This window comes from Aptenodytes patagonicus, chromosome 11, assembly GCF_965638725.1.
Source record: "Aptenodytes patagonicus chromosome 11, bAptPat1.pri.cur, whole genome shotgun sequence".
NCBI lineage: Eukaryota > Metazoa > Chordata > Aves > Sphenisciformes > Spheniscidae > Aptenodytes > Aptenodytes patagonicus.
In genome coordinates, this window is record NC_134959.1 from 15,420,942 (window position 1) to 15,565,120 (window position 144,179).

The 144,179-nt window shown below is 38.4% G+C and overlaps 3 protein-coding genes across 15 annotated transcripts in view; 1 reads left to right on the top strand and 2 right to left on the bottom strand.

Annotated features, from left to right (window-relative positions):
- Positions 1 to 5,954: 5,954 nt before the first annotated feature.
- LONP2 (lon peptidase 2, peroxisomal) lies at positions 5,955 to 56,761 on the top strand. 2 transcript variants are annotated; one of them, XM_076349253.1, is made up of 15 exons: positions 5,955 to 6,212; positions 8,675 to 8,909; positions 10,119 to 10,250; positions 11,570 to 11,692; positions 12,535 to 12,698; positions 13,447 to 13,541; positions 15,614 to 15,872; positions 23,365 to 23,506; positions 31,879 to 32,029; positions 32,562 to 32,688; positions 33,787 to 33,920; positions 42,981 to 43,123; positions 50,946 to 51,153; positions 52,493 to 52,683; positions 54,521 to 56,761. In XM_076349253.1, the coding sequence occupies exons 1-15, from the start codon at positions 5,980 to 5,982 to the stop codon at positions 54,740 to 54,742; spliced, it is 2,559 nt and encodes an 852-aa protein (XP_076205368.1). In that variant the 5' UTR covers positions 5,955 to 5,979; the 3' UTR covers positions 54,743 to 56,761. The 2 variants fall into 2 exon arrangements, with proteins under 2 accessions (XP_076205368.1, XP_076205369.1); XM_076349254.1 differs by lacking the exon at positions 11,570 to 11,692.
- Positions 56,762 to 57,413: 652 nt separating this feature from the next.
- On the bottom strand, positions 57,414 to 80,732 carry SIAH1 (siah E3 ubiquitin protein ligase 1). Of its 12 annotated transcripts, none has more exons than XM_076349265.1 (4): positions 64,147 to 64,335; positions 60,910 to 60,945; positions 58,711 to 58,843; positions 57,414 to 58,195 (listed from the first exon to the last, which is right to left on the bottom strand). In XM_076349265.1, exons 1-4 carry the CDS (start codon positions 64,235 to 64,237, stop codon positions 58,129 to 58,131), a joined length of 327 nt encoding a protein of 108 aa, XP_076205380.1. In that variant the 5' UTR covers positions 64,238 to 64,335; the 3' UTR covers positions 57,414 to 58,128. The 12 variants fall into 12 exon arrangements, with proteins under 12 accessions (XP_076205380.1, XP_076205379.1, XP_076205378.1 ...); XM_076349264.1 differs by having other exon boundaries at positions 57,414 to 58,172; positions 60,583 to 60,945; XM_076349263.1 differs by having other exon boundaries at positions 60,583 to 60,945.
- Positions 80,733 to 140,515: 59,783 nt separating this feature from the next.
- N4BP1 (NEDD4 binding protein 1) overlaps positions 140,516 to 144,179 on the bottom strand; it is a 19,582-nt gene continuing 15,918 nt past the window's right edge. The window contains exons 6-7 of the mRNA XM_076349268.1: positions 143,059 to 143,166; positions 140,516 to 141,037 (exon numbers count right to left, since the gene is read on the bottom strand). Of these exons, the coding sequence (XP_076205383.1) occupies positions 140,713 to 141,037; positions 143,059 to 143,166 (433 nt within the window). The 3' untranslated portion in view covers positions 140,516 to 140,712. The remainder of the gene's footprint in view (positions 141,038 to 143,058; positions 143,167 to 144,179) is intronic.

Genomic DNA, 144,179 nt, shown 5'->3' on the forward strand with positions numbered 1-144,179 from the left:
GCCTACATTAATAAACAGATTTTAAAATTTGCACTGCAACCTTACAGAGAGTAGAAAAATTAGACGTTAAAACAAATTCACTTTAAAGTGCAGTTCAGTTATATTGTGACATCCTTTGAATAGCTTTACATAAAGTTTCTTCCTTGTTATGGTATTTTAAAAATTTTTGAGGCATTCGTGATGCATGCCAAGATGGTAGGAAGCAGCAGAGTTCATTCAGCGCTTGGGGAAGAGGAAATATTATTGAGGAAAATAATCTAATGAACAGACAATTTATATAGTCCATCGTGTGCACAGGGGATTGGCCATGCCTCCACAAAATCTCCCACCTGGGAAGACTGCAAAATGTACATTGTATCATCACATGTATTGCAAAATCCTGACAGTAAGGCCTTTATACTATACCAGTCTTGCATATTCTTTATTGGATGTCTCATATTATCTAATGTGTAGAAATACAGCTTGAATTGATTCAAAGCATCTTTTCATAGCACCTTTAAGCATAAGTGTTTTGTTGGTTTTGGAACCAGGTGATGGGTTTAAGAGAGGCTCTTCTTAAATTTTCACACAGTAGAGAGAGAATTTGAAAAGAAAATGGGCAAACTTCTTTTTCTCTTTCATTTACAGACATAGCAGTTGAGACTGGAGAGAAATAGTTCCTGAAGAACACCATTGCATCAAACAATCTAAGTATAAAATAGAACCAGTATGAGAAAGGGAAAGTCTAATGACAGATTGAGTGTCTTGTCTTCTAAAATAGCTGCAGAACGTGGAGTGAGGGCTTGAGAACTCTAGGGAGTGCCAGTGAGGGGTCAGAAGAGAAGTGTATGCACATCTTACTTAAGAGAATTGAATTTAGAGAGGCAGATGAAACATTAATAGGCTAGGAGTTTATATTCAGTGGAAACTTAACAATGTTCTTGGTTTAGAACAGTGGTTTTAATATTCAAAATATCCCACTCTGTAGGCACTATTAAGCTGTACCATTTTACAACTCAGTTTTGTGAACAAGTTCAAACAGGTGCTGGGATTAACCTCTATAGAACTTTTTACAGGTTTAAAACTTCTACCACAACCCCCCAAGAAGGAAATGTATCTTCAGTATATGTAGACTGGCAGTTGCAAAAATTACTTGAACCTCTTTTACGAACTTTAAAAAAGACAGGATCACTTCAGTCTGCCCTCAGATCATGAGCTTCTGGGAAAGGCTAATTCCATGTAAATAAGGCCTTCATTTTTTATGTAGCCAGAATCAAAGCATTTGTATTAGGGGGACTTCAAGGTCATAAAACCATGATCTGGAATAGAAAGACTAAAAAAATTAGTGGTAATAATTGATGTCTTGTGGGTAAAAAATAAATCTATCACATATAGGGATTAATGAGAGCTAGCTGAGGATCTAGCAACTCTAAAACCTGTAGCATATCAAAGATGCACAGTCTTAGTTAAATGAATCAAAATGCAAAACGGTTTAAAATTCCTGTGCATCTGTAAGAATAATATTTGCTATAATTGTATTTTCTGTCTTTGTATTAAGTTACTTCTACTTTAGAGTCATGATACTACTATTTCCAAACAGTAACAGTGGGTGCAAAATAATAGGAATGTACTTAAAATGAAAATAGGTAGATGTACAGATGATCTGTTTCAACTGAAAGTTTTTAGTACTTTACAATGCAAATTTCCAGAAGTATAAAGTAGATTAATAAGAAGAAAGAAGCTATCAGTTTTTTAAAGGAAAACTAGTTAGCATATATTACGTTATCTGTCAAATCTTCCCAACTCTCATGTCCTGATAAATTTTGAAGCTCTTCTACAACATTTAACAGTGTTGAAGATTTCAAAGGCATTACACTGATATGAATATGGGCAGAAGCAGTGGCCAGGCAGCAGAGAGACATCCTATTGATCCCCTACTGGGAAAAAGTAGGGAGAACTCAGCCCTTATCGGTTCCACTTGATATCAACCAGCTACTGAAGTAGCCTGCTTGGCACTCCAGCCAAGCTGCTCTCTCTTGTGCTGTTTATTGCTTGGCTGTCTGGTGTCAAACAACCTAGATAAGGACTGAGAGAGGAATCCAGGAGTACTTGGTAGGTGGGCATAGGCATCTATACCTGCCTATTAAAACTCAAAGAATGATGATCCTGGAGAAAAGAAGCTGAATTTTGATATCAGTTTCAATTTTTAATTTTCATTTTGGATTTTCTGTAGAGTATATTTATCTCAAAATATTTAATATTTCAATTTAAATATATTTTCATTTATAGTACAAATCATGATTATATGGTGTAAAACTTAAAATGTTATGTGAGTTTCAAGTAGTTAACTTACTCTATTACAATATTTTTTCCATTGGCCATAAATCTTGAGGCAAATGCTTTTATATACAGTTATACTGCAGTAATTTCTTCGTGTCCTTAGTTTAAAGGTTAGGTCGAGTTAGGTTAATTTAGACAATCATTTTATGCAATTCCCAGCTACAGCATTAATATGAACTAAAATGTCTTCATTTATATGAAAGTCTGTCTATGTTTGTGAAGGTTAATGGCAAGAATTGTGAGAGGCTAAAATTTCTATTTATCTATCATCTTGTTCTTCGGTACAAAAATCACTATGGTGTGGATTCCAAAGGCCTACAATTGGGAACACTATATAGAATGAGGTGTATATATGATGCAAGGAAAATGATTAGATGTATTCAAATTAGAGAATTCTGGAATAAGAATCATGAGTTCTTTTCATGATTGTTCTGATACATTGTATGCTTGGGGTACAGTTCTTCAGCAAGACATATTAATCTCAAGTCTTCATTGTGAGGCACCTTGGTCTTGTTTTTTGGAGATGCTGAATTCTCTCATGTTCATGTAAATGGAAGAAATAGAGCAGAGGTGGGGAAGAGAGGAAAAAGTTACGTGAGTTTTACAGGTATAAAATAAACACATCTGTGAATTGCTTTATTTTTTGAAGTAACATGTCTTGCAGAAGATCATTATGGCAAAATGATTAGTATAATCTTGTCAACAAGCTCAGGAAGAGCATTGCTATCCTTTCAGTCTTTGAAGGATATGAAATGAATGGGACTACTTACATGCTTAATGTGAAGGAGGTGGTTTTGTACCTTGCTGAACTGGGATCTAAAGCAGTGCCCATCTGTTTTAGTCAATGAAAATTCTATGAGGTCCAGTTGTTGTCAGTCCAGCTTCAGAGAGTGGAAGCAGGAGACTCTGCAGGGCACAGATTTATTAGGTGGGAATCACAGGTGCGCTATACCATCTGGTATAGTATTCACCGTCTTGTACCGTACCACATTGATGCCCATCTCCATCAGTCAGGTTTGTGCTGCATCCATACCAAAGTGTTAGTACTTAAGCTGTGCGAAGTGGTGCTATACCCAGGACTACAAACTTCAGGCTTGATTTCGTAAGAAGGGAATATTAAATGGAAACACAAAAAGAGTATTACTCCCTTTATATGACGTTTGCAAGACCAGTACTGGAATACTAGTTATAGGCTACCCACATTTTAAGGAGGATGAGATTTTATTAAAAAATGAGAAATATGGCTAATAGAGAAGCTCAAAGTTAAGCGGTGACTTGATCATGGAGTATTGGTCATGTTCACAGAGGAAAGATTTTTCTCATAGTAGGCAACTCTTTAATCTGTTAGATACGACAGAAGTCAGTCTCTGGAAACTATGATTACAAGCAAGGTGCAAATTTTAACAACATAATCAGCTATTGAAAAACATACCTGTAGAGGTGCTAGATTCTCCGTTACAGTCAGTCTTCAAGGCTGAATGCCTTTAGGAGATACAGTGTAGCTCAGATACTGTGGACTTGATGCAGAAGTTGCTGGTGAGAGTCAGAGGGTAAGACCATATGGCAATTGTCCCTTCTGATCTTAAATCCTCTGAGTTGGAGGCACAGAGTTCTCTTAATGCCAGACTGTTTCTCCGTGTATCAAGAAATGTTCAGCTAGTCCAGAAAAAGTTCCAAAAGGCTGTTGCTGAAATGTGATCTGGTTGTATTTAAGCAAAAAAACAACTTGGGGGATCAAGTACTATCGAGACATCCTAATCAGGATGTGGCCCTATTGTACTGCACACTTAGTACATGCAGTAAAATATAGCCCTGGGTATTAAGAGTTGTTCAGTAGAAATTGAAAGGATTTTTAAAAGCACTCATTGAGATTTTTTGATACAGCTCCAGAATGAATTAAGAAACTATTTTTAATGACCACAGAGACCAGTCATCTCTGAGGAAGGGGAAAAATGGTAGCCTGGAGAATAAACATGATGAGATTGGTAGATTCTTTTTGATGAAAAGACTCAGACTGAGAAAATTCATCAATAAATGTGACGAGCAAATGTTTAACCTTTAGGTTTGGTTTGTGTTCACATTCCAAACTAATATAGTTAGAGACGCTTAAACATTTGTGAGTGTTGAACATATGTTTGCAGAGTAATTATATTTAACATCAGGAAGTTCGCAAAACACTTTCCATATTCCTGTGTTATGTGCCCTTTCGTATTAATGTTTTCTAAATGTCACGTTGAATAGTATATTAAATTCCAGCTTCTTTCTAAGGTACCTGAGGTGGCTGCTTTAGAAGATATTTTTCTCAGCTGTAATAGCTTCTTGCATTTAAATATATTGTTAGTATTTCCATATATCCTGTTACCTTGACATTTTCCAGTAGGCCAACAGATTAAGGTACTAATAAACTGCATGATTAAGCAAGTTTTTTACTGTAGCTATACTTGTGCATTTCAAATTGACAGTTTGTTGCTACTGAGGTTTCCCCTCTGTACAGGATTACCTTTGTTCGAAACGTATCAGGCAAGTCAGTGATTAACAAGGGATTGGCTGATGTAGTTTGTTACATTAGGCACTTTTGATATTGCACCTCTTTTCACCAGTGGGGGAAAAAAAAAGGAAAGTTTCTAAAACCTGCTTGTTCATCTGAACTCTCCACAGGGCCTGAGTGCTCAGAGCCCTTTCACCTGGGCAGGCTTTTGCAGGACTGGGCAAAGTAATGTTACTGATCATAGTGAGCTGTGACCTTGGCTGATACCTCCAGGTCTGCTGAAAATAACTGTATTGCAGTCAAATAAGCATTTGTGAGGTCCCAGGGTCTGTCTCTGCAGGTAGCCTGCCTGGCTTGGGCTGGGGAACGGGGAGCACCAGTGGGTGCTTTGCTCTTCACTGCTCCCCGGCCCTTGGGGAAGGCTCAGACTGTGGGCCCCCGCCCTGCAGAAGAGATGTTGCATCCTGCATTTCCTCCCTTCGGTGTAGGGCTGCCCGGAGCACTTTGAAGAGCACCTGCGCTAACCTGTGCTTGAAGAAACAGGGTCCTGAACCCTTTGGCCAGAAACACAGATGCAGGAGAGCAGATTTTTGTAAAAACAAACAAAAAATGGATTTCACTTAGTAACCATCCCACTTAACAAATGATAAATTTGTTACACGCTCCCTCTCCTATGTCAGACTCTATAGCACTTTTTCTTTTTTGCAGATAAATTAAAGCCTGCGTAAATTGTAAGTGCCAGCCTGACATCTGGTGGTTGAGGCAGCCATAGCAGCATTCAGGGGAACCGGGGCCCAGCGCGCTCCTCGGGCCGTGACCCGCAGTGGGCTTTGTCTTTTAAAAGAGAAAAAACCCAAAACAAACCCGAGAGAGAAAGATTAAAAGTAAGCTAGAAGCTACTTTACTGTACAAGGCTCGTGAGCGTGTGAGGCCCGGCAGACGAAGGTTCCCCCCCTCAAGGCGGGGGCGGAGGCGTGTCACCCTCGGCGAAGGACAGGCCGGGCAGCGCGCCCTTGGTGGCTCGGCCCGGCCCGCCCCGGGGCCCGGCAGGAGGCAGGTGCGGAGGCGGCGTGCGGCGCGGCCTGTCCCTTCCGGGCGCCCGTAGCGGGGCGGAGCCGCGCGCCGGGGCTGCCCGGTCGCGCCGGTGCGTGGGCGGCGCGGAGCGGACGGCCATGGCGGCGGGCAGCGCCATCCAGATCCCCAGCCGCCTCCCGCTGCTGCTCACCCATGAGGGCGTCCTGCTGCCCGGCTCGACCATGCGGACGAGCGTGGACTCGCCGCGCAACATGCAGCTGGTGCGCAGCCGGCTCCTGAAGGGCACCTCGCTGAGGAGCACCATCATCGGCGTCATCCCCAACACCAGCGACCCCACCTCCGACTGCGACGACCTGCCCTCCCTGCACAGGTGCCGCCCGGCCCGGCTCTCCCTCGCGGCCTCGGACGCCGCGCCCTGGCCCGCTTGACCGAGCTGCAGCCGTGCCGCAGCGCGCCGAACCTGACCCTGCTTCCCCGGCCGGGACGGTGCTGCCCCCAGGCGAGCTCGCCATGTTGTCACCTCCACGGGGGCGTTGGGCTCGCGGGGGCGGGCCTGGCCGCGGGGGCGAGTCCTTTCTGCGCTGCCGCCGTGTGGGAAACGCTTCTCCCTTCGGAGAAACTTTTCTCGCTGCACCGGACGAGCGTGCGGGGGGGGGGGGGCGGGGCGCATGATGATGGGGTCTGTCTGACTGACGTCTGGAAAAAAAGTTTGAAAAAGGACACCAAGGTGTGTCAAAGAGCGCAGGCCAGGAGCAGTTGTCGTTATCAGGAGCAGGCTGCCAGGAGCAGGCTGTCGCAGTTGTTAACGATAACATTTTTCACCTAGTAAGTAGCATGGACAGTGACCTAGTTCACATAAAATGGAGAACAAATTGTATTTCTGTGGGATAAAGCATGAGTAAAACTAACATGCTGTAACTCTTACTCTCAAAACTTTATCACATCGGTGGACTTAGTAAGATTCTGCAAGAAAATAACTTCTGTTTTAAATTTGCTTAAACAGGTACATGTGATCTAAAATGTTTGTTCAGAATGAGGCCGACAATTTCACTGAAGAACTGTAAATTACACTCAATTTTCCAATGCGTATAGTTTAAGCAGAAATGTTAGTGTTCCTGTCCACAGCAAGATCCATTAAATTATTTATGAAAAAATTACACGTTTCTAAATCGGGTGACTGTATTATATTATCCTGGTTAGTTTTTCAGTTAGCTCATTCATTTTCAGGTTTTAGGGTTTGGTTTTGTAATCTGTGTTACAAAGGAAATTGTGTAATTTGGTTGCCTTTCATGATAAGGAACCATGACCCAGGAGGTTGTTGCCAACCTATAGCTCGATTGCTTCTTGATAAGAGGTACACAAAATGTTGTGTACACGGTGTACACAAAATCTTGTTGAAATCTACAAGAAGGGCCGGAAGGAGGATCCGGGGAACTACAGGCCTGTCAGCCTGACCTCGGTGCTGGGGAAGATTATGGAGCAATTCATCTTGAGGGCGCTCACAAGGCATGAGCGGGACAACCAGGGCATCAGGCCCAGCCAGCACGGGTTCATGAAAGGCAGGTCCTGCTTGACCAACCTGATCTCCTTCTATGACCAGGTGACCCGCCTAGCGGCTGAGGGAAAGGCTGTGGATGTGGTCTACCTGGACTTCAGTAAGGCCTTTGACACTGTCTCCCACAGCATTCTCCTAGAGAAGCGGACGGCTCATGGCTTAGACAGGTGTACCCTGCGCTGGGTAAAAAACTGGCTGGATGGCCGGGCCCAGAGAGTTGTGGTGAATGGAGTTCAATCCAGTTGGCGTCTGGTCACGAGCGGTGTTCCCCAGGGCTCAGTTTTGGGGCCGGTCTTGTTCAATATCTTTATCAATGATCTGGATGAGGGGATCGAGTGCACCCTCAGTCAGTCTGCAGATGACACCAAGTTGGGCGGGAGCGTTGATCTGCTCGAGGGTAGGAAGGCTCTGCAGAGGGACCTGGACAGGCTGGATCGATGGGCCGAGGCCAATTGTATGAGGTTCAACAAGGCCAAGTGCCGGGTCCTGCACTTCGGCCACAACAACCCCATGCAGCGGTACAGGCTTGGGGAAGAGTGGTTGGAAAGCTGCCTGGCGGAAAAGGACCTGGGGGTGCTGGTTGACAGCCGGCTGAACATGAGCCGGCAGTGTGCCCAGGTGGCCAAGAAGGCCAATGGCATCCTGGCCTGTATCAGAAATAGTGTGGCCAGCAGGAGTAGGGAAGTGATCGTGCCCCTGTACTCGGCACTGGTGAGGCCGCACCTCGAATACTGTGTTCAGTTTTGGGCCCCTCACTCCAAGAAGGACGTCGAGGTGCTGGAGCGTGTCCAGAGAAGGGCAACGAGGCTGGTGAGGGGTCTGGAGAACAAGTCTTATGAGGAGCAGCTGAGGGAACTGGGGCTGTTTAGCCTGGAGAAAAGGAGGCTGAGGGGAGACCTCATCGCTCTCTACAACTCCCTGAAAGGAGGTTGTAGCGAGGTGGGGGTCGGTCTCTTCTCCCAAGTAACAAGTGATAGGACAAGAGGAAACGGCCTCAAGTTTACGCCAGGGGAGGTTTAGATTGGACGTGAGGAAAAATGTCTTTACTGAAAGAGTGGTGAAACACTGGAACAGGCTGCCCAGGGAAGTGGTTGAGTCCCCATCCCTGGAGGTATTTAAAAGACGTGTAGATGAGGCGCTTAGGGACATGGTTTAGCGGGCATGGTGGTGTTGGGCTGACGGTTGGACTCGATGATCTTAGAGGTCTTTTCCAACCTTAATGATTCTATGATTCTCTGGAAGGTGACAAATAATACGAACATTTGATCTGTTTTTAGGATTGGCACCGCTGCCTTGGCAGTTCAGGTGGTTGGTAGCAACTGGCCCAAGCCACACTATACGTTGCTGGTTACGGGCCTCTGCCGATTCCAGATCCTGCAGTTGCTGAAAGAGAAGCCGTATCCTGTTGCTGAAGTTGAACAGTTAGATCGACTTGAGCAGTTTACTAATCAGCATAAATCTGAGGAGGAACTTGGAGAGTTGTCAGAACAATTCTACAAGTATGCAGTGCAGGTAAATGGTTTTAATCCTATGTACGATATGTCAATGTATTTATATGTACATTTGGAGGGTTTTGTTTGTTTCCTATCTGCTCTTCTCTCTATATAGTTCTTATATTTTTCAGTGACTAGTAGAGTTTCAGTACTTCTGCTACAAAATAAATATGAAATAAGAACAGTTTAATACTTGAAATAATAGAAGAATAATAAAAATAAAAATGATAGTGGAAAGTAAAACAACAAGAGAGAGAGAAAAACAAAAAACCCGGGGGGGGGGGGGGGGGGGGGGGGAAGTGATGCAACCGCTTACCACCTGCTGACCGATGCCCAGCCAGTCCCCGAGCAGTGGCCCCCCCCAGCCAGCTTTCCCCAGTTTCTGTACTGAGCATGACGTCCCATGGTATGGAATGTCCCTTTGGCCAGTTGGGGTCAGCTGTCCTGGCTGTGCCCTCTCCCAGCTCCTTGTGCACCTCCAGCCTTCTCAGTCGGTAGAGCATGGGAAGCTGAAAAGTCCTTGACTAGTGTAAACACTACTTAGCAACAACTAAAACATCGGTGTGTTATCGACATTATTCTCCTACTAAATCCAAAACGCAGCACTGTACCAGCTACTAGGAAGGAAATTAACTCTATCCCAGCCAAAACCAGGACAGTATGGTAGTGCTGTGATAAGTTGGTATTATTTCATATGTAGCAATACTATAAATACACTCTAGTAAAAGAAACACACTTGAATATTTTTTTTCCAGAATTAATGATGCATACAATGGATTGATTTTTTGTGAGGGTTTTTTTTTTTTATTACTAAAGGGAAAAAAACCTTCTAGAGCCTTGATTATAAACAGATGTCCCCAGGTACAAGGAATTTGAGTTTAAAGGATGTATGGAAGAAGAGTTACCGTAGTGTTAACATAACTGGGAAAGTTTTTAATCAGTATGTGTGGGGGGAATAAGAGATGTAGGCATTGAAAAAAGTGCTGCAAACAATGATGGTATTTTTTAACTTCTCGAACAAGCAGAAAGCCCAAAGTCTTGATTGCCCTATGCTGAGTTAGTGCCTCTTCTGTGAACTCTTTTTTTATTTATTTCAGTAGCTTTTTGGCAGGTACCTAGACACGTTTCATACTGAAAGATGCAATCCTTTTTAGGTCAGATACTCACTTAAATAATTTAAAAAGAAACATAGCAACCATGAATATTGTTCATTTTGTGTTCCTTACAGTTGGTTGAGATGCTGGATATGTCCGTTCCTGCAGTCGCAAAGCTGAGACGTCTTTTGGACAATCTGCCTAGAGAAGCTTTGCCAGATATACTGACTTCTATCATCCGTACGTCCAACCAAGAGAAGCTTCAGGTATTATGTTCTTAAACTTTGTTAAGGGGAGTTAGGGGTTTGCTTTTTTTTTTACAGTTAATCACTTTTAGATAATTTTGAAATTGCTTACACTTGAGACTGTACAGTGATAATGTTGCGCCAGAAGGTATTTGTGTTACAGCTGAGCGTGAAGACTTGTAAAAAGTTTTTATGCTGTTGTTTGAAGTGTTTATATATCTATATATCAGAACTCACCTAATAGGTAAATGAATCTAGTTAGCATTGGAAACTGTTCATTTTATTAAACAATAAGAAATACAACGTGGACTTCCCCTTCCCATGGTAAAGATGATAAATCTTTTTTCAAATTGTGTTGAAATCTTGCTTACTTATCACAATTGACAGATCATTATATATCTCTTAATACCAACAGCTTCAGAATCAGTTTGGTTTTTATCTTTTTAAAAACATCTTGAAGTGTGGGATTTTTTAAACACTGAGACACTGGTTAAGTTTGCATTGTATGTCAAAATAACTTTATGCAAAAGTGATGCTTACGGCTTGATGCTTACTAGTCTGATTTCTGTATTTGCTTGCTGTGTTCAGAAGTTTTGTTGTTCCTTTTCTTTTGTCACTGCCAGTGCTGCATGTTCAACCTTGAATTGAAAGCATAAGTTAGGTGTTCTTTCAAACAACAAATAGAAATTAATGCAGTAATTTGAAGTGAAGGTGTGTGCTGTAGCTGAATGTCCTGCTGCAGGAAGGTACACTGGTCATTAAATTTACCATGCTCTTTCTTTTATTAGAAGTGATAAAGAAAAGAGCAGCCAGTGGAAGCCGTGGAAATACAGAAGAGCCAAATTCTACCCATTTCCACATATCAACATCATTAAACATGAAAATGGAATAGTGTATAAAATGTTAAAAAGGCAAACAAAAGAAACAAAAAACCTCAAACCAAAAAAAAAACCCACCATGAGGCATAAGGTGATTTTTTTCTGGGTTAACCAAGGAGATCGTGCTGTAACTTTCTTAGTGGGCTAGCTCTTTTCTGAGGCTCAGTAATTGAAAAATAGAATGCTGATAGATGTTTGCCACAGAAAATGTGACTGAAATAGTAAGACATTTTAAAAACAGACAGGATAGAAGACTACTTCTATTTTGGAGTGCTTTGCAGTTTTTGCATTTAGACCCTTGAGGCTAGATTTTGTGTGCTACCTTTTGCTACCTTTTTTCCTAAACCATCTATTCTATGACTTTGGTCAAAAGACAGTAACAGTACCCTCCATGTTCCTCTCCCCCAAACTGATGATCCATCAGCGTGAACTTGTTGGCTACTTATAACTCCTTGCTCTTAGATTTTAGATGCTGTTAGGTTGGAAGAACGGTTCAAGATGACTATACCATTGCTTGTTAGACAGATTGAAGGCCTGAAGCTGCTTCAGAAAACAAGAAAGCCCAAACAGGATGATGATAAAAGGGTATGGACCTTTAAATATGGGATACTTAAACATCCTAAATAATTATAAAGATGCACTTTTAAACAGGCTAATGAACATGCATAGTTTTTTAATCTGTGCAAAGTTTTAATCTATAGCCATAATCTTTCATGATCAGTCTGGAGCTGCAGAGAACACCCAGCTGGCAACCATGGCTGTTTAGATACCTAAAAAAGAAAATATTCTTTTAAAACTTTCTGACATTGAATAAATGCTCAGGTTCCTTTAAAGAGTCATTTGATGCCCAGTTTACTTGCATGGTATATACACGCTGAGTTTTGGCCTGTGCAGTGAAAGGTGTACCTTTTACTAATGGCATTGCAAATGAATGTTTTGAAATACATCTGGTGTGTTGTAAAATGTGGTTTGCTAAACTAGGGCAGCTTAGACTTCTGCTGCATCTAACTATACTTATGCAGTTTAGTAAACGGGAAGTAACTGAGAAATGAAAAAAGGTTAGAGAGAAGACTTAGCCATTTTGTAAACATTAGGCTTATTCTGCTTAATATGGTGGGCTGCAATGCCCAAAAAATCACAAGTAATTCATTTTGCTCTTGTCTTCTGTTGTCTGCTAGTTAAGGGTAGATGATAAATGCACTTAGGAAATACATACAGTAAAATAAGAACTGTAACTTTTTGAAGTAGTACCAATAACACTTTGTGAAGTTATTTATTGGATTAAAATCTTCTGAATTTTTCTATGAAGGAGGCTCTCCCAGCACCTTGCATGTTTTTCTCATGGTTTCCATTCAAAGCCAAAGTACATACCTTATTTAAAACCCAAAACCTGATACTATTCTCTGGCTCTGTTTTTCATTTCATAGGTTGTAGCTATTCGTCCTAATAGAAGAATCAGTCACATTCCAAGCACTACAGAAGATGAGGAGGAAGAAGATGATCATGATGATGTTGTCATGCTGGAAAAAAAGATTAGAACATCCAGTATGTCAGAACAAGCTCTTAAAGTTTGTCTTAAGGAAATAAAGAGGTAGGAGACTTTCAAATGGTGGTTTCTTCTCTTATTTTATTTTTTAAAACAAATCTTGCATTAACCTTTTCTTATTTGATGATATGTCTGTGTTGGTTGTGTTTTGGAAATGATTTCTAAAAATTTAGTAGAGTGCTGTTTTTTGCTTATGAATTTCATTGTTTCATCTTTTTGGAACATCAGAGGTGATGACAAAGAAATATGAAGTCTTCTAGGTACGGTTTATACATTAATATAGCATTAAACTGTAAGCTCTAAGCCTCTATGTTATGAAGTGAAGATCTCAAAACAAAAAACCAACCAACCAAACAAACAAAAAACCCCAAAAAACCCAACCCACCAAACCTAACACTGTAGTTGTAATAATGAATGAACTGACCTGGTTTTGAGTCTTTTTTCCTCTGTTTTTCTCTGGTGAAGGGATAACTGTGCTATTCATGGTGATATGGTGGTTAACAACTTCTTCAGTGAGGATGCATATATATAGTGGTGCATGCATTGTGTATGTATAGGGAACTGACTCCTTGTTCCATTTCTCTTTGTATCCTATGAATAACCTATTATTATGCAAAGACAATCTCCTAATTGATGGAATAGTGACTTGCTTTTTTAGTATTACGGTTGTCAGAAAGTAAGAGGTCATGCTGATGACCTCAAGTTTGCCAAATATCTGTCTTGTGGTGCAGGAGAGTCTTACTTCGCAGTTAATTCCTGATTAGCCTTATGAATTCTGTGTATGTATTTCCAGATTAAAGAAGATGCCTCAGTCAATGCCAGAATATGCTTTGACAAGAAATTACTTGGAACTGATGGTAGAATTGCCGTGGAACAAGAGTACAAAAGGTAAACCCTTTTATTATTATTGATTGTCTCTTGCACAGACGTTTTAGGACAAGTAGCCATTGTGTAAACACTACGTGCTTAGTTCTGTCTTGCAAATATTTGTCTCATTGTCTGATCATAAAAATGTCATCAATACGTTACTGAAGTCTTACGGTCTGCCTGGCTTAAAGTAGTATCTGTATACTGAATAGCCTGTGTAGCTCAGTTGTACATCTAAGTGTGAATTTAAAAAGTATTAGGAACATCTATACAGAAAAATGAAGGTGTTATTACTTACAATCTGTGGTGGCATCTATCTGAAATAATGAAGAAAAGAGCTAATTATTTTTTGTATGTCAGACAAAAAAGCTTTTGTACATTTCTGTAGCATTAATCTTCCTGAAGAAGGTTCTGGTATGTCTTAAGTTAACCAAGTTTGGTAAGGAGCAAAAAGATGAAAAAGCACAATTGTAGTTAATTTTCATAATTACAACTTCAGGTACAATAGGAAAAACTGAGTATCATGTCAGCTTTGTACCACAGTTTTCAAAAGTTGTGAGCAGAGAGTGATACTATTCATGTGGGAACAGTGTGCAAAAATGGAGAGTGAGGAAAGAATAGAAAATCAAATATGACTTTTTCTATTGACCAACACAAGTAGATTAAATAGGCAAAATTACTTTCTAGAAGTTGTACTGCTGGAGAAAAGGATTTTAATTCCTAGTAGCTGCTGAAGAATGAGGCTTTTGAATGGCATTTAAAACAATCCAATTTTAAAAAGAAATTTAACATACCACACCAGCAGAAACGTTTGTCTGTCTTTTGCCATCTTCATAAGCGTGGTGATGAATTTTGGCCGTTTTGGACTAGAGCCTTGGCTGTTTACAAATCTTCTTGTAAATATTTTCTTTAATCATTAAATTGTAAAAAGATCTGCCTACACATCTTTGCAGATCTCTACAGTATTATTCAAAGAATCCCAGAATGAGTAAAGTATTTGTTGACACTCATGTCCTAGCAGAGTGGTTCTTTGGTGAAAGTTGCTCTTTAATCTTGCAGAATTATGCCATGTCACACGTAGTTTGAAGTTTCTAGTTTAAGCAAAGTTGCAAAGTTTGTATTCACATTCATGTGAGTGATGCTTTGGACTCCGTAGCTACAGTGCATAAAAATATACATGAATATAAAAATAGAAGATCCAATAGAACATTATGATCATTAGTGAATTTTTTGTTCAATGGTTCATTACAAAAATTTACACGGTTGATGATGAGAATTTAATCACAGTTGTCTGTATGTGAAATATGCACACTTACTGGTATGAGGGGTCTGCATCTGGAAAGCATAGAAGTTGAAGGGTGGGTGTGTGCAGAGTTGATAGACTTCACTGCTTCCTGCCTACTCTCTTTATGTAGTAGAGCAAAGACGACATTTCTGGCTGCTTTGTGCCAGAAATTCCTGCTCTTTGTAAAGCATTAGTTAATGTCCATGAGTGAGACCTGACCATTTATCTCAAATTGTGGCAATTGCAAAAAATGAATTTTTCCAGTCCTAGTATCCCATGGGTATTTTTTACAGTGCCAAGTCACTTTAAGTGTTGCATAGCAAGTAAAGCCTGCCCTTCAAGCCAATAGGGTCTTGCTCTGTTTCTGAGATAGTTACAGACTCTTATTATAAGTAGATGATGAAGACATAGGGATGAATTTGTCTTTTGAGAAGACCTTACAGGATCAGACTATTTCTGTGAGAAAGCAAATGCTGAAAAAATTGCATATCATTGAATTGCTGTTCTAGAATAGATACTAGGTTCATTTGACTAGATTTCAATCTGTGACACAGTGAAAACGTGGGGGTTTTTAAGTTTCATTATCAGTACTATGATCTGTCTAGCTTATGGCTAATTTCCTTATTAAAGGAGAATAATACCACCTTTGTTATAGGAAAACATTGTCTGAAATATGTGTGTGTGTCAGGGGGATTGCATTGATGAACATGTTTGAGAATGTATTTGTTTCTTTTGTATTGTAGAATTAATTGTTTCTATTTTTAAAGGTAAATGTGCTGATATCTTTTCTGTTGTCAATGATTGATAGATCGCCTTGAAATTCGTGCAGCTCGGATTCTTTTGGATAATGATCATTATGCTATGGAGAAGTTGAAGAAGAGAGTTTTGGAGTACTTAGCTGTCCGACAGCTTAAAAACAACCTCAAGGGACCCATTCTTTGTTTTGTGGGGCCCCCAGGAGTTGGTAAAACTAGTGTTGGAAGATCAATTGCAAAGACTTTGGGTCGAGAATTTCACAGAATTGCTTTAGGAGGAGTCTGTGACCAGTCTGATATTCGAGGCCACAGGTAACTACTTCTTCCTTTCCTAATTGCAATTTTTTCTTTTGTTTGTTAGAGAAGGTATTGATTATTTTCATTGTTTAGCTAATACAGAGAAATTTTGCTTATTTCAAACAATGGAAGTTATTGATTTTTCTTGGTATTCAATGGTGCTATTCAGGAGAGAATTTTAGTAATGGGAATGGATGTTTAGTGTTGAGATACAGCCTTTATTCTTTCCTTCTGCTGCCGCCCTTTATTGTCACAGTGGAGAATGGAATTTCATCTTCAGTCATTTTGGCACTTTGAAGTAAAATCCAGTAGAAAGTCTAATGCGAACTCTAAAAGTAGAAAAATCAGATTCAACATTTAAGAGGGATGTAATGATTTAGTTATACAAAATAGCCTATGAATAGCAATGCATTACTTTATAACCACGCTTGTTGCTAAAAGAGGAGTAAAAACTGAGAGTGATGCTTAAAAGTTGCTAAGGATAGCAACTGAGTTACTTAGTATCTCAAACTTGTTATTGTACTGTTTTCCCGTTTCAAAAGGAAGTTTATACAAGGACACAAGATGGAAGACTTCAAAGGAGGTTTTTTGGGTGACTTTCCTCAGGACTTTTTTTTTGATCTTGCATCTCTTTATGTATCTACTTCTTAGTCTTTTAAACCATTTGTTTATATTAGTCCATTCCCCATTCCTTGCAACTGGAAGCATAATGAATGGGTAATGTAGATAAGTAACTGCCAAACATCAGTGCAGCGTTTTTGGTTCCATTAAACATATTTTATGCTTATTGCATGCAGTGTAGGAAATTCGGAATAATGAATTTGTTAGTGCTCTAAAGATCTGTAAAACCATATGTTTGTTTGGGGTTTTTTTTTAAAGTCACATTATTGAATAAAATTTCTCCTTACAACAGTAGGTAAATTATTGTGAATTAAAGCTATCACTTATTTCTTTGATGCCATGTAGCAGTTAATTTTGCCCAATGGCTATGCTGCTACTTTCAATCATCAGAATACACCATCATTGTTGCTTCAATTCCAGGTTATTCTGTAATTTCTTTTTGTTTTCAAGGCATAAAAAGGACCTTGGTATTCTTATCACTTCCCTGTGTAATTTTAATGAAAACTCACAAGAAATGCCCTAATAAAAGTTAATTTTGTGGTATCAGACTTCAGACTTCTGACTGTAAGCTGGTTGCATTAGAGTAGTGGAAACTCACAGTCCCAGCTGGAAGGAATGTGGGAGACTCACTGGGAAATCTTGTGCTGAACATATGCATAAACTTCTAGGAATCTGGAGTATAATGTATTTCTAGGAATCTAGCATATAATATACTATTGATCACTTCTTAGACCAGAACATGAGATGAAAAAGTGACAAAATGGTGATTTTGTACTTGATGACAACTTGAAAATTCAGACTTGTTTCGTAAACCTTTAGTTCAGCACCCTTGATAAAATGAACAACACGCGTTTATTCCTGTGCACATTCTTCTGTGGCAAATTTGCAAGAGTTTTGTTTGACACTTACCTAGAGTTTGTAGCTTGAAAGAATCATCTGTAAGTTTTTTCTTAGTCTAGGTTTGGTCAACATATCCAGCAGCCACTGGGGGGTTGTAGATACATTTGTTTTAACACATCGGTTTTGACTGCATAGCAGCACTCTGTGCATGTGTGTGTGATTGTTTTGTAAACCTTCGTAACAGCTGGCCTTGTTACCAATTTACTTACACACTAATGGAAAAAGAAGCGAACCTCTGTCCTCCTCCTTCACTATGTATTATTCCTGTCATTCATAAACTGTATTGTTAATCACAGTTTAATAAGTAAGAAATCTGACGTTTCAGATTACTTATGGTATGGATCCTAAAAACAACTTAAAATGTGATTCAACAACATGTTGCTATTTGAACTGAAACCACTAGAGGCTGTTGAATACTAAGCCTTATAGACATAAGTAACTTTTCCAGAGCAGAGCAGGACTCAAGCCTTTGTAACAGGGAAACCACATCTGTGAAATTGACATTATGAATAAAACTGTCATCATCTCTTACTCAATTGCCAGTAATTCCTTACTGTTTTCCTTTTTTTCGGGAGTTTTTTGTTTGGCTTTCTCTCTTGTGCTTAGACCTAATAAAGAATAAAGACAGCTAGAGTCAGGTGATAATGAGGCTTTTAAAAACTTTTAAATTCAGGTGTTTGTGGCTGTCATTGTAGTATTTTTGAGGGCGTTATTAAATTATTAATGCATGTTAGGTGCTAACCATTATAAATTTCGTATTAAAAAATTTACTTGAAATTAACTGATGGAGAAGTATTTAATAAGACAGTTTATTTTTCATCTGCAGAGGAAAATACTATCTAGAATTAGCAAGGGTATCATGTGGTTACTCTTCAACAAACAAGTGTATAGTTTAAGACTAACTTCAGAGCAGTTAGTACAAGTCCATTGTAACCGACTGCTTTTGCAAGTTTTATGTGGGTAAAATCAAAACCAACTGTTCCATACTGTTTTTTTTTTAATTCTGCTTCATTTTTTTCCCTGCTTTTCTGCTTCTCAGAAAAAGATTTAATCAAATTAAAACTACAGCTTTTCTGTAGACCTCTCTCTGTAATGTCCTTTTGCGTGAATAAATCCTTCAAGTTATTCCCAGTCAAGTGAATCCATATTGTACATCTGGTGGCAGTCATAGAGAGGAATTACAGAGGTGGTCAAGCAGTGGAGGAGACATAGGCTGCTGCTCTTTGAGTTTTACTGTTAAGTAGGCTGATTTTCTAATATTACATGTTAGGAGCCATTCTTTTTCTCCTAAAAGCTCCTTATTAGGCTTTAAGGCTGAAGTTAAGGATTCCATTAACATTGCAGAAGAATGATAGTATATGTACCTACTAATGTTCTAAATATTTTTAAAAAATGTACTAAATGTACTAGAACATTAACAAAAGAAACTGTGGTTCCGTTTCACTTGAAAGCAAATATTGCCTGAAATAGTATTCATTGTAGCCGCTTATTACTGTTGTAAGTGAAAGATGCAGACTTGATAGATTCAGCAAGCAAAATAAAATATATTAGACAGCAGCAGGGTGGGGAGTGGTGTTTCAGTAAGTGTGCTGTTCCATGTGATGTGTAACTAGGGCAATCGGAAGTGCCCAGGTTTTCCCATTTCAGTGTGGATCATGTGCCTGCAGCTGGAGTTTATTTACATTTGTTGTTAACTTGTATTAAAAAAAAAGGTAGAAAAAACCCCAAACCAACCTGAAAGATGACTTAGAACTTTTTACCCAGAAGCTCACTGCATTTAACATCTCCTCAGTACTGATTTTTTGTTTTATACAGGAACTATATGATCTTCTTTGTTGCATGTGTGTGTGGTTTTCTGTTTTTAAAAAGAAAAGCTGTAATTGCACCATTTATTTATAGTGGTGAGATCACTGTGAAGCTCTTTTTTCGCTCTCTCTCACCTCTGTGTGAATCACTTTTTCTTATATTCCCATTGCTTTTCAGTCTCTAGAAGTTTGGATAGTTTACTTCTGGCTTAGGCCTCTGCTGAAGACTTGTTCAGGTGCATCTGTGTGAGGAAAGGTGTGATTCCTCACCAGTACAGCTATGCTAGCAGAAGTTCACAGCACAGGCCTTCTTGCACTGGAAAAAAACAAACCTCAGTTTCACCTGTGAGAGGAATAGCTTTGTTATACGAGTATAAGGCATAGATACATTTGTAAAGCACTTGAGTAGATGCAGCCTCTGTCCTTGCGAAAAAATAAGTTGTCACCTTGTACAAATAAGTTCAGAAATAGTTTCTTTGGTGGCATTAACTTTTTTATCTTTTCCTACCTCTGCAGTTTGAAAACCACTGTATTTAAAAACAACTTAAAACTCTCTGTCTTTAGAACAGTATGAAGAAAGTGGGTCATGTTTTTATCAATAGTACTAGTACTGCTTTAAGGGTTCCAATTCATACACATTCCCAGTTTACACTGGGAGAGCTGACAAGGTTAGATTTCCCAGCTGTCTTTCTTGCATTTTCTAGGATACATGGCTCCTAATGACATGCTGTACAACTCTAGTATTTTTTTAAAGGTACCTTTTCACTGATTTAAAAATAAATAAAAAGATTATTAAATTACAGACCTTCTGTGGCATGAGCTCTTAAGGGGTTTTTTAATTGTTACTACACAAGTGTGATAACCAGGAAACTTGAGCTGTACGTCCTGTAGAGCAGCTGACTCTCTTTCTAGGTTTAATGCAAGGAGAGAAACAGTGCATCAAAAAATGAGCAAAGCCACATTATATCATCAAAAATGCTAATGTAGAATATTGTGTTTCCTCCTTTTAACCCTAGCTAAAATAATGAAAATAAAGAATAACATCTTTATGTTCAGTGTCTGCTGTTCACAAACAGCAGTATTCAGTTTCACAAGTTTCAAGGCAAAGGTTAATATCCAGACAGATAAATGGCCATATCTGCTTGTAGTTTTAATATATTCTAGTGGGTTTACATGTAAATATCTGCAGGGTCTGTCTTACCCAGGACTCTTGTGTTGAGATGTGTTCCATAATAACCATTTAGAAATGAAAACAGGCTACCTATGTTTGTATTTTCAAGGTAAAATATTTGTCATCCTACATATGACATTTGCATTAGCATTCTTTACTTGCCTTGGAGATCTTGAGTCTTTGATTAATAGTATAATAAAATATGTATCGGTCTGTCTCTAATAAAGTGAAGATGTATCACAGATTTAGACTGTTACACATGGGATGAGTGAATTGATACCTAGCTATTTGTTATCCTAAAATTTATAGTCTGAGTTTCTATTTCGTGATACCCGATCAAATTATGTAAATAAATTTAAGCATGCTTTTATTTGAAATTTAGTGCATCAATTAAACATTTATATTGGAGTTAGTTGTTTAGATTTACCATGTCTAGAGATGGTTGAAAATACAAATGCGAAGAAGATGGTATGAGAGAGGAAGAGCCAGAATAGTCAATTGTCAGGTAGTGAAAGGAAGAGCAGAATGTTTCTAGCCACTGTGTGCTTTTGTCATCTGTTAACCCTAATTCTGTGGAGACTGAGTATTTTGTGGAACTGCTCCATATTTCCAACAATAGTTCCTTTAATTTTGTCCTTTGAGTTTCTTGAAGAACTCTTGGTTTGTATAGGGAACCATTTAATCCATTTGGTAACATTGGATCCATTTCAGTTGGACTGTGGTTTCTATTTAAGTTTTTTACACGGTAGCTCATGACCCAAGGCTTACTTTGGACAAGGTGCATAAAAAAAATTAAATTAATGATCTTCTGTCACTGTTTTTCTTATTGCTTGCTTTAGAAGCCACTTAATTTTTATACTCTTAAAATTGTATTTCTCCAAGGTATTGGTCTCACTTGACTTGTCATAAGTTGTCATGAGTATATTTGCTTTCTTCTGCTTTTTCTTCACCACAGATCTTGATACACTGTGCCTTAGCCTACCTAGTGTATGGTTTATTTTAAAATGTTAAGAAACTTGATTGTGTATAACAGTTAAGTCTTACTGGAAGATGCTGTATCTATGAGAATCTTCCACAACTGTAAATATGTCATTAAATAGCCAAATCTACTATTTTCAGGGTTTTTTGAGGGGGAGAAAAAAGTATTTCAATCTATAACAACAGCAGCTTTTTTGTATCTCAAGAAAGAAAAATCTCTTCCTGTTTTTTGGTTTTTGGGGTTTTTTTTTAAGTGCTTCTATTTGGAAAAACTCCAAAAAAGTTTTTAAAAGTAGTGTATGTGTGTGCATGGGTATAAACATACAGATTTATTATTCGGAATACCTTTTGGCACCTAACACTTATCATCCTTTGATGTTTACCTAATTATGTTATTCTATTACTGGCTTAAATAAAATATTAAAAACAGTTAGGCTGCATTGTCTCTGAAGCATATGAAATTATTTACTCGTGCAGTAAACACCTTCTGTTAAAAAAACAAAACAAAACAAAACCACCACCAAAAAACAAACAAAATCCAAAACCACAAACAAAAAAACTAACAACAAAAAACCCCAAAGAAACCAAAACCCCCCAAAATTGCTACAGTGATTAATTTGATTGCACTGGTAAATGATTCACTTCTGTGAACTTCAATTTTGCTTCAGTCTTGTAATTTTCTGATTGCATTTATACAATCCTTTCATTCTTTTGGCAAGGTTGACTGTGTGCAGGTGGAGAATGAAGTGGCATGCTGGTATAATAGCTCCCCCTTGCAGATTCTTGATCTGTAATACGTTACATAGTGCGATCCTCAGTGGAGAGGAATCCACGCACTCACTGCAGAGTAAGACTGCACGAAAGCAGTGAGGTGATAAACTATTGCGTGCTGGCTGCTCCAGTCTTTAGCAGCTGTCTCATGAAAGCGGTAATAGGCAAACTGAAATTCTGTTGCATTTCTGGCTGTTTAAAAGATCTTTAAAACTTATGGTTTTGCTCAGATCTAGAATTAAATACAGTAACTGCAATTTGTTCCTGGTGGTTAAATATTGCATGGAACTAACACCATTGCTGTGTGGTTTTGAGTTGTTTTTTTTTCTACTTAAAATCTCCTCTAGTATCTTTTGAAATTAGTCCCATGGTATTTTTGGTTTCGTCTTTCTAAATGTCATCCTGTTTATTTTGGACTGTATTAAAACAGATCATATGGCAAGCAGGCCTGTTCTGCATATCTGCTTTGTGAGGGTCATGAGATAGGTACCATAATTCAGCACTTTATGTATCTCTTTCTTCTTGAGTGACCAGCATTTCATACTCTTAATTGTAGTATTTTGTTTAGTTATGGCACAAGCAGAAGAGGCTATGGTAAATGCAGCAAACAAGGTATATATATGCATGTAAAATATAGTTGCTCTGTGCATTGTGAAAAAAAGTTTTTACCACCTTTGCTGAATAAATTCAGACTCATAACTTTTTTGTTCCGTTGCACTGTTCTAGTTTTTTATTTAATGTTGAAATGACATAGTAAATACAATTATTTTTTGTGACTATTAATTAAATATACAGGGGACATCGACAGTTCAGCATATCTGGAATTTTGCCCTAATTTGTAACATGCTGTGTGAACTCCATTGTGATGACAAAAACCCAGTATCATTATTAAAATGTTAGGATTAATGAGATTCTCAAATCTGTTTCTGCTTGTTCATACAGTACAAAGATGCTTGTACTGAATAATGTAAAATGTCCGCAAGCTATAAAGTTTGGATATACTTTAATGCATATGTCTATCCTTCCAGACCAACTAGTGCACCATGGAACTGGAATTTTCATTTGCTGATATAATTGTTTATATTAGTTCAGATGCATATTCCATATTTTTATCAACTAGTTCCACAAAGTTTTGCAAAAAAGCAAGAATTGTTACAATGCTGCTTATTCTTACATTTTCCTTTGAGTTTTATTTTTGACGTTTCTACTCTTCTTACATGCGTCTGTCCCCTTTTTTCCCATATACATTTATTTCTCACAGGCGCACCTATGTTGGCAGTATGCCTGGCAGAATAATCAATGGACTGAAGACTGTTGGGGTTAACAATCCAGTATTCCTGTTAGACGAGGTTGATAAACTGGGGAAGAGCTTGCAGGGGGATCCTGCAGCAGCCTTGCTTGAGGTAAGAGATGTTAAATTACAAGCATTACTTCATTTGTAATTAAAAAGAATTAAAATACTGGACTCAGAAAGGAAGATTCACTGGATGAAAGATAGCATGACAGTGTCAGCTTTTTTATTCAAATACCAGCTGCTATGTTTTGACATTGTTGGATTTCTGTCAATTACTTGTGCACAATGCAAATGCTGTTATATAGTATACTAGGTAAGATATCTTTAATATCAGAGATCTGTACTTAAACACGAGGATGTGTTTTGTTTTAAGTGTTTTGTATATTTAAAGACTGTTCAAGCCTTAAACGTTACTTATCTGGGGGACTTCGATACATTCATTTTTAATGACCAAATGCCATTAGCTATAAGAAAAAACTGTAGAGCAGCCAGATGGTAGCTGGACTTTTTCAAGTTTTCCCTTTCTTTCTTGGAACAACGTTAATATATTTTTGAAGCTTTTGATGGTACAAGCTTATACTGGAGCTAAGCATTTTACCTAGCATGTAATATGGACTAGTTGCATGTTCTTTTAGTAGCATTTCTTTAATTAGTGTTGTAATTAACTTTCTGAACTTAAGTTTTTCATTTAAGTCACAGATCCCCACTCCTTGACTGATTATGATGTGCTGGGTGTTTGATTTCCATAAGAGTCAGCTATTAAGTGTATTTTTTCTGAAATTCTGGGACTCAGACCAAGCAATAAATGAATCAAATTTTGAAGTACGTGGTATAGTTATTCTATCACAAAGAGTTTAGAGGTGTTAAAGTTGACTTGCTTAAAGACACAAGTAAAATCTAGGAGATACAAGTAAGGACTTGTGTGAATAAGATACTGTTGGATTATTTTGTAAATCCATCACGTCTTGAGATGTTGAGATTGTGTTATGCTGGACCCTGTTCTCACCAACAAGGAGGGGCTGGTGGGGAATGTGAAGCTCAAGGGCAGCCTGGGCTGCAGTGACCACGAAATGGTGGAGTTCAAGATCCTTAGGGCACCGAGGAGGGTGCACAGCAAGCTCACTACCCTGGACTTCAGGAGAGCAGACTTTGGCCTCTTCAGGGTACCTACCTCTACTTGGTAGAGTGCCATGGGACAAAGCCCTGGAGGGAAGAGGGGCCCAAGAAAGCTGGGTAATACTCAAGGATCACCTCCTCCAAGCTCAGGAGCGATGCATCCCAACAAAGAGGAAGTCAGGCAAAAACGCCAGGAGGCCTGCATGGATGGACAAGGAGCTCCTGGACAAACTCAAACACAAAAAGGAAGCCTACAGAGGGTGGAAGCAAGGACAGGTAGCCTGGGAGGAATACAGAGAAATTGTCTGAGCAGCCAAGGATCAGGTTAAGAAAGCTAAAGCCCTGATAGAATTAAATCTGGCCAGGGACGTCAAGGGCAACAAGAAAAGATTCTATAGGCACGTCGGGGATAAAAGGAAGACGAGGGAAAATGTGGGCCCTCTCTGGAACGAAACGGGAGACCTGGTTACCCAGGATACAGAGAAGGCTGAGGTACTAAACAGCTTTTTTGCCTCAGTCTTCACCGGCAAGTGCTCGAGCCTCATCGCCCAAGCCACAGAAGGCAAAGGTGGGGACTGGGAGACTGACGAGCCGCCCACTGTGGGAGAATATCAGGTTCAAGACTATCTAAGGCACCTGAAGGTGCACAAGTCCATGGGACCCGATGAGATCCATCTGCGGGTCCTGAAGGAACTGGTGGATGAAGTTGCTAAGCCGCTATCCATTGTATTTGAGAAGTTGTGGCAGTCCAGTGAAGTTCCCGCTGACTGGAAAAGGGGAAATATAACCCCCATTTTTAAAAAGGGAAAGAAGGAGGAGCTGGGGAACTACAGGCCGGTCAGTCTCACGTCTGTGCCTGGGCAGATCATGGAACAGATCCTCCTGGAAGCTATGCTAAGGCACGTGGAGGACAGGGAGGTGATTTGAGACAGCCAGCATGGCTTCACCAAGGGCAAGTCCTGCCTGCCTAACCTAGTGGCCTTCATTGATGGAGTGACTACAGCAGTGGACATGGGAAGGGCTACAGATGTGGTCTGTCTGGACCTCTGTAAGGCCTTTGACACGGTCCCCCACAACACCCTTCTCTCTAAACTGTAGAGGTATGGATTTGATGGGTGGACTGTCTGGTGGGTGAGGAATTGGTTGGATGGTCGCATCCAGAGGGTAGTGGTCAACGGCTCAATGTCCAGATGGAGGTTGGTGACGAGTGGCGTCCCGCAGGGGTCTGTATTGGGACCAATACTGTTTAATTAATCTTCATCAATGACATAGACAGTGGGATCGAGTGCACCCTGAGCAAGTTTGCAGATGACACCAAGCTGAGTGGTGTGGTTGACACGCCTGAGGGACAGGATGCCATCCAGAGGGACCTGGACAAGGTCGAGAAGTGGGCCTGTGTGAACCTCATGAGGTTCAACAAGGCCAAGTGCAAGGTCCTGCACCTGGGTTGGGGCAGCCCCAGTATCAATAGAGGCTGGGGGATGAAGGGATTGAGAGCAGCCCTGCCGAGAAGGACTTGGGGGTACTGGTGGATGAAAAGCTGGACATGAGCCAGCAATGTGCGCTCGCAGCCCAGAAGGCCAATCGTATCCTGGGCTGCATCAAAAGAAGCGTGGCCAGCAGGGCGAGGGAGGTGATTCTGCCCCTCTGCTCCGCTCTGGTGAGACCCCACCTGGAGTACTGTGTCCAGCTCTGGAGCCCTCAGCATAGGAAAGACATGGACCTGTTGGAGCGGGTCCAGAAGAGGGCCACAAAAATGATGAGGGGGATGGAACACCTCTCCTATGAAGAAAGGCTGAGAGGGTTGGGGTTGTTCAGCCTAGAGAAGAGAAGGCTTTGGGGAGACCTTATTGCAGCCTGTCAGTACTTAAAGGGGGCTTACAAGAAAGATGGGGGCAAACTTTTTAGCAGGGCCTGCTGCGACAGGACAAGGGGGAATGGCTTTAAACTAAAGGGGGGTAGATTTAGACTAGCTATAAGGAAGACATTTTTTACGCTGAGGGTGGTGAAGCACTGGCACAGGTTGCCCCGAGAGGTGGTGGATGCCCCATCCCTGGAAACATTCAAGGTCAGGTTGGACGGGGCTCTGAGCAGCCTGATCTAGTTGAAGATGTCCCTGCCCATGGCAGGGGGGTTGAACTAGATGGCCTTTAGAGGTCCCTTCCAACCCAAACTATTCTATGATTCTATGTTATTCATTAGGTTAGTTGTTGGGATTTCATGAGGCTAAAATCTGAGTGATTATTAAGAAGGTGAATTGAGACCTATGCCTTGCAGGCTTCATGTATCAGAGGAGTCTGTAGCAGAGAGCGGTAATGAGTTGCCAGAACCTTCTTTCTGCCTTCTTTTTCCCTGGAGTATGATACACGATTATATCCCAGTTCAATTCCTTCTTCCACTGACTTGCATGTTCAGCGGTTTTATTCTAGCAGTTTGCTGGAGAGAGGAAGGAGTGTCTCCTCAGTTACGGGAAAGAGACAGAGAGCATTGCCCTTCCCCAGCATCTCAGTGCAGAAGGCTGTGTACATCTTCCTGTGCTAGCACTGATGATGAGGAAAGGAGGGAATGAGGAAGGTAATGGCACAGCAAGGCTGGGCTAGGCTGAAACGCTTGAGGCTGTCCAGAGCAGATGAAGCACTAGTGCACTTAATGGTTTTGGTATTGTGCACATTTAGAATTTCTTTATACTGCTGTATTTTTACACTGTCTACCTCTCTTTAATGTTCTCTATGGCTGTAGGGGCTACCATCCTATCACTGTTTCAGCTGAACTGCTTCTGTGATTGTTCTTTACCTGTTTCAGTCAAAAGGAGTTGGGTTAGTAAAAGATATTTATCCAAATTTTTTGAGCTAGCGTGGCTCGCTTTCACTGAAACAATTTAGGGCATAATCCTAGAAGCACCTTAGCTGTCAGACTTAAGGCATGGTAACTTCTGTAACTGGGTGGTTGTAGGTGGGGATGAAAGTGGTTCTGGTAATATTTGCTAACAGAGTCATTCTAATGACTCTTTTTGACTGACAGTGCTTAATACAGTGATTTGAATATGAAAAATGTTACTTAAATTAAGGTGTCATGAGCTCATCTGTATGCTGTATGACTTTCTGCAAATGAAATGTCAATTGACATTCTACAAACGTCATTATTTTCTTCCTGCTAGATAGTGTAAAATTACTGTTTTGACAAGGCCAACTAGTTCTTTGAAAATCAACATATGAACAGGCTATGGTTTGAGAGCTCTGTTTTGATCTTTGCATGTTAACACGAACTAGTAATAATTTAAATGTGCTAGAAAATACCATGGCTTCGCTTTTTTAGCTTTTAAAAATGACAGTTATGGTCCTTTACCTGTGTTTTTCTCAAGTGTGTAGTACACATTTCTAGGGTACATGAAAAGCCTCTAAGTGCAAGGAGAACAAGCAGGGGAGTGTAACAAATATTCAAATGCATTTTCTTTTTCACTTGCAGGATTTTATTTACTCTTTGCTGTTAATGGTAATGAGCTCTTTCTGAGTTTGCTGATATTTCTTCTGTCATTTCTCCTTTACATATTGAACTAAGCTGGCCTGAATCTAGTCAATGCATGGATAAAAAATACCTGAAAATCAGATTTTGTTAGCTAGCTGACTGTTGTTTGCTAGGCAGTCAAAATCACTAATGAAGCAATGATTTGGCATTTCTTGGAAAGAGAATAACTTTTTTTGGAAGTGTTCCAATCATGAATCCAGATCTGTACATTAATATTGTTAATTTTATTCAACCTTTGCTGTTTCTTTTAATCTATTTTTCATTCCCTGTCTTGCAATAGAGAATTAGCATTTCTGTTCTTCTTCTATCATGTCAAGTGTGTGAGGGCAAATGAAACTAATTTATTTTTTAATTATTTGTGTTTGAATTTTTCGTACTTTGTTGCTGCTTTGGGATGTTTCTGTGTTCCATATTTTAAAACCACATTCTCAGTGCTATTGAACTCAGCTCCTGCCATGGATTATTCCAGCTGAGGCTCGTCAGGTTAGCTTCCAACTGTCCGCTTGGGCTGCAGTCTTTATGTGAGTCATTGCTAATTGACCATTAGTTGCATCTGGAGAAGTAATTGCTCTATTAACCATGTCTGGGCTGCTCCCATGTGAGATCTGTATATCCCTTTACTGCTGTCTAAACATCCTGAAGCAGGTGCTTTACCTCTTCTAATGGAGAACTCATGCCTGGACATAACAGCTTAATTTTCATCTGCTTTTTGTGGTTTACGTTGTTGGAAAGTCCATCTGGAATGAGCAAAGGTGGCTATTATGTAGGAGAACAAACAATAGTAAGTGGTCACCTAACTGGCACATTTGTTTTTCAGGCTGCTGCTTCTTGTTTGGTAAGTGTCATCATTAAGTATAAAAGGCACATCCTTTTTTCCTTAATGTTCAGGTGTGTTAAATTCTCACTGACTGTCTACAGTGGGATATATTCAAGAAGAAAATTGCCATACCCTGTAAGCTTGGAAGCAAAGCTTGATGTTTTATAATTGCCGGATATGTTTAGTTCTAGTGCTTCTGCAGAGTTGTTGCTTAAGCAAAACAGAATGTCTTCCTATTTCCAGTTACTGTTCATCAACAAGGGAATGTTTTAGTCTAAATTTAGATGACCTCTGTTTAAAACAGAAGAAAACAGAAATGGATCCAAGTGCCTGATAGTGAGTATTTGTATGCAGGAAAATTAGACCAGGAGCATAGCCAGGCAATTAAGTGTTCATGGAACTTATTCTGGATTTTCTGGTAATAAAAAGCTGGTACAGAGAAGCCTTTGTATGCATGTGAGCTGTCGGCCATGAATTAACCAAGATGTTTTGTTCACTGAATGTTCTTTTTGTACTTAATATTTTTGTATTAGTTGAATATCTTTGAAAACTTTTGAACTTTAGCACAGATACCTAGCTGAAGAACAGTTCTATTTGCTTTGGAAAATCTGTTTTAAATGCATAGGCGTGATATTGTTTTATGTCTTATTCTAAGAAATGGTTACTGTGTCAAAGAATTATTAGAGAAACTCTAGCCCTTGTAGAAAATCTCAGATAATTCACATTTTTTGATATAATCTGAGTTGCGTTTGATTACAGTTTCCGTACCTTTATTGGATAGTATTGTTTGCTCATGAGTACAGCATCAATATTTTGTGTACCTTTGTAAATAATATTATAATCACCAGTTTAGCAGTCAGTAGGATTCGTAAGGATTTCTAGTTGCAGACTAGAAGAAAGAGATACACGTGTGTAGATAAATGTTATAAAAAAAACCACCTTGGTCTGTCAGAATACATTATTTTTCAATATCTTTGGAAGTAGTTGCAATTATTTCAGCTAATAGACTGGAATTTTGTGGAAATACTGTGTTACCAATGTAAAAAAAAAAGGGTAAGTTGAACTAGGATTTGCTGTTTAAATCAGTTCTGAAAAATTTGCAAGAGTAGACTTTGAATGGGAGACTAATATTTGGTATAGATCTACTTTCTTTGAAGACAGTTTGTAGATGCTGTGCTTGGATACACTGCCTATTGTTGTGTCCCCCTACATTTTAGGGCTAGATTGTAGGACTAGTTGAGGTAAGAGACACCTATAACTGAATTATGCATCAGTGTATATGGCTAGTCAGGATACTTCAAGGCTTTTGCCTTCATCAGTAAAGAAGGGAGTAAATGATAGCAGCTGCCTGCTGAAGAGGGTAGGAAAAGAAGCTTTTGAATAGCTTATAGCCAATGAACAATAGCATTCATTGAGTTCCAACCTTAGTTTTAGAATTTAGGCATATGCTTCAGTACGTTTTAAGATTTCACTGTTAAGGGGAACGTATAACTTGTATTTTATTACAGTCGCAATACATTGCCAAATATTAGTCTTAAATCTGTGCAGTACTTAAAATCAGAAATTGTTCTGTTTTTAAAATTCTGCTGTGTTTCAGGCATTCCGTACAAAAAGTATTTTGCTAGTTTGCTGTGATCATAAAACACTTCTGTTCTAAAGACTTTTAACTTTTCAATGACTTAATAGAATTTAAGAGTAATGAAAATTCAGAATTGTTTCTTTCACAACCATCTAAGAAGTGATCAAATTCAGATTTTCAGAATTATCAATGCTGTTCTTGGCTATAATTCAAGTTGCTAAGGCAAGGGGTGCATTCATTTGGGTATAGGCGGATAAATTAATTTGACAGCAGTGTGCTATTTCTCAGGAGATACATAGGTCCCATTATTTGTAACATGAGAATTATTCATGTCGGTGTAGCATTGATAATTCATCATTTGGGAAGGAAAAGTGTGGCAGTACTTTAAGGGGGGGTGGAATGAAGATGGTTCATAGGTGGTGATATAGAAGCCAAGTGTAGATTGCTATATACAATGAACTTCCAATTTTCAGCACTGTTAAAAAAACTACAAGACAGCACCTTAGTACACTCATGATCCATATATATAGAATATTTATCACCTAATGCAGAAAAACAGCTTATTCAAGTAATAGCTTAAATATATGCAAGTGTTGCATTTGCACACATAAGTAGTACTAAAAGCAATAGGAACACAACACTGTTATTTAAGCCACAGTTCTACTTGTGCAGTAAATTTTTTAGGTTGGTAGACTGTGTGTTGTTATTCTTCAGTGCTTGTTTAATTTTGTCTCTGTTTTTTTTACCACAAAATTTTGGAAAAAAAGAAAAATGCAAAGATTGTGTTAGGAAAGCCAGGGCTCACCTAAAGTCAAGACTTCCATGGGATGTCATGGGCAATAAGAAGAGCTTCTACTACTGCATTAGTAGTAAAATGCTGGACAAAGCTGAATGAGTCGGGCAGGTGATTTAGTGACAGCAGATAAGGCTGAGATAATCTATGTTCTTCCCCTTGGTCTTCGCGGTGAGATCTCTCAGGTTGGTGTGCTTAGAGTAAGAAGAGCTACCAGCAGTAGATGAGGATCGGCATCAGGGATTACTTGAGCGAATTCTACTCGTACAAGTCCATAGGACCACATGGGCTGCTTTTCCAAGGGTGTTCGAGTCCTTGAAAGGCCACTCTCTAACATGTGTGAAAGGTCATGAAGATAGCTTACAGAAGGTACTTGATGACTGGAGAAATGCTGCAGCCATCTTTAGAAAAGGGTAAAAAGAACTAACGGGGAAACAACTTTTTGGGGTTTTTTTGCATGTGGTGTGGAATGTAGTTACAGAGTAATCAGAGCGAGGCAGGATATTGAGGGTCAGGCTTTAGTAATATTCATAACACTTTATGAATGTAAAGTCAGATATGACAGATCCAGATGGAATATAATAAAAATGTGCATATTTTATTTACTTCTAATTGAGCAACTGCATCAATTTTGTGTTCACTTTTGTTAAGGTCTTGGATCCAGAACAAAATCACAGTTTCACCGATCACTACTTAAATGTAGCCTTTGATCTGTCCCAAGTCCTTTTTATAGCTACAGCCAACACTACAGCTACTATCCCACCTGCTTTGCTGGACAGAATGGAAATTATTCAAGTTCCAGGTAACACTACAGTGTTTTCATTAAAGTGGCTATTGCAAGTCCTTAAACAATGTTGGGGTGTTTTTCCTAAAATGAAAAGCAGTTCCTTAAGGTAAGCCTGCCAGGAACCTAGACTGAATGGCCAGAATCGTTAAAAGAGACTAGTCAGGATGCCTCCCTTATGGCCTCTGTCATGAGAATGAAATTTAGCATTGCAGTTAGGAAGATTCAGTTCCAGGTATGTGGACATACATTGATACATTCTGTAACAATATTTTCACTAATTGATGTGTTTGTATTCTAACTGGCTGTTGGCTGATGCATCTTTTTAAGATTCCAATGAAGAAAGGGATCTTTGAAACACTAAAATTCTATTCTTCTTGTTCACATGAAGTTACGTATAATCACAAAGTATCATATCAACAGCCTTTTAAATTATAGCTGGGTTCTTTTTGTTAAATTCAATCAGGTACAATTATAAATGGTAGGAAGTTTGATTATATTGTAGCGTATAAGCAAAAAGATTAGTAAACATATGCTTTTTCTTTTGAAGGATACACACAAGAAGAAAAAATTGAAATTGCACATAGACACTTGATTCCTAAACAGCTTGAACAACATGGCCTGACTCCACAGCAAATACAGATTCCACAAGTAACCACTTTGGACATAATTACCAGGTAAATCTGTTATTCATTGTTTAAGTTTAAATAACTTCTTTTTCTGGTAAGTAGTAAATCATTTATAAAGTGATAACACAAACCATTTCTTAAGATCTGTTGTCCTTAATAGCTTCAGAAGTTCAACAATTGGTAATTTATGGAATTGCTCTTTCCTGAGCTCTGTCTGGCTCTGCTGTCTAAACTGAATCATCCTTCCTTCTCTAGAGAATTCCTTGCTCTGGCTTTCAGAGTGTGGCTCACAATCAGTTGTGTTGACACAACTGTCAAGGCACTATGAATAAACAGAAACACTTGAAGCTAGTATTGCTGCAGTGTTCAGTGTGTGAAGCCATGGTCTTGGCAGCAGACAACCTTTATTTTAAAGAATGAAGTTTTATTTCTGTCATTTTCATAGAAAAAATGGAAATTACCATTTTGTTTCTTGTGACTTGATGGGCCACATTTGTCTAAAAAATGGAATTAGGTTAAAAAAATTAAAATGTGGGGTTTTTTAAATAGCTTGTAGTAATTAGAACGATTTTTTTTGTTGGACATGAGAACAAAGATACTGATCAGAACATCTTTTGGACTTAAAACTAGCTCATTTCCAATGGAAAAACTGTATCATTATTCAATGAATTGAAGTATTTTGTGACCAGGAACAACATTTTGGCATTTAGTGAGTGTTATTGTCCAGTGTTTCTTTTTAATTCATAGACTAAGAGAAAATACTCTTTTACAGTCAGTTCCTCAACTTTCAGTGAACTATATTTTGAGTTTTAAAATAGTTTTTCCTTTTAATTTTTACGCATCTGAGAAGAGGTCAGTGCTACTGGAGCACTGTTTAGCATTTCACTGCGGTTTGATACCAGGTGTTAGTCATGTCTTCTTCCCACTTAGTAGTTTGTCTTTCTTCACAATTTTATCAGCAAACCACAATTATTTTGATAAAAGCACATGACAGTTTTTTCCTGTTTATTAGAGTGGCCCAAGGTCTCACTGCCTTTCACATCTCATTTTATTTGGATGTATTTTTAAAAAGAAAGTGTGCTTACATTCAAAAGAAATCTTTCTTACAAAGAATATCCACCAGTAAAACAATTGTCTCTACGCTAGATACACTAGAGAGGCAGGAGTGCGCTCTCTGGATCGGAAGCTGGGAGCTATTTGCAGAGCAGTGGCAGTGAAAGTGGCAGAAGGACAGCACAAAGAAACAAAGCCAGATCGTGCTGAAGTGGGCGAAGGAGAAGGTGTGTATCTTTTTCATGTTTTATTAAAAAGGAAACTTCTAACGTAGTCACTAGGAAGCTGATTTATCAACCTTTTCTCCTTTTTTTTTATGCTACTTTAAGGGCTCTGTTTTTAAAAGCTTTGCAAATAGAGGGACATTCTTATTATGCATGGTTCAAGTAGTGCTGAATTATGGCTTGGGACGTAAGTAGAGTAATTTCAGCCTGCCAGGTTGGTAATTGAGAAGTACAGTGGATCTGTTTCATATCTTAGGTATGCAATTATGATTTGTGTATGTTTTTATGTCTTCCTAGGCTTTTTTTACGCAAATCTTTCACTGTTTTTTTTCTTTAATAAAAGACTAAGCATGGCTTTAGTTACTATATTTAAAGAGGTTCTTTAACTGTGCTGTGCATGCTCTATCAGCTCAGAACTCAATCGAGTTATTTTGTTGTACTCTAAAATAAATGTCTGCTTGAAGAGCTTTGAAATTAGAAAGGTTTAGGGGCACTTTTTCTGTGCCTTTTAAGACTGCACTTATTCTAAGTCTCTTGAAACTTTGGTAACTTGTCAACTTCAGTAAGTCTGTTCTTGTTTCCCATGTATACAGACAATAGTGATTTCTCATTCCCAGTCATCCAACAGACTGAACGAAAACTAAACATAAAATTCTCAAACAGCAAAAATATTCAGGTGTAACTGCTTCACCGGTAAAGGTAGACCCCTTTCTAGTCTTGAAATAGAAGGGGTTCGGAAGGAAGAAGTCAGGCCCCTAATCCAGTTCATGTGCAACATGCAACTGGTGACTGCTCCCTTTTTCATCCCCAAATTAATGTTCTCTTTTAATAAAAATGAACATCCATACTGCGTTTGGTGAAACATACCATGCAAAGCATAGACGGTTGTGCTTTTATTCCAGCCAGTTGCTGATGGAGGATCTCACTGCACACAGCAGTTTTCTTTTAAGGGCTTCAGAGTGCTAATTGCAGCATTAGATGTCTACAGAAGCCAGCTCAAGGTAGATGAGAAATGTGAAAGGACAGAATCTGAACCTGAAGTTGAACTTCTAAAATGTGGATAGTCCTTAGTCTCAATAAAATCTAGCGAGCAGGGTGTCGGGTGTTTTGTTTGTTTGTTTTTTAAAGACTGCAATGAGCACAGTTGACGCTTTCTGACAAGAAACACTGCCAGTCTGTCAAAGAACAACTGTGCCAGAGGACACCAGAAAGCCAAAACTGCAGAATGGCTGCTTACTTTTGCTCCAGAATACTCACAAACTTAAAATACTAAACCTGTTGGTTTGATGTTGTGAAAGATTCCACAACTAAGCCGACGTGGAAAAAAATTTAAGTTTTAACATGTGTACAGATAGAGTAGTTCTGGACTGGTTTAGAGGAGGACAAATAAGGAGACTTGTTATCTGTTCCTTTTAAAATAAGGCAGCTTACAAGTCTGAATGGTGCCACCCCTTCCAGAGAGTAAATCCTAGGGGAGGAAATATAGCTGATAATTGTACAGTTTTCTCTGAATGTTTGGCTTAAAGAAAGTGAACTCTCACAGTAGCAGTGGCTGTGCATCCGTGGATGACTGTGCAGTTTAAATTGTCCCATCTACATTAAAAGGAAGAGCTTTTAAGACATACTTATTAATGCTTTCCATTTATATTATGTGCATCTTGTCTACCTTCTCTCCTCTGTGCTGGATTTTTCTGAAGGCAAACACATGAGTTTGTCGATACTTCTGTGATACCTGAACTTGCTCTTGAACCAGAACACTGAGCCTTTGGGCTGTGGTGGGCAGGCTTACTAGCATCAAGCAATATCAGCTGTCTTTGCTACTGTCACTTTTTGCAATGGTAATTTTGACAAGTCATATTTTTCAAGTATTTCTTTGCACAGAAGGGTAGATATGTCTAACGTGCTTAAGAGGTCTAATGCGATTGCTGAATAAAAAAAGGGTCATTCTGCTCTTCAAGCTTTCTGATAAAATAAATGAAAAGTAGGTTCAGAGCACAAGTCCTGATACTGTAAGAAGAAACATTTTACTATTAAAGCAAAGAATAAAAAGGAACTGTATTAGACATCTCAATCCAGTGAGAGGTATTTACAATGTTAAAATTGGCACTGTACTTGCAACTTAGGTATTTACACTGTTAAAATTATCCACTGTTAAAATTAGTACTGGACTTGCAACTTACCGAAGCTAAGTGAAAACAGCAAGCTAAGTGCTTCAAAAGAGGGCAAAATGCTAGCATTTTTGGTTGACACACAATTTGGAGTAAGCCCAGAAGAAATGACCTGTGAAGAGCTGCCTTTGTACCTCTGGAATTGAAACTGTCCATAAGAAAAAGCTGTATTAATAAAAGGGAGTCCAAGGGACAGGTGGCTCTATAGTTAAACTTTGATATTATGAAGGCATGTATATGTGCTGGTTTTTGCTGGGGTAGAGTTAATCTTCTTCATGCAGAATGGTGCAGCCTGCAAAATGTGTTTTATTTTGTACTAGTAATGTGCTTATACCCTGCTGTATTTTTAATAGAATATGTCACTTGTTAGGAGTGTATGAGAGTAGGACACTTTTTAAAAATATTTTTGTTTAGGTTTCATTCAGTCTGTTGGAAACAACCAAGTATTTAAAACAAAACTCGTAAACATCCCCCAAGTTGATGCAAATAATGGGATTTTTAGCCTAAATTTATTTCTTTGGATTTTTTTTCCAGTTGATTAGTGGACATTTGTGCAGTTGTGCACAGTGATGATGAATTTTTATTTCATATAATGAATGACTCTGGAAGAATAGTTAATCAAGTTGTTGTCTCTTAATAGTTTCATTTAGAATTATTTCTTGATTTTTTTTGTTTCTTTATCCTTATCTGTATAAAAAGACCTATAATTCATTTTTGCTTTACACATTTGTCAGTTACTGATGTGGTACTGAGACTCTACAGTTAGTGCATTCATATGTCACAAGTTGTGAATAGGAGAGAGCAAGCTACAGGCTTGCCTTGTAGATTCTAACTTGCTAAAGCATAATTTGTATATGATTCATAGCATATCAGAATAGTAACATGGTGCCTATTGTGTTTATTCAGCTGAGTGCCTTCTGGCTTGTGGGTTTGTAATAAAAGTTGAAAGACATTAGGTGGTAGAACCACAAAATTTCCATCATTATATTGATTAAATCAGATTATTAACTCAAAGTGGAGCATCTGTTTTCAAGGCTTTGTAAACATCAGGCTTTTGACACTGTTTGATGGTAGGCTCTAAAAATGGAGGATACCTGCCATAGCAGAACTGATGCTAGGAGATACGCTGTCAAGCCACGTTTAGCACTTTCCAAAAATGCATGACTGAAATACACTGGCAGCTTTGTATTGCCTTCCTCGCTCCTTTGACTCCTGAGCTTTATGATGAAGTTGGCAAGTGGAGAAGTGTTAGTTTGCGTCAGTCATTGAATTTGTACTGTGAACTTCAGCAAAAGCAAATGGAGTAATTTTTCAGACCTCTCCAGGGAGTCATCTTTGTGTACAGTAACACTATCTGATATTTTACTGAAACACTATCTAAGATTTATGAGACACTCATCTAGTCTTTGACACTAGAAGAAATTCTAGGAGTCACAAAAATATGTGAAACTCTCCCTCCTATTTTAGTGCAACTGCCTTGAGAATACAATGCAGCAACTGTGCACTAAGGCATCATATCATGATACAACAGTTGAAACCCAGAGTGAAAAATGATTTGCCTAATTCAGACTTGAAAGGAGTTTTAGGATGAGTAATATTTAGTAACTGAAAGTGATTAAATGAGGATTCTATCTATGTTGAAACCAAGGCTTTGAAAATACTTAAATATTTCCATAACCCAGTCATACAGTACAGTTTGTTCTACTCCTTGTGGGTGAAACAACACTTGGTTTTGAGTTTACATGCAAGTTTGACTGAAGTGGTCAACGTGAACTGAAACATGTAGTCTTTACTCTCCCTCCCTCAACTTGGGTAGGATGCATTTTATTCACAAAACATGATTATGCATGACTGGGGGGGGGGGGGGGTTGCTTGTTTTTAGTATGTATAAGGGCCTTAATACAGCTGGGCTAACATCACTGCTCGTGCAAAAAGGGACCTGTTCTATGTTCTAGCCAAAACTCAGCACTTGCAGCAGCATGGGATCTCCCATAGCACTGAGAAATGAGTTTATGAAATCTGATCAGCATAAATCCCACGGTGGTATGACTGTAGGCACTCAAGTTTGAGCTCAGCTGTGCTGGCATTAGTATACTTATCAGCTCTGCAGACTGTAATATGTGGTTCTTTCTAAAAATTGCTTGGAATGTCTTCTCTGTTTTAGGCCAAAGAGGCGTAAATGTTATGAAAAGTTGGGTTTATATACGAACTATTTTTTTCCCATGTTAATTTATCTAAATATTCCTGCATGAAAACCTCAAATTCAAGTGCTTCACGTACGCATTGTTATTCTAGATCAGAATTGATGGAATGTAATTATTTTGTGAAAAGAGAGATTTTCTGATCCTGTGGGGAAAAATGCACGTAGCATATACGAGTAAGTGTTAGTAGGATTGGGGTCCCAGGAAGGAGTTCCTTTCCAAAATTAATTCTTTTGGAAGTAGCACTTCCCAAGTATGTAGTGCGTAAGATTTAAGTTGGACAATGGAAAATTGCTTTTAAGATGTAGTTTCATGTTATGCCTGGCTTTGAGTGTGGACTGTTGCCAGCAAGGGCAATCCCATCCTTTCCTACCTAAATGTAGTTTTGTGGAGTTTGTTGGTTAGTTTGGAGGGGCTAAAAGAATTCTGGGTCTGTCTGTCGTGCGCTGAAGCATCTGCTAGTAAATCTGCTGAGAAAAAAGAACATGCTGTTTTCCCTTTAATTGCCCACAAACTTGAAACCTTTTCTTTTATGCTTACGTTCTTTCTTATACCTCTTCATAGCAATTCAGCAAATCAGAATATGTTATGTTAAAAGCTGTTTAAAAATTTTAGGTTTCTATTATATTATTCTGTCATGGCCAGTAAGTATGGCTGGAAATCTTTGGGTTTAAGACTTATGTATTACTAGTGCTTAATTTAAATATGTTTTATGAGGAGCTGAGAAATTGCTACATGTTGAAGAAGTTTTAGGCTCTTCTATTCACTCGTTTCCATTATATCTCTAGAAGAAAGTAGCAGTCTTAAATTCTTAAATCTTTGTCTTTGTGCCATGGAATTCCTTTTTAGATTAAATCCTGAACTATATATAGTAGTTCATTGTCAGTATGTTTTCTTAGGAGTCCGTTTTCTTACAAATCCAGTATTTACATGCAAGATTTTGTTTTGTTTTGGGAACTTGCAAAGGCAGATTCCTGAGAGGAACATTGTCATGATCTTTGCTGAGTAGCTGCAGATTCTGCTCTGAAAATTTTACAAACGTAATCTTCTTTTTTTGGTTGGTTGATTGTTTTTTGGATTTTTTTTGTTTTTGGGGGAGGGGTGTTTGTTGATTTGCTGTTGGGTTTTGGTGTGGGGTTTTTTGGGTTTGGTTGGTTTGTTTTTGGTTTTTTTTTTTTAGTTTTTCCAATTTTTAAATGTTAAAACAACTCAGTACCATGCTTCTTTTGTTTAAGCAGTACTGTAATAGTAGATCAGCAGGTGGTTCCTCCAGTGCAGCGTGGAGCTCTGTTAAGGGCACTTCTTTGACTTCTTAGCTTCTTTCTCCAACTTAACTCAAAATGTAAGATGATTAAGCTGTTGTCCTAACCAAAAGTTCTGTTTTTGGAAACTTGAATTTAACTGTCTTGTTTTAGATAAATGTGTCATTTAACTTGTACTATCATTTATGGCTATTCATCTGGGATAGGCAGGGAACATGTATTTGTCATTGTTAATGGAAATCTTAATTACTTGCATCCTTATAGATGCTTCGTAGTCAGCACTTCTATAAAGGTGATGAAATAAAATGTTTTTTCCTTCAAAGAAAAAGTTAGTGTTTGTAATTATATTTTGGAACGTCACTGTATGCTTTTAGGGAAAATTAGATAATGTCAGAATTTAGGTTAATATTTTTAGAAGTCTGAGTTTGTTATTGTTACAGATTATAAAATGGGGTCTACTAATTAGATTATATAAACTCAAAGAAAGAGTTTCTGATTCTTTTAATAGGGCAGGTGGCCTCAAAAATTACCTACTGATTTGTTTACGAGAAGTCTGTCTCCTTCAGCTGTATATGTAGAACTAGGTGAAATAGGAGCAAGCAGAAATTGGAAATTGTTTGCTAGGCAGCAGTAAAATCTTGGTACAGAACAAAAGCAGTTGTTTTTAAACTCAGTTTTGTTTTAAAACATGAATTGTCCTATCAAATTACTAAGGTTTCGAAGATCGTAGTGTTGAAACTGCGGTCTGAGTTGCAAGAATAGCATGCAGGGTTATGTTTCCTAGACTTGCTAGTATTTATGTGTTTGAATTTATTATGTACAGAAATAGTAGTTCATCAAAAATACAGAGACATGCTGGAACAACAGGAGGGCCATCTGACTAAGGCAGTGTTTACAGTAAAGGAATGGGATTTATGCATGGAGCAGTGAGTTGTACAATGGAAAAATTAGTGGCCGTTGGATAATAACGGTTAGATTTGAGTCCGGAATGAAAACTGAGTTGGTGTTATTATCGTAACAGTGATGTAGAATGTTTTCCTTGATACTGTATGAAGGCATTAGTGAGAATTGCACTGCAACAAAATTAACTGTAAAAAGGCCTTTATATGTCAGGATTAATAAAAGGATAGTTTGTATCTTGTGAAAGGAGACATTCTGTCTTCATCCATTCTGAGAATTACTTTTGCAGCACAGAACACCTCTTAATGTTATATTAAATAGATTAGATCAGTGATTTGTGTTTCCCTATAATTGTTTAAATTCCTGGATCTTCAGTTATTGTGCATGCATTAATATGCAGAGGAAGACAGTTTCTTCACTGAAAGTAAAACAGAATTCAAAGAAAGGAAGCAGCAGTGGGTAATTTCCCAAAGTATGGTGCAGAAGTCTTGAAGCCCAGTATATGTTCCTGCGTAATAGAGACTATCGCTTTAAACATATCTTAGGCTTGTGTTTTTGGGGTGGGAAGAAATATCTTCACTATATGTATGTGTACAATGCTTTTTTTAATGGCAGCCTCAGGGCAGGGAGGCACTGCCATAAAACTGCCACAGAACCTTAGAAACATCTGGATTGTTCAAGTATTTTTCATTTCTCTGATATATGTTTCACTAAAATATTGCTTAGGGCTCTCGAGAAAATGGTAATGAGCCTTTTGCATCTGGATCAAATTCTGTGGGGAAATGACTCCCTGCTTACATTCTCCTTCTGTATACAGTCGCTTAAGTAAATGTGCAGGGTAGGTCCAGCACAAATGATGTTTAAGTTCCTGAGCTTATTCGTGCAAACAACCGGCTGTGTAGTCTGGTTTAAAACAATTTTGAGGCTTTGATATTTATATGGTCCCCATTACCGTTCACTTTTGTATAGAAAACACATTTGTAGAGAAAACAGAAAATTTAAGGAAATTCTGCTAAGGAAACAATTGTATAGGTAAGAAATACAATCATACTGTAAATGGAGGAAGGAAAGAGCACACTTTTGAATCCATAACTATTGCTTTAAGTATGTGGTCCCTTCTTGATGACGCTTGAGTATATTGCATTCAAAAGTGTCAGGCTAACTGGGTTTTATAGCCCTTCCTGAAGAGTAGATCACACCTTTCTGAAAATGCCTAATAATTTGATCTTTGAGGAATTTTTTGCTGCTAGTGGTTATTGGTCAAGACACCTTAGAAATACCTCATCCAACAAAGAAAAGAGCAGAGCCCTGTGTAAGTATAACATTTCAGGACAAAAGCCATAGATGAAGTTGTTACACTGAAGTTGTTTGGGGTTTTTCCACTGAGCAAGGACTGTATATGCTGTGTGCCAAACTGGCTGTTGAGCAAACGAGGGACGTCAATTTTGTGAATTAAGCAACCTGACCTAGTGAACTGTGTCCCTGCCTATGGCGGGGGGGTGGACTGGGTGGTCTTTAAAGGTTCCTTCCAACCCAAACCATTCTATGATTCTATGACTGAGTAAAGCCATAATAGTCGTAAGAGACAAAAATCAAAGTAAAAAGTGTAATGTCAGAATATGTGCTGCATAGGCTGCAATAACGGTGGGCTGTGCTACGTTGGGGTAGTGGTTCCATCTGACAGCCTGGAAGGAGGCGACACACCAGGGCTGGATGAGTTAGGCTTCCAGTGGGGCTGGTTTCCGTGTGATCTACCTGTAGCAGCTTCTCCTGTGCCCGGTCAGCTGGTGTTGAGGGTATGTGTGCGAGGGATTGGGGTGTGGAGAGAGGAAGGCAGAGTTACAGAGCAGCAAGTTACGCTGTCCTTGTTGGATACTGTGAAATGAGATGTTACTGACTGTAGTGCAGGCTAGCTGTAAGTAATGCAGCCATGTGGCAAAGCAGTGAATGTAAATCTGGCCAAAATGCTCCTGCTTTATTTGACAGAACTTAATTATTAGTGTCAGAAATTAAGCATTTAAATCCTTGCAGAAAGAGACCACAGAGAGCACAGTTGTAAACGTATGTAAAAAGAACAGTAGTTACTGAACTTTCAGTATTTACACATTCAGCTCCATATTCTGTATTACACTACATTAAACATGATCATCTCCTACAAATACTGTTTATGCACACAAATACTGGTTTTATGCACAATTCTGACGAAAAGTGCAAAGTCCTAGATGAACTTAATGTGTTTTGCTATTTGACCTAGTTTAAAATGCATTTAAGCAAGTGAGTTGCATCTCTGTCAGTGCTCTAGATTTAATATTATCTTTGCTGAACAGTTAGAACATGTTTAGGCTTAATAATTAAATTTGGTGCCATATTATCTTTAATTTGACAAGACTTTTGTGAAAGATGGTTTAAGCACACTTTCATGAACTTTCTGAGCATTTCTTTGAATATTTTATTTTTCTGTGTCATGATTTTTTTTAATTCCTGTGTCAAGAAAGACTGCTACAAATCCTAAATTAGATTTTCTTCTCTTAGATTGCAAAGAGCATGTCACAGAAGATGCAAAAACAGAATCCATCAGTGACACAGCTGACCTGGCTCTGCCACCTGAAATGCCGATTTTAATTGATTTCCATGCTTTAAAAGATATCCTGGGGCCACCCATGTATGAAATGGAGGTAACATCCTCATTTGTTTCTACTTGACTGTTGTTTCTGTCTGGTTTGACTAGTTGTCTATTTTACTGCTATTGACTGAGTTTATACGATATTGACTTTTTAAAGTTAATTATCAGTATTAATTATTACTTGTATTAGTAACAGAACGGTGTTTCTTTGTGTTCCACCGAGTGTGTTTTCACCTAAAGGAGTTTTTGTTTTATTTTGTTTTAATTCAAGCTATGTAAATACCATAATGGCATGACTTTCTGTTAGCAAAGATGCCTGCAGCAGTGCTTAAGAATGCGGTGGTGTTTTTTCAGTTTATAACAACTTTGCTTTTGTTTGGGGGATGTCTGGTGGTCTTGGGAAAGAAGCCAAAAGTAGAACCCAGGAATCCCGTCTCTGAGGCAGCTGTGTTAAGGACTGTCCCACATACCTCCTTAAAGCCAGTCAGCTTTTTTGGGTATTAAAACCACTTCAGTTTGCACCAGAAATTCTCAGACATTCTTTAGATTAATGTGACTCTTAGCTATTAAAAATGTTTTATGATCAGTCAGGCACCTCCAGCTTCCTAGTACCAGCTCTGTTCCATCAGTAGGCATATTCCAGAATTTTTTCTTTCCCCCGTCTGTATTTTGCTACATTCTATGAAAATGCCATCAATAAAAGTAGTTTGTTAGTTTGGGATTCTCTTTTCACCATTTACATTGCAGTTATTCTCTGCTTTACTTCAGGTCCAGGTGAACTGACCGAGTGTAAGTAGTATATATAACACTATGACAGGAAACCAGTTGCTGATGGAACGCTAAATTTTTCTGTCTTTATCCTGGAGAAAAGATCAGTAAACCAGTAAGTTATGGAGAAAATAGAAATGAAGGGAAACCTTCCAGACGAGACAAAATTCAAACTTTTAAGAAATTTCCTGTGAGAATTCTTCTCTCCTAGATGAGAGAACCAGACTCCAGTGGGATTTGGAGGACAAAAAGTGGACAAGATAGCAGGGGAAGCAGGAGAAAATCGTTAAGGATCGTTAAGGAATGAGTCAATTTTTAGACCCAAACTGAGGTTTTTGGATATGAAGATTTTATCATGGAAGAGATTCTTAATGAAGAGACAGAAATGAGGAAACAAGTTGAAAGAAGACAGCACTATTGATTGTGTTAGAGGATGATGATGGTAGTAGCAGTGGAGGTTGGGGGGAATGGGAGGCAAGGAAGATCAAGTGATCAAGAGACCAGTACCTTATGACTCTCTCGGTTGAGTTTTTTCACACTGGTCATTTATGTTCTGATTTATTTCTTTTTACTTTCAGAAATTAGAAGAGAGTGCTTTTTAGGCAAATGACTTTATCGTAAGCAACTTACGTTCTTTCTTTTCATCCCTCAGAAGCTGCTATACCCAATAATAAAATCACACAAGACAGTTCAAGGCCATTTTAATTAAGAAGGTAGCATGGATATACTTTAGCTTGATTTGGAATGACTGTAGCCGTCAGACCATTTGTAGTACCCCTATGGAAATTTTTACGAGTCTGTCTATCTTTTTCTCACTACCCGACTTTTAGAAACAATTACTGAAAAATAGCATGTGGGTTGTTTTCAGAGAAATAACATTCTACCTGAATTTTCATTTTGGAGTACGTTATATACTTCAGACATCTGGTCTTTGGAGCTAAAGCGCTGCAGGATCATTTGGCTTTTTAGTGCTTGAATTGCAGATGCACATAAAGCCGTTGTAGTAAATTGAACCTAATATTCAAGCCTTATTCTGATTTCTACAAACGGTGTTTATTAGTTTCATAAAGGTGCTAAAAAATAAATTGAATTTGGTAAATTTGTACAAAAGTTCTGGTCACTTGCAACTGTACTCCTAGTTCTCAGTCAAGAGTAGAATTAATTCAAACAATTATGAAATTGCCACACTTTTTAAAAATTAGATTGTAGGCCAAGAAATAAGCTAATATGTGACTTTCCTTAGATGTTCTGCTGTTCTTTGAACTTTTTCTGGAGTTGATTATTGATTTAAATTTGGTAGCGTGGCTGTGTTGGCAAATAGTTTCTGCTATTTTGTCCTTTTTCTACAGGAGTAAGTAGCGCAAGTAAAATTTTTAAAGTGTGGTTCTTAATTCCAAATATACAAATACATGAGTGCTGGGTTGGGGGTTTTTTTTTGCATGCACTGTTGCCATGAATATGCATATAAGCATTTCATGGATCTGCTGGCCTGTATAAGCTGAAATAAGACTGACTGAAGCTTTTGACCTGTGTATTAAAGGTTTTTTAAACGTTTCCATATTTAGCAGGCAAATTAAGTAGTGCATAAATAGAACTAGAGATGAATCCACACAGCATCAATTCCCTGAGCTGCTCAGGATTTATTTTCATGTACTAGTTGCTGTATTTATTAATGAGTAAATATTTTTCAGTACACACTTTATGATTGTTTAAATGTAAATTGCTCAGATAGCCACATAACTCCTGTTTTAATGAATTTTCCCAAGTAACCTATTATTCCTTTGAATTTTCTCAAGTGCCCCCAAGACTCTCTCAAATGAAGAGTATAGCTCCTGTCTCAGTGTCAGGCGTTTCAGATTGGCTACTGGTGTTTTTTCTGGTTTTGTAGTCTGCGGTGTGTCTCTCTCCTTTCTATATCTAGCCTTTAAAGCTTCACCTTTGGCCTGCATTTTGCCATTTATAATTAGTTGAAATAAAGACACAGTGGAGGCAGCCACCACGTCAGTACTCGGATGAGACTGAGCAAATAGAACTGAAAACATGACTTAATTGATCTGTTGTCCTTCAGGGAATACCTTGAAATAAGTGATTGATCTTTCACCTTTTCAGTGCATTGCTTGTGTATTTTCTGCAGAGGTCTCCCAGCAGAAAGGCATGACAGAATACTCAGCTCACACTTGTAGGATTAATTCATTTATCACAAATAAATCACCTTATGTGTCACCCTACAGAACAAACGTTGGAATAAATCACACAGTAAGGCTTTGGAAGAATAATCTTGACAGTAGTTTAAAGTGTAAAAGATTTAATGAAATGTTTCAGCACAGCACGCTTTTGGGGGAAAGGGTTTATAACATGTCCAGAGTGTTTATAATGAAGTATTTCTCTTTTGACTTGGATTTTAGCTTTTTTGTAGGGTTGGGTTTTTTTCTTTCTTTCAACCCTTAATTCTGCTCAGTTAACAAAATGTTATTGGCACCACAGGAAGGCCTGTCAGAATTAGTCTGTATCCTCATAATGTGAGTGAAGTTGAAGTGACAGAAGCTGTAGGTCAGTGAAATTACCTATTCTAGGAGCTGAAAGTGCAGATGCCGTAAAAGAATAGCTCTATTTCATGGGACATAGACAGTTCTAATTAAGGAACAAATTAGGTTATCTTTTAGAAGCAAAACCTGTACAAAGCACAGGTTTAGATAGGCATTTTTACCTAAGAAACATCAGTCTTGTGGTGATATTTCTGGGAAATCCTCCTCCCTTAAAGGAAGCTGCTGTTATATATCCTGCCTGCAGTGGTTTGCTAGGGAATGAGTCAGAGGAGTAGACTAGAAAAAAGGCTTGTACAGTCAGGTTGGGAGAACCTGTGGAAGGATAACAAAGATGCTAAAGGCCAGCAAGTAACTTAGGACTGGTTCTCATCTTCCCATTACGAATCAGTGACTTAATAGCATTTTGTCAATTATGCTGACTTACAAAGGAACTCCAAAACTGCAGACTTGCGGATGATGTCTCTTTTCCTTTATCTTGGAATAACCTTAAATATTTTAAAATAAATGATTGCACTAAATGTTAAGACTTTAATTTTGCGGTGTCCAGGCAGCTAAAATGTATCTGACAATATGGTCATCTACTCAGATTACAGCTAAATCGTAGCTGGGTTGGTCTCATGTACAAAAATTTTCAAAAAACAAGACTGTTCATGTAGGTCAGTGACCTCTTCTTCCATCATCTGACAGACATGACCAGTCATCAGCTGATTCTAATGGTCATTTTTAATTTAAGTTGTTTAAAAAGCGTAAGTAAGGATTTTTTCTAATTTAAATTCCTCTGACTTTTTGTGAGAAGAAATTATTCAGAGGTGCCAGGAGTGATTGAGTCTTGTGGAGCTCACTGCAACACTTCATAGGTATGACTGGATATTAGGAAAAATTTCTTCACCGAAAGGGTTGTCAAGCACTGGAACAGGCTGCCCAGGGAAGTGGTGGAGTCACCATCCCTGGAGGTATTTAAAAGACGTGTAGATGTGGTGCTTAGGGACATGGTTGAATGGTGGACTTGGCAGTGTTAGGTTAACGGATGGACTCGATGATCTTAAAGGTCTTTTCCAACCTAAACGATTCTATGATTCTATAACGTACTTTCTTCTAAGTATTGTATGGCTGTATGGGGTTTTGTGTGCGTGTGGTTTTAGGGATTTTCAAGGGTCTTTTCTAAGGACAGTTACCAAAGCTGCCAGGGCGTTTTCTATACGTATGCCTGTCAACACGCATCAGTTAACGTGCAGGTGAGGAGGTTGCAGTGGAGGTAGTACTGTCTCTAGCAGTACAGCAAGAGAAGTTGCTGGCCTCTGAGTCTACCAGTTAGTGCGAAGAATGATGGTTGGCAGGTGATTAGCACTTACTACACACCTAGTTTCTCTTGCCAGATCTCAACTTGCTTGTGAAAGTAAGTAGAGGTACCTACCTAGTCTGAGGATAGAGGAAGGAGTTTGCACTGAGGTGAGATAAATGATGAGCCTTTAGAACCATTTGGGTTTTGTTCTTCAGTCATGTTTGCTATTTTCTGCCCCTGAGCTCTCAAACAGTGGAATTAGTCTGTAAACTGTTTTGAATTGATATACAGTTAGAGCCAGTGCTAACATCCAGTCCAAAAAAAGGAAAAGAAAACAAAAAACTCGAAACCAGCAAACCTTGTTGATGGCTACTTTGGGATGGGAGAGGGTATGGACAGTTACTTTTGTTCATTATACCTGAAATGTTTGAAACCATGACAGGTTGCGAAAACACATGATTGTCTCAAGTGTAAAGGAGGATGCTTCAATGTTGTCGGATCTCTGTGTAACCAGGATGAATTGATTTTGTTCCCCATCCAGGCAATGGATATAGAAACGTATGTTAACAAAAATGAAAATGCTTGAGAAGATGAGGTATTTTGATACCGTAAAAGGGAAACACTCTATTATGTACAATTGTCTTAAACGCTAGAAAAAGAAACAGCCATTCTAGCTAAATTATGCTAATGAAAGCAAATGGCATGATGTCATTCAAAATATGGAGATAACCGAGAGCCACAAGAGAACCAAGGAGAGGGGCTGTGTGGTTTCCTTTGCTTTAGTGTGCGATAAGTATAGTTACTGTCTTACCTGGTTGTCAGCTAGATCCAGGAGTGTAACACCAGTCCCGCTGGCCTCTGCTGCTTGTCTCTCCTGACAGCTGGGGGCTCGTTTGTGCCAGGAGCTCCTGTATCGGCGTACCTTTGCTATAGTCAGAGTTGGCACCACTTGCACCGTGCCTCTGCAGTGTGCTAATTTCCCTCAAACCAAGAAACAGTGATCCTGAGTGAGGGCCACATTTCAAATCTTAAGTCATCAAACTTAGAAGAAGACAGTGCTTGACAGTTCAGTATAGCATTTGGCAAAGCATATAATACAAAATCAGAAATTATAACTGGAAGCATGTATGTTTCATTTCATTTTGTAGGATTTTAAATGCTTTTTTTTTTTCTTCACCAATTCTCTTGCATGAGCAAGTTGTTCCTTTCACGTATCTGAGTTGTCTACAGCTACAAGTAGCACAACTTGTGTGTTTGTAAATGAGCTTATTTTTTTTAAACGTGCATCTCTCTTTGGCCAGTAACCAGAGGTACCAGCTGAAAAGTGAATAGTTGTTCACTCTTACTGCATAAAGGAGCCCACTTTCTATTTGTGAAACAGGAAAGAGAAACTGAGCATTAAGAATTTTATGGTCTTGATTTTGATTTTATTTTTGTGATGGGGATGGATTTCAGCCTAATACCGAAATGTTAACGTTTGGCTCCTATTGAGAAAGAGAGTTCTTGTTCTGGTAATCTCATGGAAGGCTATATTGTTCTGCTTAGGTAATCCACTGCTGCTGTTTGACTTACAAAACTTCAGGCCCGTGTACTCCTTGGGACTTGCAGCAGCATTTCTAGTGGGCTTACGGAGAGGCATTTTAGTAAGGGACTAGAATACTTACTTAATAATTTACTATCTTTGGAGCTCACAAATCAAAGTATTTCTAATACAGCCAGCTCACAGCAGAGCCGTACAAGCATTTCTGCCTCCAGACCTAAGGTACACGGCTGTACGGGCTTCTGTACAGATCTCTCTGATCTTGCAGCTGGGCTGATGGTTAAAAGCAAGTCGACTTTGTGTATACAGAGCTTTGCCTTTTCAGTGTCTGTACAAAGTCTGATTAGTTTACTTCTCTGCTAGCTCTTGGAAGGAAGCAAAATGAAAGCATTAAGATTATGGTAAGTTGTGCAGTGCAGAATGAGTTGATGCTAGAGGAAAAAAAAGTGGTCTACTGCTCTGGATTTGCAAGTAGTATAAAATGGAATGTTAAATGTGCTTAGAAGGGACAAAAATAGTTTGAGAAATTTTAATGTAACTAGAAATGCAGATTTCAGAATTGGAATTCTTCTACTATGGTTCTGTTGTGAGGCTCCTTTGATTTGTTTTCGATCCAAGAAATTAAACGTTTCTTTAAATTCTCTAAAGAGTTTAATGAAGAATTCGTCCCTTTCAGGAATGAATCAAATTAACTTTCAATTCTGCATTTCAGTAAGAGACAAAATTATTTTGAAATGGGCCTATCGCTTTATTTTACAAAGGAGTATTTGTCTTTTGCTCTAGTCACTGCCTGGCACAGTAAAAATTCATCCAGTTTCTTCTCTGCCTCATAATAAATACATAACTTAGTGGTTCAGAACATGCTCAATAGCTGTATGATCTTTCATCAGGGTTTCTTCATCTCCTTGAAGCTCAGGAAAACAAAAGGACTTTCTGTATATTCTAAAAGAATCTCTCAGGCAAAGGAAAAAAAAAAATCAAAACCTGGAACTTTCATGGAAAACATCCTGCCTCTCTTTCCTTCTCTTAACACAGGAGACTGGGATTCAGAGACCTCCATTACTCTCATCAGTAACGGGGCATAGGCAGACTTTAGATAAGTAGATCATGGTCTTGTGTGGGGTAGAGCTTGCTTAACTACTTGTAATTACTAATGGGAGTCAGTCAGATTTCCCATCCTCTTTCATATCTAGCCTGCTGGCAGCCTCGTGTTTTCATTGTTCAAAATTATTTCTAAATGTTTGCAGTGAACAAAATCAGTGTGTTATCTGACAGTGGATTGGGCAACACAGCCACCTTTAAAAAGGCTTTCAGGTAACATCTGGGAGCAAAACTGGCTTTTTCATGTAAGTAACAAACAGAGTCAGGGCAAATACACCTCTAGCAGACGGATTAAGTCATATAAGCATTCAGTCAGGATTGAGAAAGTCCTTTGAAGAGAAAGACAGACTCTCATTGAACTTTTGGGGGTGGGGAAGGTTTAAAGAAAGATATACCCAGACGTTTGCCATTGCCTTAAGCTAGCAGCCACGTACAGCTCCTCTTCTGTAATTAACGTTTACACATAAGGCAGAATTACTGCTGCATTTAAAAAAAAAAAAAAGAAGAGATCAGACACTTGGGCTTAACTTTTGTGTTTTAATGGGTCCAGTTGTTTTGAAGGCAACTATCAAATTGTTTTTGCAATAGTTTTGTTAGGGCTATTTCCTAAACTGTTTCCTGTGTTATTTTCCTTCAGGTGTCTGAACGCTTAAGTCAGCCAGGAGTAGCCATAGGCTTGGCTTGGACTCCCTTAGGGGGAGAGATCATGTTTGTAGAAGCCAGCCGCATGGACGGAGAAGGTCAGCTTACTTTGACTGGTCAACTCGGAGATGTTATGAAGGAGTCGGCGCATCTTGCAATTAGCTGGTTGCGCAGCAATGCAAAGAGGTATCAGCTAACCAACGGTAGGTTGGGAAAAAATGACAAACAATGCCTAGCTGTATTGCATCAAAGAGATCGTATGCATCTGTTGGCCTCTTATTGCAGGGATGCGCATAAAGGAAGCGTTAATATTGCATGGAAATTAAATGTCCTAAAACTTGGTATTTTTCAGTAATTCAGCAGATTGTAACGTTACCGAGTGACAGCGGAAGCTACTCGGACTCACTGTGGAAATGTATTAAGTGTTGCCTTAGCAGAGAAAGGGTTTTCCGGCAATCAGTGCTACGCTGAAGATGAAACCGGCTCTGGAGTTCCTCTTTGTAGTTCTTTTCCCGATTCCTGCCAAGCTGCGGTGTTAGTGGCCTGGCAAACAGGTCAGCCTAGGCAGAGCATGAGTTGTCACTGCAGATTCTCCCACCCTGGCCAGTCCCTCCCTGCAACGACCTGGAAGGGTGTGGACAGCCTCTGTGCCGAGATGCTTCTCCTTAGTTGTGGCAGACACTGCCCCTTACTCATTTTTACATTCAAGCTTTCCAGCAGTACTTTCGTGATGTAGATATAGATACACAAGTCTGTAGTTTTCCTCTAAAATTAAGACGCGGTTTCTGTTACAAGTAGGTTTTCATAGTCTAAGTTTTAATGTTTTGAGAATTAGTTGGGTTTGTGTGGCAGCTGTTGAACTGCAGTGCAATAGGACTTCAGCCGAGAAACTTTTAACTCTTCTGGTTTTTGTTTGAACCTCCCAAGAGTTCGAGAAGTGTGCTTTCTAGTTCCATCATCTGCTGAATAGGCAAATAATTGTCCAGTATCTGTCATTATTTATAGAAGTTTAGATAGTTAAAAAACTAAATCGACTCAATCTACGAACTGCTGCTGGCATTAACTGTGTATACATGTTTACCTGTAGTTTACGCCATTATGTCCTACAGGTTAAGTAAGGTGAAAAGATGTAAATGAGAGATTTACTTTATAATCCTGCTTAATGCTGGCTTTCTGTGGAGTGCTGATTTTGTGGTATGTTCTCTGAAAATTGACATTTATGGTTTGCAACGTAAAAACCCTAAAAATTCTATGTAGGAATTCCTTGGTTTCTACACTAATCCCTACTCTGAATTTCCAGTACGTGCAAATGCTTATTGGTTAACTTGTTACGGTTTTGTCTAGGAATCTGGATGTAGGAAAGCTTGCTGGGTTTTCTTTTTGTTTGTTTTTCTAGGGCCTCTGCAACATAGTGTTGTTTTTTCAGCCTACTGTTAAAAAATAGTGCTAAGACTTTTAGTTCTCTGGCAGGCTTTTAGATAAAGACCAGGAACAAAATGGGTTTAGATTTTTCACATTCAAACCATTCTTTTTTTCCTTAAGCTTCTGGAAGTTTTGATCTCCTTGACAACACTGACATCCATCTGCACTTCCCAGCTGGAGCTGTCACAAAAGATGGACCATCTGCTGGTGTTACCATAGTAACCTGTCTTGCTTCACTCTTCAGTGGGCGGCTGGTGTGTTCAGATGTAGCCATGACAGGAGAAATTACACTAAGAGGCCTTGTTCTTCCAGTAAGCATCATTTGAGAAAAGAGCTAAGTTGTACTAATTCTCCATATTCTGGATATAAAATCCGCTTATAGCCATTTACAGAAGCAAAGTCTTGCTGCATCGTTCCTTAGCAGCAATCCGGTCTCTCCTGGTGCAGTTGTAAGAGGCTGATGGAAGCCAGCCTGGTATAGTACTGTACCGCGCCTCTGTCTGCTTCGCATTTAATGTTAAAGCTAGCCTCGATGCTGGTTTCAGGGAAAGCACATTAAAACGTCGAGTTAGAAAGGAAACCTAGAAATCTTAAAATTCAAGATGGTTCCAAAATACTTTTTGCAATTTCTAAACATGTTTCCTCAAACTATTACTACGGAAGTACCTCCGGTTTCTTTGAAAAGTTGTTTCTTAAAGCTCTTAGGGTAATTGTGCATACAGGTTACTCTTGAAACCATCTCTATACATGTATTTTTAGATTCTTTTTAAATTTTGTGCCTCGTATGTAGTTCAGCTGAATGGTGTTCCCATAAAGCTTTTTCAAAGCACGAGGGCAAAGGGAAGCTTTCCAACAAATACAGTTTTAAGTATCGAACGGAGCCTGGCATAAGTGAGTAAGCAGAGACGGGAGTTACCATCTCGTACCAAATGATGGACAAAGGAAGGATGAAGTTGGAAGATAGTATTGTCTTTCATGCAGTAAACCAGAGGTAACGCGGTAAGGTAGCAGACTAGAAGGATCTCTGAAGTAGCATTCTGGTGGCAGTTAGTTAGACTGACAAGATTGCCTGTTGTTCAAGGCTCTAGTGAAAAATAAACACTGCGTTAACTCGGATCTGGTGCAAGTTTGCTTAGCTTTCCAAATAAATTGCCTTTATTGCACCAGTGACCAAGTTTTGCCTGTTGTTTAAGGAGGGAGCAAAAATCAGGTATCTGTAAATACTAAACCTGGTTTACCTTCTTTCTGAACGTTGTCTAGAATCTTACTATTACTATAACTTAATTCATAGGAGCATGCCATTAACTGCACCTGCTGCCGGAAAGCAAGCAGTGTGCTAAGTAGGTAGCATTGTCCAGACTAGACTGATCACCACGAGGACTTACCGTTTGCTACTACCTTGTTTTATAGCAGCCTAAATTTTGCCCTTTGTGCTACACTACAAGGCTTGCCTTTCCTGTAAAGCATCGTAAAATTACAAGCTTCTTCTGTAAGATGGTCTTTAAACAGGATTAGAAAAGAGTTCAAGGGGAAGAAGCTGCAGCTGTGACTAGAAGAACTAATTTAAAACCCCTCTTTACAAACTCAAACGGGTGGCTTACTGAAGCGATGCCTGTTTTTCTAGAACAAAGCCCTCTTCGCAGTTTTGGAGCACAGGTTTGCTTTTCCGCGTGTTTTCTGTTGTACCACTCAAGTTGTTTATCATGTGGCATTGCAGCCTTAAGACTGTTTTCCCCCTAAACGTAATACCACCTTTATCTTGAAAATCTTCTGTTCTAACGTAGGCGCAGGATTTCAGCACGCCATATGAAAAACTCAAGGGTGTCTTTCTTAAGACAAAAAAATTCTGGAAGAGTAATGACTTGACTTTTCCGCTATTGACACTCTTGTATCTGCATTCCTGTATTTTAGGTTTTTAATTTTTTTCCTTTTAACTGTTACAGAAAGGGTACTGTAGCATATTAATATGTTTCCCTCATTAAGCATATAATGAGCTAAAACTACTGCTGCATTTTTAATTGCTTTCCTAAATGACTGGGGGAGGGAGAACCTTTCATTAAAATTTAACTCCTGATATGATTTGTTACAATAGTTACTGTATTAGATTAGCGTCATGGATTTTTGATATGTATTTCTTCTCCTTATTAGGTTGGGGGAATTAAAGACAAAGTCCTGGCAGCACACCGAGCTGGACTGAAGAGAATTATCATTCCTCGAAGAAATGAAAAAGATCTTGAAGAAATTGCAGTGAATGTACGGCAAGACTTGACTTTTGTTATGGCAAGCTGTCTCGATGAAGTTCTTAATGCAGCTTTTGATGGAGGATTTGCAGTTAAGCCCAGAGTTGAGCGTTTGAATAGTAAACTGTAAGCAGACAGGCTGAGATTACTTCTGTATCAAATGTAAGAGATCAGCAACTAGCAGCTATCTAACTATGAGCTAAACTCGATTGTTTAAATGTGGGTGTAAACGCAATCAAAATAAAAATGACTTCAGCAGTTAACAACCCGAAGCCACATTTCACGAGCATTTGCTGCTTTTTACTATCATCAGTAAAGAATCTTGAAAAAACCCCTCATTTCCCGAGAGATTCAATCCTGAGAAGGCTGAAGCTGTTGGGAAAGAATTCCTTAGCTTATCTGGCATATATGTATGTAAATATCAGCAGCTGATTACATCTTTAAAGAAGACACACCCACAAACGGGGAATAATACGCAATTCTCTGAGCTGTAGTCAGAGAACCCCAATTGCAGCAAACGCAGCACAGCAAGAGTCTAGTAGGTGGGGTTGTTACCAAAAAGCAAACTGAAGTAGCGCAAGAGTTTACTTATTTAGGAAATAACATTCAGTATGCTAAGGAGCAGTAGCATCGCAGGAGAAATAAGGTTTTTGAAATCTAAAAAATAGGCTTAAGGGATTTGAACAGAAGCAATATGGTCTAAATTAAGTTAGTAAGTCCTTTCAGCACTCGGTTCTAGTTTGTAGCAAGGTCAATGCAGACATCATTTTTCAAACCGAAATCCAGGCAGCAACTCCAGAAGAACAGAAACATACCAATTCTCATGTAGGAAGGGAGATCGCGCACTGAAGTTCACGTATGCACCGTTGTACTTACAGCACCAGCAGTAGGTGGAGCATACTTGAAGACCTCATGAAAAAGCCTGGTAACGTTCTGGAGGGACAAAGCACATGTCCTTCATTCCTACCTGTGACAAACCAACTTGATTCTGGGATGCCTACGTTTGGAGTGTAGCCTATAAAAATTAAATCCATTTAAACAATGCCAAGAAAGTACTGGATCATTAAATTGCATTAGGTACCGCATACTGTGAATAATTTAAGGTTTAAGAAAGTCTGTCAGTATCCCATCTGTTGATAGCTTTGTCTCTTATCTTCCCTTCAATGTTAGTGAAGATGGTGGAAATGTAAACTTATGTAATGCAAGATCCTTGAGTTTTTCATTGTTTTATACTAGTGTCAACCACAAGAGAAAACCCAGTATGTTACATTCTCTTCTTGCCGTTAATTCTGAAACAAACTCAAGTGTGCTTATGAAATGCAAATTGTATCAGTGACAAAAGCCTATAAACCCAAAGTAATAGTTTGTTTTGCTTTCATTTCCATAGATAGATAGGAAGCTGATTTACCTGGAACATAATAGCACTGATTGATAGTAATAAATTCAGTGGGTATTTCTGCACCTGATTTACAAAAGATTTTACAACTTTCACAGAAGACTTCATCTAATAAAGCGATAAAAATAAAAACCCCTTTTGTTTAACTATTTTAAGACGTCTACTCTTAGTCATTCACTAGCTACGTTCCAAGGGTAAGAGGCAACAGAGTCTCAGAATAATTCCTGCCTTATTTGAACACAAAAAGTGCAAAGAAACTGGACAATCAGTAAAACACACCAGAAAGGTACGATAACTAATGTGCTGCTTTGCCTTTAATCAAAACTGGTAAGGGGAAAAAGAAAAATCTTTACCAAATTTAATGCAGATCAGATAACAATCCTGCACTACTTTGCACTAGTGAGAAAACAGACGTGCATGGAATTCCAGTGCAGTCTGTTTATACATGTAGAAAAAACTGCATTTTTTTGAAAGATAGTTAAAAAAAAAAAAAGCTTCCACAGCAATTTCACTACGGAAGAACGGGGAGTTGCTCCCAAGAAAAGTTAAGCAATGACTTTCTGTCTGCCACACCACTACAATTCGTAAGTCTTGTCCACGTGGACTTTAGCTGAAAGGTGAGGGTTTTAATGCCACTCTGAAAATACTAACAGGCATTTACTTACAGCTTTCCATGTTCCTACTTGCAGAGCTGACTGGGTTGTGTTCATTTGTTGAGATTTTTAAAATAAAACGTAAGCATTACCCATTATATCAGATGCTAGAGACACACTTTAGTGCCTTTTCTTTTGCTTTCACTGAACACTGTCAAGAAGAGTAACAATCTGTGCAGCAGCAAGCCAGAACAGTAAAGAACTTTTAAAGTAATTTCAATACACTCGGGATTATTCTGCTTTGCAACTGACAGTTAAATGGACCTGATATTAAACACGTCCCTCAGAATATACCATAAGATAACTAAGCTTATCAAAGGTAAAAAGAAAGCAGCGGTAGCTCCTTTCCTCTATACACTCTATAAATTGCTACAGATAGTAACTAGCTATCCCACTAGTGCAATTCATGCTTTAATCATAGTAGCTTTGAAAAGATACTGGACAATACAACAGTATAGGCAGCAATACAAAACAGTTCACCCGCTTTAATTTTAAAGCACTACTGCAAACAAGAACTAGCAAGAAATGTCAAGGCAGAACCCAAATATTAACATCCACATTTGTCAAACATTCTCCTTTTAAGGCTTTTTTTTTTAAAGGGCAATGAAAAACAACGGAGGTAGTGCTAGTGGACAAATGCAAGATTTACTGCATTTCATCTATTAAAGACAAAATTGAATACTCTTTCCCAATACAACAGCAAAGTAAAAATGTACTTTCTTAAATAAATGGCTAATGTTAAGACAATGCCAGGCTTTAATACACCGTTTATTTTAGATAAGGTAGTGAACTGTACAGATTTCTAGTACGTTTTCTTTTTTCATATATAACAGAGTGTAGTTGACTTACCAGATCCTCAAACTCTTTAGAGGACATCCACTGAATTAGGCTTCTAATACTTCTGAGGATCTGGGCCTAAGTATAATTTGTTTAATCACTCCCTCTGATGGTGGTCGTCAAATGTTTTATACAGATTTTCTTTTTTTCAACACCAAATGGAGTAAGACCAGTTTACATTACAGTAAGTCAGCATACGTTAGTTATGCTATAGCACTTGTCATCTGTAAAACATAAAAGAACTGTCTGACCATACCAGTTAGCTTCTAAAGCTCATTACAAATGCAATTTTCAAAGTCCCCTTCAAAAGCATAGTCTTGATCTTCAGCTCATTCTAGCCTAAATAAAATCACTGCAGAGCAGCGCAACAAGGTTTTAAGATTCACAGTTCTTTTGGGGACACAAGTCGAACCATTCCAAGTACAAGCAGCAGCAGAGAAGAGTCTTACGCAACTTGTGCGCTTGCGCAGCCCTGTTACTCCCTAATTGTAAGTATCAGACTGCTGAGAGTTCTTACAGGTTCTTAGCTAGATTTTCTTAACAAAACTGGAGAGCTGGAAATCAGATAACCTTGGCAGGCAAATTTCAGTCCAAGCCAGCCAGTCACGAGTGCGCAAGTGAGCTGGTGAGTCAGTGTATTCCTCTAAAAACATTTGAAGTATTTAGCCAAGTTCCTGTCAAAGACCAGAAGACAAACCTGAGGTAAATGTAGACAAGCTTAATTAGGTGAGAATCATTACTGAATTTAGAAGACTGCAAACAATCAGTTGTATATTCATAAAGAAAAAACGCTAGATTGCGGGATTTTTTTGAAGCGTTTATCTACTGTCACAAGGTACCAGTACATCTTTTAAATGAAATCTGTGCACAGTTTGAACAGCCTAATTATCAAATTTCAGGAAGTGAAGCTTTTTACTTTCACTACATGAAGCCAGCTACTTCTGTAGTACTTTATTAATCCAACCTGATGGATTTTATGTTCCTTACCTGTAGAGCTACTTACCTCATCATGCCTCAAAATAATAAAAACAAGAGTTGTCTTAGTAGATCAACTTCCGATAAGAAAGTTAAGACAGTGCACAGTAAATAAACTGTATTTTAATGTGTTACAGAAGTAGTTAATAGCCAGGCTACCTCTCCAAACAGATGCCCACTACGACTAGGTTCAACAAAGATTTCTTTCAAATAGCTTGAGAAGAAACGGCTTCTCACCTTACTCTTTTCTGTCTCTCTCTCTCTTTTGTAACACAAACACCATATACATTCATGGTTAAATTTGTCACATATAGACAGTCTGCATAAGGCCCAATATCCTTCAAAAGCCTTCGTGGCTGGCGAATCACACCTGTAAGAGATTATTTGCATTGTAACACGTATCATGTCACTAAAATGATATACAAAAATCAGTTCAAGACAGTTGCTTTAGTAACAACCAAAAGACAATGAAGACGAGAAACTGAGCGAGAGTATCAATGTGTCAAACTTTGAGCTAAAGCAAAAAGCAAAAGTTGTTTTTTTTAATTTGCCAGGTATTCTTTTAATGACAAATATAAAAAGACTGAAAACATCTCATTCTGACTGCCTTTTTTTGTTTGTTTTTTTTTAAAACAAATGGTCTGGTTTTATAATTACAAATACTGTGTAAGACAATACCTTCTTTGTCCTGAAAAACCAACAAATACAAGGATGCAATCAAGTTTCTAAGCGTCTCTAAATTTGAAACGTGAATTATTGTTTTAATTTGGAAAATTCTTAATAATTGTTCATTTTTGTTAGAAGGTAACTCAAAGTACAACAACATCTAGACCTGTTTTTAAAGGAGCTTTCTTTCCTGATACATCTTTGAACATAATTACTCCTTTCGAGTTCAGTACATTCACAAAATAGCTCAATTAAGAACAGTATCACCAATGAATTGACTACTGGAAAGAGACAAAATTTACCAAACATACAGAAATATAAGTTTTACCATAGCAATTATGCATATCAAAAGATGACACCTGTAATTAATTTTAAAAAGATACAAAAAAAGAGAAAAACCTGAATTACAGAAAAGAAAGTCATATTTATTTAATGAAAAACTAGAAGTTAATAAAAATTAGCAAATACACAAAAAATATACACAAACAGCAGCAATACTATGTAGTGACTTACAAAGGGGGGGTGGGGGGGAGGAGGGGAAGCAGCGGCCAGAGACCAGGCCGCTCCACATGGCTTGTCAGTCAAAGGGGGAGGAAAAAAAACACAAACAAAAACACGAAACAGTATCCTTTTCAACAGTACGATCAATCTACAAACAAGTTTTTAGAATTATTTTACAACATTTCCTGTAGAATCAATTCTTAATACAAAAGATGCCCATTTTGGGTGTATATATATTTTCAGTGGTTTACTGTTGACTTATTTTAAATATATTAGTGTTACTACATGCAACTGCTTCCTGTAATTTAACAGCCTTTCCTTTTGTTTCCCTTCATATATGTCTACCCTCCATCTACCAAATAATTTGTCTGACAGTCAAAGATGGTTACCCTAGTTTCTGCTAAATTAAATGCAACGGTTTTAAACACTGGCCTGAAGAGGTTTGATTGCCATTTCAACACATGGATATAGTTACATTGATGCCTAAATTGCCATTTTCTGCAAAGAGCTGTGCAATGCTGGTGTCAAAGACTAGACAGTCACTATTCATAATGGCTGTTGCAATTCCCTCATGGATAGATCGAGGAGTTGCTTCCCAAGTCAATCGCCGCCTATGACCATTTAACTCAAGTCGATAAGCAAAGTTTTCTGCTTGCTTGCGTGTTCCTATCAGCTGTACAATTGCAAAGAACTGCTGGTGACCATCATATTTTTCCTGTTTCTCCAATACTAACATGAAATGAAAGCCAAAACAAGACTGCATCATAACCCAGTCAACAGCACCAGGAAGATTAATGTCTGTAGCAAGGAACACTATATCTTCTCCCTGAAGTGTTGTAATTGACTTATGTTGATGCATCAGATGTGGCATTACAGCATCCAGAGAACCTTGCCATTTACATGAAGCACCGGGACATGGACAGGAATAAGGCCTAAACTCACACAGCTCCTCATGTTCTGCTTTTTCTGTGTGTGGCAGAGTTATCTCACATCCGGAAGAGGCATATTTACACGGGAATAGTACAGAATTGGCAACTTTCTCCATAGCCAGGTTACGAATGGAGCCCAGCGGGCCTCGGCAGGTTGGACAGCACGTAAGTTTGGGGCGACAGTTGCTGCAAACAAGATGGCCACTCTGACACTGAAGAATTGGTGGCAGCACATAGTCAAAACACACAGGACACTCAAAGAGACTAGCCAAGTCATTATTGGAAGCTGTAGTGCCAGTCAGGGCAGGCACCCGCTGTGATGGCGTACACTTTGAGGTACCTGTAGGTAGTGCTGTAGCAGTCTGACGGCTCATTTCTGTAACAGAAGAGAGAAAAAAGAATGAGTATCTAAACACATTTTCTTTTCCTCTGCATACAGTATTTATTGATTTACAAAGAAGCTTCAAAAGAAAATCGATACAAATGAAAGCAAAAAAACCCATGTAATGCAAACTGGATACACTATGTGTAGAGTATCAATTGTGCTGCATACAATACGGACACTTGTATGACATGCAAATTTAATGAGTGAAGAAGTTCTGCTAATTATTCTGAAGCAGAATTTACCTACTGGAAGCTGCAAAGGAGACGAGTAAAGAGATGCTAAAAATGTAACTGAACTCCTCAAAGTTTGTTGTTGGGTTTTGTTTTGGTTTTTTTTTAATATTGCATTTATGGAATACTCCACCCAGCTCACTTGCATGTAACAACTAGGAGCGCTATGGAACAATTCTAAGGCTGAATTTTAAGTTGCTGTGTATTTAGTGAGCTAAGAAACTAGCCGTTTTTAATGAAAAAATGAATTTCCGGATATGACCTTCTCAGTAATCATGTTTACTGTAAATTTTAAAAAAAAAAAAACAAGGAACAGCATAGCTAAGAAGATTACTACACTGCTCTTTTCCCAGGATAGCACAGTGACTCTTCATTTTCACTACTCTGTTACTAAGTCCCATAGCTTGTAAAGCGCATCCATTGCTCCAGCGTCCTGAACTAAGCCATTTGTGAAGATACCAGAAAAGAAAAACAAAGCAATCATTTTATTGAATTTCCCAAATAAGACAAGAAATCCAAAAGATTAAATTTGAGAATTAATTTTAACATATAAGTACTCAAACACTTCCAGTAACTTGAAAAGGCACTGTTGATGAAGTTTTACATTCAGTGGTGTTTTCACTGAAGTTCTATTCTTTCAAATGTCCCCAGACAAAAGTTAACAGCTGTCCGACCAAACAGCTTGCTCAAGCATTCAACAAATGCGATGAAAGTACCATATTTCTTACCACATTACGGATGCTACACTTTCTCCTGCACCCCCTAACTCTACTCCTCCTTGTGCAAAAGGAATTACTAGTACTACCAGAAAAAATAAACGCTCCATTTTGAAAAAATAAACCTTACCTTTGTAGCTTAAGGAAAGTTAAGTAAAATGCTATCCAAAATTGGCTTCCGTTACACAGTAAAATTCTCAACCACCTGAAGTTCTTCTCTCCAAGTACACTAGCTCTGTATCTGTCACATATGTATAAAAGCTCTCAAAATAAACCTCATCTTTAATCTCCTTGCTGTTTGACATGGGAATATTAGGCAATAGGCAAGCTTCTCATATTTAGCATCATTTCACCCACAAACTTACTCATACTTGGACTAGATACCTCAAAGCAGCATACTGTACATGCTTTTGCAAGACATGCACTGTTCAGGGCACGAAGCGAAGGACCTAAGAGATTCCAACACGCAAAATAACTTCTCCCTTGATATTCAAGAAGTAATCACAGACAGGCAATTTCAATTCTCCTACAGAAGCACCTCTCCCCAGTCCAGAGCTAGAAAAACACGAGTGTCTAAGATTCGGTGTTCAGTCACTGGTTTTATGAGTGTCACATGCCCAGTAACAGCATCATCTCACCCCTCCAAGGTCTCTTCCTTCGTATCTCAGGTTTGTTGAACTAGAAACATCCAGTTCCCATCTTCAGAAAAAAACCCATACACTGGTTTTCAATGCTGGGCCTTAACTGATACTGTAGAGATACGACAGGAATGTTTGTATCTTTTGGCCTTATTTTCCTACTGTAAGGCATTCCAGCCTAGATGAAAAGTTTAAGATATCTGTGACACATCAAATATCTTCTGCCACTCCAGCTTGTTGTGAGGAGATTCAAATGATAAGGCATCTGTGACAACTGAGCACTGCTGCTATTCTTCCCCAACACCCGCAGGTGGGAGGCTCCTGATGGCACCCTGCAGTTCTACACTCTAGAACAAATTATACGCAGAGAATAATTGTACACGGGAGAACAAATTCTGATCATGCTGTTCGCTTGGGAAGAGCTTTGAAATCACATGCAAAATTCTAAAAGTGTTTCCCTTCAAATATTGTAAACACACGCATTTCAGAAAAGTTTGCGTGTGCTTCATCTTACCTGAACCTATACGTCCTGATCCAGGGATCCCCAGTAACCCACAGATAACACTGGTGAAAACCACTGCGTTAGACCAGTTCCCTAGGCAGTCTGACGAGCTGGGTGAGCTCTGGTTTCTTTAATTACACCTCTCAGAGCCCGTTCAACAGTTAAATTAAGCAACCTACAAACTTTGCAAAAGACCTTATGCACAGGTGTACTTCCCACTTAAGCTTTCTAAGCTACGGAAGTACTAGAGAAAAGAACTGTACAGCCCTGTTTTATCACCGTTTCTGTATGTGACCAGCCTTCACACACACCTTCCACAACCGAGGACCATCCAAATGAGCAGGGAATGAAAATGAGCAGGAATCTGTGAACCAGACCATTGAGATTAGCACGCAAGGAATAAACTGGATAAAGCTATAAACCGTAATTTACCAAGCCTAAACTTGCCCAAAGCCTTCATTTTCATCACTCTTGTTAACACAGAGATGAATAATACATCATGATGGAAAAGTCAGAGAAGTTCATTTTTTATAGCTATCTTAAAAACTACAAGTTAATCACAAGTAAAAGTGTTAACAGTGCAATACATTTAACCCACCAAACTATCAAAAACATACAATTACAAACCAAGTAAAAACAACTACAGAACTGGAAATAAAGTTTAAAGATATTTTTAGTTACGAAAACTTTACTACGGGTAAAAACCCCTATTATGCAGTATTTGTTATTATGTTATCTTTGTTGGCACACAGTGGGAATAGTCTCTAAGCAACAGTGACAAACTAAGGCACACTAGGTGTCATCTTCAAAAGTATTCGTTCCTACAACACAAATTATTCAAAAGATTGTACAAATTTTAAAGCTTTTAAACCAACAGAACGAGTGAAGAAGGACAAATGTATTTTAAGATTTCCTAGCTCCAGATCGAGAAAAACTCTGTCCTTGATGACATCAGAACGCACCGACCTGTTGATGAAACTATTCTCAACACCGCTCTGGGGAAGGGTGAAACACACACGCTATCGAGATCTCCGAGAGACACGATTTCACAGCTCCTACAAAACCAGCTTAAAATACTGCGCAGCACGCAATTTAAAAGTCACTACCTTTCCCCTTGCTGGTTTTACTTCCCGGCAAGCACGCACACAAGACTCCCTTCCACGAATACAGAAGGCTGGAGGCAGATCTCCCCGTCATGGGGAGCGAAGGAGCTCATCGCGTGTCCGCGCGGAAGAGACGGGCTCGGGGCAGCGGCCCCCCCCCTCCCCGGGCGCGGGCAGCCCGGAGGACGCGGGGCGGCTGGGGGCCGTAGGCCGGGCGCTGCCCCCGGCGAACGCCCCCGCGCTCCCCAGCCGGACGCCGCGCCGCTCCGCGCGTTGTTGTTACCGCTTCGAGCCCGACCCCCATTTACGGCCGCGCACACTCCGCATCCACCGGCTACACTCACGCTCCGGCCCGGCGCCCCAAAATGGTTCCCCAAACTTCCCCCGCCGCGCCGGGCTGGCTCCTCCCCGCCGGCGCTGCCCCGCGCCCGGCCGCCGGCCAGCGGCTGAGGCGGCGCGGCCCGGCCCGGCCCGGCGCGAGGCGGCCGAGCCATTGGCTGCCCCGGGCTGGGCCCCGCTCCCGGCCCGGCGCAAGCCCCGCCCCGCCGCCGCCCGGGGCCGCGCAGGGGAGGGCGCGGCGGCCCCGCTCGGGCGCGGCGGCCCCAGGCGGCCATCCGCACTCGAGGGGAGGGGAGGGCCGGCCCGGCCCGGCCCGGCCCGGCCCCACACCGCCCGCAGAACGGGGACCCCGCCCCGGCCGCGCCGCCGCCAGGGGCTCAGCCGGCCGCGGAGCCGGGGGAACTGATCCCTTCCGACTGACAGCGCCTCTCCCCCAGAACAGCCATCCCAAAGAGCGCGTTCCGGCCGTAAAACACATCGCCTCCATTGCTCTCACGCTCATACGGAAGCGTGCACACTCGTCCATACAGCTCCCTTTACGTGCCACCTCAGGGTCATGTGGAACAACAACAGTATGTGCTTTACGCGTGTCACAACTAGTTCTTTTCCAGGCACTTGCAGACTGACGGATCTGATCATCTTCCCTAAATAACTGTTTTTAAAAGCTATAGATTGCATTCAAAACTCTTCTAATACACGAATTTCACTTCCTGTTCCTGCTATTTCAAGGATACTGCTCAAATCAGCATTTTCCACTGTGGCGCTATAAAGTACCCATTCAACAGGATCTTCTCCATTTGTATAAAGATTATTCAATAAGCAAAAGCATAATAATCTCAAGGAAAAGAAAAGACCAACAGATTTGGAACAATGTGGCATATCTGAATATCCACACGGACTACTAAAAAAATTAGAACAGTTCAAGGATAAAGGAGTTGGAAACCAAGTCAACACGCTTGCATGATGCACATGCTGGGCTCAGAAAAGCTTAGGCATTATGGAATACAGATGTAATGATGATAAGATCATGGAAGTGCAAATTTCAGTGGAAGCAACAGAAGAACACACTGCAATAAATTGTTTTGGTCGGACAAGAAGTAAGGCTACAGGACCTGAGTAAAGAAAATTACCTTTAAAAATGCTTTCCTACTATTTGAAATACAAGTCCTGTTCAAGGAAGACCGTGGAAGCTTGTATCAGCACTACAAGGCGTGCAAATAACCCCCATTTACTATTAACAAACACGACTAACTCGATACAAGGTATGCTTCAGCTTCACCCCCAAATGTGCAATATACAACATCCCCACCAGTTAAGAGTCAAGAAAGTTTTCAAGCAAAACAGAAAAGCTGAAGAAAACCAGCACAGAAATGGCTTTCGAGAAACTAAGAGCGTGTTCTGAAGTGTCCAAAACATGCCCTAGGCTTTCTCTCCGGCAGCAAAGCAGCTGTCCCCAAAACAAAACCACGAGCCCTTCGACAGGTTAGCTAATGCTGCAAGCTCTTTGCTACCCTGTGATATAATGTGCAATGCCTGAAGAGAGAAAGCTCTTGAAACCCCAATGGGTAAAAAAAAATTACAGTGAGAATGGGAAGGTGCAATCAATTCACTGTTTAAAAAGCTCGGCTGAGGTGCAGACATAAGGAAAGCAGTTTCAAGAGAAGTTCAAAAAGATGACGTACCTCACGTGCCACGGAATTAACAACAGTATATGGGGAATAGATTGATACCCTTTTAGCTTCTCATCTTTCAAAGGTGTTAGCTTCAGACACCATTCTAGAAATCACATCTCCTGCATTTCACCAAAATACGGGGCACCTTTGACAAATTCAAGTTAACACCATCTGCTTCTCCAAAATCTTTACTCATACCAAATAGATTAGACTTGGGTTTAACATTTTAATTTGCTTTTGAGAGGGTAACTGAATATTAGTTTTGGGAAAAAAACTACAAAACTTCTGTATAGTCATCTTAATGGCTGGAAGGGGAAAAAAAAATCTCACTACATAATGCTGAAGAGTGATGCAAGGACAGAAAAAAATGCCTTATCACAAATTTCTATGTGATGCAATAAAATCTTTTTTCAATCACATTTCAGAACTAATTGAATTCAGAGACTTCCATTCAAAATGCATTCTTAATGCATTACAGCCATCAACAAAGTAATACAGAATCTTTCAACTTTTTCAACTGTACAACCGTATTTGAAAATGAGACTTTTTTTAAAAAACAATACCCTGTTACAGAGCGCTGGAAACGAGAACATTTCATGACAGTGTTCGAAGTTGTGAAAAACACTGACGGGTTACTTTTTTCAAGACGCGATACAAGCCAAAGAATGTCAAAACCCAAAAGCTAAACCAACTGCTGAAAATACTCATTAAACAGGTGTAAATAAGAACTTAAAAGAAGATACATGTACAATATCATCAGATATTTGTACAATTCAATATTGATAACGTCTGTAAAATATTATAAACAATCAATATTTTGTAAAATATTATAAACAATAAATTGAAAGGATTAAAGTCACCAGTATTTCTTTGGCGGCAGAAGGAAGGTTTCATGAATGCAACAGAAAAAAGAAGTGTGTGTATATTTAGAAACAAGAAGGGCGGGGGGGGTGTACACATATCCCAGTATACACAAAGCACATCATCTCATACCCAAGAAACTGCAAGTGTTACTGATACGGAAGTCCCAAGTGAGTATTATCCTGAGAATGAAGGTAATTAAAAAGCACACTTTGTTCCCATTAAAAAGGGGCACCAGTGTATTTTAAGTAGAGAACTTTTTCGCAATTTTTAAAGTAGCATTAGTTTAATTTTATATTAAAAATTCTTAGGATACCATATTGTTGTACCATAGCTGCTCAATTATGAAAAGTCTTAAACTGCTGAGGACAACATCTATAGCACTACGGAAAAGCCAGCTTTTCAACTACATGTACTTACTATTTCTGAAAATAGTTTTCCAAGGAATCTACCTTTCCCACTCATAATCATCAATGTACAGTAAAACAGAAGGGAAAAAGGTTTTAGCAGGCTCTAGTGAAAATATTATATATTGCCCTCACCATCACCAAAACCACACTTCAGCAATTGAACACATAAAACATTGAGTGTATTATGCACAAGTGTCTCAGAGAATAGCTTGTGAATAGTTTTTAAAAAATAATATTTTTAATTTCTATTTAAATTTTAAAGGACATTTTAGGGCCCGAGGTTCTTCCATTTTGAAGTCTATCAATTTACCTCTCACAGCTCTTGGGAGATGCTAGATCACAAGGGCCTGGCATGGTTAATATCAAATGCATGCCTGCTCCTGCAAATCTGTCAACATTGGACACAGAAATGTACATCCCTGCTTATACACAGCCTCTGTACCTACTGGCCTACTTCAAAATTTTTAGAAGACGGTTCATGACATAAATTATTAATCAACTACATAATACAATTTAGTCTCTATACACTCTGTTTTTGATTCATGAGTTACTAATTTTTTTCAACCCTTCCAGACACTGTTTTCTTTAGTGCCCTTAACTACATGCTATTTGTTATTTCAGACACCTCAGGGCTTCTCTTTTCCCGCATAATAACCAAAAGCCAGAGCAATCCAATGTAACAGAATATTATAAAACAAGACAAAAAAATTTTACAAAATTGAGGCAAGTCTCATGATGATTTCCTTTTCCAAAATGTTATCTGTCCAGTTCATCTCCTTTTCATACAAAATTACAACAATTTCCACTACCTTGTAGTGACCCAGCCTGCCTGAAATTGCAGGTAGTTTTTTTTCTTGCACCTCAAGACACTCCCTACCAACCCCTCTTTCCAATCATCAGGAAAGGAAATCCCAATGGATTTATATAATCATGGAATCAGTCATCCTCTTCGTGGCTACCTCTGTAGTGAACCACCAGACCTTAACGTTCAATTTTTTTGATGCTATCACATATGTTCTCTTGTATACAATGTGATCACCAATTGAGTCATCGCTAGTGGGCAATCCAGATCTTCTCCAAATTCAACACATACTATCTGGCAGATGCAGATACAAACAGCACTATGTAAACACATACAGTATTATTACGCCCATCAAATTATAGTGACCTGTTTCTAATCCAATACAAAAACTTGAGCCTTGACTAGTGCTGTTTGACTTCTGCTTCATCACTATCATTAACTATTTCTTCTGCCTATCTATGCTGGCATACTAAACATCATCCCAGGAGGTGTTTTTTCTAGCTATCAAAGATTTTCCTTCCAACAACTTTATAATGTAAAATTAAGCAGGAACAGTGTCCTATAGAAGATATAGAACAACCACATAAAAATCATATTAGTAAGCAACTACTACCATAACTATAGTATTCATTTTTAAATGCAATAAAGAACTTCATCAATTTACAAAAGTGAATAACCCGTACACTAGCCAACCAGAATTTTCCATATTCTAGAGAATCAAGATCCAAGTTAGCATGGAATATCGGAGGCTATACTGCTATGATACTCCAGTCTTGCAAAGAAAGACAAGCTGAGGAACAAAGTTCAGAGAAAAAACAACTAACTGATAAACCCCCAAATTTCATTCTAGAATGAAAACTAGAAATCTCTGATCAATAGCAAAAACCTGAGTTTGGACCACTCACTCTGTACTATAAAATCAGAGAACATCCCAGCTTTCACGTCTTATAATTACATGGAGCATTAAAGAAGAAAACAGGTTTCTTTGTAAATTCAGACCATCAACAAATTATAAAGCAAAATAGGATGTTTCCCCCATCTTTTGAGCTTGGAAGGAGAGGAAGCAGGACAGAAAGCAAAAGCTAGGGGAACTATAAAGGAAATTCCTGAAAATTCAAGCTATACTAAAAACAATTTCTCAAATGCCACCGTAGAAAAAGAAAATGCAGCAATGCATTAAATAAACTGGTATAAGCAACAATAGCAAAAATTACTGATATTTGGTAATCTATTGTAATAAAAGAAAGTTAAGCCACAAACTAGCTAGTGAAACAACCTTTTCCATTATATATAGTTAAACAAAAATACAGAGAAAAAGAATAATTCTTTAAATACAAATCAAAACCAAATACTTGCATTAAAAAGATCACAGACCACTTCCAAATTGGACTTTACCATATTTTTCCTTTTTAAAAACAAGCAAATAACTTATCTCACTGACACTGCCGAATCCCACCTACTACAGCGGCATGAAGACAGTGATACAGAAATACTGCTCAAAGCTGTATACTGCACACTCTTGCACTGTACCTGAAGTGGTGCTCTGTGACAAAAGCCTTCTCTTTTCTCCGTTCACTAGCTCTGTATCCTCAGTGCCAATATCGGTAGTCAGTCAATGGCCAGAGCCTTCCTTGACATAGGACACCTGAACCTCTTAGCACGCCCACACATGGAACCTATAGCATGATAAACTGTGGTATGAACTCAGAACAGCAGCTGTCCCACACTAACCTTCTCAGATACCAAACTGAACATGCCTTTCTCCAGCCTGCCATAGTTTGAGCGCAGTAAAACTAACTTTGAAAATACAGATGGCAGAAACCACAGAATCTAACAAAATAAAGAGAAACTTCATATGAAAATACAGACATCTCTATGCAAACAATAAATAACAGGGAAAACAGCTTTTATTTTATTTTTTAGTAATATCTCATTTCCTTTCACTGTGCACAGAGCACACTGAACTGAGCTGCATCGGGATCATCTTCCAACAATAATTCAGTCCAGTAATTTCTATAAACACAGGTAGACAGTTACCTCTTAAAAAGTTCCAGACATAGCACGTTGCAATAAAAAGTAAAGCAGGCATACAGGAGGATCAGCTACAAAGTGAATTAGTAACAGCACCAGAAAAAAAAAAAGCAAGTTATTTTTCATGCTGTAACATATACTACCATCCAGAAGTATCTAAAGCAGGAAGCACTTAATTCTGTTCTACAAGATATCATAGATGGGCTCTGTATACAATTACACTCTATTAGTTAAAAAAAAAAAGAAAAAAAAAACCCCACCCTCTGTAAATGTTAACAGCAAATCCTACCAAGTGTGACAATTTGGGGGCTGTGTTTCTTTCCTCAGTCTGATTTTGCAAAAAAAATATATTCTTCACTGCATACTGTAATTGCCATGCAATATTGCATCACCATTCCTGTGTCTGTGGCAGACACAGGGAAGAGGGTGTGGCATGGAAGTGCCTACCTTAATTCAATACAGCTAAACTAAAAGAAGTACCTGTACTTTGATGCGTCTTCACATACAAAGTCTTTCTGCGATAACCATTCCAATTCAAATTCAAGACCTATTTTATACGCAATGTTTTTCCTGCATAACTAAATAGTACTAGGGAGCAGACCGTCAAAATAACCAGACCTGATTGAGGAGGAGCTGGCATGTAAGAGAGACTGATCATGACACAGAAAGCCGCTCTGTAGGAGGAGTCAGGACAGGATTACATACCTTGACTATGTTTATAAAGATCTCTCCGTCTTGTGCATTGCTTAGGTTCATACATATTTCCATCTTAAATAATAATTTATTCTTGCGATCCTTAATTTGTTCTGTATTCCTGTATGCAGTCCTGATCACAGTGGAGCCCTGTGAAGAACGGCAATCTGACCTGTGGAGGGCGAACACGTAGGGGAGGGCTTGGAGAACTGAGATACCAATTCCAGAGTACAGATCTTGGTGCCCAAGGTATGTCAAACATGAAATCTACACATAAGTACATCCAGCATCACAGAGCACAGAGTAGTGACACTGGAAGCCTAACTTTTAACTCATCAGAAATTACTAATTTTTCAGAACTTCTAGTACTGACCTACATAGAATCTCTAGTCATTTTGAGGGAGAGTTTTTACAAGTTATTGTTTTTTTTTTTTAAAATCCAGATATTTAATCTTCAGAAGCAAGAACATTTAGAAGAATGTCAGATAATGTCTTTATTTTATCACACACACAACACAAAGAGACTAAAACTCACAACATTTTACATGTAAAGGATCAAGTCCATAGTTTTAAAATGGACATTTCTACATTTTGGAAGTAAGATTTTCCTACTATGGATACCTAATTCAAAAAGGAAAGCTATGGAAATCTAAGATGGAACACAGGCTTTTGTATTTTGTTGATATACTGTGGGTAGAAAATAAAGAGCACTGAAATTATTTACATTGTAACAAATATAAGACCTTAGTAAAAGAAGTGCAAAAACACAGTGGCATTTTCACATTTCTGATGGTTCCAAACTTTTCAGCACTTCATTTCTTTAAACTCCCATCTTCTACATGTCTTACGTTTCTAGCATCCATTCTTTGAAGTACATGTGCCTCCATTAAAACCAATGCAGTTTACTTAAGTGACTTAAGTTTTCCCCTCATCAGTTCTGAATCAACTGTTTCTGTAGTATATATTTGTGTAGTAGCACAAGGATTCAACTGCCACCTTTTAAAATCTTTTTTTAAATCGTTATTACAATGTACCTCAAATTCTCAAACTTGGCTACTGACAAGTCTACTGTGATCACACCCCTGCACAGAGCAACAGCTCTACTGTTTTTCATGAAAACATCAGTTTTAGAACGTGGCTTTATCTCACAAATAAGAGCACTCTTCCAGCAAGTATTATCAACCTGAGGCATAGCAAACAGAAATGGGTTGAACTGCTGACTCCACAGACCACCATATTACATGAAAAGATTGAGCAGTCCTTGAAACCTTAACAACAACAACAAAACAAAACAAAGGATTAGCGGTACTAGAGCAGTAGTCTGTGGCATGGGAGACCTGGGTTTAGTTGCTGCTCTGTCACAAGTTTCTGAGTCACCACAGTCAAGCACTTCCCTGCCTTTTACAGGTTTTAAAATACCATAAGTAACTGAAAGTCTCAGACATTAATGCAAAATAGAATGAATTAACTTGATAAGGATACTAAATTACCTCTGAGGAGACTATTCAAATTTACTTCAGGTTAGTAGTAACTAAATATCATTATACACTAAAGGACACTATGTTAAATTATTTAACATCTCAGTTTTTACAGTCAGCAATAGCCAAACTTCAATCACTGTTTACTTTCCAACTCCTGCTCACATATGGATAACTGCCCTCTATTCATTCCAATATTTTGTACACCAAAGAGACAAATTAGGGAGACATTGGCAACACCCTTCTCACTAATCCTATTGTATCTAAGGTGAAGGCCTCCTTCTGAGACATCAACCCCATATTGACATTTTATGGAAAGCAAATAAAGTAACCTTTCTTTAGAGGGATCCTTGTATTACCAAAAAATTCCCTCAGCTTTCTTAGTAAAGATCCAACTACCCAGCTTTTGAAGCAAGTGATTCAAATTCAGCAGAAAAAGCTCTCAGGCAAGACAATTGTATGTTCTTTTATTGCCATTGAATTCTGATCAGGTATATCTCAAATGCTAAGTAAAATGCACTCACTATTTCACTTATTTGTATTGCTTGGGAAATGCTTCATGGCATACAAAATTAAAATTCAACCATAATCACTCCAAAGTCAGGCCTGAGTCTGCATCAGAAAATAAAACACAAGATATTATAAATGGTTTGGAAATGACAGGATTAGATCTACCTTTCTGCTACTTCATGCTCTCTTTATCAGCACTTTCTAAATTCAACACCTATCACTACGTCCTTCTCTGCAAAAAACTGTCCTCTCCTGTTATGCAGTTAAATCAAAACTTGAGTCTATGTTGCAGTGCTGAATCTCAAACATCAAATCCTAACAATGACTCACTATCTAGAGTGTAACTGTAAACTTCAGTACTTTTTAGCCTTTTTCTTTTACAGGAGTGTTACAAAAACAGATTAGGTTGGAAGATCAAGCATTCAAAAATTAGGAAATAAAAAATTTAAAGTTTCACAGGCAACCCTAAGTCTACTTCCTCATATGCATGTTAAGGAACAGCCTTCATGAAATAATCTTTTTCCTCACACTCAACTCCTTTAGTAGATGAGCACCTGTACATCCATGGAAGAATTATGATTGTACAAGGAACAACAACTTTTCCTTAAATGGAAAACACGATTTTAAAATAACGCTGTTTAGGGCAGCAGCTCGCTTCAATATGCCTAAAAGTACTCTTAAATTAAATTACTGCTTTACAGATGCTGTTTTAGAATAATGTCCATCTCAACTTCTATTATGGAATGCATACTTTTTATTTGCAAAGTTTCCTTTCTAATGATTATACTTGACCTAGCACAAAGCCAGACTAAAATTTTATAGTACATCATCAACATCTGCCAGCCAAATTATTCCCTAGTCACACCTGTGCAACCAGTCTCCAAATTACATCCTTAATGTACTTGCATAATCACACAGATATCGGCCATGTAGAGATGAACCCTACACAAATTAACTCTCAACTGCATTGACACCTTCATGCACAAAAAAGGGGAGAAAATTCCTGTGAATGAAAGTCATTTTGTGACTCTAATGATTTTATCTATATATTACACATATATGTGCATATATATTTCAAAATAAAAGTCATTCAGAAATCAAAAGATTAGTTGAGCAGAGCATTTGCACAGCTTTTACACGAAGACAACTGCACATGCACATAAGAAGGAGGAAAGAAACAAGACTTAAGGCTCATACATAGGCAAAAGTGAAAAAGTTTACATGAATTTAAAAACTAGCTTTAGTCAAACGTGAGAAGCTTATCCTGTACACCTTGAAGTGGGGTTATATATGTGTTTTGTGGTTTAACCTCAGCCGACAACTAAGCACCACACAGCCGCTCGCTCACTTCCTCTCAGTGGGATGGGGGAGAGAATCGGAAGAGTAAAAGTGAGAAAACTCGTGGGTTGAGATAAAGACAGTTTAATAATAAAGCAAAAGCCGCGCACACAAACAAAGCAAAACAAGGAATTCCTACTTCCCACCAGCAGGCAGGTGTTCAGCCATCTCCAGGAAAGCAGGGCTCCATCACACGTAACGGTGACTTGGGAAGACAAATGCCATCACTCCGAACGTCCCCCCCTTCCTCCTTCTTCCCCCAGCTTTACATGCTGAGCATGACGTCCCATGGTATGGAATGTCCCTCTGGCCAGTTGGGGTCAGCTGTCCTGGCTGTGCCCCCTCCCAGCTTCTTGTGCACCTCCAGCCTTCTCAGTCACTAGGGCATGGGAAGCTGAAAAGTCCTTGACTAGTGTAAGCACCACTTAGCAACAACTAAACCATCGGTGTGTTATCAACATTGTTCTCCTCCTAAATCCAAAACACAGCACTGTACCAGCTACTAAGAAGGAAATTAACTCTATCCCTGCCAAAACCAGGACAATGTGTCAACACACAAATGCGTATCGAAGCATGTTTCAAACATGATTTCCAAAACAACATTAGGTAATTTAAGAAGATTAAAATATCTCATCATAAGACTGTAGCAAAATCTGAGTCCTATGTCTGGTCAAAAAAATGACAGGAGGTAGTGAGGTTTCAGGGGAAAAAAAAAATCACAAAGTCCATTTTCACAGATTTGAGGACAGGATTAAGGTCTTGCTTCTAAGCCGATACATGGAGTTATAGTCATTATCTTTCAAAGAGAAAGTAACAACATTACATGTTTTAAGGTTCTTAAATATTTTAATAGCACTTTTAAGAACTGCTCAGTTACAGTATTTCTTAAGAGCTTTCAGATACCATTACAAACAACTGAAGAAAATACTTCATCTATAGCACAAAGAACAATCCACCAGATACAGGCTCCATGACTCCAGGCACACACACAGAGTATGCCAGAGTGCAATATCATCATTTCTACAACAAAAAAAAGCAAGCTGCCACCAAAATGAATGGTTGTGCTGCCTGCCTTTTACCCATTAGTTTTCTTTAAGGTAATGTATTCAGCAAGATCAGTGTTGCACAACTACATGAGTAGTGTACTGGCACACCAGGAAGACACCAAAAACAAGCTGGCAATGGAGGGTGAGACCATTCTTAGCTGTAAAGCCCGCACTTACACTGATCCCGAGCTCACCCACAATGACAGAGGATGATACCTCTTGCAGCAGCGCTGGTTCTTACGTTACCATGCAGCAAGCTACTCTGGGAAGCGAACCAGATAATAGTTACCCATTCCTCACGGGCGATTAGTTTTCAACTAAACTTGGGACTAAAACCAGCCCATTTCACATTCACATTGGTGACAGCAACACTGCAAGTTATCACTGGCAGCGTGATCAGAAACTGGCTACTGCAGAACTGTACCCTGGATGTGCTACAGCTTGTGCAGTGCTACATCTTCTATTATTTCTTCTTTCCTAACACTGTTGTGTTAACAGCAACTAACCACATATTTTAGAAATAATGCTAACGGACTTTTAGAAAAATCATAGGAAAAACTAACTTTTAAAACCCACTTCAAGTTAGTATCTACATCACATTTCAGCATAAAGCAACATGTATTAAGATTCACAAAACAGAACTTAGAAACCTCGTATTTCAGTTGTCATCCCCTTGCAAAATATAGAAGGCACAGAACCTTCCCTCATGAAAGAGCTGTATAATACAGAATAAACAGAAACAACAAAGATAAGCCTTTTAATACACCTACATTTCTAAGCTAGACCTAGCTCTAGCAATTTTTACGTAAAGGAATTTATTTTCAAGCTTTCCCTCCTCTAATTTAACATTAAATTGTTTTAAAATACTCCTAACTCCAGTTAAAACCTTTTCAACCTTTTGACAATCTGTACATTAGCAAAATTTAACATACAGTTTTCCATCATATATAGTTTTCCTTTGACATATTTCATCTGAACACGTATTTGAAAATAACTCTTAAAAAGTATGGCATTTTAAATGCTCCTCCTTGACAGCATTCAAAAAAACAAACACCAAAAAGCCACTGTGGTCTTTCATCAAAGGCTAAATGAATTTTTGCTCCATTTAGTACTATATGCAAGTACCGTAGGAAATAACTTTAAAATATTCACTTAAAGACTTCATGCCACACAAACCAAAGTTCAAGGAACTGCTGTTTCACTTTAAAGGAGCTGATGACTAATTCTTTAAGCAGCACAAGTTATCACTACACACTCCTTGTTTTCCTTCATGTCTCAGCAAGGTCATCAATTGTTACAAGAAAAGATACAAACCCGTTTCTAGATAAGGCAAACAAAACAACAACTGTCTGTAGATGAATTTGCTGCTCTTTTTACATCATTTTCCCCATAGGAATATATCCACAGTAATTCTTTAAAATGCATTTCCAGATGCAAAAGGACAAATACAGTCTTTACCATTCAAATAATATTTTACTTCCCCACTGAAAACACAGCCAGCCTCAGATTCCATATTCAGCTTCTACAAAGAGAAACAAGTCAAAATCAGAAGTGCGCCATTTGGTTAACTGCAATTATCGAGCACTTCATCTGATTAAAGTACTGTGGAATTAGTAACCAAATCTCTCGTTATTCCTATGATAACACAAAGAATCACCATTTTATAGATTAACTCAAACAGACACATATTTAAAATAGTTGTCCTGAGCATTACAGAAACATAGTATGTAGTCTAGATTAGAACTAGAAAATATACACATATATGAAGTGTGGCTTGAAACTTAAGAGTATTAACGGGGCATTAATGCTAGGTTTTGTCTTCTTTCTTTACCTTGTATAGTTAAGAGCTAAACACACTATAGCATGGTATAAAACAACCCCAAGTCAATGACTTGGGAAGATGTTACATGCAATTAAGTGCTAATAGGAAAAAATCAGGTAAACCTGCAGTAACATCTCATGGTAACAACACAGTATTTACACGTATCTCTCCATTTCTAGTCCACGATGTGATACTGTGCACAGAAGACACACCAAAATTGCATTTTTATCATGACATTGTACATTTAAGACATGAATGGCACGTACACTTTGAAAAAGTAAATTGCTTACAACAAATTTTCTTATTAATGAAACAAAACATTTTATTAAGATAACAGTATGTCTCTACCTGTCGTGTATTTCCGTTAGAGTTAAAAGGGATATCGCTTACTATTCTTTTTTAATCACAACTAGTTTTCATTTTTCTTAATGCTGATTTTCCTTCAAAAACCAAAGCAACAAAAAAGAAAAAAATCCAGTAAAACCGATCTCCTGCATCTATGATGTTCATGATGTTTAAACCTCTGTAAACCTCAGAGGAAAGATCCTAAGCTTTAGGCCCTAAGCAATGGTTAAGATGAACTAGAGCTTGCCAGCATCCTTACTTCACTGCTACTGTTCTCTGCAGCAAGTAGCACTTAACAGCACCAACCAGGGATTCGGGTAACTACAGTTACCTGAAAAAACACAATTTTCACTTTGGCTTTCTGCAGACTGGGTACATGAATCACAACTGCAGAACTGAGTTCCTTACACGTGTCCAGAATTTCAGATACCATTGATTTACCTTGACTATCCTGGTTCAGCTTAGCTCCTGAAAATGAGACAACCATTAAAGCAAAACACACACTGATATCTATTTGGCAAAACTCAGTCCAATTTTTAAAGCTGATAGTTACAAGACTACAAACGCTATTACAAGCAGAAAAATAAAGCAAAGCAAAGCAATTCTAACTTAAAATTAAGAACATGTTTCTCATAGGAGTTGCACGTATAGTCTTCCAGAACATTTTATGTGAAGACCAGAGTTCATTAAACTGTCCTACTTGATTTCTTTGAGTTTTCAGACCAAAAAGAGTTGCTTCTTACATGAACATGCTCATGCTCCCCCCTCTTCCACATCAGAGGCAGGTGTCTTTGACATCTGAGCACTACCTCTTTCTCAATTCACACTAAGCAGACAGCAACAACTGTACTCAAACCTAAGTACGGAAAGTACTTGTGTTATTTAAAATATTTACTTTCCTTAGTTCACACCTACTTAGCTGGAGCCACTGAATTTCTGAGCTAACTCCTCTAGTACAGTCTAATTAGACTATAGCATTAAAACCTTACCAACAGGAATGGTAGATTAATGGACAAGATACTTTGTCATGACATGCACTTTCAGGACCAAAATGCTCATCGTTTCCTCAGTTTCAGAACTCTTGGGTCACAACAGATTTCTAAAACTATACCACTGATGGATGACTCTTATCCTTGTGCTTCCCTATATAATTTTTCACTGCTGTGAAAAGTGCTAAAGCTCTTTAAGAACATTAGTTTCCACTGAAGTTAATGCAATTATCATTTCTAGCACTCAATTTTTACACCAATGTTACAGTGTAGAACAAATGATAAAAGTAGAACTAATCGATTTATTCTTTAGACATTACTCCCCAGAGTTATTTTCTGCAACAGATGACTCGTCCAGAGATCCAAGTTTTATCCTAAAAGCCTCTGTATTAGTCTACCTGTATTCCAACATCTCAAATCTTCTTGAAGACCAGCTTGAATAACTCAGCGTTGAGAAGAGTCCCTTCCATTTTTCCTCCCCCTCTGGAATGCACTGTGTTAGCCTCAGAGTTTAGAAAGGAGATAAACAGACAACTGAAACTATGTCCTGCGCATGGAATATCCCATGTCCTTCATGACCTAGTCCAATTAGCTATGAGCTTCCTAACATCCACTGATCTGCCACGTTAAACAAATTAAGTCACTTTATCTATTTATTTAGCATATGAGTAAACCGCTTATTACAGAGGAAAAGTAGTATTCACCCAGACTGGTTGAAATAGAGACTGAAGAGAGACTATTAGAGAAATATTGTATGTTTACAGTTACAAATGAAACGTGCACTTATAATAAAAGTGCCATCAGTTCATCACAGGAAAAGAAACTTGGTTCTTCTCCCGAAGAAATACTCAGGATGCTTTGCCTTTTGCTACAAACGCTATTGTTTCCCGTCTGTTTAAAACTGTGGAGAAGGGAAAAGAACGAAGGTCTCCAGCCTTTTAATTTCGCAGGGAAACCCGCGGGATGAGCAAGAATCTCCCCCACTCTTTGCTCTCACCGGATTAGAGAAGAGGGAGACGGCAGCCTTCCCGGGAAATGTCACAGAGGGGAACCCAGCGGCCCATTTACTCCGGCAACCTGTTTCCCGCGGCGGTTGGGCCCGCCGGGACGCACGCAGAGAGGGGCGCCGCTGGAGGCCCGGAGCGGCAGGCCGCCCCCGCGGCCCAGCTGACCTTCGCCGCGCCGGCAGCCGGCGACGGGCCCCGCTCCGCTCCCGCGAGCACAAAGCGCACCGCGCGGCGAGGCCCAGCCCGAGCCCACAAAGGGGCAGCCCCGCGGCCGAGGCGGCGCAGGCCCGCGCGCGGCAGGCCCTCCGCAGCAGCCGGGCCGGGCCGGGCCACCGCCTCAGCCTGCCGCACAATAGCCCAGCAGAAGGGCTCGGAGCCGCCCGCCGCCGCTTCCCTCCAACCCTCAGGACCCGCAGGCCCGGCCGGGGAGGAGAAGGGCCCGCCGCGCCTCCCTCCCTTGGGCCAGGCTGCCTCAGCCCCCCTCGCGGGCGGCGGCCCCCGGCCGCCAGCAGGAAACCGGACGCCTGGGCTGCGCTTAGGCCACGGCGGGGCCTTGTCCCGACTCTCCTCTGCGGCCGCCGCGCCGCACTCGCGGCCGCGCCGGGGTCTCCCGCGGGAGGCGGGCGGCCCGCCCAGCGCAGAGACCGGGCGGGGAGAGGACCCCGCCGGGCGAGCCGCTCTCATCCCCTCCGAGGCCGCTCGGCCGCCCTCCGCGGCGCGCTCACCTGTGGGCGCTGGGCTGGGCGGGACCCCGCTGAGGCGGCCTGGCTCCCCCGATCGTGCGGGCTGCGGGGCGACTGGCTGCGCCGCTCTCGCCGAGACGCTCAGTGCCCGGCCCGACCGCCCGAACCGACCGCGCGCTCCCTGCCTCTCGCTGCCGGCCGAGGAGACACCGCCACGGGGGCGCGCCAGCTGCGGCGGAGCTCTCCTGCCTGCCAGGCGCGCTCCCGAGGCGGGCGGGCGGCAGCGCGCACGCGCACCCGGCAGCGGCGCGCGGGCCGGGCTGCCCCGCTCCCGGCGCTGCGCGGGCCGGCGGCGCTGGGAAACAAAGGCCGCTCTGCCCCGCTCCGCTCCTCTCCGCGGGGGACCTGCGCGGCTGGCGCCCGGCTGCCTTCGGGCCCCTCCGTGTCAAAGGCCCCTCCCTGCTTCCACCCGTTTCCCGGGTCCGGGGAGAGTTCGCCTCTTACCTGTGCCTCCGCCGAGCCCCGCCGGGGTCACCCGGCTCCCCCGCGGCCCCGACAGTGAGCGAGCGAGCCCGGGGCGGCGCCGCGTCCTGGGGCAGGGAAGAGGCCCCAGGCCCGGCCCTCGCCTTCCTGCGCCCGGTGGGTCGTGGCGGTGGCCCCGTCCAGGTCAGCGGGAGCACTCCTGCGCTGAAAGCGAGCTTTTTGGCACACCAGCATTTGCGGGGTCAAGGCCTCAAAGGCCCAACTGGGGTCTGGCACAAGGGCCGTTAGCTCTATTTTAAAAAATGAAAGAGCCCTTTAGAGCGGCCTTTCTTCCAGAGGCCGGTAACGTCCAGCACAGGAGCATTCCGGTGATTTTAAGGGACTGCTAACAACAAACCCCTCCTCCAGTCTCTTCCTCTTCAAAGACTTTGCGTAATTCAGGTTAGGCCCCAGTCCAGCAATGCCCTAAATACATACGTACCTTTCAGTACATAAACTGGATGAAATTAATGTAATTACTAGTGTGCTTACATATGCTTTGTTGGATTAGGACACTGTTCATCTACTGAAGCTATTCAGAGGTTTGCCAGAGGAGAGCCACTGTTGATTTCATTTTCAGTAAAATATTTAAAAACATGTATTTGCTATCTTATTTCAATTTTTGAATGACTGAAGCATTTTCTTGGCTAGTTTAATTGGGTATCCAGATGGTTCTCAATATCCTCCTCATTCCTTTTGATGACCAGAAAGCACTTCTTTTTGTATAACGTTCTTATGTTGAATCTGCCAAGTCTGCTCTTATTCAGAGATTTTGAGGATTAGTTTTAAGGCAGCTTCTCAAAAATACGTCACTGTAGTGATGCAGTACAATATGTACCGAACCCACTACTTAAGAATCCTTCCAAGTATAGATAATATCAGCTATTTATTGTCAAAGGATGACAACTATAGGAGTGTAACTTCTTTGCACATAATTTTTCCCTGCACACAATTTTTCCCTGCACACCTTGTAGCTATGCAGTGGTTACTACGCCTTTTCCTTTAAGTATTCATGAGGAGTGATACACATGGCAATGATTGCCAACCCATCGTTGGGTTGACTTACTGAATACTTAAGGAAATACGTTATGATCAAGTAAAGTATTTTTGTCCTGGATAGGAAGGGGACAATCCTGAAGCAACATGTTATCAATATTAGAGGGGTTTTTTCCACCTTTGATTTTAGTACAGAGTAGGGCCAATCATTTGATGTATTTTCAAACATATGGAAACCTGTTCAGTAGGGGAAACTTCAAAAAAGGTAGTGTCCTATAGACAACAAGGAAAAAAGCTTCTCTAATAGTAGCAGTTAGTATTTTTAGATACGAGAACCAGAACCACTATCAGTTTCTGTAGTCTGTGTGGTTTCTTACAAAATACCTCTGCGGTTAAGGCTTTGATCCTGTGAACACACGCTAACTTCTTGCTAAAAAAAGACAAGTTGACAGAGTCTCACAGTCCTGTATCAGATCAATGCGTTGCTAGTCGGTCAGCATTACTAAGCATTTGCCTTTCACTGAATAGAAACTAGTTCCTTGAGCAGTGAAAGTAATTAAGCCTAGTTTCTAATGGATTTTTCTCCTCACCAAAGGAACCTCCCACTTCACTCCCATGTTCCTGCTAATGTCACCTCTGAAATGCCTCCAAGTTTGCCCACAAGCCTTAACCCTTTGTAGCGCCCCAGCACACTCATGCCTGTAACTGACAGCTGCCCCAGAGGGAGCACCCAACGCGGCTGCTTCCCAGCTGCGTGCATACACCCACTGCTCCATCACCCAGTTCACATCTTGGAGCTCTCCAGCTGGCTGACCAGAGAGTTCACATTTCCCTCCTTCCCGCAATAGGACCACTTATCTCAGTCTTCCTCCACCATCCATCATTACACCTTTCAAGAAAGTGACAGGAACTCCAGTGCCTTTGAGACTCATTCCTCCCTCAAACTGGGGTGAAATTAGCCCACAGGTTCAAAAGTTAGTAGAGAGGGCTGACTGGAACAGACCCCACAGCAAGACTGCACAAGCTTCATTACTGTAGGAAATGAGGGTTAGAAGGTCTAAAGACATGTTAAGAGGTCATCTAATCCATTTTTCCGCTCAAACGTAGAATCAGCTATGCCTTCATTATTCCTGACAGATGTTTGTCTAAACAGCTCATAAAAATCCTCCTGCAGTAGAAATTTTTAAACCACCCTCTGAAACCTATTCTAGTGTTTGTCTGTCCTTACCATTACATTGTTTCTCCCCATGATATATAATCTAAATCTCCCATTATAATTTTAGCCCATTCTTGAAAAATGTCAGTGAACACAGAAACATTTTTTTCCCTTCTCTGTTTCTGAAGACTTTAATCTTCAGTAAATTACATCAGTTCCTTTCCATCTATAGGTCACCACTGCAAGGCCTCTGATCATTCATGTCTTTCCTCTCTGCATACTCTGCAACTGCTCCTTTTATTTCTTTTTGAATATAGTTCTGGGAACTGGACACAGCGCTCCAACTGAGGCCCTTTTCAGTGCTGAGTAATAAAGGCTGACTCTATGGGGATGCCATTAAATTAGCAGTATCAGTCAATATAATAATTGCAAACTGAAGTTAGCCTTTTTAACATCGTTTTACTAATTATTAATTTATTGACGTTACTTTTGTATGCATTGTTTAGTAGGAAAAGTACCTGCTGTCACTATGGAAGTGTATAATAAATACCACTGTGGTTGATAAAGTTATATATCTATGTAGACCTGTAGTTTAATGGGATTACTGTGTTTCCTTACTAGACAATCATGTTTGTAAGTCTTCAGTTTCTTATGAAGGTGTAATAAAATACTTTTTTTCTCCTCTAAACTTTAGATAGTATTCTCATTCTTAAAAGTACTGTTATTTCATATTCATTTAGTAAAAGGGATAAACTTGTTCACACTATTTATGTGAGTTGCTGTAATATTTTACAAAGTTCATATATATTATGATAGCATACATGAGATTTTAAGTGAAAGGTCATTAGTGATATTTTGTTTCTGTAAAACACATTCTTTGTTTCAAGAATGAAGAGAGTATTAGCAACACATGGCAGCATTCTCTTGAGATGTAGAAATATGATTACCAACGGCTAAACTGGATACTCAAATTCTGTGGCTGGATCTGGTTTCTTGGGCAGAAACACTGCTTCTGATCATTCATAGTAACACTTGATCCTGGTACCTAAGTGCCTACGTCCTAAGCAAAGCACCCAAACACAAACTCATTTCTAAGCTTGTCTGTAACAACACTGAAGCTAGCAAAAATACACATGCTTAAGTGAATTTTCTACTTACAGCATTTTAAAGTATCTAAAAGTAATGAAGAATTCATTTTTACCCAGTTTTGAGTATCCTATTCTAACCACCTTTTTGTATCAAAATGAGAACATTAAGCCCTTAAGAAAAATGAGTACATAGTGTCCAACAAAACACACCTATTGAGACTTGTGTAAACAAAGTACCTGAAGGTAACATAGTACACTAATTACAAATTAGCAATTACACAAATTACAAAAGGACATCTGAGATAATCGTTCCTCAATGTACTAAATACAATATGACTTTACAAGAAAAAGGCTATTCTTCATATGCAAAAGGATATATTCTATTTACAAAAAATAAAATTATTTTTAACCTTATTTTTTCTAGCCAGTTAATATCTTCCCCATACATATTAGCACTTTGGATGCATTGCTAATGATTTTTGCCGTCTACAATTTCCCAGTATCACAGACAGGAAGATGACAAACTTTCAAAGTTTGTCTCAAACATCCAGGAGGGCTCTTAAAGACAATAATATTAAGATGGAAGATCAGTTGCTGATCTCTACTGATCTCTTCATCCTGCAGTAGGATGAGTTTGGGTTTTTTTTAATTTACATTCTTCACTGCCTAGGGTGCTAAACATCTCTATTCCCTAACAGTTTATTTAGGGACTTTCTGACAGCAAGAAAGTGAAAGAATAGCACCACTACTTAAAGCAGTTCATTAAAAAAATAATCTTGCTTTTTCAGGTAAACATCGATAGCTGTTTTGTATGTTTGGACTGCACATTTTGTATAGTAACAAAATCTGAGCTAACAAGAACTCCACAAGAAAGCAATTTTGGGATACACTGAAAATCTTCTTGTATAAACTGTTGAACTAAACCTAGTTTGTAAGAAAGTAATGAGATTCTCTGAAATACATGTGATATCCCACTCTTAACCTGCAAAACCTCATATGTATACAGGACTGCTGGCTCCAGTAATTTTATCGATAAACACTTTACATGACAAAAGGCTTGGGGATTTTTTCCTGCAATGCTACCTCTAACATCTGCAGCATTCAAGTGATTCCCTCAAATTTGGTTTCCACTAAAAAAAGTGAAGAAACAAAACCTTCAAAAGTAAAAGCTAAAGTTTCAGAAGGCAAGTAAATAGAATCCAAAACTTAATATTTAAAATAAGAAATATTTCATTTTGATGTTAATGTTACGTTAGACTGGTTGGATTTGACAGTCCTGATGTACCAGTTGACTTCATTGGATATACTCATAGAAACTATATGTTATGGTCTATTATTAATTATAATGCAACTATGTACTAAGCCTTCAAACACTTAAAAGACAGACAGCCTTGAAAAAATACCAGATTGATATTCTGCTTTTAATAATTATCATAATTGACTAATTTAACTGATCTCAGTTATTTCATAAAGAAGCAGTTTCCATTTTTGTTTTTGTTTGAACTTCATGCATTTGATTTATTTACCACTTAGGTCCTTTTTCAGGATTTAAAAGAAGCTGAAATCGAAAGGGGCGGAAGACAGGTTTTGTAGAAAGATTAGGAAGACAAAGATTTTTAATTTAGCAGCGGACACAGTGTTGGGGAGACAAAAAGAATCTTTTTAAAGTGAAAAAGATACTAAATTATTTGTTAAAAGTTATTCTGAGTGGGAAAAGGTGCCTTGTTACCCTTTAAATCATATAAACATATTAAAGTATATTACAGAAGCATTTTCAGAACTGGAGATTTTAGGCAATACCAACTCTACTAACTCTTCAGAAGCACTATATAAGTTAATATAAGACTTGCCTTCTTCCCCAGCTTCATCTCTCCTGATAACGGCCAGCATCTTGACATTTTGTAGATATCCTAGCATAGAGGAATCATAGGATTAGGTTGCACATATTTTTTCTTTATGTAGCAATTATTTAGAAAATACATTTTAAAAATCTATCAACCAATTGTAGGCTATCTAGCAAATCTGGTAGGTCATGGCGCTCTACAGAAATATTTATGATCAGCGTATTTCTAGACAATTATTACCTTGCAGTTTTAAGAGGGAAGCAAGTGGCTGTCTGCCAATGAAGTAATTAATCTAAATCCTGTTTTAGAACAACAAGCTCTGATTTTCAAGACAGAAGTAGTACACTATTAGCAACAGAAAGAGCCAGCACAAGCACTGTCCTCCTGAGGATCAGTATGAATCCGAGGAGAGGCTTAAGACCATCAAGTTATTTTGCAAGAATCCATAACTAGTCATTAGACAACATACAATTCCAGTCAGCCCTGACCTGTTTTAGATTCCAGCTAACTAAATTTAAAAGCCTTTAAAACCAATTAAAATCTCCTGAATCATCCAGTTCTTACTGTGTAAATATGCAGCCTTCATTTAACTCCTTCTGAGTCAAAAATGAAATGTGTAATTATATAACATTTAAAATAGTATAACATTGGAAAAATTCTGTGGACATGTAGCACATGATACTTTACAGAAATAAATTCATAACTACTTGGCAATTCAGTAAGTCAATTACAAGATAAAACACTGATTTAAAAATAGTGTGAAACATACATAAGAACTTTTCCAGTTTTGAAATTTGCATGTCTGTAAGGTTGAACAAGATAAGAAGGTGTTTTTGAGGGTTTTCTTTTGGCAAGGCTTTTGGGAGGTTATTCCTGGGTGGAAGAAATTATTCTTACACCATACCCTGAAGAACAACATAACTGGACAGTGATAGGTAATTAGAAACAGTATCAAGCAGCAAGTCATCCATGAAACAGGTTGTTTTTTTTTTTTTTTTTTTTTTTTTAAAGTCAGAGACTATTACCAGGTCTGAATTAGTCTGACAGATAACCTGTGTACACAAATAATCAGGTGCCAGCCAAAGCCTAAATATTATGTTAAATGTTCTGAACCAAACTCAACACATTTTTAGTTTAATACAGAAACAAACAGCAAACAGGGTATGCAAACACGTGTAACTGGCACAAATAAGTTAGTTTTCCAAGAGGTATACAAACATAGTCCCATACCAAGCACATTATAGGTAGTTCCTCTTCAAATTCTTAGTTTGTTTCATTATATTGCTACTCATGGTTCAGGCAAACAGCCAACATCTTGAGCCTTCCTAAAATGTTTCAATCAGGAGGAGACCCATATAGGATTTAGGTATGTCTTTGGCATAAGCCTATTTATTTATGAAATAGTTGCCTTGAACATATTGGAGGGAAAAGGAGGGTGGCAACACTTTCCTTGCTTACAAATTCCATTTTTGCTTTTGTGAAGTACCTCTGACAGAGGCTCATGGCTGCTCTTCAAGTTTTCTGGTGAGAAAACACACACTAATCCCCATTTCTATACTTGCAACCAGTCTCCTGAGGCACATGATTAACACCTTGCTAAGATCCTGCCACATCTACCAGTTCCTACTGTTCTAGCTCTCTCGGTACACATGAATGTTTCATTGTTCCCCTGTTCAGCCTTTACTTATTGACTGTACTCAGGCCCGTGACTGAGCAGTCACAAACATTTGCCAGAAAAAGAGCATTTTGAGAACACCTCCAAAGAAAATAGTCATGCTTCCATCCTTTTTTTTCCCCTCTCTTCTTCCTCTATCCATACAAACATGGACAAAAAGTCTCCTGGTTTTCATTTTCTGCATGAATCAGTAAGAATGAGAGCACTACTGTGGAGAAGCTTGGACAAAGAAGCAAGGTTTGCATTCAGCTTTAAATGAAGGGCGATTGGGGAGTCTTGATTTTTCCTTGTTAGTAATTTTTCAGCAGAGTTCTGGTGGTCAGCAAGACATAAATGCAGCAAGATCATACAGTACAGTAAGGGTCCACTTTATTCACATTTCTATTTATTTTTAAAATGCATTTGAAAATCATTATCGTTGTCAACAAAGTCTTGTCACCAGAAATACATAAGCAAATCACATACTGGCTAAATACAACACCTTACATTAGGTGTTCTGGAAACAGTACAAAGTAAGGATATTTATTATCAGGTATCCTTTGTCATGGAATATTCCTGTTAATTTTACTGGGAGTTAGTCTGAGCAGACACCACAGAGTGTAATGAGGATTATAAAATTGGAGGGGGCGCCTCACTGAAGAATCTGTCAGCCACAAAGAAATCTGATTACATGCATTATCCCTGACACTTCTGATTTACCAGAGAAGAGGGAAAATTACAAAAGACAACATTCTGTTTTTCACACCTGAGAACAGAGAAAGCTTGAGGCATTATAATGTTCTTTGATACAAATGCCTATTTCATACTGCACACGTCTTATTTTCCTTCCCACTATAATATCATTTACCATTGTAGCACCTCTTGTTTCCAGCCCTCCCCCTAGGATTGCCAGTGCTGCACAGGAAAGCTTTTGAGTCACAGGCTTCCTTTTATTCAGTGAGGTCATTATAACAGTGTTATCCCTGGTCTCAAGGGAAAAAAAAAAAATTAACACACAGCCTGGTTTGCAACAGGATAATTCAAAGAATGTAATACAACAAGAATAGGTTGGCCATCCCAATTAGCATGGTGACACTGACCATCAATAATGTCACCATAATTTCCCCTACTAAAGATGCTGGGTTTTTAATCCCTGTTATTGTTCGTTGGTTTGGTTTTTGGGGTAGGTTTGTTTTGGGTTTTCTCCCCCCCATTTCTCTCAGTTGTGTGGAGAGGACAGCTCTCTGGCTAAGATGAAAGACTCTTTTTTAAATATTATTAGACTTGATTCATTAAAGATTAAGCACATACACCAACAAAGCAAGCTCAAAATTAAATGTAAAATCTCTTAAGTAGTTATAAATAAATCCATACTTGTTTTGATTATTTTGCACATTTGCTTAAAATGAAAAGCTCTTGGGAAGATCACACACTTACAGAGCTGCCTGAGAGAAAATTTATAGCTTGTCAGCTGCATAAAGATATCATCTTCCAAAGTATTTTTGGGTGACATGGTAACAACATTCAATAAGACGTTAAACAGAAATCCTTTGCAAGCTGTGCCTGTGTTCACTGTGATACTGCTAAAAAGTTTATTTCCCTCTAAATGAAAGAAAGCAAGCACATAATTTGAACATCTGCACAGTGAAATACACATCTTTTCCGTAATTATGGAGCAAATCCTGCCCTGGCTGGTCCAGCGGGGATAAGGAGAAGCATTGCATAGTGCATCCATTACCACAGGGATCCTGCAGGCTAGGATTGGATTCCAACAGGCACACCCCAGGGAGGCACTTCAAGATATGATAACTGTAACCCTCTCTGCCTGCATGGCCTTATATACAGTATTAGGGAAACCTACAATATCACCATCTTCTTATTTTAAATAATGCGCAATTGAAGGTATATCATATCAAGCAGAGGCCTGCCACAGTCTCAATCGTGCTATTTCTTAATGTATTATTGTAACACATGCTTCCTTAAAAATTTAAGAAAAGAGTGGTAGTGGAAAAAATCCCTAGTTTGTTCAGAAGAACATAAGCTCTAGAACATAGGAATTTCTTGCTGCAGGACTATTCTTGCTGTTGGGCAACTTACACATTTAGAAAGTTTGGACGAGTGGTAGGGAAAGCTACTGCCATAGCAATAAAATTAATCATCTCTGTATGTATCCTAAACTACACTATTCAGGGACCAATTTCAAATAAATTGACTCCAATAGTTTCAACAAACAAGTCTGTCCCTTTAGTCATTACATTGCAGACAATAATTTACACAATCAATAAATTTCATCCATGAACTTCCAATAAATGGTCCTTCGAAGTGTATTACAATAGGAAGCCCTGGAATGTGACCTATCCTGGTAACTAACCAAAGCAGAATCTTCCCCAGCTGCACATCAAAGCAGTTGTAAAACTGCTTTTAATGAGGAATTAGTTGGATTTTTTGAATGAACTCTAATTTACCCTATCAAATTCTCCTCATCATTGACCATAGAGTTCCTACAATGCTGCATCCAAAGTTTTGGGGTTTTGTTGTGGAGGTTTTTTTGAGGCAGAGATAAATTTCAGTGTATTCCTGGAAAACAGGAAAGAACTTCCCGATTCCAACCACTAAATCTGCCACCTCTCCTCATTTCCAATTTCATTTTGACAATTTAGCTTCCTTTTACAATGACTGCTCTCTCTTGAAAAGTTTTATTCCACTATTCAGGTTCAACTTTTCGAATTGTGCATTGTGTTTTTCAGGGCTGCATATCTTCCTTTTTCTCCTTAGTTAGGAAGTCCCTTAAGAAGCTACTTTAAGCCATGGCCACTTTAACTTTTTCCTCCTTTTTTAACTGGTGTTTACCATAAGCTCCCAATTTTATTGTCACCTTCCTGATTGCTGTCTAACAATTAGACATTGAAAAGCAAAAGGGTATCTGGAGTTTCTATCAAGGAGAAAGTACCCCCTGGGAATGAAAAACAATCCATGGCTGCTGCATCTGCTGAATTCTAATGGAAATGAATTTAATCTAGTTAGGGGATAGACACGAGGGCTTATTAGTGCCAGAGGCCTTCTGAAGTGTGTACATGCTTATCATAAAACCTCACAAACTATTATAAAACCTCACAAACTATTTTAAATTTCATTTATCTTTGTAGCTTTCTAGTTTTGTAACTTTGTTATAACATGGTACTTAATGAAACCATGACAAAATCCTTTTACTATGCAAAACTTTTTTCAACATGATTTTATACAGTACAAACTGACAACCAACACAAATAAGAACTGGGTGGCAGGGGGACACCTGTTTATATCAGTACTGCTAAATACATGGTCTCAGCAGCCTAAGCTTGCATGTGTCAAACCTGTAACCATATTTAAAATGCTATCCCCAAAACCTGCTTACCCCAAAGAGGATGGTGAAAAGACCGTATCCTAGAAAGGTGATAAATCTCTACGGATTATGAATACAAATTAAGCAGGGAGGTTATAAATTACAATCTCTTGTGCTGATGGAGGAAAAAAGCAAGCAAAAAGTTAATCTTGCCCCTAAAATTCTTAGTGCAAGCGAGGCACTTTTCTAAGCCATTCCTAGTTTATCATGTTTTTACCTTGAGTTTTGAACTGCAGTTGCAATGTCACCGAGATCTAAATATTGTGATCTGACTTAAGAAGGTTAAAACACTATACAACTAACTAATTTCAGCCAGTAGACTAAGAAATGCTGGTTTCTCTGCCTTTCAGATCAGTTGCTGTACACATTTTTTTTATTTGTGCACCAGTAGAGATTATCTTAGACCAAGTGCTATAACTACATACTATTACCCATGCAGACAAGTTACAAGGCTAATGGAAAAATATCATTTAGTGTTTTGGAGATCTGACAGATGTTATTTCCTACATCAAAAGGATTATATTATCTACAACATAAACTATGAGTAATGTATGCATTATACTATGTTAGTAATCTACCAAGATTCATCTAGACAAGCATAATCTGGGAATACCCTTTCTAATGTTTCCTTTTGTACATAATTAATACAAACAGTACCAATCTTCCATATTCTAGGATACCCTGAAGTCAGACAATTAACAAGAAAAGCAAAATAGGACCTGAAATCCTGTGTCTCTGTTCCCAAGAGCAGATTCTGTGCATCCTGGGGGAAGATAGAATAGTCGCTGCACTTCCCCAGTTGCAATTTTTCCCTGTCTCCATGTGTGCATAAAAAGACCAATATGTTTGATTCACTACCCTCACAGTACCTACAAGAGGACTAGGAAAAATCCAACTCTTCATAACTGTAATTCATGGAGTAACCCTCCTGAACAGCCAGGACATTAGAATGCTGATGGACAACTTCTCATCCTTTTGATGTTACATCTGAGACAACATACAGGGAAAGGGAGTGAAGTTACCTACAAGCAAGCCCCCTGGCTAAGGCGTACATACACAGCCCACACAGGTTGGCTCAGTTTCTGTGATGGAAAACTGAATTTGGTTCTTTCTTCTACACAAACTGCAAATGACCACCTCTTCAAATAACAAGATGCTAAAGTGTATTAGGTAAAAACACGTCAACTGGATTTTCAGAGATCTTTGTTTGATCATAGATCCCTTTACATAGACTTAATAGTATCAAGTCCAGTTTCGCACCAGGCTAAGTTACACAGGTAATGCTTCTTTTATTAAATGCACCCATGCCTATAAATTGTATTCATATGCCAGGGCTTCAGTATGCCAATTCTTCAATGAACATAAAGTTAGAAGGACACTTCCTGCCCCACAGAGACTTTTGTATAAGATGGGAGAGGGAAAAGAGAATACGGACAAAAGAAAGTGGCAAGACAATAAAAGCTAGCAAATATAGGAAGCAGTTACAGTATGTTGACATCCTGATATTTATCTTCTGTTTTGTAGGCATGACAAAAAGAAATGGGGGGGGGGGGGGGAGGCTTACTGGGATTTGAATGAAAATAGTTTTGCAGGTGTGCAAAACCTTCTTCTGAAGCATGAGGAGCAGCATAGAAAAATGTGAATATTTTAATTGAGGTAATTAACTAAAAAGGCATGGATCCTACTGTGTTGATGTTATTGGAGGAAGGATTTAACCACTCAGAGGTGACAAACAGCAGTGACAGAGAGGCTGTGAATGGATCTAAGGAGGAAGATGGTTTGTTTGCTTGATGCAATATGCAAACCAGAAGCATATGACCCCAGAAAGGGATCATATTCTCAAAGTCACTGTCTAGGGGGAAAAAAAAGTTTTAGCAAGATAGCCATCAGCGGAGAGAAGTACCAGAATAAATTCATTTACTATGAAGCACAGATACAGAATCTTAAAAATACAGCTTTTTTTTTTTTCCTGGCTGACATACTGTATTTGTTGAGAAGTAGTGAATTATGGTACTGAGAATCAATCCTCACAATGTGGTTTTGGAAAGCATTTCACATTCGCCAGCTACATGTTTAAACAGAAGAATCCCTTGGCATCACCACTGGCTTACACACAGATTCACTTGTACACACTCCATTTTTCATGAGGTGCCCACATCAGCCATATAACATTACTTACAGAGAAGCCTTACTGATTTTTCTCCACTGTTTTTTAGTGAGACAAGGCTTCTGTTTCCTCTGGGTCCTACCATTTCCTCTTTGTTACTTTGTATCCCGAGGCACAGAAGAGCATCTGCTGCCTTTCACTGTATTCCTCTGCTGGCTGTAAGGAGTAATTTTCATGCTTGGTGTGTATAAGACCTTCATTAGGAGAGATCCATTTTAGCTAGAAGACCTCTCTCTGATTTGGGAAAAGATTAGGTTATTTCTTCTGTTATATGTCTGTCCTCATGAAGAAACTGTGTTAGGCCTTCCCCGTTTGCTGAAGGTCTAGCCTGAGTTTCATCTTCCCAAGAAGCAGATCTTCATATGCTTATGCTTCTGTATAAATAGAGTTACATATATGAACTTACACAGGACTGACTCCAGCTTATAAAAGGCCTCGGAATTCCCATAATATTAGAATTGTGTGAATGGCAGGAAACATTCGTACCCCATTCACGCTGTGGGAGCACAGCCCTTTACTGTCTAGGCAGCAGACACACAGAAAGATTTGGGGGCCAAGCATGAATAGCTGAGCTATAGCCAAATGGATCTTCCAGGCTAACTCATACATTGCATTTAAAATTAATATTTCTGTCCCTCTGATGATGGTGCAGTGGTGAGAGAATGGAAACTGCTGTCATAATTCTTCTGTACGTATCTGCCAACATTCTGAGCTATAATTCATGGAAAATCTCCCACAGGTTTCAGTAGTTTCTAGAGAAGGGCTGAAAGTGTTAAGCTATTTTACAATTTTCATCAGTAGTTTTGGGCATTAATCCTGTTTGATCTCCATCAACACAGATGCAATTTGTCAGGCATCAGATCTTCAGGGAGCTCCCCTGGTACTTGCTGATAGTCCTCAGGAAAAGTTCTATTTTATTATATTCCTTTACTGAAACATGGGCAAGAGAGCTGCTTTAAACCTTTTCCATTTTCAGGATAATTTCTAACAAAGCCTGTGTTAGAATCTCCATGGCTTTAGTGATTTGAGCCTAACAGGCAGACTAATTGCTCAGGTCTTTGAATCCCTCAACTGGAAAGAGATTGCTACCTGTAATTTAATTTATTGACTGTGCACATACCCTTAATTCTCTACAGGAATTAAGTAAAGGATAAGAAGGGGAATAATATATCTTAAAGCCATATATTTAAGTGGCTATGAATTAACTCCCTCAGTTACTGCATAATCCATCATATTTTGCTTCTCTTATCCTCTACACATTACTGAAAAGCCTGACTAGGTAGAAGGGAAACAAGGAGAACTTGACATGAAATAGAAAGGACCACTGACATGTATACCTGGATAAGCACAGCAGGAGATTAAAATCATCGTCAACATCCAGGTTTTCACTTTACCTTACTAACCCTTATACGGGGATTTTGCAGGCAAGTTCCAATTTGGAGAATAGCATATGAGAGTCTACATAGTGAGAAGGGACTTTCTAAGCTAGAGCAAGACATTGTACAGGATAGACTATATATGCTCTCTCTATATTCTAAGACCTCTGTTCAAGGTGGTGCAAATCTGCATTAGGTTCATCACTTGAGAAATAGAGAATGGTGGTAGCATCTGCACCTATTGCCTAGAGCATAATTTAAATAGGAAAGTAATACTCTTTTTTAAAAAACAATTGAAGAACTTACAAATGATTAAATAATAAGGTTTTGGACTTCATATAACCTGAATGTGGTCTCCTTTCTAGTGACCACAATCTAATTTCATCCACAGTAAGATCTGAAATAATTTCATTACTAGAGAGGTAAAATATACTGCACATCTGTAAATTAATCATGAGGGATGGAGGGAGTGTTTTCATATAGCTCACACAGGAAGATAAGATTATGATAAATGTAATCACTTCCCACTCTATTGAATAGTTTTCCAGTTTAACAGATCAGAGTTTGCTGGCTACATTGTACTTATAGCCTCTACAAATGGAACAGCTCACAATACCAATTAGGAACTTCTTGGGTAACAACTCACTGATGTTTCAAAGAATGTGTTTGTCATACTAACAAATTCCTCCCACACACAACGGCCATAACATAAATCTTCAAATGTAAGTCAGAGTTTGAAGATACAAGAACAAAAGGCATATCCTCTAAAGCTTTCAAGGGAACATGGAGGCAGTATCCATCAAGACAAAGACTTTGTGAGCATTATATTACTTGCTATCATCTTATTTTAACACTCTGTATTGATTTGTTATAATCATCATCCTTCGCTCACTCTGTGTCATCAGTCAAGTTACAAGTGAACATGCTCACATCCTGTAATTAATACATTGCTCTGTAGCGGAAATTTATGAGATTGCCAATGTTTGTATTACAATTTATAGTGCAAGAAAATGCCTACAGTGCAAGCAAAATGCCTTTATCTGCCCATCTGTCATCAAAATCTCTGAATCACATCTCATAATTCTGATTTTCCCCCAAAATACAACTTGTATTTCTTCTGTATTTTTCCAGCATTCTTTTTACAAGAGGAAGGGAGTGTCAAGGGTTCAAAATGTAAGCCAGGATAGATTCAAGTATGCCATGCAAGAACACCTAATCTCTCAGCATCATACAAAGCAGAAATATTCAGCTGTATTATGATACAGATAACCTTTCCCATTATTTCCCACAGAAAGTACGAGTATTTGTTTAAACTAAATATAACCATATCAAATGCATGTTTCTTCATTTTATATATGTCAGACTGAAGAATATTTAAAGCATTTTTTATTGTTGTTATTAAGATAAAAGGTATTTTCCTTTTAACGTGTATTTCATGCACTTTGACGTGATCTGGGAAACTAACCAGAATAAAAGAACTAAGTAGATTTATTTACATAGTGATACGCTGCCAACAAGTGCTGGATATGAAGGCCAGAAGTCAAGTTCCAATCTTCTGAGTCAAATCCACAATAGAAAACAATGTCACCACTTCACATTTTCCGGACACATCGTCTGCCTTTTTTGCTACCCATTTGTCAGCACTCCATCAAGCTTCTGCCATAATGAACTGTTAGCTACCTCAGATTATTCACTATTATTAATGCAAGATCTTGCACTATTTGGCTAGATATTTTTGAAGGCTCATTAGCAAAGGTTACATCATTAGTGAAGATTTAGTCCTGGCAAGGCTTGGTCTGTCAGAAAGAAAGGCTGAGCTGTTATACCATATAGTAATTTTGCAAGTTATATTAGCTATACTTCCACGCTTAGTACAGCTGTGTTTACATTAGGTATTTTGTTGGTATGAGAAGAAAACGTAATTACTAACAAACATTCACTCTGTGAGCAGTGAAACCAATCAAGTCCAGCCTCCTGTCTGGAATTTGAGGGCTTGTGGCATCTGATCACTTACTGTCACAAATACAGTAAGAAAAAAACCCCCTACCTTCATCACTTCGGTAGAAACTGGACAGTGGTGTGAAAGCTGAAAACTTGAAAAGCAGCTGAAAGAGGGCAAAATCTCATAAAACTAATTTAACTGGAAAGCCAAGCAGAGTAAATATCAGGTCCTAATTTAGATTATTACACATCAAGATATTGCAGTGTGAATCAGGATTTAAGAAGAGCAATAATATTTAGAAAACTGCATATTAAATTAGTATTAAATTCTTTCTAGCAAGTATGAAAACAATATAATTTAAGACTTAGTGATGAGATAGAATATGTTAACATAAAATGCTTCTTAAGAAAATATACTCAATATATTCTGCTCGTATCACCAACTGCAGACAGCTGTATAATGTGATAAAAATGAGAGAACTATGAAAATGCCTGCTATCTTTAACACACTATGCTTCTACAATCCACTGCAGGGAAAGCTTAAAGCCTAGACTTTACTTAGATTTATTTTTCAGAGATTCTAGGAGCTCTTAAGAGGACCTCCAGGTGCTGTCAGAACACCTTTAATTTATCTTGAAATGCATAAGCCAACTGTGCTTCAATTGCTGCTAAATGTTTTCCACCATTCTTCCCCTGCTGGCACTACACTCCCTTTGCAGAACCTGAGCTAGCATGCTGCAGCCATTAAAGTTATCTTGACCCACGCAAGGGGCCAGAAGAACTGAATACACAGGCTATTTTGATTTCTTTATAGTCAGCTTGTGAAAAAGGTCAGTATGCAGAGTATGGGTGGGTCAAAGTCCATTGACACAGATGGCAATGTTATGTAGGTGCACTGGGATGGAAGTTTGCACAGGAAGTTGCAATTCCAGTTTATGTATCAGAGAAAGGTCACATAGCAGGAGTCCCTGCCATTGGTTTGGTTGATCCTAAGAAATAAACTGATTAAAAAATGGTGGAACCATATCTACATTCTTCCTCCACTTTGCTTTCAAGAGCAACATAGTGTAGTAACAGAGATAATCTGCGCATTGGGATCATTCTTACGTGAGCACGGCCACATACCCCAAGCTCCATCCTGCTTTAAGCTAAATTCTATCCCAAGTCACAGCAAAAGCTCTGTCCATCGCACTTACCATCTTGTCTGAATAGACCCTACTCTATACAGTTTACCTTCAGAACCGTAACTTCTTTTATTTCAGCCACATCCTTTCTCCTCGGCGTATGTTCCAAAGAATATCAGTAAAGTTTGCTTAAAAGAAGCATTATTTATATGATGCCTAGTAAGTGGTATATAACATTACAAGGAGTTATATACTATGATTAGCCTCTGTAGTAGCATATGCTTTCTAAAGCACACATATGTAATTTTGACAAGGTATCTAGAATTAATCTTTGTATCCTAGTATGTGCAGAAATAAAAACATCAAAAGTGAAGTCTCCTAAAACATGCTTTCTCAGCAATTGATAGAGCTCCCTTTATTTCTCATTTTGCAGAACAGCAGAGTACGCCGTGCCCTCTCTAGTGTATGCATTTATTAATATTTCATCTTGAACTCCCATACTCAGGAGGGAGTTTCCCAAAGGAAGGCCTTCCAAATAGTGTTCCATGTCAACTTGTGACCCTGAAGCAAACTAGCTGACATGCCAGTATCTTCCAAAGGTGACATATCTATTCCCCTGATATATGAGCACCTTGAACTCAATGTTATGTAGTCCAAATTACAGGGATGACTAGATCATGATGCAATTCTGCTGATTTAGCAGGATTGCACAGAGGTGTATTTGGTTTGTAGAACTCAGCAATGTTTTCATCTCTATTTTGAAAGTGTACTGAAGAAAGACAAAATCCCCCAGACTGCCTGATTAGCTCCATTTCTTTTTTTCCCCACTGCTAGTACTCTGACAGATATTAGTTTTAAAAAACAAAACACTGCAGCATGCCATGTAAATACTATTCCTTTGAAGGTAGGCATTCTGCTCTGTTTCTTGCACTCGTTTTTAATACTATTGCCAATCTTCTAAATACCTGCTATACTCTGAAATGATGACCCTTTCCTCTTCTTTCTGTTTCTACCCCGACATTGACTTCCTAACTTACATAGATGAGGACAGAGTATAATCACAGCACAGATGTTAGACTCTAAACTTTCATATATACAGCACTTATGGATAACATCAATGTAAGAATAAAATCATCTCCTGAGGAATTCAGTAGCACTCCTGCAGTCCCACCAAGGTCGGTGAACATGTAGGAAAACAGCATTTGTCCCGTAATAAAAAGTGTCCCCACTATGCATAAACAAACTTTCTTCCAAGAGCCACTTAGTTTTCTTCAAATAAACTTTTTTTTTAAATAGTGAAATTTAGCCTCCCAATTACTTAGTTCCTATTTCCAGATTTAATATCCTGTGTTAGTGAAACAGTTTTGAAAATGTTATCCCCATCTAATTTAAAAAAAAAAAAAAAAAAAGAATTTTTGAGTTGAAAATTCCCCTCTTCAAATGTAGCACCAATACTTATTACAACACTACGTTGGGGTTTTTTTGTTGTTTTTTTTTTTGTTTTTTGCATTTTTAGATACATGGCAATTATGTGTATGTTTTTGTGGATGATCCTTAGAAGTTCATTGAACATTTTATACTTTGTTTCCAGTAAAAACATTTTTGCAGGATTTGCTGATTCTCCAGAAGGCTTGCAGATAATGTCCAAAACTTTCCCTACTTCTGAGTGGTAGAAAAGGTGAAGAAAACAATTATACTGGAGAAGAGTTAAAACGAGTGATTTATATGAAGAAAATAAGAGCCACTAATCTTTCATTTCAGAAAGCAATAGCTATAATGGTATAGACTCTTGCAAAACTTATTCCCTCTAGCATGAGTTATAAACATACTAAGAACTGCAAGTCAATGGGGAAAGACTACCATTATCCCAGCTTTGCTTCTTACAGCAGTGGTGGCGGTAACTGGTTTTGACTGGACAGTGGATAAAACTAGGAGCACAGGGATCAGATGGCAGGATTTTACTTCCTTTGTATTCACTTTCCTTTTGTGAATTAAGTCTCCGCTGCAGCAACAGCAGCTAAAAACATTGTGGAGATTAAATTTAGGAAAAAAGTGTGTATGTGCATATTTATATTTGTGAGATATTTTCATTTGGGTAATATGAAACAGCTGAAAGTAGGAATTTATGTGTAAGGCACACATTCCTATTATCAGTGGTTAAAAACTCAAATCTCATTGGGGCTTTCCTCTGCTGAATTCAAAACACTGCCATTGATGATCCCACTGTTCCTCACCATGGACCAAGAGTCACATACAAATAGGTTTTTAACATGCTCTGCTGGCCAGGTCAAACCCTTTGCAAAAGCATTATGGTATTAGCCTGTCATTTGTTCCTGTATTATTTGTCCAATTTCTAGTAATGCTGCATGAGTACAAAGAAGGGAGAGGACAAGGAAGTGTCATCCATAGCTGGTACATCTGGAGTCCCGCATTTTCAGAGAAACTATAAAAATAATTAAGCTTTTTATATGAAAGACATACTGCCCTATTCTTGTGAGAAAACCAGCATCAAATGTAGTAGCTTTGCTCAGTCACAGAAATACAGAACAACTTAGGTCCAACCCCCTGCTCAAAGCCGGTGTAAGTAGATCTGGTGGAACAGGGCTTTGCCCTGTCCAGTTCTCCAAGGATGAAGATCCCATGACTTCTCCGGGCATCTGTTCCAGTGTTTGATCACTCTCACAGTGAATACATTTCTCTTCATATGTAATTGTAATTTCCTGTGTTCCAGTTTGCATCCATTGTCTCTCATCCTATAGCTGTACAGTCCCTAGGAAGAGTCACCCTCTGTCTTTTCTATACCTTCCCATTAGATAGATGTAGAAAGCAGTAACGTTTCCCCTTCTTCAGGTTCAAATAACCCAGTTCTCTCAGCCTCTCCTTGTGCATCATGTACTTCAACCCCCTGGTTATCTTAGTGGCCTTTTGCTGAATTAACTCTAATATGTCAATGTCTTTGTGGTACTGGAGAGCCATTAAAAGGTTTCTAGCGCTCATGTAGCAGACAAATGCATCTCAGTTAAATGACTGTGAAAGGTGTGAAAGGTTTGGAATTCTTTCAGAAGTAGCAGTAGAATATTTTACAAGTGGATCATAAACTGTCATACTTTTGCATTTTATCTCCTCCATCTTGCACAAAGCTTTTACACGCTACAATATACATGATTTAATATATATCAATACAAGAAGCTGTCAAACTTCTGTTTTCTGAAGTTTTTCTGCTGGAATTAAGAACTGGAAACTAGGACGCCTCTTGTGTAAGCTTTACCTTCACTCACAGTAAGAAGAAATATTAACAAGGACATCAGGACTTTGAAAGTGTCATAGCTTTGCTGTCCTAGATTTAAAAAGGAAATAGCAATGCAGTGTCTGCTACATTGAGACTGGCTCCTGGGAGCCAGAGGGAAAGCAGTTGAAAAGCAATTTTTTTTTTTTTTAAATGACAGCACAGGTTTCTAAATTTAAACCTCCAAATAGAGACATCTTGCAAAGATCTTAAAGTGATACCTTACCCCACTTTTAGAAACAATGATTTTTTTTTTTAAAGTGCTATTCATATACAGAAAAACAACAGCACACAGATTACATCACCTCAAAAATACATAAAAGGATAATCAAGGATTCTGTGCTTCAAAAAGAAAGGTGGTGCAAACACCAGCCTTCTCTTAGTTAATTTTGACAAAAGCCAAACAAAACAAGGTTTCTCTTGCTCACACTCTACCTCGCAAAGCATGGTTCCAATGGGGCATGTGCAAATGGAGGGAGCAGAGGCAAAGCAACGACCTCGTGTGGGCTAGTGTGCTGGAGTAAACACTGCTTCCTTCTAAGAAAACACTGCATAGATCTCTGCATAATACTGCACCTGCATCTGTCTAATACTAGCAGAATGCCTCACATTTTCTCCAGTTGGTTTCCTGAAGCACTCAGAGAATCTCCATAGCTCCAACAGACAACCAGGTCACATACAATAAATAAATCAGGAGCCTGCTAAAATGTGCACTCAGCCAATAATATAGCTTTCAGTTTTGCTTTTTTTTTTTTTTATAAACCAATGGGCACCTCGAGGCAAAGTGAGAATTCAAGACCCCTAAATCCCATATTAAATTGCTGACTAGATTACTCAGATACATTAGCCTGCATTGTAGGCGCAAAATCTTTGACCTCATTTAAGCTATTGCAAAAACAGAGACACAAAGATGGCAGTGAAAAACATATTTAAAATTAGACACTGAGATATTCAGACAGCATGTACTAAATGCCATTTTATTCACTGTCAGGGAGGGAGTGCTGGAATCAGGAAGTTCCATAAAAACTGAAAATTACAGTGGCTTGTGTAGTGAGAAGGAAGTGAGAACTAATCCAGCTAGCTCCTCAGTCTGTCTATAGGCAACAAAATTCTTTATGTTTGTTTTGTATGATTCTCCAAAGAGTTTAACCCCAAATGGGCAAGATTTTAAGCCCCCGGCAGATAGCTAAGGCTACTAGTTAACAGTGACAAGAGTTAGAGACCTCCTGCAAACTCCTTGCATAAAAAGCTACAGCTTGCATTGAAGCATCTGACCTTTGTTGAAAGTCATGCCAGTGTAAACAGAAGTGTTGTCTTTCCATAACAAGTACTTGCATAACTAGGGCAATCCCCTGATCAGATGAATTCAAGTACCTTTCCAAAATACAGGGAGGCAAGACTATAGCTGGAAATGACCTAACTTGCAAAGAATCTCTGTCTATTTATTCTGCTTTCATTTATACTTAAGGAAATAATCAGAAAGGTTGTCACTTCCACTGTTATGTGTAGTGGTTCAAGAATATTAACCAGCCCTCCTAATTTTCTTTCTCACCAAAAGAGGATTTTTTTTTTTTTTTTTTTTTTTTTTTTTTTTTTTTTTTTTTACACTGTGGAATTGCCAGTCTTAGCCCATCACATTCAAATCTCACTCACTGTAGCAGTTGGTGGTGTTTTCTTCAGTTCATATTTGGTGCTTGTTTGCAGTCTCATTTTCTACCCTTAACTTTTGGGAAATGTTAGTGGCATGTCTAGTATTTTAGACTTTTGCTATGGATGCTGATTGATACAATTGGTGGAACTCTTATATAATCATGGGAAAATTATTGAAAAAAGGGCTTTCATCTGAAACACTTTAAGATACCTTTTGGGGGGGGGGGTGTGTGTTTAAAAAAAAAAAAATCCCTGCAACTCAATAAGAGAAAAAAGTTACAACCTGTGCGTAAACTTGAAAAGAAACTACTTTTATCTCTGAAATATTGCCAGTGCCAATATTATTAATAGTTTTCTGAAGGACAATGCAAAACCTGAAACTCCATAATGACCCAACTAGTAAAAACAACCAAAATGAGAGCACACAAAGGCAGGTTTTTTGGTTGTTTTGGTTTTGTTGTTGTGGGTTTTTTTTTGTGGGGGGGGTTTGTTTGTTTTTTTTTTTGTTTTTGTTTTTTTTAAGAGCTACTAATAGAGAAAAAATGCACTGTTTTGAACTGTCCTGTTCTTATTTTTTAACTAAATATCTGAGGGGCGCACAGGTATCAGCCTTCTTGACACAATACTGTTAAAATGGATCTCTGGTCTTGCCCAGCTCACACCACCACTTTGAACCTTAGTCCATTACACCTCTGAATAACCTGAAAAAGGCTTAGAAATAAAAATACTGAAATGAATTCAAAGGAGTCATAGGAGGAAATGGGCAGGGAAGAATCTGTTCCTTTTCAATACAATATTTAGGAAGGGACAAAGTAAATACAGCACAATCTCAATCATTTAGATGCCAAGAAAAAGGATCAACTATGTTTGAAACAAGTGATTTATTATGGTTTATATAGTCCATGTATCCACCCACATCCTCCTACAGGGATCTGGATACCAATGTCACATGGACCTTCACCTACTACAAACTGGGAAGGAGGCCAAGAACAACCTTTCCACTGGCCTTTGATGGCTATGTTTTCTATCAAGCCAAGGAAAATTTCAGAGGGACGCTCAAAAAGTGAATGTATTTCTATGCTTCAAAAATCTGGACTGATTATTTTTGTAAACAAAATCTCAAAGAAAAACCCCATAAGATCCACAACAAGCGATATTCACATAGTTGATGCACACAAATGGATCCTGTATCCATGTTCTGCACACCCATACTGCTATAACATACAATTTTTAAAGATGTCGTAAAAAAACTAATATAGAGCCCTTTGCATTAATATTTATTGTTTGATTTCTGAGCATTATTATTTTTAGATTTTCTCTTTCCTGCCAGTTAGAATGTCTACAGTTTCCCCTAATATTGGAACCTTTAAAGTGAAAGTGAGACAGCACATCTGAGCAAATATCATAGAATCATAGAATCATTGAGGTTGGAAAAGACCTCTAAGATCATCGAGTCAACCCGACGTCGACCCAACACCACCACCCACTAAACCGTGTCCCTAAGCGCCTCATCTAAACATCTTTTAAATACCTCCAGGGATGGGGACTCAACCACTTCCCTGGGCAGCCTGTTCCAATGTTTAACCACTCTTTCAGTAAAGAAATTTTTCCTCACGTCCAAAATATATCAGAGGTTGGCCTGAATCACCAGCTGGCTCTGAAGAATCCCTCTGGCCTTCTGGGATAGTTAGAGTATAGGGTCTTAGGTTCACACCTATAGCATTTAATATTTAGAACGATGGTGAAACATATACTGCTTCAAATTATTTTAAAAAATGTGTTTAGATATAACAGAGAACATAAAGGATATCTGTTCCCTTGTGAATGGGCAGCCAGAGTAGAAGCGACGTATCTTAGATCATCACGATCGCAATGGGCATTTATGTTTTGGCAACTGATCCATGCCCCAATAATGAAATCACAAAAACTAGGGGAAGTAGGATACAGCATGCAGGATTTGGGCCCAATCTTCTGTGTCTAAGTCTAAGCAGCTGCATAATACTAACTGCATACCTTACGAGGATGCAACAGTGCTTAATTAAACCTTAGGTAACACTTTCCACAATCAGAAAACTTTACAAAATTAATCTTTATAACCCATAAGATATTGGCATATCATAATTTTACAAATTGAAATGCAATTATTTGATTTCCTTGACACAAAGGACTACAAAATTGCAAGGAATCGGGGTAGAAAATTGACTACAGTGGTTCATGTTCAAAGCCAGAGAAGCTTAATACAGGCTGGAGTTCATGTGTTCAGCTAGACCTGCCCCCATCTCCTTACTCCCCAAAAGGGTTTTATTATGTATGGGAACAGCTTCCCATGTTGTTTCTAAATTGCAAAATGAACATGACTTCACCATGCAACTTAAATTCAACCAAGGTGGCCCATCACTTTGACTTTACACCTACATTATAGAGGTAAGGAATTAAATTTGTTCACTAACTAATCAACAATATCAATGTCCTTCATGGTTACTAATGCTCATAGACAAAAACATAAATATTATGATCATCAAAGGATATTTTCTTCATGGATTCATGACAGTGTTGCTGTTTCATGTAGTATTCAGTACCTCAAAGGGAGATGCTTGTTACTTCTCTGATTTGGTCATAAAGGTCCAAATTCATTTATTCTTGGAGGAAATAAATTGGAAGCTTGCCAAAGGCTAGCAAAGCAGCTTGTCATATTTCTGTTACAACATCAAATGACAAACAACAAAAATCAATTCAGAGTGAAAACTTCCATTACACAGGATTAGAAATTATTTTACTGCTATATCTTTGGAAAGTGATTCCTGAAATGTTTTTGTACACCTCTATTACAAATCCTATGATTATTACACTGCAGCAGCATTCTGCACGTGAACTTGAATTTAATTTTCTATTTTTTCTTAAGATACTTAGTAGTAAAGGGCACTTACTGGGTCTCAGTTAGTTGGATTGATGGTAAATTTTATCTCAAAAGAGTAATGCAAATGAAGTATTCAAACCTCCAGACACCTATTGCAGTGCATTGGAGAGAGGCCAGCTTTCACTCACAATGTTCTTCGACTAAATTGAATCCAGATGTTTACATGGAATAAAATATTAACAAATGTCTCCCAAGGGCAGCCAATCATTATCGAGTGCTTTAATAACCTAAACCAAAAATTCTTTAAGGTGACAACTAGCCTTTAGCCAGAAAGATACTTTTGTTTATTTTACTTTATATTTTTAATAATGCAGGGTGTATTATCCTAATTTAATTCCAGCTTGTCATCAACAAAATACTTATCTGGGATAATTCTGAAAAAGCTGTACAACAAGCTATTTGTGAAAGCAGTAATAACTTAGTTCTAAACATACGGTTCCAATTTTGTTTTTCTTTTTTTTTTCCTATAAACATAAGTTACTTGTTGTAGTTTTATTTTTGTAACACAAATCAGGTATCTTTGAGAGAGAGATCTAGACATAAAAGAAAAGCTGTATTTACGTTTAAAAACTGTTTCAATAGCCCACCATTTTGTCCCTATAACAATATAGTACTATTTAACAGTGTTCCAGTTCTTGAAGATTAAATTCATAGAGAGGCTATTATTTAACAGGAATTTCCTGGAAAGACATTTCATCTTTACATTTCTTGGGAAAATTACTTGACACTGTCTAACCAAACATATAGTTTATTTGTGTCTGCAGCTTGTACACATACAAATCTATATTCTAGATTTCATAGAAGTCAGTGTGAAGTTGACCCGTGAGGACTCAATAGCACATCAAGAAACTAATATGCATTTTCAATATGTTCAAGCATCCAGCAAGGTAGTGCGAGATTCTCATTTACATGTCAACTTCCTTCTTGAGTAGTTTGACCTAATTTGCTTTATTAGGAACTTGCAATATGCAAGAAGTAAAGTTATGGTCCATTTTAGTAGTAAAAAGTATTTTGATAATTAAAAATGTGTACTAAATTTTCTTACGTTTTTTGAATTTATTTTTCTTTCACTTTCTTAAATGCGCTTACCAACTTGTATACCCCCTGGTCCAAATACAAGCCAGGTTCCTGTCCTTGAAGATTAAGGATGCCCATTCCTCTCATATGTAGGAGTCTTATCCTGAAGTGCCACTAAGTGTTTAGTCAGGAAAACTCCTTCATTACTAAGACTCTCCAGGCACAAATTTCTTTCTTCCTCAAAACTACTCTCTGACAAAGCTTGTCCCCCTTCCCTGTCCCAGCTGTTGCAGCCATTTTGCATGCAAGGAATCTCCAGCCTCCTGATTTACCAGACATTTACCACATCAGAGCGGTAAAACGTGGCTGTATCATGAGTAGAAACATGTCCCAGAGACTTCAAGAGAAAGTATTTTTGTCATCAGGAAAACTGTTTATGTTACATGTCTATTAAAATGCAATGCATGGATAGAAAAGCTGAAATTCTACATAAGGCATAGACATTTCTAGAGCATCTTTATACATAAACGCTGTGAGGAATTACTACTAAGTTCAAAGAATGCTCAACATCATCAGATACACTTGAGAGTTTAACCATTCTATTTTATACTTCCCTAAAACAAGAGATGGAAATATCTGGGACATGTTAAAAGCTTTCAGTGCATTTGTCATGTGAAGAGACAATGGAACATGCAAAAATGCATCAGCTAAGACTCTTAAGTACTATTCATAGAGAAATACTTGTGGGACTTACCCACTAGACATGGAAAGACCAAGCCAACACAAACACAGATGGTGAAGCCCTTTTTCAGACCCTATCTGGTGTCAAAGGCAGGAAAAGGTATCAAATGAATTTTGCAATCTAAAAGTACACAAGGAATCCAAATTCCTCAATCTGCTTTGCAACAACAGTTAAGCACACTAAAACAGCCAACGAATCAAGAAGTACACTTTCTGGTCTTGCTTTCTGGTTTGCTACCGAGGACTTCTTTCAGAACTGTACCAGGGTAACAGGCTGACAAGCCTGCTTGCCCATAGATATATGCATGGGTACTACTTTACTTGAATTTCATATCAGTTACTGAAATGAGATACCAAGCATGTCAATAAAAAAAAAGTCCAGTGTTATACTGACATATGGATGAGATGTCACAGAGTGGATTCTTCCCTCCTCTACATAGACTGGGTGGCGTTGCTGAAAATATTCCATATTTATATCATTTGGAGAACAAGATTTAGGCCTACATTTTATTTTTAAGACAGACTCTTGATACTTACTAGCTGACAGAAAAGCAGTAGCTTCCAGGTATGTACTCAGACACCAGAGATAACTGTAGTACACAAATCTATAAAAACTGGATTACAGTTCACTCCTTCCAGGCCCCTCTCCTCCCTTGAGAATCCTAGCCTATGAGTTTAAGGGGGTTATGCACTCATGTTCCCAATGTATTTCCATGGGAGCTTCTAGTTCTTTTAGACTTGTTGCAAAACTGTACTCAGAAACAGATAGTACCACTCCTTTTAAATCACAGCTATTCCCCCTTTCCTGATTATCAAATCTTGTTTCAAACACCATGTCTTTTAAATAAAGTATCAGGTTCTGTCCTATAATTTTTTTCTTGATAGTTTCACATTGTAATACAATCAAAAGAAGGGTGCTTAGAAAACGAGGTGGCCATGCCAAGTCCTGGTGTTTAATTAATCTCCATTCATATTTAGTTCCAGAAAATTATTTATAGCATCTTTGAAATGTTTCACTTTGGAACTTAGATAGTAGGCTGAGAGTTGCGAAGGAGTAGAATACTGACTATATTTATGGTCTGCAAGTGCTACAGAATAAAAGTAACAGGATTGTAGCATAAACATACCTGCACTTTCACATATGAAAAATTTCTACAGCTACTCAGAACTGAACTGAAAATATATAATAAATAATAAGAAGGGGAAAGCAGGCATTTTCTGACTTCACTAGTAATGGCCCTCATATCTACATGAAAGACAAAAAGTAGTTGAAACTAAAATATTCAGTGATGATCTGACATCTGTGCTTTTTCTAAGTCACATTATATAACATTTATATCTTCTGTTGATTCTGGATTTGTCTATATTTTTCCTACCAAAGCACCTGCATAAAAAGCTGAAGCTTTTTAGGCCGAAATATCTTATACTGAGCATTAATTCATGGTCCCTTTAATCATAAGGGAGCCAAGTGAAGAGACCTCATGATTTAGCTTTTCAGTATAGGCAAGCACTTGCAGTCCTTAAACAAAACAAGCACAACAAATGGTCAAGTCACTTTAAATTAATCTATAAGGAACAGATAGTAAACAAGATTCCTAACCACTTCAGAGGGTCTTGGTCCCTCTAAATAAAATTAAAAAAAAAAAAAAAAATCTAAAAAATTTTCTCTGTTCATACCTTCCTTCTCTCTCTAGCTTCTTTTTATTTCACTTTTAGGATCTTCATAATCCGTTCTTCCCCTTTTGGGCTCTGTGGCTACACATATACAAGTAAACAAGATTAGCCAGAACGTAGTGTCTGACCCTGAGGACAAGTGGTACACAGCCCAGCCTACCTCTGGGAGAGCTGAACTCCCACCTTTTACACCCCCCTCCGCAAGTCCAGCCCCGCCCTGTGCTACCCTCCAGCCACGCCTTTACACTACCTGGGGCAGTGCTCGCTGACAGGACAGGACTGCCTCAGGGAGCAAGCTAACAATTAAACAGCATGGATGACTAAGGGCCAGCACGTGAATCTGTGCCCTAGTCCAGCCTGGTTTGCTAGTACAGACTAGAAAATAACTTTTCTTTCCCCCTGTAGCCTATCTTTTCCTTTACATATTTTAGGAAATTTGCAGTCGGACCAGAGATCCTCCTCCTGCAATGGAATTTTACTTCTGTGAAATGCCTGGGAAAAGTCATAGCACCACTCAAAAAGCAACAGTTGGTAGCCTCCTACTTAGATTTTATTTGAAAACATGCTTGTAGCTGTAAACTTCTACATTCCTTTTAGCTGGAGCTCTTTTGGGGTTATTGTTTTGCCTAGTACTTCTTGGAGAGCATATTTTCCAGCTGTCACTAAGGAAAAATATCTGGAGGTTAGGCCATCTAGTAGTGTTTTCATTACTACACAGAAACCAAGAAAGGAAACAAAGAAGTTATCAAAAAAGAGATGGCAGATTTGGGCATACACTTGCACACAAATTAAAGACAAAATGCTGATACCACCAGGAAAATCAGCATTACCACTCAGAAGGACCCTTAGTCTTAATTTTCATCTAAGGCTATCAGATTAATTCGGCTGTAAAACTCAAAGTTCTGATGTCCACAATGGTTTGCAATCTTTGCTGGGCCAGATCCTGAAACAAATGAACAGCTATGATTTGCTTAGGACCTATCAGCATATCTGTTTATGCTTTCACCTACCATTATAGTGTCTGAATACTTTCTATATACAAATTAGTAAAGTCCAAAGCGTAGTTCATAAAAATTTTTGTCATGTCTCTTTCTTGTGAAATCAAATGTTTGAGACACATTTACTTAAAAAAATATAAAAAGTTATTTTTTGTCAAAATAATTATTTGGTGCTGCCTGGGTTTTCTTGGGCTAAAGCTGGTATCCAGATTATATATGTAATTCCAACAGTAAGAAGACTTCTTCCATGAAGAAGATTTTGCAGAAGTTCCCAAAGATGTTCAGTGCCTGAGTTTAATCTGCCCTGGAAGAATGTTTCTAAGCCAGAACCACTTCAGTGAAAAAACTTCATCCAGGACTTTGTGATCTACATTGTCCCATGGGATCGCAGCTGTTGTCTTAGTATTTCAGGGACTACAATTCCATCTCCAGTGTAGCTGTGGTTTGATCTATTAACTACTGTGTCTTGCCACCAAATTAATGAAGAAACCTTGGAAGACAATATGTTATGTAAATTTAATCTGTGTAACAGCCAGCATCATTTAGCCAAACATTACCACTGGAGAAATCCGTATTTCACTGTGTGACTGCCACAATATACGACGTTCTGAACTTTGTTTAGAAACAATCTGAACAGCCCCATCAGTTATATAAGACAAGCGTTAGAGACATGATAATGAACAATTCAAGCACAGGACTGATGACAGGAGACACATCTAGGGAATACGTTTAGTGTGTACAGTCCTCTTGAGAAGGAAATTACGCTGGTAAATAGGAACCACACAAGAGGCAAACTTCCTGTTTGTAATAGCATAGCTGTCACAAGGGAGGAATCAGTGTCACAAGCAGTTGGAACTTAAAATAATAAAGTACGTTAAACAGAAGAGGAAACAACAAGTTCAGATGCAAATACCTCTACACAGTGCTTCACAGCCTAAACAAAGAATATTGCTTTAAGGTCGATACAAGTCCCTAAGCAAATCACTGGAACTTATCTGCAAAGTTATCCCAGATGGTCCTTCCTGGCTTGACACCACAGTAGCTGCCTCAATGACAGGAGCGATAAAACTCAGTCATTGTGTTAAGATAACTAGGCAGCAAAGGGAGTATATCACCATTTGGAAATTCCCTGGAGAATTTCAGTGAGCCAGTTAAATGTCAGATATTATCAGTGTCTAAAAGAGATCAGCACACCCTCTTGCAGATGTGCTGGGACGAGTGTAGGGGCTTCCTGGGAGACATAGAAAATGGAACTCCTCCCAGAACCCCAAACAAATGAGTAAGAGGTGGTTACAGAAAAAGCCTTATTTTCAGAACATGCATCTTTATTCGTGGTCCTTTATAAATAAAGCCTTATAACCAGAAACAAAGACTCATTCAGTATTAGAATAGCTCAAAAAATGCACTCTAGAACTACTACATTCAGAGAGGAAGCAAAAATCGTCCTAAACTTTGACCAGTAAATAACACCCTATTTGCCTAAACAAAGCACTTGAAATGGGTATAAAGATGTTCCTTAGCATTAATTTTTAATTTCTGTGACCTCTGACTTTCCTCAGATCCTCCTCTTCTGCCTGTTACCATTTCTCATTGCATTAATTTTGTGTTAACTCATAAGATCCTTTAAGGCATATTCTGTTCCTATCACACACTGTTTGGCTCCCAGTAGGATGCTATGGATAAATTCTGGCATACTCTAGAAACACACCAGAATCTCACCGCATAGTGATCACATGCGTATTCCCTAGTTGTGAACAGACTGGTAATAAATATCAAATTTATCCAACCATCTGGTAAGAATTTGAGAGACAAATTCAAATGAATGTTGGCCTTTACAAAATTTCATAGGGATAGAATTATGCAATTCTTATGTATCATTCAAATGAGCTAGTGATTACTCAAATGAGTACTGCTTAAAGAAAACAGTGTGAATGCATATTGAGGGAGAAGTAATATCTAATACTGAGATTATGTGGTAGAAGGAAAAACTCCAGAACTTTCATCTTTCAAAATCAAAATGTTTAGAAATAGCAGAATTATCATCTTGTATTTGCTACCGCCTCATCATTTAATATGTTGTGTTTCAAATTTCAAAACTTAAAAAGCTAAACTGAGGCTACTTCATCATTAAAACCAAAATTGAATTTGCCCAAGTGAAAGTTTTAAGATTTAATCCATAAAGAACTGTCTTTATGTATGAAAAATGTTCTTCTGTAAACAACTTCTTATTTGGTAGCATAATGGAAAAAATTTTCCCAGTAAATTAAATGCATCTCGGGAATATTCTTTCAAAGGCTCCCTAACTGAACTTGCTTAGGCTCACAAGTATTTTTTTTAAATAGCATGTAAATATTTGAAAAGCCAATAGGAACAAAGTGTCTCTAAGTTTTACTTCTTAAGAATTAGCAACAAATACCTATTGAAAAGACTGTTTCTGATTTAGAAGTAGTGGTTGTTTTTTTGTGGTTTGTTTTTTGGGGTTTTTTTGTTTGTTTTTTTTTAAATGGTACTCTTACAAAAGCAAACCAAACCAAAACTCGGTTTCTTGTTTAACCACTTTCAAAAAGTCTGCAGAGCCAACATAGAAAAGGTTCTAAGTATTAGAAAAGGTGTTTTTAATCCCTTTAGTGAGGTAGCAGTAATTGCCTTTAGGGTTCTCTTCAAATGTGAAGAGAATGTGTCTGTGCTAGAAGCGTAAATTCCCCGATGTCTTCTATGCCCTGGCTCCACAAGCACAGAATTAGAAAGAGTGCAGGTCAATTTTGCGCGAGTCAACTCTTGCTGCAGCTTTCACACAAAACTAGGCCATCTACTTGCTCTGGATGATAATATTTTAAATAAGCCCATTCCTGTGAAATTTATCCTAAATACTTCTGTTAAAGTCCTAAACATTTCTAAACAGTAAGAAGTGCATGCCAAATCCTATTTCAAAATAAAGCAAATCAGTTTAAATACCTACACTGACAATGCTACGGATAGTGCTAACTAGATCTGAACTTTCCTAGGACACAGAGATCTTTGAAATCAATTTTGGCATTTGTCTCAGAGATGAGAATATTTGCATGAACAATAGTTTTGGGGCTGCAACTGCAATGTATTAACTGGAGAACTACTCTTACCCTGTCCAGCTCTGCAACCCTACACACTGACCTTTCCAGAAAAGAAATAATACAGAAAGTATAAAGCCATACCGAACTAGCCAAGGATTGCACAGAAATGTATTCAGAAACTCACAATTTTTGTCATCTCTGACAACCAAGTACTGTGCAAGTCACTTGACCAGATTCAAAACCTGATATACTTATGCAGTCTAGCCCTGTCAGGGAGTTTCTCCTTCCTCATGCTAGGAATGTGACTTTAAACAAAACTACATAGCTGAGTTATGCTCCCACATCATGGTTTAAAAATAAATTTAGAATTGACTTTTGGTAAATTCATTTTCAAAACTTTTCTGTTGATTTGTATGTATTCTTAATTCCTCAGATAAGTACAATGCTCAGATTATAACCATTTACATAATTTCATAATTAGCAGGGCTATCTGTGTACTACTTGTTATCTAGGACTTTCTGTTGATTACATATATGCTACAAAGCGGATCTCAAAAATAGAAGCCTCCATTTAATCTCCCTTACATTACACAGAAATATTTGGCACTTGTTCATAATACATTAGCTTCTAAGTAACATAATAATAGAGCTAGCTGTCTGACTCAGGGCTATTTCTGAAGCTGCTAATTTGATTTTTTTCAATAAACAGAAAACTTTCCCCATTATATATACCATTATGCGGCTTTTCTGCTTGCAATGAATTATCCCAGATTGCTACATAACTAGATAATCTGCTAAGACAAATTTTGTTTGTTTCAAATAACCTTCATTCAAAGCATCCACTACATACAATGATGAATGTAAAGTGAGGATATAATGATTTTTTAATAAACATACCTTATACTTTTGACTGATTTATATGACCATAATATATCTTCAGTATCAAAAGAGGAGGTGTGTATGCTCAGAGGGCTACACTAACACAAATCTATAGCACAGATATGGCACATTGGTAGCTGGGCAGCTGAATGCTCAGGGACACATTGATGCAAGCTCATTGCGCGGGTGCTGTTCTAGATTAACATTACTCTTATGGATATATTTAGTTGATCTACATGAATACTTTCCCCCCATATCTAAGGAAAAAACATCCAAACTTTGCAGTCATCAATATTACAGCGCCCATAAAAAAAGTGCATGCTAGTACAGCATATAAATATATCAATAACGTGCTTCTAGTTTAAGTCACAGCTTTAAGATAACCCTAGAGCTGTACACATTCTGTCCCATCCTGGACTTGCTCCTGAGCTCAATGAAACAGTTTCAAGGAGACATGGGGGAAATTTTTTCATTTTATCCTTAAAGAGCCAGTCAAACAGAGCTGAGGGCTTTTAAAGGGGTAAAAGTGAGAGTTCTTGTCCAGTGAATACACAGAAACTTATTTGGCAATTCAAAATTTCAGATTTAGGTTTTGGTTTCATTATTAGTCATTCCAGACTCTTTCAGAACATGAAAGACTGAATTTAAAATTGAATTTCACATAACTTTACTTGCAATTGTTTTTACTGTAAGAACTGGACTAGCAATCATACACAATTTAGTGAATGCGTTGCTATACAACAGACTTGACCCTACACTTCTTTCAGTTAAAAACCCTGAAATTAATGTGGATTTTGCCAGCGAGGATGCAACTTTACCTCCCATCCCTGCCCCCAAACTATCAAAGATCAAATAACCCTAGAGTTAGTAGTTCATTAAATAACATAGACTGCATAAACAGAATGTTTGATTGCATTCCAATTTTTCATAGATGAAACACTAGGGCTGCTTAGTGGAGATTAGCCAGATTGTGTGCAGTGATACGTATTTTGCCTTTTAGGTAGCCACAAATCAAAGATGTGCAGCTTCTCATAAAAGATTTAACTGTTGTTAATAACCTCTAAACACACCTCCTGATTTATATTCAGCTGCTATTAAGAATGCATTGCATTTCAATAATAAAATTCCAAAATAATCTGAGAATTTACTTCAATTTGCTGATCCCACATCTCAGATTTTGTTTGCTACAACCAAACCATTGACTTTTCAAAATATGAATCTGACCAATTCCTGCCAGAAGTTTAATGTTATTTTTGTCAACCCCTTCGGGAGTTGAAAGAAGTTGATTCAGAAAGACAGTAATTTTTTGGTCATTCAAATCTAAACCAAACATCATTACTTAGTGAATCTGAGACACATAAGTTATTATGATACCGTGTTTAATCTGATAATCATCATCTTGGGTGTCAGAGAATCTACTACATAAAAACAGAAGTCCCTCTGATTACCACCTCAAGATTTGGGCACAATCCAGATATTGGGAAAGAAGTCAAAAAGCGATCCATAGTTTGTGTAACGAAACAGCAGAGATGATGGTGACAATGCTAGTGGCAGCAGAGAAACAATGGAGAGAGTGAGACTTGAGAAAGAATTTTCCTACAGTGAGCACTTTCTGGTAAAAACCTTTCCTTGTTAATATTGCTGGCAGAGTCCAACTCCTGAGGACAATGGGTTAATATATATATATGATATAATGACAACTGTATAATATATGACAACTCTATTTGTGCAACAGTTACAAAGTTTTCAGTACTGCTGTCCGTACTGCTCCTTTTGTGAATGAGAAGAGGACTTTGGCAATCACATTTAGAATTCTCAGTCATTTTCTCCAACAATTTAAAGAAGTAATATTTAAATAAATACATTCCTTTGTTTCACCTTTCATATCTGCTTTCATGAAAGGAAAGCAAGGAATGACTGCTACAGACATAATAGCAGATTTCATGTGATCTCACATAAGTCATTCTGATTGCTGCCTTCTGAAATAGTAGCATATCACCTCTTCACCACCAAAGTTATTTTCAGAAAGACCAATCATCTGCAATTACAGCTGACAATGATGGGAGATGCATATGTAACTTCAGCTCTTTCCAAGTCACCAGCTCCTAACTGATGAGTACCCAGAGAAACCCCAAATTTGTAAAAAGCTGGGAACATTTTTCTTGCTGGGCGTGAAGATTCAGTGGGGCTGTTCAGGGACAGGAGGGGAAAGAATATTATATTGCCTACTTCCAGCTCCTAAGGAGACTTCATCTATGCATTTTTCCTACAGTTCTGTCTTTTGTTCTATCAACTGGAAGATAAAATAGTAATATAAACATTTATGCCATCTTATGCTGCATGAGTCCTCATATTGACCCCAAGGACCCTAAATATAAATTTGCACAGACAGGCCACAAAACAATGTAGGACCTGGACTACAACACACAAATACCACCCATCAGCTGCTCTAGAATTTTCAACCAAGCTAACAGGGAGACTCATACATTTCTGTAAGGGCAGAAACATGCAGAGAGTAATCAAGCATCTGGAGATGGGTAGCGTATTTATGAAGGGAGTTGAAGAATAATAGATGGAAGTTTCTTGTTAAAGCAAGAAGAATGCATGCCCCTAAGGCTGCAATAAAGAACAAGACATCCCAATTCCACTGTCCTTAAGTAACCACTGCAGCCATCTCCACAGACATCATCTTTGTGGCATTAATATCATGCTATTATTCAGACCTTCGTCTCCCAAGTACATAGACTAAACCTTCTAGTTGCAGGTTTGGTCACCTGTGCTTTCATATATAGGTCATATAAGAAAAATGAAACTCTCAGAAACCAGCTTATTTATGTTAAGGCCTCCAAGAAACGCTTAGTTGGCGTAATTCAATTTCTTCAGTGTTGTATCAACAAGAATTCAGCTAGTAAAAGACAAAGTTGCCTTTGTGGTACGAAAAAAATATAAATGATTCATTATTGGGGGGGGGGGGGAGGGGGGGAGGGAAAGAGAGGTGCCCCATATACAGAAAGATCAGGCCAAGAATCTCTTGTACAAGGTTTTTGGTTGTGGGTGTTTTTTTGTTTTTGGTTGGTTTTTTTTTTTTTTTTTAGGAGTTAGGATACCATTATCTCAGTAATTGTGTAGAAATCTGGAAGCAGTTTTAGAAAATGCCTTATGAAAAAGGTCCTTTCAGGCTGGGGAGGGAGTGCTGGATTATAAACCATGTTATGCAAGCTTGCTGTTTGAGAAGCCAAAACCCTGCCCCATCAATTGCATAACCAGCTCCAAGGGAGATCTGAGCCTTGCTCCTTTACGAAGGAGCCTCGATGGAAATTCAGCAAGTTACCAGCCTTCCCCAGGCAATAAACAAGGCATCTACTGTCACTTGGTATTTACTGGAGCCAATTGTGCACAATTTGATTTTTCCCCCCCTTCTCATTTCGCAGTGTAAACAAAGAGACAACTTACAAAAAAATGACACTAGGCAGACTGTCTCCTGTTGACACCATTCTGATCTGGGAATCATATTGCCCCTTTGAAATGCTGAACAAGCCTGTAGGCTGCTGGTACAATTCTTAAAGGAAGTGGGAGAGGCAAAAGCAAAACAAGATGCTCTGCAACGGAATGTGCTAAAGTAAACCAAATATTTCAACCAATATTTAAATTCCTCAAGTGTGGGACAAGACCTACTGATCTCATCCTTAACAACCGAAACCACTACAAAAAACATAGGGCTGATTTATATAGACATTAAAAAAATGTCATGCTTCACTACAGATCAAGAGACACCTTAACCATTCAGTTACCATGTTTTTGCTGCACTATTCTTTCTAGACTGTAGCCCTCAGTCCTATTACAGGGCATGCCAAACTGTTTTGCCAGGTTTGTACAGGTAAAAAGGTTACAGAGAAATATAGCTGAAAATAACAGCACGACTTTCATTTTCCATGTACACCTGCACTGAGTCTTGATCCATATTAATATTATTCTTCCTCTATTGTTAGTACTGCATTACTAAAGCCTTCTGCATGCATATTTTTCTCATCTTTACTGGTCTATGAACTGATTTAACATGCAGGATGCTGCGTTGTTGCTTTTCCATTACAGTAAAAGGCAAAGGGAGAAAAGAAGGATACAAAGTCTGAGTCTTCATAGCCCATTGGGCAAGTCTGGTCAAGGGATGACATTTTCCATAGCCAAAACCACACAAAGGACTCATATGAATATTGTCTTTTATAAGTACTTCCCCCCCCACCCCCGCCTTATTTCTTCTTCCCATGTCTCTCCAATCTCATTCAGCTTGGAAAGGATGACTAGAGGTTTCACTCAGACACCAGGCTGGAATTAGAAATGGCAAATGTTGGAACAGACAGGTAAAGTTTGTTTAGATTTAGTTTTGCATGTAATTTTGTTTTACCCTTGATTCTAAAAACAGAATTCTTTTGGCTGGCGTTACATTTTTCTAAATAGCACATTTTTTGATTACTGGTCAGAGTAAAGAATTTTTATAGAACAGCGTGTAAATTTACATTGATTTCCCTACAGCAGCAGTTTTTCAAAACAATATCTCCTGGAAAAAATTCTTGTTATGCATACAATATATTGTTTTGTCAATCATTTACCTGCAAAGTATTCAGCAGAACTGAAAGACCTGAAAAAGACCCGAGTTACATTTCCTTCATAGATTTACAAAGAAACTGAAGTATAGCAAAAATAATACCTACATTTGAAGAAAGCAGCTGCACAGTCACCCAAAAGAAAAATTTACTCACCATTCTTACATCATTATGTGTCACATTTGACTTGAAAAAATTAGCCACCATGCTAAAAATCTAGCCCAATATTTCTAAGTCTCTATAAGCAATTAACTGTAAAAAGCAAAGCAATGTTGCAGTTTGTAATACAGAAGCCAGCTATTAAAGATCTGTGCACTAACAGGAAGCACTTGAAGAAAGGCCTTTTGAGTTTTCAGTTTCTGGGATTCCTTAGATATGATTCATAAGATAAAAACTGATGAAGTTCACAGTCAGCACAAATCCCCCTCTCTCCCTTGAATCAGATTGTGCAACACAAGTGATTGAGCAACATATCCTAGCTACCTTTAAGATACATTCAATTATCCCAGCCATGGCTCAACGTGGACTTTATAATAAACAACTAGATAACCAAATGCAAAGACAAAAATTATAATATGAAATACATTAACAGGAGCATTATTCCACATGATACAGAAGACACAAGCTAGCTACAAGAGCTATCAAATGTTATTACTGAGCATCTACATGCAAACCAGCTCTGAGCAGGTAACTTTTTCCCCTTCACAATTAATTTTCCTATTAAATTAATAATCATTAATCAGAGCCTGATGATCTTACCATGGGCATACAGAGGATTCCCTTTGCTTTGCTGCTTTATTAAGACGACTACTTTACTCTCATTTCTTCCCGATTGCTTAAAAATCCAGCCGCTTTGCTTTGAGATGTTAAAATCCCGCTGAAAGACCATTTTTGCCATACATGTTTCTGTAGCATCCTAAAAGTCACTTTAAACACTGATGAAATTATGTAATGCATGATTGATTGAACACAGCTTAGCAAACAAAGGCCTTTTCAGCCATCACCTTAGCCCTCACATTGTTTTCTAATTAGTTACTGTGTTTGAATCTATGCCAAACAACACACCCTTAGCTAAGTGTCCATTAAAACTTTGGTCAGTAAATTAGTCAAGTTGTGCAATCCCTTTTAACTCTGTCGAGCCAAATAAATATTGCCTTGACATTATGGAGACATTTTGAGTAACCAAAGTAAAATGTGTTCATAATATATAAACCTGAACTGTTTTCAATTAAAAAAAACAAACAAAAAACCAAACAAACAACTTTTGGCAGAAGGGTAGTGTTCCAAAAAACACTTATTTTCCCTTAAAAATCAATGGGAAGGAGTCAATTAGGCAGTTCTGAAAATTCCATTAGGTGTATATCTGAATATTCAGTTACCAAAAATATCATTATAGCCAGAGTTTTCAATGAACTATAGTGGCCTGGATAAATTGCTTATTTATGATCCATTGTGGTAGCTAATGACATGTACTGTACTTTAAGAAGAGACATGCATCTTCTGAAGCAAAAGGATATCCAAATGTATTCTTTGTATAATTTTAAAGTAGTCAATGGAGATTATATCATACTGTAATGTATAAATTACTCACATTTTTAATACAAAATATTATATTCCCAGAAAACAAAAAGACATTAGGATAGATATCTATAGATACAGTACAGTCAGGCTATGTCACAAATAAGCAGCCTGTGGACCTTACTTTTAATCTGCAATATAATTCTCAACCTAATTGTCTCCACAAACTCCATTACATAGGCCGAGTTTAGTTTCCATCCAGGCACTTTCAGTGAAACAAAAGAAGTTACAGGTGCATCTACTTACAGACAGGATTTGCTTAATGGTTATAGTCCAGGTCAACTTCCCAAGATTTAGTTATTTTATTATTAAATATATTTTATTAAGTGAGTGCAAATATAATTTAAGCTTAAGTATGTTGGTAATGAAGTGTTCTCTGGCAGCGATTAAGGAGCAGTTTGAATTAGGAGCTTATAACTAATTAATCTATAACCTAAGAGTAGGTAAGAGGAAGAATTTGTGAGGGAAGGCATCCCGTGTGCTTCTCACCAACTACTACTTATTTTTTCACAAGGCTTGCTAGACTTCACAACCCCCTGACAAAGCATCAGTTATCTGTCCAGTTGCATACAGAGTTGACCTTGCCAAATAAGTCTGTGTAATTTATAGTGGAAAAGATCAGTGTAAGGCAACTGCGTGTACCAGAGTGTTTCATTTACCATATGCAAATATGTATGTATATGATATATATACACAAGATGTATATGAGAGAGAGAGAGAGAGAGATAAAATATTCTATCTGGAACAGGGACAATACTAAAAGGACTAAAAGCAGGCTGAGAATAGATCTCTCAACATAACTATCAACATTTGCAGGACCAGATGATCTATTCTTGGATCGTGACATTTGTACTTGTATAGGCAATCTAGACAGTTGTGCAAAATCTTTACTGCCAAAATCTTTATAGGATGGCAAGTTACATTAATGATATTAAACACATGGTTTGATGGTCATATTGGATATTAATATAATTGAGTGTATTACAGTATATCTAGGAAGGAAGAAGAAAGGATGAAAACGTACTTTTGAGATGGAAGCCATCCTGAAAAGCAGCAATTCACAGGAAGACCTGAGGATCATTGGAACTAACACAATTCAGCTCTTTGTGCAATCTTGTAACAAAAAGGGTCAGCAATACCTGATAATCATTTTATTACTTCAGTAGTTCTTTACAATGGATTTTTGCATATTTGTAAACAAGAATGTCAAATAGAAACATAATACTTCGCATCTGTGTGCATCTTTCAAAAGACAGCTTCTCTTCAATTCTGATATCCATACTTCAAGAATGAAAATATTTTGGAAAGCTTAAAGCACAGAGGCCCTAGCAGTGACACAGGGGACAGGAGGTTAACAAAGCTCAAATTTGTCAAGAAAATTTTGATAGGTGACAGTCACTAAGCATAGGTATTTACACATCAAAAAAAGCTTTTCGGTTTTGCTGATAAACAGAAATGGATGCAAGACAAAGTCAACGTTAATATTTTCTACCAGTGAGGTTCCACTATTTCTGATAAACATTTTTATCAGGGTAGGTGGCAGAAGAATCTCTCACCTAGCCATTTACTTATCAATAGATTCGTCTTAATGGCATGCTCTCTCTTAATTCTCTGCTTGCAGTATTTAATCTCCCAGAATGCAGAAAGCTGGACCCTAGGATAACCATCCAAATTATTAGGTAAACATGTCAGGCTATATCATCTACTGGTTGTTTGGCTATAAACTCTATGAAAGTACAATATAACTATCTTTACTAACTACATAACAGCATGCAGACTAATTATGAACGCAGCAGAATACTAGTGGCTCCTGGAGAAGCAGACACAGCAATTCCTTGAATAGCAAACATTAAGAGGGGTCTGGAGAACAAGTCTTATGAGGGGCGGCTGAGGGAACTGGGGCTGTTTAGCCTGGAGAAAAGGAGGCTGAGGGGAGACCTCATCGCTCTCTACAACTCCCTGAAAGGAGGTTGTAGCGAGGTGGGTGTCGGTCTCTTCTCCCAAGTAACAAGCGATAGGACGAGAGGAGACGGCCTCAAGTTGCGCCAGGGGAGGTTTAGATTGGACGCGAGGAAAAATGTCTTTACTGGAAGAGTGGTTAAACATTGGAACAGGCTGCCCAGGGAAGTGGTTGAGTCCCCATCCCTGGAGGTATTTAAAAGACGTGTAGATGAGGCGCTTAGGGACATGGTTTAGTGGGCATGGTGGTGTTGGGTCGACGGTTGGACTCGATCTTAGAGGTCTTTTCCAACTTTAATGATTCTATGATTCTAAGTATTTTAAAAATATTACTTAATTACAATTAACTACACATAATGAAGAAGCCAGAGTTAAAAAGCAAGTCAGAATAATTAAGCTGTAATATCATTCTATCATTTTGCCTCAGGATGTGTGTCAAATGGTAGTACATATTCATACATACAATAGCAATATATACCCTAAAACAAGCTTACAACATATGGATCCAATGAACATGAATATTACATCCTTTTCTTCCCCATGTTCATTAAGAATGTAACAGTATGCCCATGACTGTCAGGCAAATCTTCTGCATTTAGTGGTAAAGAATATACATATTGAATAAGGCCTAATAAATAGAACACCAATGTCTCTATTAACACGTTCAAACAGAATTCACTAAGAAGTTGTGAAGTTAGTTATTAGCAGTTTCCTCTTTGACTTGCAGTTTCAAAGCTGCAAAATTCAAGCCCTTTCATGGTTTCAGTGGATTTCTTTACATTTCGTAACATGATCTACAGAACAAGGCTAGAGTGATTAAGATTATTCTGTTAAACGTAGTTTTTTTGCATAGTGAAATGCATGGCATACCATTTCCTATAAACCTCAAATGTGGAGAACTATAGTTATAATAGGTTAAGATTTAGTGACATCATGAGCAAAATAAGGATATTTCCAAGATACATTTACCTTAAATTTCCTGTCACAACCAACAGTAGCACTTTCAGGCACAATTTTTTAATAAAGCAACTCATTATATTATTAAACTGCCAGACCAGACTTTCAGCAGATGGAGTTAATTAACAAATGTAGCATACCAGGCAGGCAAAGAATGTCTCAAAAAGTCAGAGTTAAAAGCAAAATGGTAATAATACATGGAACATTGATCAATTCCATACCATTTGCTAATTGTGTTACCATTAAGCAGATCTTGTCTTCCTCAGATTTACCTTGATGACTAAACAAGCATATAATCTGTGAAATTTATACTCACTGTGCTAAAAAACCCCAATGGCTTTCTGTTGGAAACTTTTTCACGGGCTATTTCCTGTTGATTTGTTCTACTTAGGTATCTAGCTAGTTTTCATTGGCAGGATTTTCTGTTGCCAAAGGACTGGAATGTTGAGGATTTTACATTGACATGCAGGTTTTCTGTGTGTGTGATCTCTCTGTTTACACGTCCTGGCCATTTTGAAAACGTGAAATCAAATCAAAATGCTGCAGATGAAGATTATTTCCTTTCCATAAAATATGATAGATTTTTTGTGTCTGCAATTGTGTCTACTGACTACTGTACATACATAAAAACAACATGCAAAGATGATCCTACTAATAAAAGAACTGTGTTTTAATTGTTTCTGGACAGAAACATGTCATGCTTCTCAACCTAAGTTTTGCTCCACAAGAAACTTCCTTGAAGAGTTTCAGAAGACATTTCCACAATCACACCCAAACATGCAGTTCCATAGACTAAAGTCATAATGAGAAAGCTCTTCAATATTTTCAACTTTATTGTAAGCTTAGCTTCAAAAATTTCAACTTGAACCCCCACCAAATTTGCAGCTTGGTTGATGACTGGTTTCCCCCAATTTAGAGACAACAGGCTTGAGGGCAAGACTGCCATCCAGAGGGACTTAGGCTGGAGGCTTGGGTCAGCAGGAACCTTATAAAATTCAGCAAGGACAAGTGCAGGGTCCTACGTTTGGGATGGAACAACCCTGTGCAAGAATACAAGCTGAGGACTGTCTGGCTGTGAGCAGCTGTGCTGAAAAGGAGCTGGGGATCTTTGTTAACGGCAAGCTGAACATAAGCCCACAGTGTGCTCTAGCAGCAAAGGTGGCCAATAGCATCCTGAGCTGTATTAACAGGAACATAGCCTGTAGATTGAAGGAAGTGATTGTCCCCCTGTACTTGGCACTCATCAGGCTGCGTCAAAAATACTGTGACCCACTTTGGGTTCCTCAGTCAAGCAAGACATTCATAAACTGTGGAGAGAGAGTTCAGTGGAGGACCACCAAGATGGCCAGGGCCTGGAGCACTTATGCTGTGAGGAGAGGCAGAGGAAAGAACGTTGGATACAACCTGGAGAAGGGAATGTTTTGGGGGGATCTGACAGCAGTTCCCCAGCACCTACAAGGAGGTTCCCAAGGCGACAGAAGCAGGCTCCTCACAGTAATGTATAGTGGAATGTTGAGAGATAAAAGACAAATTGAGTCAAGAGAGGGTCAGATGGATACAATGGAAAAATCTTTTGAGCATGAGGACAGCCAAGCAGTGGAACAAATTACCTAGTCTCAGTTCTGGGAGGTTTTCAAGACCCAACAGGATAAGGCCTTGAGTAGCCTGATCTTGTAGCTGCTTTCAGTAAGAGGTTGGACTAGGTGATGTCCTGAGGTCCTTTCCAACCTGAATTAATCTATGATTACATTGACTTAGTAAGCAAAATTGGGCCCTATCTTGCACTAATTGTTAACCAAATTCAACAGCAGGGAGAATAAAAGATAGTTAAGATCTTTCACCAAACACACTTAGACTTCACAAAAGCATTCACTACAGAGAATGTAAGGAACATGAGTACTGATAAAGCCAAAGTAAATGAAAAAAAGCATTAATCTTTCATTAAAAAAAAAAAAGGAGGGATAAGCATATTAGATGCTGGCTTTGCTACTCTGAAAAAAGGAGCTGTATAGACATGATATTGTGATATTCATGGAAACAAGAATTTCCATATCAAAATTCTTGTATTTATACAGGAGGAATTTCTCTTTCTCCTATCCCCCTCAAAGGGACATTCTGGAAAATCATCTTGGGGTCTGAGACACAAGCTTGGAACCTTATTTTTGTTTCAACGACAGTAAGATTTTGCAGTTCCTGTGTTTATGGGGAATCTTGAATCCTAATTTGCATACATACAGTTATAAAATCTACCAATAGAGAAAGCTACACTGTTTTATTTACTCAGATACATGAATATTCAAGGACTCTACATAAATATTTGAAGTTAAACAGAAGTTACTATAGGCTGAAAAAAAAAAATCTAAGAGTAATTTTTTTTTTTTATGCTTTGAACTTTATAAGCAGTGAACAACCATGGATCTTTAGATGGATGCTTGATTCCATAAATGAAATTCTGTTCTTTTTTACTTTCTAATTCAAGACCTTATGTTTGCCATTGAGTAGACAAACAGTGGGCCAAATAGAACAAATGTACAGAATCATCACATCACAATGTACAGAAACATCATCAGCCTCTCCAATAATACATTTACTGGAAAAGGTTCAGTCATTGAGACAATCTTCTCCAAACTTTAAAAAAAAAAACCCCAAAGCAGCATGTTGTCCTATTAAGGTCAGCTGAATAAGAGCTGCAGGACTGGGCAGCTGATCTATGATATTAAAGTCAAATTTTAAGGTATTTAATAGACATTGTTAATGAAACTCACAAGGCTATAAGCTTCCCAAATAGCAATTTCACTGTCATGGATTATTTCCAAAGACTGCCTTTGTGGCCAAGGTTTTTCTTTAATTTCTAACCTATTTTTTGAGAGAAAACAGTTCCAGGGAATAGATTACAATGGGAGCTGAGCATCCTGGCTCAAATAATGAAACCTTATACTGACTCCCCAGGTAGACATGCAGTCTTCCCCAGTGAACTCTTAAGTTTACCCCATAGATAAACCAGCTGAGAAGGTCCTGTAGCACTAAACGAATGCCCTCTTCCAGACCATATGCTCTTTCCAAGACTATACGCCCTTTGTGACAGTCCCAGATTAACCCAGTTTGTGTGAACTCAAAACCCACACATGGCACCTTTATAGGCCATAGGAATAAGGCAAAGCCCCCTTTGCTCTCTCTGTCTCAAAAAAAGCCAAACCAAAAAACAACCCGCCCAAAACCCCCAAACCTACCCCCCAAATACACCTCCCACCAAAAAACAAGACACCTCCCCAAAAAAAACCCCACCCAAAACATTTTGTTTTCTTTTTTAAAAAGTTATAACAAAATTTCATTACATAGAAAAAGGAAGAGTTGGGTTTTTTTTTTTGTCCACATGAAGCAGAATCAAAGGTAGAAATACTTTCAGGGGCGGATTTGCTTTATTAAACTAGTTAGAAAATAGAAACCCAAATTAGGACACTTCCAAATTAAACCCAAACTGTAGACCAGTTATGACATCTCTAAAATTTAGAAGGACATGCTTTTCTGCAAGTCTTTTCTTCTTTAAATCTACAAACAATTTTGTTTCACAAATGAAATAAGTTGTATGCTCAATATTCCATTTGCAAGTGCATTGGCTCTTGCAACTTAATTAAATGCCTCACTAACTTCACACATCCAAGCATTTCTGCATGGTTGCTTCATATTAAACAATTCACAAGAAACAGAAAATATCACAAAACACTCCTGTAATCAGATATGCCATTGTACTATAAATTATTTTTGTGTAATAGAAACTGTGCTAATAAATATAGAGGCAGCTGGTAGAGAAGCCTTTATGGTTAAACAGACCATCATCTCTTTATCACTGGTTAAGCAGAGGGGAATTCCTAAGGAGAAAAACACTTGTAAGAAGCTTACCTCCCAACTGCCAGGCTAGGCAGATTAACGGTATCGTCAGTCATACCAAATCACCATGATTGTTACTTCACTTTTATGCAAGCATTCTGTTACTTGTTACTTTTGTATTTTAAAACCACAACAGCTTATTTAAAAAAGAAGAAGAAAAAAAAGCAGCACTTGTGTACCAAGTTTCAAGTAAACATTTATGCTTACTTTTGTGTTGAACAGCAGTTGCAAAAGGAGTTATGGTAGAGGATGAACTAAGGGCCTGGAAACCATCAGCAAAACAAAAGCTCATGAGGGAAATGGGGAGTTTGTCAAGAAGCTTTTTCAGGCCAGGAGGGCTCTGATTTCATACTAACCTAAGATCAAAGCATCAGTACATTTAATGTGCCAAAGACATTCAGAATGGCTCTATGGAATACTTCACACTGGAAATGCTCTTTCTGCTTTGGAAAAGTATCATCCTGTGCCAGGTTTAGACAAAAACAGACACTCTGAAGTACACCGAAGCTTCTACAAAAGCATGTCAATGTCGGTCTCTGTAACAAGATTCTGAACTCGCTACCTTTAATGCCAGCAAGTGACAACTGAGCCTGATGCTCAGTACCTTAGGACTCATAACTTTCTTATGGGCTCACTTATTTAAGCACCAAACACGTGATGAACCCTCTGAAAACAATCTTGCCCTGCACCAACAATTGCAATGAAACCAGCGCAGCATTCCCCACATGCTTCAAAATTCAGACTGCTTGTTCCTGTGTAGCTGCCATAGCACAACCTGCTTCACATTTATGCCTCCAGCTTTGAGACTCTCTTCTTAGATCCCTTCCATCTTCATGACAGCAAGTTTAATAATGATCAGAACTGGAACTACATCCAGTAAGTTTAGCAACTCCACGGTTTTGTTACTGTGAAATCAGTCCTATTTTTCCCCTCTCTCAAGAGTACAGTGGATCTTGCAACAACCTGTAGCCACATTTGGGGCAGTTTACATGGAAATGCTGCACAGCCACGTGGCTACAGTTGTGCATTCCTGTGGCACATGACATACTGTTCCAGATGGTGCTAATAGCATGGGACCTAAAGTACATTTACCTCCCACTGTAAATCCACATCTTATCTTCCTTTCCTGAGGGAGTCACGTTGTGGTGATACTATATGAATGCAAAATATGGGCTTTTCAAAAATCTAAGTGCTTAGGTGCTAAAGCCACACTTTCTAAAGTACCTGAAGCACTGTGGTCTTTCAGAGGTATTTATGTACCTATACACTTCTGAAAATTCTGTAGAGCTCCTATCTGTATCTTTAGACCCCTAAGTGCCCTGTAAGCTCCCGAATACCTTCTGGAAGAAAAACTGCCCTGTTTAAAAAAAAAAAGAGAGAGAAAGAAACGGAAACTCCTAGAGCACTATTCATTACAATTGGATGAGTTGGAGGTAAGGAAATATTTGTTTATATCTTCACGTTGTCCACAAAATTATTCTAGATTTAAAAAACAAAAAAAGAGAGAAAAACAAAAAACCCGAGTGACAGCTAGATGAATATCATCCCTACTGAAAAGCAGAAAAGGATAAGAAAATGGAGCTCAGCTGGTTTGATTTCCTCAAATGCACATAATGTTCCTTCTTAAAGTTATTAAACAGGTTTATTATATTAAACACCAAATCACAACAGGGAAAGAAAACATATAGTGTATTATCATCACTTAAAAAGTGTCTATATATTAACAGGCAACAACTATATATATTATATGCAGTGATGCAAATATCACATGTACTTTTTTTTTTTCCAAAATTTTGGAAATATTGAAGATAACAGCCCCAACAGTACAAACTGTATTTTCTCTACAAGATTTTTTCCTATTATTTTCTTTATTACTATTCAAACTACAGGTTTTCCAGATTGCCTAAGCAGACCTCTTTCTACAAAAACATTGACTTCTTTGCACTTTAATTTCTCTATCCTTCAATGGAAGTAACAATATATACTTCTTAGTAATAATTCTCTAGAGATTACAGGTGAAGAATCCTCTGTATATCCCAAGAATTATCATTAGTCTGTAAATATTTTGTTCTGCAGCACCTTTAAATGGATTTCTGCCTACAAAGAGCTTTTGTAAATAGTTTAACAGTAACTCATCATTGCAGTTCATGGCACCACGTTTTGATACAGGAACAGTTTTAGGGCTCCTTGATGGTAGTCTACTTAAGTCTTTGAGAAAAACATACACAGGCAAAAGTTCATTCAAGTAAGCGTGCTAATTTATATCAGGGCTGATAGGTTATATGTAGCTTGGAGAGAAATATTACATCTAACTAGCTCAAGTGGCATTAAGGCATCTGAAGATACCAATGAGAATCACAGCAAGATTTTCAGCAGTTATTTTTACTTTTAAATTAATTCTACTCTGAAACAGAGTTTTCATGGGGAATCAAACCAACACAATGGAAAGATTAGTCTATCAAACCACCTGCTAGCTTATTTATAAATAAACCATAAATATCTACATAATTTTTCACTAAAACATTATGATATACCTCACTATTTAAGATGCAGCAAGATGACTAAAGCCAACATAAAAATGGACTTGCATAGACATACAAAAATATCACATTAAAAATTGTCCTCATAAATTAAGAGCTGGTCATATGATTTTCCAAGCTCAAAATTCTGGCTTTCCATTACTGGTTTGGTTTCTTCCCCCCCAATCACTCATCAATGCATTAGAATCAAATACAAAACTTCATAGGCTTACCCCAAAGCAATAACTTAGGTAGATTGCTAAAACAACAAGAAACTGATAAAAAACAACAATCAAAACTACAAGATAACTAGAAAATTAGAGGAAAAAACCCCAAACCTTACATGAAAAAACAGTCAAACTCTTCATATGCCTGCATCACCCTCTCAGTTCTTTAAATTTTCAATTCAGAATGCAGAGTCTTCATGACATGGCTTATCTTTTACTCTGAATTTGCAGGTCACATGGCATAGCAGAACCTTAATTCATCTGGGTGTGTCAGGTATTTCCATAATACCAGTTACCAATCATTCCAGTATATATTCTGTTCACCTGTGAGCTAAATTACCTTGTCAGTGCATAGCCTTGCTTTAGGAGTCATGGGGGAGTAGGGTATCACAGATGTCTTCAATATAATGCTTGCAGAAAGCTTCAGGGAACAACCTGGTTGAAGGGGGAACACAGATAAGGTTGCAGCCCATCTCAGCGTGTGCCATGTTTTCTTCCCTTCAACTCTGTTAAGCGATGGTGAAATCATTCCTGCTCTTTTTTCTGTCTTAGCAGGAAAGTCTTGGAAGCAGCTTTGCCTTTTTGCAAGTGCAAGGATTGCAAGTGTTGCCTTGATGAGCTGCATAATGATAGGTCCTGATATAGACCTTCACACACTCTAAAGCCAATACCTGCATAACATAAGAACCACACAGTAGATATGTCATTTTTTCTTCTGAAATACACACAACAGAAGATGTGCACCTATTTCCAAAATTGTTCAGTAGCATGGAGTGTCAAATCAATTAGTAGAACAGACAATTTTCAGAAAGGCAGTTAACTCAGATCAAATGTTAGAAAGCGTAAAATTTTAAGCCTGTTAAACTTGTATTGTACAGTAGGATATGATTTAAGACCCAGCTCCTTCCACAATTACAGTCTGTACAGAGACAGAGTGAGACAATAGCATTGTCTGGCAGTTTGGTAAATTGTTAGAACTCACAAACACAATCAATTCTGAAATATAAACACAGTTTTCAAATATACTGTCATATTTTCAGTCGTGGAATAGAACTTGCTCCATATACCCACTCAGTGTGTTTCAGAGACTTCTGCTGAACACTGCTTACGTATTTCCCACCCTTCTACACACTGATATCTGGTCAGACCTTCTGCTCCATGTCTGCATTCACTTAACCACAAGATAGCCTTAAACAAGATTCTAACGGACAGACTTTGTGCTTGTTTCGCCCAGCAAGAAACTGGAAAGAAACCTTCATGACTTCAGTTTTCATACTTTTTTTTTTTAAATAGTTTTATAGCAGAGGGCTACTCACTATAGAACTATTCGCTTTATTGTGTAAGGATGTCATCCTTTGGACTGGAAAGACCTTTCTAGATAGAACAGCACACAATCTCTACTGTTTGTTTTCATACCAAACAAGGTATCTCCTTGCCCAACAGCTTGCCTTCTTTTATTTAGCATTCATCTTGTGTATGAGTGTTTCTGTATGTTTACAGCATTAGGAGATATTATCTTAATGAAGCTTTTTCAGAGTACACCTACCCTGTATTTTATAGGAGGGAGAGAATACGTGCATACAACGCTAGTATTTAATCCATAACCACGACAACTAAACAGCAGTCCTAGTAATGAGAAGGTATCACATATACATCAGATGGGAAAAAGAGATCTAGATTCTATTTCTGTCTCTGCCACTACAAGCACTGACTAACCATTGGCAATTCTGCTAACTCTCCACTTCTCTTCCTCCCACCTAAGGGGTTATGAACAGATACACACAATTTAAGGCAGACTCCCATTACATCCTTCTTACTATGTATCACTCACCATTAGTGCACTATGATACAAAAAAAAAGACAAGCAAGAGCCTATTGGTAAGGAAAGAAATAAAGGGCCATAGCATTTTTACAGGAACACTACAAACTCATTTAAGCTGCTTTATTATTTGTATATAATTAAATATCATATTAAAAGAAATCATAACCTCCCCTCCCAAACAGCTCCTCAAGCAGCAATTACATTTACCTCCTACCAGAAACATTTGAATAATGTCCCTGAAAGGCCCTGAAACTAAACCCACCAGATGGGGTAGATGAGATATTCTGGGCTTTTGCATGAATTATTTCAATCCATCATAATTTGGAAGACTTGTAGCTGCTGTAATACTGGAAAGCTTAATTTGATTTCCGTTTATAAAGTAGGGCTTTGATGGATGCTATAAAACAAAGGATAACCATCTAGCTACTATATCTTTATCTTCTCCGCATTTTTGTTGACAGCAGAGAACTGAGGGCTCTGACTCATGACCTACAGCAGTTTAAACCAATATGCCAGCTGTGACAACTGAGAAACCAACACACAGCACTCCTGCAGTAGCAAGGGTAGCTGAAGTGAATCTCTTGCAAATAACACTGGTAACATTTTAGGCCACTACAACATATACCGCTTATGAATCAGAGCCCTAAATAATTTTTAGTCAAAATTAATGTATTGAATGGTTTAAAACAAAAATAATTGTGTGCACACACTGAATCAGTAGAGACTCTGCAAATTAATTTCATGATCACACTAGCATTGTCTTAAGCCATTTAATTTTTAGTGCTATCTCCTTATTAATTTACTCAAAAGTCGGTGTCTGTCTCAACTCTGGAAGGGAAACAAGTTTGAACATTGTGAAGCTGTGTGTGGATGTTACATGTTTCACACAAGTTACATTCAGCCCTGCAAATTTCTCTTTAGGTGCTAGCAGCTGATAGATATGCATGCCAAGAGAATAAAAAATTGGTTAAAAGTTAAAATATAGCAAATTCTATTTCCCTAAAGTAAAGAATCCTTGGGTAGCTACAAACGCAACAGAAAACATCAGTTTCCAGCGAATGTCAAATATTACTATTTTAATGCCCCTTCACTTCAGAATGTCAAGAATGTCCTTATCCATATTCTTGGTGTTCTGCCAATAGGAGATCTGGCAAAGGACTCCGGTATGCTCTTTTTAATTCAAGGCCCTCTGCTGCAAAGATCTCCCACAGAAAAGTATTTATAAACTCCTCCTTCTCTTAGAAGATATTGCCAGACCTTCATGCTCTGCCTTTTAGATATTCCAAATTTTCTTCTGTCTTTGCGAAACACACAATTGACTTGGGTTCATTTGGATTCAAGGTGCAGTAATGCTCCTCACATAAAGGAGTCAGTCTCAGGCTGGCTTCAGTATCATTTAGTCCTGTGTGCTCCTAAGTCACTGTCCCAGTGAAAGCGCTGGCCCCTTCCTGCCTCTGCTTTTGGATTCTGCTTTGCTACTCACCAGGTTTTGGCAAAACTAGACAGCCAGCTCTGCTCTTGTCCTGTTATGTGAGTCTCTGTGATATCTTCTCTGATTTTTAATGTAATCCCTCTGAATTTATTTATTTCTTTTTTCTTTTTTTTTTTTTTTAATATAATTTCTCATGCACTGATATCTTAACTTTTGGCAATCAGAATTGTCCAAACAGCAGATTTCTGGTTGCAATTTTGAATTCAAAGAACTCATATCAAAGATAAATATATTACTACCAATTTCATTTGCATCTCAAACCTAAACTATTAGGAAACAGAAGAAAAGTACAGTCCCTGAGCCAAGAAGCAAATGAAACCTAACAGACAGCAGTAAGGATACCAATAAAAGTCTAAAACGATACAATAAGACATACAAGTGAACTTCTGCACTAAGACAGGGTAACTGTGCAAATACTTATTATGTTCATACATCATCCCATAACATTCTACATTTTCTTTGGAGGCCAAGCATGCAACCGTTTACGTTTAAACTGAAGCGTTAACAAGTGGCTCCCTCTACTGTTACAAGAATGTCAGTACTGGTATTTCTTTGCAGAAACTGTTTTAAACTGTTTTGTGACCATCAAAATCATTATGTAAAATTAAAGAACTGAAACGGTCACAGTTTGGATTCATCTTCAACATTTGTTTTAAAAAGGGTGCGTGTGTGTACCAACATACCTGCAAGCCAGCTTTTTATTGTTTTGCTTTTATTTTTTACTAATAGCCTCTGAATAATATTTTGCTCAGCAAAATTTTCTCTTAAAATTAATAATACTAAGACTCAATACCTCGAATATTGTATGCTCATTCATCAGCCACGTAGAAAGTTATACATTACTTTGGATTTGAACCACAATGATGCCTATACTTAGTGACAAATGATAAGAAAATAAAACTTAATTGGTATATTTCAGCAGAACTCTCATGTCTTTGGAACATAGTTTCTATTTTTTTAATTAAAAATATGTAATATTTTAGTTCTCTTATGTACATTGAAAGTATCATTCCTGAAACAGTTAAAAATGTACTCAAGTAGAGACTGAAAAGGGGAACCAATACATTCAAAACCAGTTTCCTCTTAAAAAATGCTTCCTTTGAATTAGCCATTTAAAATTATATAATGCAATCTTACAGAATTTATCTAGCCATAAGGCAGACAGCAAAACTTGGTTTGTCATACACAGCTGCAGATTTTCAAAATTACAATGGAACCACATTCTAAACATAAATGCATACACACACAGGTGAAAAACATACATATCTAAAATCCATCTGTTTTTTGAAATTCATCAATTGTCTATCCCTTTTACTTGAGCATTGCAGTATTTCCACTGTATGCATAGGCACTTTCTCTGCTGTTGCAAAAGGCAGTTCAGAAATGCTCTTCCAGAACACAAACTACCCTAATATGGCACTGCAAGAGAAAGGAAAAAGTGCAGCACCAGCACTGAATACTAGGACTTGTTTGTAGCTTTGCTAATTTACAACCAGAATAGAATTATTTACATTACATAATGCCTATCTTAAAACTTAGAGAAAAAACTCCTTTCAACAATAAATTGCTGAACTTACCACAAAAATCTTGTACTCATCCTCACACCAGGAATCAGAGTCAAAGTCTCAGGACTTTATCTTGGAGACAGATGTTCTATAAAATGTTAAAGGCAGTGAGAGGGTAATGCCACATCACTCACTCATAAGGGATGCGCCCTGTTACTTTCCACTCAAAACACTGCTTCTAGTTGTGTTTTTTCAGCAACCAAAGGTTGAATAGCACGAAGCATACTTTAGGAACAGACCTTAGAGAAAGAAATAAAGATTACAACATATGTATATTCTCACACCAGCACCTAAAAACGAACATGTATGCAACCAGGATACACATAAGTGAAAGAAGACAAGTTCTTCAACAAGCACATTCACACATGCGTGCAGGCTCCGGGCAGTTTAAGGGAGCCTATAGCTAATATCAGACTGAGTGCAAAGAGAGAAGGCCATTTCCCTTTAAATCTAAGAACAAAGAAAGCCCAAAAATCACACTGGGGTTCTGTCTTCGCTTGATTAAGTAATTGTGTGACTTTGAAGTGATTCATCTATTCCTGTTTAAGTCCAAGCATGAATATTTATTTTGGCATAATACTTAACATTTTTCAGGTGTAGCTCAATCATTCAGGACAGGAAAAATAATCTCCAAAAATCTCTGCCACCAGTTGCAGCAAACCAATTCATATGAATAGAAGCCTTGCTATATGCTGAGGTGAAAAGACTGAATCCCATCTCCTTTGCTACAGATAACTACAGTGTTTACGCAGCATTTGCACCATTAAATCATAACCCTAACAGGAAACACATTTGATTGTATCTTTCAGCAATTATTTAAAAACAGAAGTACAGTCTTGACCTCTCTGACACCCCTCACTTTGTATGTAGGCTGTTCAGCACAGTGGGCTACCTGCAGTTTGCCATCTCAGTTTAATACTGACATTACTGTATTTTGTCAAGCCTAGTGGTGCAGATGGAGCAGTGAGATTTAAGCTCACCTAAAACATGTACCTACTGCGGAGTTGCCCTGTACCCAGCTGAGGGCTTTGCTGTTACCACACAGTCCACCGCTGAGTAGGGGTTTGGCTTGTGTTCCCTCATCCCCTGTTGCTTTCCCACCAGCCTCTCTCCCCTCAGTGTCCCTCATTCATTCATGCTCAACCTGCCTGCTTCAGCTGCACAATTGGTCCAAAGCACAGAAAACCAGCACAGCTGCTGCCCAGGCTGCCAAACAAGCTCATAAAGCCTTTCCTTAAGCACTATGTCAGTCTCCAGCCACCCTCTCAGCCTTCCTGTTTCCTCCTGCCCCTTTTCCCTCCCTCCCAGCCACAGCTCACCTGAGGTGAAACAAGATGGATGCCCTCAGAGGCCTCATTTTCCACAGCAGCAGGGTTGTTGTGGTGCTGGTTGCAGGGTGGATGATGCCGGAGCCACCTGAGAAAAATCTTCACGTCAGCCCTAGATATCTTCCTAGGCAGGAAAGATGTCATGGTGGGATGAGGAGGGATTTACCACGGAGCTCATTGCTGCGGTGAGGCTTGGGAGCTTGGTCACCACTTCCATCCGCCATACTGAGCAGTTTCAGGCAAGTTGGTTCTTTCTTGTGCCTCAGTGTCTCTGAAAAATGGGAATGATTATGCTGGCCATTTGTGTGGAACATTTTGGTTGATCAGAAAAAAGATACCCATCAAATACTCTCCTTGGCAATTCTGTAGTTCCCCATGTCAAAGCTCTTTTCTTCCATGTTCTCCACGCATTAAAATCTACGCATTGTCTCAGATCTGTCTATAAGAATGGGAATTATGTAGTAATATTCACGCTACAAATTGACCCTCTGTGCGCTCATTCTCTGTGTTAAACAAAAGGTGATTTACAATTATGTTCTTAGCTTATCATTAATCAATTAGTATTTTTTCATAGGCAAAAAGAATATGTGGGCACTTGCCGCATACCCAGAAGGTTACCTGTTGCCAATAGGCACTGTCTTGCCCTCAGCAAACTTGTGAATGGACCTACGTAATGCTCCGGTGTGACTGTGTGGAAAAAAACTTGTTCAGTTCTGTAACAGTCTCTTCCTAGAGATTTTTACCTACTTATATTAAGGTTTTCATCTTAACTTTTTTCAGTGAAGAACAGCTTTCCCACATTCCACAGTATTTTGACCATTTTTCATATTTTTCTTTCTTCATACAAGTTAGCATTAGAAAATAGTATTTTGCGATAAATACAATAGTATATTTCATATTTTTAAACTGATGTGCTTTTTCCCTTAGGTTCAGTCAGCTCTGTCTTCCAAGATGATTAGAAAGGTGCCTGGAACACACAAGGCATTAACACTGGTAGGAAAAAAAAGCCCAAATACCACATTATGGGACACACTGGGAAACACAGCATGAAGACACTTCATGGCATTAGCTCAGGTCCTTCAGGAATGACAAGTTCAGGCTCACCATCAGTTGAGGACTTGCTTGTGAAACCATGTTGCTCACTGTACACTTCTTTTGCCAGCACAGAACCCAATAATATATCTGAAGTGTGAGCTGTCTGGGATCGGGAGCAATAGAGGAAGCAGAGTAGACAGCTCTAAGATCATTGCTTAGAGCTGGATCCTACTGGTCCCAAACCAACAAATCCAGAGTGCCTTGGGTATCTGAACTGCACTGTTTGCTAAACAAGGATCACAGCAGAACTAGACCACAGTTAAACATTAGTTATCACACAGACAACTACTTGAATGCACTCAGACGATTATGATATTTTATTGTTTTAGTATGGAGCTAGGAGATTATACATATATCCAGGATTTTGGGGTTTTTGTTCCCTATGGCTGGGTCTTGGCACTTTTTTACTATCACGGGTAAACTAGGGCTGTTCTGTTCAGGTAAAAGTAGTTGTTATCTACCTGGAATTATGAGTATCTTATCCTAGACAACAGGGAAGTTCTGAGCAAGAACAAATAAATACTCCTTTATCTTCCCATTTCAGTGGAAATACCAAGAAATTGAAAGCTGTATTAGTGATATATACCATCTCACAGAAAATTAGTTTATTCTAGGGATCAGGAACACTCTGGCTATATTCAGACTTAGACTTGACCTTTTCCTCTGCTCATTCCACTCTGAGCACTTTGTACAGTTGATACAGGAGAATCACAGACCAACTCTCTTGCATAAAAAAGCATTATTTTCTTTGCCATTAAAAAAATCCAAACAAAAACCTTGTTCTGTTAGGTCCAAGAAAGCTTTCTTGGTTGCTGTGTTTCATGCAGTGCTAGTTCTGTTGTGCACTGAAAGAGGCTGTTTATAGATTTTATGAACAGCCATACTTACAATAAGTAGGCAAATAGGGAACTAAGAACAAGTGAAAACAACACTGAAAGACAGTGATGGTTTTGTTCTAAGTGCAGTTAAGATGCCACCCTGGGTGTTCCTCTACCATATGGCATAGCGTTGCAACAGCTCCACCCATTTCCCTCAAGGAAAAGTCAGATCATACTGGTTATGTTTGTCATCTTCCCCATTAACAGAGATACAGTGTTTAAAACTTAAAGCTGAAGGGACAATAGAACCTAAAAAAATAGAAAACAAAGAACCTTTGGCCTCGCTTGGTATCATTTTACATGAACTTTAGCTGTGACAGCTTGCTTTAACGTCCAGCAATAAGCTTCTGCCATCAAAATCAATTACTTGTCAAGTCTGTCCTCTATCTGGGAAAAAGTGGTAAGATTACCAGTTTTAGATAGCTACTATTCCCAGCTAGGCTTCTTGTGTCACGCAAAAGTAATCAGCTACTACTCTGCTGACCACTTGGTGCTACATTCCTCTTTAATTCCTTTCAAATTGGATGTTTAGCATAGAAGTGAACAGCATATCAGCACTTACTAGCATTAATATAGTTCCCTAATCCACTGCTAGCTGGTGAAGGGTTCACATACTTCATCATGTCTCCCACACTAGATAGTAATCAACATGGTACTTATCTTTTGCTGCCTCTGCAGTGATGTACTCCAATTTTTATCTTCTTCCTTCCTTGTGACAAACAAATGAAAACAAAACTGTATTTCTTTATCTGCACTTCTGTACTGCACAGCTGGTTTCAGTTTTGAGTATAGTAATATGCAAAGGAGACATGGAATAGTTTGTATTGCTCTTGGCCCATTTCCTTGATTCTCCTGATTGCCTCTAGAAGAGCTTATTAGGAATTGAGAACCTGACCCAAAGTTCCCGTGTGTCATTCCAATGCAGAACTAAGCAGAATTATCCAATTCACCACCACTGTCCTCCTTGGGATCCTATCCCTGTTAAGAAAAAGCCCTTCACTAGTCAAAATTTATTCCCTTACTACTTACTGAAATGATACCAACTCCAATCAGTGACAACAGACTTTAGGAACCTACCCAAGTTTTTTATGGGGACAGAACTTGGTGATCACCTAGCACTTAGAAGGCGAGTACTGCTTCTTGGCAAACATGTACTGGTCAGAATGACTCTGCCCACCTGACTAATGAATTGCCCTCTCATTTATACAGAAAAAAAAAAAAAAAAAGAAGATTTGTCTATTTGGATATAGAAACATATTCAAAACCTTTCTTCATCCTCACTTGTATTTTTGAGATGCTGTAATAACGCTGTTCCTAATACTTTTCTTTTGCTCTTGCTGCAATCATCTTTCAGTTTGCTCCTGTTGGGGGAAGAGCAAGACTTTGCCTTCTGTTTCTGACTTCACAATACATGTGAAAGGGCCATGCAAGAAGACAGACTTTCAACACTCTCTTTTCATCAGTATATTTCAACTCTTTTGCTTTTAAGCAAAGAGTGATTTCAGAACCCAGGGAACTCCCACTAGAGAGAAAACCACTATTCTTATGCTTTAGGGTAAGGCTCAGTATGTCAGAAGTTTAACATGGGCTCTGTAGCCCACATTTTCTTTACAGTTTAATTTGATCTTACTAATGTGAACACTTAGCACCAGAAACCAGTTAAAAGGAAGGTATAACAGACTTAAGCGTGTACAGAGACATAGACACACAGTAATCTTCACTTTGCTCCTGCTCTTGAAAGTGGTCCTATTGGTCAGCTTTCACAAATTATGTTCCTTTTTTTCCACCTTACTTTTGGGATAGATCCCAGAACAGATTTAAAAGGGTGGAGCTGACTGTTAACTGCAGCGTATTAGCTCCACACAAGACAGCATGCCATTTCTATATAAACAATATCACATTCTGTTAATAGCTTATCACAGCATTCAGATTTTGAACAGGCAGGGCAAAGACAAACAGGTAACAGCGCAGATTGTTAAAGATACTGAAATTATTCTGAAGGAGTATTGATAGTCAAAAGAATTTCCAATTTAAAAACCAATGTAGGTATCACAGATCTTTTAAAGCATTACAAATATATCCTATTGAGGAAAATTGTCAATTTACACTTGTCAATCTACACTTCCCTCTCTTATCTACTCTAGCATAGTGTCTCTCAACCTGGATGAACAGGCAGATGGATTTTCTTGGTTTTCATTCCATGGGCACTAAGATTTTACCCATATACACAAAGCTTCTTAGCTGCCCGTAATATCAGAAGTCTGCTTAGTATCCGTAAGTTATTCATATAATATACAATTTTATCCCTAACACTCTTACAGTTACTGTTATCTGTCTTGCATTTAATCTTTCCTTATATAAGAACGAGCACTTCAGAATATGTCAGAAGCCTTCCTGTCGATCATTACAAAGCAACAGATGCATAACGCCACCTTGTGACAGTACTTCAATAATACACTGAACATCCACTGAACATCCACTGCTGCCATACAGCGATCTTCAAACTGCTGTCCATAGACCCTTAGGAGTATAGCCTATTTCCAAAATCCACGATGCAGGCTTAAGGAAAGCAGGTTCACATATACACTACGTAGAAGTCTTTGTATCTGAAAATATTAAAAGGGTCTTTTATTTCCATGGAGAAATATTTTGAAGTTCATAAGTGAAGGAGGTACTAGTAGAGCATAGGTTTTCTAAGAATATCTATACTCTAGATACAAACACCAATACTGATACCTGACAGGTGCATGGCTTATGTTATAGTATGTTATGCGTGCATCTGGAAAATATATCTGAAGCTGTAAGAGTCATTTTTAAGCCTCTGACATGATTTTTCCCTTTTGAGGAAAGGGGTTTTTAAAAAGTGCTAACACACTATTTAAAGTGATAGCAGTTCTTCAGAACTGCTACTGCTTTAATAAGCAACTCAAGTGAAGCAGAAGATTTTTTTTTCATAGAAAATATTACTACAAATCTGTAGTAGCAGCAGTTTTTAATTTACCAAAAACTGGCATCTATTAGCAACAGAACATACACAAAAAAAAATCTTTGTTTATACAAATAAAATTAGGTTCTGAATGTTCACAAAGTAACATAACAGAGCAACATTTTTCTTCACATTGATATTCAAAGTTAGTCGGATCAGTTGTGATATAAAAACCCTATATAATATTCAGTCAAGCACCATGGCAGACAGTGCATTAAGATCTCTCATGAATGGATGATCAGCTAGTATTTGATCAATCTTTTGTCTTTGCTCATAATCAGGAAAGATTTTTATCAGGGCTTCTCTTAGCTGTACTGTTTCTGAGGCAGATCTCTGTGGTGGACTTGCTAGACAAGCCTGTATGTTTGTATCCAGAGGAAGGCATGTTGATGAGCGATCACCAGGTACTCTGTTTTTAGGCTGTCGACGGCTACCGGTTGGTTTGGGGACTGGCACGAAGAAAGGTGTCTCAGAAGAATACTGTCCACTGCTCTGTAAAGACTGAAAATCTCTATGGAACAAAATAAAAATTTTGATTAAATTAACGTAAAGGAGATGCTAGCTGTCTCTGTACAAATGCAGAAAAGAAAAATGTGTATAACTCCTATATTTCACTACTGCTCAGCTAGTTACTGGTTGGAATCAAACGATGAGCATTTTTTCAAAGTGAAACAAAACAGTAGGTGTAACAGTTTTCAATTTGAATCTGACACTAACAACATTAACTAACAGTACCTAGGACTAGTTCCAATATGCTGTGAGTACTTTACTTGGCAGAATACAGCAACAGTCAAAGCTTATTTTATGGAAGTATCAACATCAGTATTATTGAGCTAAATGGATAAAAAGATACATTGAACACATGTACACTGTGTACACAATAATTAAGGAAGAATATTCAGATCCTGAAATTGCTGAAAAACTTCATTGCCCCATTAATTATTGAGATTTCATTTCAGACTTTGAAAAGTTGTTGCTACTCTGAACTGCTAGGACTACAAAATTTAGGGCCAAGTCTACTTCAGATGTCACCAGGTAACACAGAAATGTGAACTGGAACTCATGTTACAGTCCATTCTCCTACCACCAAGGGAAACAGTCCCTAAATTACAGAGCTCTATTTTAAAAGCATTTAGGTTATGACACCTCCTACTACTCAACATGGAAAGGCTAATTGCTCGAGATCCTTCTAGTTTCTGATCTTATTCCTGGCGCCATTTATGCTTTCCGCATCATTTAACTCAAGTAGAAAAGTCTCAGGGAAGGAACAAAATGAACTCTTTACACTGGCACCTTTTCTCTGTCTTAAAAGACCCCACCACAGACCCCCAAAAACCAAAGCCTCGTTCCAGTTCCAAGTTTACAGATAGGAAACCAAGCTCTTCGAGAGTCTTCTCAGAAGAGTCTCTTTCCATTTCTACAATCATCACAGTCACCTCTCAGAACACACTCCGTTTTCACTTTATTTTTCTCAGACACAGGCAGCTAAAACACAGTGTTCCAAATGACATCTCATAAGGGTTTTATATTAGAGCATGAATACTTTTAGTGTTTCTTATTGGAGTTCTAGAACTGTGCTTCCTTTTTTCATGTTGACATTACATGCTTATTTTCAAATCAACCTGTGACCTACTGGTATATACATGTCTCACTTTCCTCAGTTGTTTCCAATAGCTGAGATTCCTGCTTATTCTTTGTATTAATCCTTAAGTATAGCTTGCCTTTTGTATTGCTAATTTTATTTACCTCACTTGTTTCTAAAAGCTCTCTCAATACTCCTTGCTATCATTAGCATTTATAATTCTTAAGCTGGTGAAAGAAGAGCAAAGAGCAGCTTATTTTCTTGTGCAAAATAGCAAACCCATTCTCAAGTCTTGGCAGTTAATGCAAAGCAAATTCATACTTTGAATATATGCACATTTAAAAAGTACAATGATCTTAACGGAACAATATATGTTTATTAATATTTAAAATTATGAATCAAATACAAATGCATTTAATAACAATGCCTCTCAAAAATTGTTTTATTAATAGTACAGTACCCTCAAGTGTGAAGTGAAATGCCTCTCCCGTGAAAAGGGTATCATTGTACAGTGTTTCTTTTGTAGCACCTATTGTCCCACTATGAATAAGTCATCAACCAAGGTGTTTTAAATAACATCGCTGTAATTAACAGGATACCAGGCTACCACATACCCAAACCACTGGCAGCTTTGTGCAATGTTAACAGTTTGGACCACCTTTGTATGAAAGCCACCACAATCAAATCTCAGAGGAAGTTATTGTCTTAATTATCTTAGTTCTGAGAGAGATCTTGATTAGATGCAAGTATCACCAGCAGTTTCTGAACAGACTGAAGTAATATGAAAAACATGTTTTCGTTAAGCTACTATATCCTACAGTGTTCTTGCTTAATTTTACTGTACCTTTACTATATAGATCTAAAGAAGTGTTCAAGTGAACCAGGAAAACAGTTTATTTCACATTTGAAATCGTAACTGTCTCAAACAAAAGTGAAAACAGTGCTTGTACCTAGAACAGCCTCCACTTCGAAGGAAGTCATCTAATCTAGGTCCGTTTCTTCCCAAAGGATCATCAGGAACCATAAATATGTCACCAGCAAAAGTGTACTGGAGCAACCTGCAAGAGAGTTCTTTCAATATTATTTACTAACAATGTATTACACCCTTGCTGCCCTTCACCTCTGTAGCATAGGACAAGTTGCCTTAGAGCAACACAGACACTTCACACCACATCAGAAGTCACTGAAACTTAACTAGTAACCCATTTTAGATACAACCAGCATTCAGTGTCAAAATAATTTAATGGGAGCTTATGTGAACTGTTCCCATTGCACTGCAGAACACTGAGCTGCTTTTTTTTTTTTTTTACAGCAAGTGTTGGATGACTGCAAATTTTTGCAAAAGACCAGGGTGGGATTTTCTAGGTGATTAGAGAAGATTTTCTGACTGTTCAAACTCCCCTTCTTTGTAAGGATCTTCAACCACGTATGTAAAATGCATATATTATCAGAAAGCCACACAACTAGCAAACATAGCATTAGCTGTTTACAGTTAAGACACAAAGAAGCTTTTTTTTATGGAATCATTTTGGGACAGAGGGATATTTGCATTAAAGGAAACCAGTTCAACTAAAATTTGTCTGTGAGGAGAGAATTTGGTATAGTGGAATTTCCCCAGAAGTAAAACTAATAGCAGATGTTAACACAAGCTCTTAAAAAACCCCACAGACTCAGAATGACGTGCTAAGTATTCTTGCTGAAGTTCTGTAGGAGAACAGAACCTGACTTGGGTAGAATTCACTCAAGAAATAGTGTAAATACCTACATGATTAGCCAACATCAATTCCATGTTCTCCCAGCTATATTGTGAGAACCCTAGACGCTTTTCAATTATTTATTTCATTAGACCTATACAGACCCCAGTCACTGCAGTAGATGTACCCTCAGAAGATGTCAGGAAGACTCTGAGGGATTAGTGGGAAATTTGGGCAATAGAAAATCATACCTTAATAATAAAATGACCTGATTTAACTGGAAGGGAGGAAAAACAAAACAAAACACCAAATGAACTAAAAAAAAAAGAAACTAGTTGCACAGGAGAAACTATAATTCACAGAGAATCCACAAGCTT

What these genes read in the sequence shown, in the direction of transcription:
- LONP2 (XM_076349253.1), top strand. Translation starts at nt 5,980, where the DNA reads ATGGCGGCGGGCAGCGCCATCCAGATCCCCAGCCGCCTCCCGCTGCTG. An exon ending in GACCTGCCCTCCCTGCACAG is followed by an intron (nt 6,213 to 8,674) that starts GTGCCGCCCGGC and finishes ATCTGTTTTTAG; the next exon opens with GATTGGCACCGCTGCCTTGG. An exon ending in CCAACCAAGAGAAGCTTCAG is followed by an intron (nt 10,251 to 11,569) that starts GTATTATGTTCT and finishes CCTTGCTCTTAG; the next exon opens with ATTTTAGATGCTGTTAGGTT.
- SIAH1 (XM_076349267.1), bottom strand. Translation starts at nt 64,237, where the DNA reads ATGACGGGGAGATCTGCCTCCAGCCTTCTGTATTCGTGGAAGGGAGTC. An exon ending in AGTAAAACCAGCAAGGGGAA is followed by an intron (nt 63,414 to 64,148) that starts AGGTAGTGACTT and finishes TCTCAATGGTCT; the next exon opens with GGTTCACAGATTCCTGCTCA. An exon ending in ATGGTCCTCGGTTGTGGAAG is followed by an intron (nt 60,946 to 63,351) that starts GTGTGTGTGAAG and finishes CTTCTGTTACAG; the next exon opens with AAATGAGCCGTCAGACTGCT.